Here is a 144179-nt window from a genome sequence, read left to right as displayed (position 1 = left end):
CACGCTGCAGTGCTCCAGATGAACATCTCTGTCTCAGTCATGCTGCAGTGCTCCAGGTGAACATCTCTGTCTCAGACACGCTGCAGTGCTCCAGGTGAACATCTCTGTCTCAGACACACTGCAGTGCTCCAGGGCAACATTCTCTGTCTCAGACACACTGCAGTGCACCAGGTGAACATTCTCTGTCTCAGATACGCTGCAGTGCTCCAGGTGAACATCTCTGTCTCAGACACGCTGCAGTGCTCCAGATGACCATCTCTGTCTCAGTCATGCTGCAGTGCTCCAGGTGAACATCTCTGTCTCAGACACGCTGCAGTGCTCCAGGTGAACATCTCTGTCTCAGACACACTGCAGTGCTCCAGGGCAACATTCTCTGTCTCAGACACACTGCAGTGCACCAGGTGAACATTCTCTGTCTCAGATACACTGCAGTGCTCTAGGTGAACATCTCTGTCTCAGACACACTGCAGTGCTCCAGGTGAACATCTCTGTCTCAGACACACTGCAGTGCTCCAGGATATCATCTCTGTCTCAGACACACTGCAGTGCTCCAGGATAACATCTCTGTCTCAGACACACTGCAGTGCTCCAGGTGAACACCTCTGTCTTAGACACGCTGCAGTGCTCCAGGTGAACATCTCTGTCTCAGTCCCGCTGCAGTGCTCCAGGTGAACATCTCTGTCTCAGTCACGCTGCAGTGCTCCAGGTGAACATCTCTGCCTCAGTCACGCTGCAGTGCTTCAGGTGAACATCTCTGTCTCAGATACGCTGCAGTGCTCCAGGTGAACATCTCTGTCTCAGACACGCTGCAGTGCTCCAGGTGAACATCTCTGTCTCAGTCACGCTGCAGTGTTCCAGGTGAACATCTCTGCCTCAGTCACGGTGCAGTGCTCCAGGTGAACATCTCTGTCTCAGACACACTGCAGTGCTCCAGGTGAACATCTCTGTCTCAGACACGCTGCAGTGCTCCAGGTGAACATCTCTGTCTCAGACACGCTGCAGTGCTCCAGGTGAACATCTCTGTCTCAGACACACTGCAGTGCTCCAGGTGAATATCTCTGTCTCAGACACACTGCAGTGCTCCAGGTGAACATCTCTGTCTCAGATACGCTGCAGTGCTCCAGGTGAACATCTCTGTCTCAGACACGCTGCAGTGCTCCAGGGAAACCTCTCTGTCTCAGACACACTGCAGTGCTCCAGGTGAACATCTCTGTCTCAGTCACGCTACAGTGCTCCAGGTGAACATCTCTGTCTCAGTCACACTGCAGTGCTCCAGGATAACGTCTCTGTCTCAGACACACTGTAGTGCTCCAGGTGAACATCTCCGTCTCAGACACGCTGCAGTGCTCCAGGTGAACATCTCTGTCTCAGACACGCTGCAGTGCTCCAGGTGAACATCTCTTTCTCAGACACGCTACAGTGCTCCAGGATAACATCTCTGTCTCAGACACGCTGCAGTGCTCCAGGTGAATATCTCTGTCTCAGACACGCTGCAGTGCTCCAGGTGAACATCTCTGTCTCAGACACGCTGCAGTGCTCCAGGTGAACATCTCTGTCTCAGATACGCTGCAGTGCTCCAGGTGAACATCTCTGTCTCAGACACGCTGCAGTGCTCCAGGTGAACATCTCTGTCTCAGACACGCTGCAGTGCTCCAGGTGAACATCTGTGTCTCAGATACGCTGCAGTGCGCCAGGTGAACATCTCTGTCTCAGACACGCTGCAGTGCTCCAGGGAAACCACTCTGTCTCAGACACACTGCAGTGCTCCAGGTGAACATCTCTGTCTCCGACACGCTGCAGTGCTCCAGGTGAACATCTCTGTCTCAGACACACTGCAGTGCTCCAGGTGAATATCTCTGTCTCAGACACACTGCAGTGCTCCAGGTGAACATCTCTTTCTCAGATACGCTGCAGTGCTCCAGGTGAACATCTCTGTCTCAGACACGCTGCAGTGCTCCAGGGAAACCTCTCTGTCTCAGACACACTGCAGTGCTCCAGGTGAACATCTCTGTCTCAGTCACGCTGCAGTGCTCCAGGTGAATATCTCTGTCTCAGACACACTGCAGTGCTCCAGGTGAACATCTCTGTCTCAGACACACTGCAGTGCTCCAGGTGAACATCTCTGTCTCAGATACGCTGCAGTGCTCCAGGTGAACATCTCTGTCTCAGACAAACAGCAGTGCTCCAGGATAACATCTCTGTCTCAGACACGCTGCAGTGCTCCAGGATAACATCTCTCTCTCAGACACGCTGCAGTGCTCCAGGATAACATCTCTGTCTCAGACACGCTGCAGTGCTCCAGGTGAACATCTCTGTCTCAGACACACTGCAGTGCTCCAGGATAACATCTCTGTCTCAGACACACTGCAGTGCTCCAGGTGAACATCTCTGTCTCAGTCACGCTGCAGTGCTCCAGGTGAACATCTCTGTCTCAGACACACTGCAGTGCTCCAGGTGAACAACTCTGTCTCAGACACACTGCAGTGCTCCAGGATAACATCTCTGTCACAGACACGCTGCAGTGCTCCAGGTGAACATCTCTGTCTCAGTCACACTGCAGTGCTCCAGGATAACATCTCTGTCTCAGACACACTGTAGTGCTCCAGGTGAACATCTCTGTCTCAGACGCGCTGCAGTGCTCCAGGTGAACATCTCTGTCTCAGACACGCTGCAGTGCTCCAGGTGAACATCTCTTTCTCAGACACGCTACAGTGCTCCAGGATAACATCTCTGTCTCAGACACGCTGCAGTGCTCCAGGTGATCACCTCTGTCTCAGACACGCTGCAGTGCTCCAGGTGAACATCTCTGTCTCAGACACGCTGCAGTGCTCCAGGTAAACATCTATGTCTCAGATACGCTGCAGTGTTCCAGGTGAACGTCTCTGTCTCAGACACACTGCAGTGCTCCAGGTGAACATCTCTGTCTCAGACTCTCTGCAGTGCTCCATGGCAACATTCTCTGTCTCAGACACGCTGCAGTGCTCCAGGTGAACATCTCTGTCTCAGACACACTGCAGTGTTCCAGGTGAACATCTCTGTCTCAGACACGCTGCAGTGCTCCAGGGAAACCTCTCTGTCTCAGACACACTGCAGTGCTCCAGGTGAACATCTCTGTCTCAGTCACGCTGCAGTGCTCCAGGTGAACATCTCTGTCTCAGACACACTGCAGTCCTCCAGGTGAACATCTCTGTCTCAGACACACTGCAGTGCTCCAGGTGAACATCTCTGTCTCAGATACGCTGCAGTGCTCCAGGTGAACATCACTGTCTCAGACACACTGCAGTGCTCCAGGATAACATCTCTGTCTCAGACACGCTGCAGTGCTCCAGGATAACATCTCTGTCTCAGACACGCTGCAGTGCTCCAGGATAACATCTCTCTCTCAGACACGCTGCAGTGCTCCAGGATAACATCTCTGTCTCAGACACGCTGCAGTGCTCCAGGTGAACATCTCGGTCTCAGACACACTGCAGTGCTCCAGGATAACATCTCTGTCTCAGACACACTGCAGTGCTCCAGGTGAACATCTCTGTCTCAGTCACGCTGCAGTGCTCCAGGTGAACATCTCTGTCTCAGACACACTGCAGTGCTCCAGGTGAACATCTCTGTCTCAGATACGCTGCAGTGCTCCAGGTGAACATCTCTGTCTCAGACACACTGCAGTGCTCCAGGATAACATCTCTGTCTCAGACACGCTGCAGTGCTCCAGGATAACATCTCTGTCTCAGACACGCTGCAGTGCTCCAGGATAACATCTCTGTCTCAGACACGCTGCAGTGCTCCAGGTGAACATCTCTGTCTCAGACACACTGCAGTGCTCCAGGATAACATCTCTGTCTCAGACACGCTGCAGTGCTCCAGGTGAACATCTCTGTCTCAGACACACTGCAGTGCTCCAGGATAACATCTCTGTCTCAGACACGCTGCAGTGCTCCAGGTGAACATCTCTGTCTCAGTCACGCTGCAGTGCTCCTGGATAACATCTCTGTCTCAGACACACTGCAGTGCTCCAGGTGAACATCTCTGTCTCAGACACGCTGCAGTGCTCCAGGATAACATCTCTGTCTCAGACACACTGCAGCGCTCCAGGTGAACATCTCTCTCTCAGACACACTGCAGTGCTCCAGGTTATCATCTCTGTCTCAGACACACTGCAGTGCTCCAGGATAACATCTCTGTCTCAGACACACTGCAGTGCTCCAGGTGAACATCTCTGTCTCAGACACGCTGCAGTGCTCCAGGATAACATCTCTGTCTCAGACACACTGAAGTGCTCCAGGTGAACATCTCTGTCACAGACACACTGCAGTGCTCCAGGTGAACATCTCTGTCTCAGACACACTGCAGTGCTCCAGGATAACATCTCTGTATCAGACACACTGCAGTGCTCCAGGTGAACATCTCTGTCTCAGATACGCTGCAGTGCTCCAGGTGAACATCTCTGTCTCAGACACGCTGCAGTGCTCCAGATGAACATCTCCGTCTCAGTCATGCTGCAGTGCTCCAGGTGAACATCTCTGTCTCAGACACGCTGCAGTGCTCCAGGTGAACATCTCTGTCTCAGACACACTGCAGTGCTCCAGGGCAACATTCTCTGTCTCAGACACACTGCAGTGCACCAGGTGAACATTCTCTGTCTCAGATACGCTGCAGTGCTCCAGGTGAACATCTCTGTCTCAGACACGCTGCAGTGCTCCAGATGTACATCTCTGTCTCAGTCATGCTGCAGTGCTCCAGGTGAACATCTCTGTCTCAGACACGCTGCAGTGCTCCAGGTGAACATCTCTGTCTCAGACACACTGCAGTGCTCCAGGGCAACATTCTCTGTCTCAGACACACTGCAGTGCACCAGGTGAACATTCTCTGTCTCAGATACACTGCAGTGCTCTAGGTGAACATCTCTGTCTCAGACACACTGCAGTGCTCCAGGTGAACATCTCTGTCTCAGACACACTGCAGTGCTCCAGGATATCATCTCTGTCTCAGACACACTGCAGTGCTCCAGGATAACATCTCTGTCTCAGACACACTGCAGTGCTCCAGGTGAACATCTCTGTCTTAGACACGCTGCAGTGCTCCAGGTAAACATCTATGTCTCAGATACGCTGCAGTGTTCCAGGTGAACGTCTCTGTCTCAGACACACTGCAGTGCTCCAGGTGAACATCTCTGTCTCAGACTCTCTGCAGTGCTCCATGGCAACATTCTCTGTCTCAGACACGCTGCAGTGCTCCAGGTGAACATCTCTGTCTCAGACACACTGCAGTGTTCCAGGTGAACATCTCTGTCTCAGACACGCTGCAGTGCTCCAGGGAAACCTCTCTGTCTCAGACACACTGCAGTGCTCCAGGTGAACATCTCTGTCTCAGTCACGCTGCAGTGCTCCAGGTGAACATCTCTGTCTCAGACACACTGCAGTCCTTCAGGTGAACATCTCTGTCTCAGACACACTGCAGTGCTCCAGGTGAACATCTCTGTCTCAGATACGCTGCAGTGCTCCAGGTGAACATCACTGTCTCAGACACACTGCAGTGCTCCAGGATAACATCTCTGTCTCAGACACGCTGCAGTGCTCCAGGATAACATCTCTGTCTCAGACACGCTGCAGTGCTCCAGGATAACATCTCTCTCTCAGACACGCTGCAGTGCTCCAGGATAACATCTCTGTCTCAGACACGCTGCAGTGCTCCAGGTGAACATCTCGGTCTCAGACACACTGCAGTGCTCCAGGATAACATCTCTGTCTCAGACACACTGCAGTGCTCCAGGTGAACATCTCTGTCTCAGTCACGCTGCAGTGCTCCAGGTGAACATCTCTGTCTCAGACACACTGCAGTGCTCCAGGTGAACATCTCTGTCTCAGATACGCTGCAGTGCTCCAGGTGAACATCTCTGTCTCAGACACACTGCAGTGCTCCAGGATAACATCTCTGTCTCAGACACGCTGCAGTGCTCCAGGATAACATCTCTGTCTCAGACACGCTGCAGTGCTCCAGGATAACATCTCTGTCTCAGACACGCTGCAGTGCTCCAGGTGAACATCTCTGTCTCAGACACACTGCAGTGCTCCAGGATAACATCTCTGTCTCAGACACGCTGCAGTGCTCCAGGTGAACATCTCTGTCTCAGACACACTGCAGTGCTCCAGGATAACATCTCTGTCTCAGACACGCTGCAGTGCTCCAGGTGAACATCTCTGTCTCAGTCACGCTGCAGTGCTCCTGGATAACATCTCTGTCTCAGACACACTGCAGTGCTCCAGGTGAACATCTCTGTCTCAGACACGCTGCAGTGCTCCAGGTGAACATCTCTGTCTCAGAAACACTGCAGTGCTCCAGGATATCATCTCTGTCTCAGACACACTGCAGTGCTCCAGGATAACATCTCTGTCTCAGACACACTGCAGCGCTCCAGGTGAACATCTCTCTCTCAGACACACTGCAGTGCTCCAGGTTATCATCTCTGTCTCAGACACACTGCAGTGCTCCAGGATAACATCTCTGTCTCAGACACACTGCAGTGCTCCAGGTGAACATCTCTGTCTCAGACACGCTGCAGTGCTCCAGGTGAACATCTCTGTCTCAGAAACACTGCAGTGCTCCAGGATATCATCTCTGTCTCAGACACACTGCAGTGCTCCAGGATAACATCTCTGTCTCAGACACACTGCAGCGCTCCAGGTGAACATCTCTCTCTCAGACACACTGCAGTGCTCCAGGTTATCATCTCTGTCTCAGACACACTGCAGTGCTCCAGGATAACATCTCTGTCTCAGACACACTGCAGTGCTCCAGGTGAACATCTCTGTCTCAGACACGCTGCAGTGCTCCAGGATAACATCTCTGTCTCAGACACACTGAAGTGCTCCAGGTGAACATCTCTGTCACAGACACACTGCAGTGCTCCAGGTGAACATCTCTGTCTCAGACACACTGCAGTGCTCCAGGATAACATCTCTGTATCAGACACACTGCAGTGCTCCAGGTGAACATCTCTGTCTCAGATACGCTGCAGTGCTCCAGGTGAACATCTCTGTCTCAGACACGCTGCAGTGCTCCAGATGAACATCTCTGTCTCAGTCATGCTGCAGTGCTCCAGGTGAACATCTCTGTATCAGACACGCTGCAGTGCTCCAGGTGAACATCTCTGTCTCAGACACACTGCAGTGCTCCAGGGCAACATTCTCTGTCTCAGACACACTGCAGTGCACCAGGTGAACATTCTCTGTCTCAGATACGCTGCAGTGCTCCAGGTGAACATCTCTGTCTCAGACACGCTGCAGTGCTCCAGATGTACATCTCTGTCTCAGTCATGCTGCAGTGCTCCAGGTGAACATCTCTGTCTCAGACACGCTGCAGTGCTCCAGGTGAACATCTCTGTCTCAGACACACTGCAGTGCTCCAGGGCAACATTCTCTGTCTCAGACACACTGCAGTGCACCAGGTGAACATTCTCTGTCTCAGATACACTGCAGTGCTCTAGGTGAACATCTCTGTCTCAGACACACTGCAGTGCTCCAGGTGAACATCTCTGTCTCAGACACACTGCAGTGCTCCAGGATATCATCTCTGTCTCAGACACACTGCAGTGCTCCAGGATAACATCTCTGTCTCAGACACACTGCAGTGCTCCAGGTGAACACCTCTGTCTTAGACACGCTGCAGTGCTCCAGGTGAACATCTCTGTCTCAGTCCCGCTGCAGTGCTCCAGGTGAACATCTCTGTCTCAGTCACGCTGCAGTGCTCCAGGTGAACAACTCTGCCTCAGTCACGCTGCAGTGCTTCAGGTGAACATCTCTGTCTCAGATACGCTGCAGTGCTCCAGGTGAACATCTCTGTCTCAGACACGCTGCAGTGCTCCAGGTGAACATCTCTGTCTCAGTCACGCTGCAGTGTTCCAGGTGAACATCTCTGCCTCAGTCACGCTGCAGTGCTCCAGGTGAACATCTCTGTCTCAGACACACTGCAGTGCTCCAGGTGAACATCTCTGTCTCAGACACGCTGCAGTGCTCCAGGTGAACATCTCTGTCTCAGACACGCTGCAGTGCTCCAGGTGAACATCTCTGTCTCAGACACACTGCAGTGCTCCAGGTGAATATCTCTGTCTCAGACACACTGCAGTGCTCCAGGTGAACATCTCTGTCTCAGATACGCTGCAGTGCTCCAGGTGAACATCTCTGTCTCAGACACGCTGCAGTGCTCCAGGGAAACCTCTCTGTCTCAGACACACTGCAGTGCTCCAGGTGAACATCTCTGTCTCAGTCACGCTGCAGTGCTCCAGGTGAACATCTCTGCCTCAGTCACGCTGCAGTGCTTCAGGTGAACATCTCTGTCTCAGATACGCTGCAGTGCTCCAGGTGAACATCTCTGTCTCAGACACGCTGCAGTGCTCCAGGTGAACATCTCTGTCTCAGTCACGCTGCAGTGTTCCAGGTGAACATCTCTGCCTCAGTCACGCTGCAGTGCTCCAGGTGAACATCTCTGTCTCAGACACACTGCAGTGCTCCAGGTGAACATCTCTGTCTCAGACACGCTGCAGTGCTCCAGGTGAACATCTCTGTCTCAGACACGCTGCAGTGCTCCAGGTGAACATCTCTGTCTCAGACACACTGCAGTGCTCCAGGTGAATATCTCTGTCTCAGACACACTGCAGTGCTCCAGGTGAACATCTCTGTCTCAGATACGCTGCAGTGCTCCAGGTGAACATCTCTGTCTCAGACACGCTGCAGTGCTCCAGGGAAACCTCTCCGTCTCAGACACACTGCAGTGCTCCAGGTGAACATCTCTGTCTCAGTCACGCTACAGTGCTCCAGGTGAACATCTCTGTCTCAGTCACACTGCAGTGCTCCAGGATAACATCTCTGTCTCAGACACACTGTAGTGCTCCAGGTGAACATCTCCGTCTCAGACACGCTGCAGTGCTCCAGGTGAACATCTCTGTCTCAGACACACTGCAGTGCTCCAGGATAACATCTCTGTCTCAGACACACTGTAGTGCTCCAGGTGAACATCTCTGTCTCAGTCACGCTACAGTGCTCCAGGTGAACATCTCTGTCTCAGTCACACTGCAGTGCTCCAGGATAACATCTCTGTCTCAGACACACTGTAGTGCTCCAGGTGAACATCTCCGTCTCAGACACGCTGCAGTGCTCCAGGTGAACATCTCTGTCTCAGACACACTGCAGTGCTCCAGGTGAACATCTCTGTCTCAGTCACGCTGCAGTGCTCCAGGTGAACATCTCTGTCTCAGACACACTGCCGTGCTCCAGGTGAACATCTCTGTCTCAGACACGCTGCAGTGCTCCAGGATAACATCTCTGTCTCAGACACGCTGCAGTGCTCCAGGATAACATCTCTGTCTCAGACACGCTGCAGTGCTCCAGGTGAACATCTCTGTCTCAGACACACTGCAGTGCTCCAGGATAACATCTCTGTCTCAGACACGCTGCAGTGCTCCAGGTGAACATCTCTGTCTCAGACACACTGCAGTGCTCCAGGATAACATCTCTGTCTCAGACACGCTGCAGTGCTCCAGGTGAACATCTCTGTCTCAGTCACGCTGCAGTGCTCCTGGATAACATCTCTGTCTCAGACACACTGCAGTGCTCCAGGTGAACATCTCTGTCTCAGACACGCTGCAGTGCTCCAGGTGAACATCTCTGTCTCAGAAACACTGCAGTGCTCCAGGATATCATCTCTGTCTCAGACACACTGCAGTGCTCCAGGATAACATCTCTGTCTCAGACACACTGCAGCGCTCCAGGTGAACATCTCTCTCTCAGACACACTGCAGTGCTCCAGGTTATCATCTCTGTCTCAGACACACTGCAGTGCTCCAGGATAACATCTCTGTCTCAGACACACTGCAGTGCTCCAGGTGAACATCTCTGTCTCAGACACGCTGCAGTGCTCCAGGATAACATCTCTGTCTCAGACACACTGAAGTGCTCCAGGTGAACATCTCTGTCACAGACACACTGCAGTGCTCCAGGTGAACATCTCTGTCTCAGACACACTGCAGTGCTCCAGGATAACATCTCTGTATCAGACACACTGCAGTGCTCCAGGTGAACATCTCTGTCTCAGATACGCTGCAGTGCTCCAGGTGAACATCTCTGTCTCAGACACGCTGCAGTGCTCCAGATGAACATCTCTGTCTCAGTCATGCTGCAGTGCTCCAGGTGAACATCTCTGTCTCAGACACGCTGCAGTGCTCCAGGTGAACATCTCTGTCTCAGACACACTGCAGTGCTCCAGGGCAACATTCTCTGTCTCAGACACACTGCAGTGCACCAGGTGAACATTCTCTGTCTCAGATACGCTGCAGTGCTCCAGGTGAACATCTCTGTCTCAGACACGCTGCAGTGCTCCAGATGACCATCTCTGTCTCAGTCATGCTGCAGTGCTCCAGGTGAACATCTCTGTCTCAGACACGCTGCAGTGCTCCAGGTGAACATCTCTGTCTCAGACACACTGCAGTGCTCCAGGGCAACATTCTCTGTCTCAGACACACTGCAGTGCACCAGGTGAACATTCTCTGTCTCAGATACACTGCAGTGCTCTAGGTGAACATCTCTGTCTCAGACACACTGCAGTGCTCCAGGTGAACATCTCTGTCTCAGACACACTGCAGTGCTCCAGGATATCATCTCTGTCTCAGACACACTGCAGTGCTCCAGGATAACATCTCTGTCTCAGACACACTGCAGTGCTCCAGGTGAACACCTCTGTCTTAGACACGCTGCAGTGCTCCAGGTGAACATCTCTGTCTCAGTCCCGCTGCAGTGCTCCAGGTGAACATCTCTGTCTCAGTCACGCTGCAGTGCTCCAGGTGAACATCTCTGCCTCAGTCACGCTGCAGTGCTTCAGGTGAACATCTCTGTCTCAGATACGCTGCAGTGCTCCAGGTGAACATCTCTGTCTCAGACACGCTGCAGTGCTCCAGGTGAACATCTCTGTCTCAGTCACGCTGCAGTGTTCCAGGTGAACATCTCTGCCTCAGTCACGGTGCAGTGCTCCAGGTGAACATCTCTGTCTCAGACACACTGCAGTGCTCCAGGTGAACATCTCTGTCTCAGACACGCTGCAGTGCTCCAGGTGAACATCTCTGTCTCAGACACGCTGCAGTGCTCCAGGTGAACATCTCTGTCTCAGACACACTGCAGTGCTCCAGGTGAATATCTCTGTCTCAGACACACTGCAGTGCTCCAGGTGAACATCTCTGTCTCAGATACGCTGCAGTGCTCCAGGTGAACATCTCTGTCTCAGACACGCTGCAGTGCTCCAGGGAAACCTCTCTGTCTCAGACACACTGCAGTGCTCCAGGTGAACATCTCTGTCTCAGTCACGCTACAGTGCTCCAGGTGAACATCTCTGTCTCAGTCACACTGCAGTGCTCCAGGATAACGTCTCTGTCTCAGACACACTGTAGTGCTCCAGGTGAACATCTCCGTCTCAGACACGCTGCAGTGCTCCAGGTGAACATCTCTGTCTCAGACACGCTGCAGTGCTCCAGGTGAACATCTCTTTCTCAGACACGCTACAGTGCTCCAGGATAACATCTCTGTCTCAGACACGCTGCAGTGCTCCAGGTGAATATCTCTGTCTCAGACACGCTGCAGTGCTCCAGGTGAACATCTCTGTCTCAGACACGCTGCAGTGCTCCAGGTGAACATCTCTGTCTCAGATACGCTGCAGTGCTCCAGGTGAACATCTCTGTCTCAGACACGCTGCAGTGCTCCAGGTGAACATCTCTGTCTCAGACACGCTGCAGTGCTCCAGGTGAACATCTGTGTCTCAGATACGCTGCAGTGCGCCAGGTGAACATCTCTGTCTCAGACACGCTGCAGTGCTCCAGGGAAACCACTCTGTCTCAGACACACTGCAGTGCTCCAGGTGAACATCTCTGTCTCCGACACGCTGCAGTGCTCCAGGTGAACATCTCTGTCTCAGACACACTGCAGTGCTCCAGGTGAATATCTCTGTCTCAGACACACTGCAGTGCTCCAGGTGAACATCTCTTTCTCAGATACGCTGCAGTGCTCCAGGTGAACATCTCTGTCTCAGACACGCTGCAGTGCTCCAGGGAAACCTCTCTGTCTCAGACACACTGCAGTGCTCCAGGTGAACATCTCTGTCTCAGTCACGCTGCAGTGCTCCAGGTGAATATCTCTGTCTCAGACACACTGCAGTGCTCCAGGTGAACATCTCTGTCTCAGACACACTGCAGTGCTCCAGGTGAACATCTCTGTCTCAGATACGCTGCAGTGCTCCAGGTGAACATCTCTGTCTCAGACAAACAGCAGTGCTCCAGGATAACATCTCTGTCTCAGACACGCTGCAGTGCTCCAGGATAACATCTCTCTCTCAGACACGCTGCAGTGCTCCAGGATAACATCTCTGTCTCAGACACGCTGCAGTGCTCCAGGTGAACATCTCTGTCTCAGACACACTGCAGTGCTCCAGGATAACATCTCTGTCTCAGACACGCTGCAGTGCTCCAGGTGAACATCTCTGTCTCAGTCACGCTGCAGTGCTCCAGGTGAACATCTCTGTCTCAGACACACTGCAGTGCTCCAGGTGAACAACTCTGTCTCAGACACACTGCAGTGCTCCAGGATAACATCTCTGTCACAGACACGCTGCAGTGCTCCAGGTGAACATCTCTGTCTCAGTCACACTGCAGTGCTCCAGGATAACATCTCTGTCTCAGACACACTGTAGTGCTCCAGGTGAACATCTCTGTCTCAGACGCGCTGCAGTGCTCCAGGTGAACATCTCTGTCTCAGACACGCTGCAGTGCTCCAGGTGAACATCTCTTTCTCAGACACGCTACAGTGCTCCAGGATAACATCTCTGTCTCAGACACGCTGCAGTGCTCCAGGTGATCACCTCTGTCTCAGACACGCTGCAGTGCTCCAGGTGAACATCTCTGTCTCAGACACGCTGCAGTGCTCCAGGTAAACATCTATGTCTCAGATACGCTGCAGTGTTCCAGGTGAACGTCTCTGTCTCAGACACACTGCAGTGCTCCAGGTGAACATCTCTGTCTCAGACTCTCTGCAGTGCTCCATGGCAACATTCTCTGTCTCAGACACGCTGCAGTGCTCCAGGTGAACATCTCTGTCTCAGACACACTGCAGTGTTCCAGGTGAACATCTCTGTCTCAGACACGCTGCAGTGCTCCAGGGAAACCTCTCTGTCTCAGACACACTGCAGTGCTCCAGGTGAACATCTCTGTCTCAGTCACGCTGCAGTGCTCCAGGTGAACATCTCTGTCTCAGACACACTGCAGTCCTCCAGGTGAACATCTCTGTCTCAGACACACTGCAGTGCTCCAGGTGAACATCTCTGTCTCAGATACGCTGCAGTGCTCCAGGTGAACATCACTGTCTCAGACACACTGCAGTGCTCCAGGATAACATCTCTGTCTCAGACACGCTGCAGTGCTCCAGGATAACATCTCTGTCTCAGACACGCTGCAGTGCTCCAGGATAACATCTCTCTCTCAGACACGCTGCAGTGCTCCAGGATAACATCTCTGTCTCAGACACGCTGCAGTGCTCCAGGTGAACATCTCGGTCTCAGACACACTGCAGTGCTCCAGGATAACATCTCTGTCTCAGACACACTGCAGTGCTCCAGGTGAACATCTCTGTCTCAGTCACGCTGCAGTGCTCCAGGTGAACATCTCTGTCTCAGACACACTGCAGTGCTCCAGGTGAACATCTCTGTCTCAGATACGCTGCAGTGCTCCAGGTGAACATCTCTGTCTCAGACACACTGCAGTGCTCCAGGATAACATCTCTGTCTCAGACACGCTGCAGTGCTCCAGGATAACATCTCTGTCTCAGACACGCTGCAGTGCTCCAGGATAACATCTCTGTCTCAGACACGCTGCAGTGCTCCAGGTGAACATCTCTGTCTCAGACACACTGCAGTGCTCCAGGATAACATCTCTGTCTCAGACACGCTGCAGTGCTCCAGGTGAACATCTCTGTCTCAGACACACTGCAGTGCTCCAGGATAACATCTCTGTCTCAGACACGCTGCAGTGCTCCAGGTGAACATCTCTGTCTCAGTCACGCTGCAGTGCTCCTGGATAACATCTCTGTCTCAGACACACTGCAGTGCTCCAGGTGAACATCTCTGTCTCAGACACGCTGCAGTGCTCCAGGATAACATCTCTGTCTCAGACACACTGCAGCGCTCCAGGTGAACATCTCTCTCTCAGACACACTGCAGTGCTCCAGGTTATCATCTCTGTCTCAGACACACTGCAGTGCTCCAGGATAACATCTCTGTCTCAGACACACTGCAGTGCTCCAGGTGAACATCTCTGTCTCAGACACGCTGCAGTGCTCCAGGATAACATCTCTGTCTCAGACACACTGAAGTGCTCCAGGTGAACATCTCTGTCACAGACACACTGCAGTGCTCCAGGTGAACATCTCTGTCTCAGACACACTGCAGTGCTCCAGGATAACATCTCTGTATCAGACACACTGCAGTGCTCCAGGTGAACATCTCTGTCTCAGATACGCTGCAGTGCTCCAGGTGAACATCTCTGTCTCAGACACGCTGCAGTGCTCCAGATGAACATCTCCGTCTCAGTCATGCTGCAGTGCTCCAGGTGAACATCTCTGTCTCAGACACGCTGCAGTGCTCCAGGTGAACATCTCTGTCTCAGACACACTGCAGTGCTCCAGGGCAACATTCTCTGTCTCAGACACACTGCAGTGCACCAGGTGAACATTCTCTGTCTCAGATACGCTGCAGTGCTCCAGGTGAACATCTCTGTCTCAGACACGCTGCAGTGCTCCAGATGTACATCTCTGTCTCAGTCATGCTGCAGTGCTCCAGGTGAACATCTCTGTCTCAGACACGCTGCAGTGCTCCAGGTGAACATCTCTGTCTCAGACACACTGCAGTGCTCCAGGGCAACATTCTCTGTCTCAGACACACTGCAGTGCACCAGGTGAACATTCTCTGTCTCAGATACACTGCAGTGCTCTAGGTGAACATCTCTGTCTCAGACACACTGCAGTGCTCCAGGTGAACATCTCTGTCTCAGACACACTGCAGTGCTCCAGGATATCATCTCTGTCTCAGACACACTGCAGTGCTCCAGGATAACATCTCTGTCTCAGACACACTGCAGTGCTCCAGGTGAACATCTCTGTCTTAGACACGCTGCAGTGCTCCAGGTGAACATCTCTGTCTCAGTCCCGCTGCAGTGCTCCAGGTGAACATCTCTGTCTCAGTCACGCTGCAGTGCTCCAGGTGAACATCTCTGCCTCAGTCACGCTGCAGTGCTTCAGGTGAACATCTCTGTCTCAGATACGCTGCAGTGCTCCAGGTGAACATCTCTGTCTCAGACACGTTGCAGTGCTCCAGGTGAACATCTCTGTCTCAGTCACGCTGCAGTGTTCCAGGTGAACATCTCTGCCTCAGTCACGCTGCAGTGCTCCAGGTGAACATCTCTGTCTCAGACACACTGCAGTGCTCCAGGTGAACATCTCTGTCTCAGACACGCTGCAGTGCTCCAGGTGAACATCTCTGTCTCAGACACACTGCAGTGCTCCAGGTGAATATCTCTGTCTCAGACACACTGCAGTGCTCCAGGTGAACATCTCTGTCTCAGATACGCTGCAGTGCTCCAGGTGAACATCTCTGTCTCAGACACGCTGCAGTGCTCCAGGGAAACCTCTCTGTCTCAGACACACTGCAGTGCTCCAGGTGAACATCTCTGTCTCAGTCACGCTACAGTGCTCCAGGTGAACATCTCTGTCTCAGTCACACTGCAGTGCTCCAGGATAACATCTCTGTCTCAGACACACTGTAGTGCTCCAGGTGAACATCTCCGTCTCAGACGCGCTGCAGTGCTCCAGGTGAACATCTCTGTCTCAGACACGCTGCAGTGCTCCAGGTGAACATCTCTTTCTCAGACACGCTACAGTGCTCCAGGATAACATCTCTGTCTCAGACACGCTGCAGTGCTCCAGGTGAACATCTCTGTCTCAGACACGCTGCAGTGCTCCAGGTGAACATCTCTGTCTCAGACACGCTGCAGTGCTCCAGGTGAACATCTCTGTCTCAGATACGCTGCAGTGCTCCAGGTGAACATCTCTGCCTCAGACACGCTGCAGTGCTCCAGGTGAACATCTCTGTCTCAGACACGCTGCAGTGCTCCAGGTGAACATCTGTGTCTCAGATACGCTGCAGTGCGCCAGGTGAACATCTCTGTCTCAGACACGCTGCAGTGCTCCAGGGAAACCACTCTGTCTCAGACACACTGCAGTGCTCCAGGTGAACATCTCTGTCTCCGACACGCTGCAGTGCTCCAGGTGAACATCTCTGTCTCAGACACACTGCAGTGCTCCAGGTGAATATCTCTGTCTCAGACACACTGCAGTGCTCCAGGTGAACATCTCTTTCTCAGATACGCTGCAGTACTCCAGGTGAACATCTCTGTCTCAGACACGCTGCAGTGCTCCAGGGAAACCTCTCTGTCTCAGACACACTGCAGTGCTCCAGGTGAACATCTCTGTCTCAGTCACGCTGCAGTGCTCCAGGTGAATATCTCTGTCTCAGACACACTGCAGTGCTCCAGGTGAACATCTCTGTCTCAGACACACTGCAGTGCTCCAGGTGAACATCTCTGTCTCAGATACGCTGCAGTGCTCCAGGTGAACATCTCTGTCTCAGACAAACAGCAGTGCTCCAGGATAACATCTCTGTCTCAGACACGCTGCAGTGCTCCAGGATAACATCTCTCTCTCAGACACGCTGCAGTGCTCCAGGATAACATCTCTCTCTCAGACACGCTGCAGTGCTCCAGGTGAACATCTCTGTCTCAGACACACTGCAGTGCTCCAGGATAACATCTCTGTCTCAGACACACTGCAGTGCTCCAGGTGAACATCTCTGTCTCAGTCACGCTGCAGTGCTCCAGGTGAACATCTCTGTCTCAGACACACTGCAGTGCTCCAGGTGATCATCTCTGTCTCAGACACACTGCAGTGCTCCAGGATAACATCTCTGTCACAGACACGCTGCAGTGCTCCAGGTGAACATCTCTGTCTCAGTCACACTGCAGTGCTCCAGGATAACATCTCTGTCTCAGACACACTGTAGTGCTCCAGGATAACATCTCTGTCTCAGACACGCTGCAGTGCTCCAGGTGAACATCTCTGTCTCAGACACGCTGCAGTGCTCCAGGTGAACATCTCTTTCTCAGACACGCTACTGTGCTCCAGGATAACATCTCTGTCTCAGACACGCTGCAGTGCTCCAGGTGATCACCTCTGTCTCAGACACGCTGCAGTGCTCCAGGTGAACATCTCTGTCTCAGACACGCTGCAGTGCTCCAGGTAAACATCTATGTCTCAGATACGCTGCAGTGTTCCAGGTGAACATCTCTGTCTCAGACACACTGCAGTGCTCCAGGTGAACATCTCTGTCTCAGACTCTCTGCAGTGCTCCATGGCAACATTCTCTGTCTCAGACACGCTGCAGTGCTCCAGGTGATCATCTCTGTCTCAGACACACTGCAGTGCTCCAGGTGAACATCTCTGTCTCAGACACGCTGCAGTGCTCCAGGGAAACCTCTCTGTCTCAGACACACTGCAGTGCTCCAGGTGAACATCTCTGTCTCAGTCACGCTGCAGTGCTCCAGGTGAACATCTCTGTCTCAGACACACTGCAGTGCTCCAGGTGAACATCTCTGTCTCAGATACGCTGCAGTGCTCCAGGTGAACATCTCTGTCTCAGACACACTGCATTGCTTCAGGATAACATCTCTGTCTCAGACACGCTGCAGTGCTCCAGGATAACATCTCTCTCTCAGACACGCTGCAGTGCTCCAGGATAACATCTCTGTCTCAGACACGCTGCAGTGCTCCAGGTGAACATCTCGGTCTCAGACACACTGCAGTGCTCCAGGATAACATCTCTGTCTCAGACACACTGCAGTGCTCCAGGTGAACATCTCTGTCTCAGTCACGCTGCAGTGCTCCAGGTGAACATCTCTGTCTCAGACACACTGCAGTGCTCCATGTGAACATCTGTGTCTCAGACACACTGCAGTGCTCCAGGATAACATCTCTGTCTCAGACACGCTGCAGTGCTCCAGGTGAACATCTCTGTCTCAGTCACACTGCAGTGCTCCAGGATAACATCTCTGTCTCAGACACACTGTAGTGCTCCAGGTGAACATCTCTGTCTCAGACACACTGCAGTGCTCCAGGTGAACATCTCTGTCTCAGACACACTGCAGTGCTCCAGGTGAACATCTCTGTCTCAGACACGCTGCAGTGCTCCAGGATAACATCTCTGTCTCAGACACGCTGCAGTGCTCCAGGTGAACATCTCGGTCTCAGACACACTGCAGTGCTCCAGGATAACATCTCTGTCTCAGACACACTGCAGTGCTCCAGGTGAACATCTCTGTCTCAGTCACGCTGCAGTGCTCCAGGTGAACATCTCTGTCTCAGACACACTGCAGTGCTCCAGGTGAACATCTGTGTCTCAGACACACTGCAGTGCTCCAGGATAACATCTCTGTCTCAGACACGCTGCAGTGCTCCAGGTGAACATCTCTGTCTCAGTCACACTGCAGTGCTCCAGGATAACATCTCTGTCTCAGACACACTGTAGTGCTCCAGGTGAACATCTCTGTCTCAGACACGCTGCAGTGCTCCAGGTGAACATCTCTGTCTCAGACACGCTGCAGTGCTCCAGGTGAACATCTCTTTCTCAGACACGCTACAGTGCTCCAGGATAACATCTCTGTCTCAGACACGCTGCAGTGCTCCAGGTGAACATCTCTGTCTCAGACACGCTGCAGTGCTCCAGGTGAACATCTCTGTCTCAGACACGCTGCAGTGCTCCAGGTGAACATCTCTGTCTCAGATACGCTGCAGTGCTCCAGGTGAACATCTCTGTCTCAGACATGCTGCAGTGCTCCAGGTAAACATCTCTGTCTCAGACACGCTGCAGTGCTCCAGGTGAACATCTGTGTCTCAGATACGCTGCAGTGCTCCAGGTGAACATCTCTGTCTCAGACACGCTGCAGTGCTCCAGGTGAACATCTCTGTCTCAGAAACACTGCAGTGCTCCAGGTGAACATCTCTGTCTCAGTCCCGCTGCAGTGCTCCAGGGCAACATCTCTGTCTCAGTCACGCTGCAGTGCTCCAGGTGAAGATCTCTGCCTCAGTCACGCTGCAGTGCTCCAGGTGAACATCTCTGTCTCAGATACGCTGCAGTTCTCCAGGTGAACATCTCTGTCTCAGACACGCTGCAGTGCTCCAGGTAAACCACTCTGTCTCAGACAAACTGCAGTGCTCCAGGTGAACATCTCTGTCTCAGACACGCTGCAGTGCTCCAGGTGAACATCTCTGTCTCAGACACACTGCAGTGCTCCAGGTGAATATCTCTGTCTCAGACACACTGCAGTGCTCCAGGTGAACATCTCTGTCTCAGATACGCTGCAGTGCTCCAGGTGAACATCTCTCTCTCAGACACGCTGCAGTGCTCCAGGGAAACCTCTCTGTCTCAGACACACTGCAGTGCTCCAGGTGAACATCTCTGTCTAAGACACACTGCAGTGCTCCAGGTGAACATCTCTGTCTCAGACACACTGGAGTGCTCCAGGTGAACATCTCTGTCTCAGATACGCTGCAGTGCTCCAGGTGAACATCTCTGTCTCAGACAAACTGCAGTGCTCCAGGATAACATCTCTGTCTCAGACACGCTGCAGTGCTCCAGGATAACATCTCTCTCTCAGACACGCTGCAGTGCTCCAGGATAACATCTCTGTCTCAGACACGCTGCAGTGCTCCAGGTGATCATCTCTGTCTCAGACACACTGCAGTGCTCCAGGTGAACATCTCTGTCTCAGTCACGCTGCAGTGCTCCAGGTGAACATCTCTGTCTCAGACACACTGCAGTGCTCCAGGTGAACATCTCTGTCTCAGACACACTGCAGTGCTCCAGGATAACATCTCTGTCTCAGACACGCTGCAGTGCTCCCCGTGAACATCTCTGTCTCAGTCACACTGCAGTGCTCCAGGATAACATCTCTGTCTCAGTCACACTGTAGTGCTCCAGGTGAACATCTCTGTCTCAGACACGCTGCAGTGCTCCAGGTGAACATCTCTGTCTCAGACACGCTGCAGTGCTCCAGGTGAACATCTCTTTCTCAGACACGCTACAGTGCCCAAGGATAACATCTCTGTCTCAGACACGCTGCAGTGCTCCAGGTGATCATCTCTGTCTCAGACACGCTGCAGTGCTCCAGGTGAACATCTCTGTCTCAGACACGCTGCAGTGCTCCAGGTGAACATTTATGTCTCAGATACGCTGCAGTGCTCCAGGTGAACCTCTCTGTCTCAGACTCTCTGCAGTGCTCCAGGGCAACATTCTCTGTCTCAGACACGCTGCAGTGCTCCAGGTGAGCATCTCTGTCTCAGACACACTGCAGTGCTCCAGGTGAACATCTCTGTCTCAGACACGCTGCAGTGCTCCAGGGAAACCTCTCTGTCTCAGACACACTGCAGTGCTCCAGGTGAACATCTCTGTCTCAGTCACGCTGCAGTGCTCCAGGTGAACATCTCTGTCTCAGACACACTGCAGTGCTCCAGGTGAACATCTCTGTCTCAGATACGCTGCAGTGCACCAGGTGAACATCTCTGTCTCAGACACACTGCAGTGCTCCAGGATAACATCTCTGTCTCAGACACGCTGCAGTGCTCCAGGATAACATCTCTCTCTCAGACACGCTGCAGTGCTCCAGGATAACATCTCTGTCTCAGACACGCTACAGTGCTCCAGGTGAACATCTCTGTCTCAGTCACACTGCAGTGCTCCAGGATAACATCTCTGTCTCAGACACACTGTAGTGCTCCAGGTGAACATCTCCGTCTCAGACACGCTGCAGTGCTCCAGGTGAACATCTCTGTCTCAGACACGCTGCAGTGCTCCAGGTGAACATCTCTTTCTCAGACACGCTACAGTGCTCCAGGATAACATCTCTGTCTCAGACACGCTGCAGTGCTCCAGGTGAACATCTCTGTCTCAGACACGCTGCAGTGCTCCAGGTGAACATCTCTGTCTCAGACACGCTGCAGTGCTCCAGGTGAACATCTCTGTCTCAGATACGCTGCAGTGCTCCAGGTGAACATCTCTGCCTCAGACACGCTGCAGTGCTCCAGGTGAACATCTCTGTCTCAGACACGCTGCAGTGCTCCAGGTGAACATCTGTGTCTCAGATACGCTGCAGTGCGCCAGGTGAACATCTCTGTCTCAGACACGCTGCAGTGCTCCAGGGAAACCACTCTGTCTCAGACACACTGCAGTGCTCCAGGTGAACATCTCTGTCTCCGACACGCTGCAGTGCTCCAGGTGAACATCTCTGTCTCAGACACACTGCAGTGCTCCAGGTGAATATCTCTGTCTCAGACACACTGCAGTGCTCCAGGTGAACATCTCTTTCTCAGATACGCTGCAGTGCTCCAGGTGAACATCTCTGTCTCAGACACGCTGCAGTGCTCCAGGGAAACCTCTCTGTCTCAGACACACTGCAGTGCTCCAGGTGAACATCTCTGTCTCAGTCACGCTGCAGTGCTCCAGGTGAATATCTCTGTCTCAGACACACTGCAGTGCTCCAGGTGAACATCTCTGTCTCAGACACACTGCAGTGCTCCAGGTGAACATCTCTGTCTCAGATACGCTGCAGTGCTCCAGGTGAACATCTCTGTCTCAGACAAACAGCAGTGCTCCAGGATAACATCTCTGTCTCAGACACGCTGCAGTGCTCCAGGATAACATCTCTCTCTCAGACACGCTGCAGTGCTCCAGGATAACATCTCTGTCTCAGACACGCTGCAGTGCTCCAGGTGAACATCTCTGTCTCAGACACACTGCAGTGCTCCAGGATAACATCTCTGTCTCAGACACACTGCAGTGCTCCAGGTGAACATCTCTGTCTCAGTCACGCTGCAGTGCTCCAGGTGAACATCTCTGTCTCAGACACACTGCAGTGCTCCAGGTGAACATCTCTGTCTCAGACACACTGCAGTGCTCCAGGATAACATCTCTGTCACAGACACGCTGCAGTGCTCCAGGTGAACATCTCTGTCTCAGTCACACTGCAGTGCTCCAGGATAACATCTCTGTCTCAGACACACTGTAGTGCTCCAGGTGAACATCTCTGTCTCAGACACGCTGCAGTGCTCCAGGTGAACATCTCTGTCTCAGACACGCTGCAGTGCTCCAGGTGAACATCTCTTTCTCAGACACGCTACTGTGCTCCAGGATAACATCTCTGTCTCAGACACGCTGCAGTGCTCCAGGTGATCACCTCTGTCTCAGACACGCTGCAGTGCTCCAGGTGAACATCTCTGTCTCAGACACGCTGCAGTGCTCCAGGTAAACATCTATGTCTCAGATACGCTGCAGTGTTCCAGGTGAACATCTCTGTCTCAGACACACTGCAGTGCTCCAGGTGAACATCTCTGTCTCAGACTCTCTGCAGTGCTCCATGGCAACATTCTCTGTCTCAGACACGCTGCAGTGCTCCAGGTGAACATCTCTGTCTCAGACACACTGCAGTGCTCCAGGTGAACATCTCTGTCTCAGACACGCTGCAGTGCTCCAGGGAAACCTCTCTGTCTCAGACACACTGCAGTGCTCCAGGTGAACATCTCTGTCTCAGTCACGCTGCAGTGCTCCAGGTGAACATCTCTGTCTCAGACACACTGCAGTGCTCCAGGTGAACATCTCTGTCTCAGACACACTGCAGTGCTCCAGGTGAACATCTCTGTCTCAGATACGCTGCAGTGCTCCAGGTGAACATCTCTGTCTCAGACACACTGCAGTGCTCCAGGATAACATCTCTGTCTCAGACACGCTGCAGTGCTCCAGGATAACATCTCTCTCTCAGACACACTGCAGTGCTCCAGGATAACATCTCTGTCTCAGACACGCTGCAGTGCTCCAGGTGAACATCTCGGTCTCAGACACACTGCAGTGCTCCAGGATAACATCTCTGTCTCAGACACACTGCAGTGCTCCAGGTGAACATCTCTGTCTCAGTCACGCTGCAGTGCTCCAGGTGAACATCTCTGTCTCAGACACACTGCAGTGCTCCAGGTGAACATCTGTGTCTCAGACACACTGCAGTGCTCCAGGATAACATCTCTGTCTCAGACACGCTGCAGTGCTCCAGGTGAACATCTCTGTCTCAGTCACACTGCAGTGCTCCAGGATAACATCTCTGTCTCAGACACACTGTAGTGCTCCAGGTGAACATCTCTGTCTCAGACACGCTGCAGTGCTCCAGGTGAACATCTCTGTCTCAGACACGCTGCAGTGCTCCAGGTGAACATCTCTTTCTCAGACACGCTACAGTGCTCCAGGATAACATCTCTGTCTCAGACACACTGCAGTGCTCCAGGTGAACATCTCTGTCTCAGACACACTGCAGTGCTCCAGGTGAACATCTCTGTCTCAGATACGCTGCAGTGCTCCAGGTGAACATCTCTGTCTCAGACACACTGCAGTGCTCCAGGATAACATCTCTGTCTCAGACACGCTGCAGTGCTCCAGTATAACATCTCTCTCTCAGACACGCTGCAGTGCTCCAGGATAACATCTCTGTCTCAGACACGCTGCAGTGCTCCAGGTGAACATCTCGGTCTCAGACACACTGCAGTGCTCCAGGATAACATCTCTGTTTCAGACACACTGCAGTGCTCCAGGTGAACATCTCTGTCTCAGTCACGCTGCAGTGCTCCAGGTGAACATCTCTGTCTCAGATACGCTGCAGTGCTCCAGGTGAACATCTCTGTCTCAGACACACTGCAGTGCTCCAGGATAACATCTCTGTCTCAGACACGCTGCAGTGCTCCAGTATAACATCTCTCTCTCAGACACGCTGCAGTGCTCCAGGATAACATCTCTGTCTCAGACACGCTGCAGTGCTCCAGGTGAACATCTCGGTCTCAGACACACTGCAGTGCTCCAGGATAACATCTCTGTCTCAGACACACTGCAGTGCTCCAGGTGAACATCTCTGTCTCAGTCACGCTGCAGTGCTCCAGGTGAACATCTCTGTCTCAGACACACTGCAGTGCTCCAGGTGAACATCTGTGTCTCAGACACACTGCAGTGCTCCAGGATAACATCTCTGTCTCAGACACGCTGCAGTGCTCCAGGTGAACATCTCTGTCTCAGTCACACTGCAGTGCTCCAGGATAACATCTCTGTCTCAGACACACTGTAGTGCTCCAGGTGAACATCTCTGTCTCAGACACGCTGCAGTGCTCCAGGTGAACATCTCTGTCTCAGACACGCTGCAGTGCTCCAGGTGAACATCTCTTTCTCAGACACGCTACAGTGCTCCAGGATAACATCTCTGTCTCAGACACGCTGCAGTGCTCCAGGTGAACATCTCTGTCTCAGACACACTGCAGTGCTCCAGGTGAACATCTCTGTCTCAGACACGCTGCAGTGCTCCAGGTGAACATCTCTGTCTCAGATACGCTGCAGTGCTCCAGGTGAACATCTCTGTCTCAGACATGCTGCAGTGCTCCAGGTAAACATCTCTGTCTCAGACACGCTGCAGTGCTCCAGGTGAACATCTGTGTCTCAGATACGCTGCAGTGCTCCAGGTGAACATCTCTGTCTCAGACACGCTGCAGTGCTCCAGGTGAACATCTCTGTCTCAGAAACACTGCAGTGCTCCAGGTGAACATCTCTGTCTCAGTCCCGCTGCAGTGCTCCAGGGCAACATCTCTGTCTCAGTCACGCTGCAGTGCTCCAGGTGAAGATCTCTGCCTCAGTCACGCTGCAGTGCTCCAGGTGAACATCTCTGTCTCAGATACGCTGCAGTTCTCCAGGTGAACATCTCTGTCTCAGACACGCTGCAGTGCTCCAGGTAAACCACTCTGTCTCAGACACACTGCAGTGCTCCAGGTGAACATCTCTGTCTCAGACACGCTGCAGTGCTCCAGGTGAACATCTCTGTCTCAGACACACTGCAGTGCTCCAGGTGAATATCTCTGTCTCAGACACACTGCAGTGCTCCAGGTGAACATCTCTGTCTCAGATACGCTGCAGTGCTCCAGGTGAACATCTCTCTCTCAGACACGCTGCAGTGCTCCAGGGAAACCTCTCTGTCTCAGACACACTGCAGTGCTCCAGGTGAACATCTCTGTCTCAGTCACGCTGCAGTGCTCCAGGTGAACATCTCTGTCTAAGACACACTGCAGTGCTCCAGGTGAACATCTCTGTCTCAGACACACTGCAGTGCTCCAGGTGAACATCTCTGTCTCAGATACGCTGCAGTGCTCCAGGTGAACATCTCTGTCTCAGACAAACTGCAGTGCTCCAGGATAACATCTCTGTCTCAGACACGCTGCAGTGCTCCAGGATAACATCTCTCTCTCAGACACGCTGCAGTGCTCCAGGATAACATCTCTGTCTCAGACACGCTGCAGTGCTCCAGGTGATCATCTCTGTCTCAGACACACTGCAGTGCTCCAGGTGAACATCTCTGTCTCAGTCACGCTGCAGTGCTCCAGGTGAACATCTCTGTCTCAGACACACTGCAGTGCTCCAGGTGAACATCTCTGTCTCAGACACACTGCAGTGCTCCAGGATAACATCTCTGTCTCAGACACGCTGCAGTGCTCCCCGTGAACATCTCTGTCTCAGTCACACTGCAGTGCTCCAGGATAACATCTCTGTCTCAGTCACACTGTAGTGCTCCAGGTGAACATCTCTGTCTCAGACACGCTGCAGTGCTCCAGGTGAACATCTCTGTCTCAGACACGCTGCAGTGCTCCAGGTGAACATCTCTTTCTCAGACACGCTACAGTGCCCAAGGATAACATCTCTGTCTCAGACACGCTGCAGTGCTCCAGGTGATCATCTCTGTCTCAGACACGCTGCAGTGCTCCAGGTGAACATCTCTGTCTCAGACACGCTGCAGTGCTCCAGGTGAACATTTATGTCTCAGATACGCTGCAGTGCTCCAGGTGAACCTCTCTGTCTCAGACTCTCTGCAGTGCTCCAGGGCAACATTCTCTGTCTCAGACACGCTGCAGTGCTCCAGGTGAACATCTCTGTCTCAGACACACTGCAGTGCTCCAGGTGAACATCTCTGTCTCAGACACGCTGCAGTGCTCCAGGGAAACCTCTCTGTCTCAGACACACTGCAGTGCTCCAGGTGAACATCTCTGTCTCAGTCACGCTGCAGTGCTCCAGGTGAACATCTCTGTCTCAGACACACTGCAGTGCTCCAGGTGAACATCTCTGTCTCAGATACGCTGCAGTGCACCAGGTGAACATCTCTGTCTCAGACACACTGCAGTGATCCAGGATAACATCTCTGTCTCAGACACGCTGCAGTGCTCCAGGATAACATCTCTCTCTCAGACACGCAGCAGTGCTCCAGGATAACATCTCTGTCTCAGACACGCTGCAGTGCTCCAGGTGAACATCTCGGTCTCAGACACACTGCAGTGCTCCAGGATAACATCTCTGTCTCAGACACACTGAAGTACTCCTGGTGAACATCTCTGTCTCAGTCACGCTGCAGTGCTCCAGGTGAACATCTCTGTCTCAGACACACTGCAGTGCTCCAGGTGAACATCTGTGTCTCCAACACACTGCAGTGCTCCAGGATAACATCTCTGTCTCAGACACGCTGCAGTGCTCCAGGTGAACATCTCTGTCTCAGTCACACTGCAGTGCTCCAGGATAACATCTCTGTCTCAGACACACTGTAGTGCTCCAGGTGAACATCTCTGTCTCAGACACGCTGCAGTGCTCCAGGTGAACATCTCTGTCTCAGACACGCTGCAGTGCTCCAGGTGAACATCTCTTTCTCAGACACGCTACAGTGCTCCAGGATAACATCTCTGTCACAGACACGCTGCAGTGCTCCAGGTGAACATCTCTGTCTCAGACACGCTGCAGTGCTCCAGGTGAACATCTCTGTCTCAGACACGCTGCAGTGCTCCAGGTGAACATCTCTGTCTCAGATACGCTGCAGTGCTCCAGGTGAACATCTCTGTCTCAGACACGCTGCAGTGCTCCAGGTGAACATCTCTGTCTCAGACACGCTGCAGTGCTCCAGGTGAACATCTGTGTCTCAGATACGTTGCAGTGCTCCAGGTGAACATCTCTGTCTCAGACACGCTGCAGTGCTCCAGGTGAACATCTCTGTCTCAGACACACTGCAGTGCTCCAGGTGAACATCTCTGTCTCAGTCCCGCTGCAGTGCTCCAGGGCAACATCTCTGTCTCAGTCACGCTGCAGTGCTCCAGGTGAACATCTCTGCCTCAGTCACGCTGCAGTGCTGCAGGTGAACATCTCTGTCTCAGATACGCTGCAGTTCTCCAGGTGAACATCTCTGTCTCAGACACGCTGCAGTGCTCCAGGTAAACCACTCTGTCTCAGACACACTGCAGTGCTCCAGGTGAACATCTCTGTCTCAGACACGCTGCAGTGCTCCAGGTGAACATCTCTGTCTCAGACACACTGCAGTGCTCCAGGTGAATATCTCTGTCTCAGACACACTGCAGTGCTCCAGGTGAACATCTCTGTCTCAGATACGCTGCAGTGCTCCAGGTGAACATCTCTGTCTCAGACACGCTGCAGTGCTCCAGGGAAACCTCTCTGTCTCAGACACACTGAAGTGCTCCAGGTGAACATCTCTGTCTCAGTCACGCTGCAGTGCTCCAGGTGAACATCTCTGTCTCAGACACGCTGCAGTGCTCCAGGTGAACATCTGTGTCTCAGATACGCTGCAGTGCTCCAGGTGAACATCTCTGTCTCAGACACACTGCAGTGCTCCAGGTGAACATCTCTGTCTCAGACTGTCTGCAGTGCTCCAGGGCAACATTCACTGTCTCAGACACGCTGCAGTGCTCCAGGTGAACATCTCTGTCTCAGACACACTGCAGTGCTCCAGGTGAACATCTCTGTCTCAGACACACTGCAGTGCTCCAGGTGAACATCTCTGTCTCAGACACACTGCAGTGCTCCAGGGCAACATTCTCTGTCTCAGTCACGCTGCACTGCTCCAGGTGAACATCTCTGTCTCAGAAACACTGCAGTGCTCCAGGTGAACATCTCTGTCTCAGACACACTGCAGTGCTCCAGGTGAACATCTCTGTCTCAGATACGCTGCAGTGCTCCAGGGCAACATTCTCTGTCTCAGTCACGCTGCAGTGCTCCAGGTGAACATCTCTGTCTCAGACACACTGCATTGCTCCAGGGCAAACATTCTCTGTCTCAGTCACGCTGCAGTGCTCCAGGTGAACATCTCTGTCTCAGACACACTGCAGTGCTCCAGGTGAACATCTCTGTCTCAGACACACTGCAGTGCTCCAGGTGAACATCTCTGTCTCAGATACGCTGCAGTGCTCCAGGGCAACATTCTCTGTCTCAGTCACGCTGCAGTGCTCCAGGTGAACATCTCTGTCTCGGACACACTGCAGTGCTCCAGGTGAACATCTCTGTCTCAGACACGCTGCAGTGCTCCAGGTGAACATCTCTGTCTCAGACACACTGCTGTGCTCCAGGGCAACATCTCTGTCTCAGACACACTGCAGTTCTCCAGGGCAACATTCTCTGTCTCAGACACACTGCAGTGCTCCAGGTGAACATCTCTGTCTCAGGAACGCTGCCATGCTCCAGGTGAACATCTCTGTCTCAGACACACTGCAGTGCTCCAGGGCAACATTCTCTGTCTCAGTCACGCTGCAGTGCTCCAGGTGAACATCTCTGTCTCAGACACACTGCAGTGCTCCAGGATAACATCTCTGTCTCAGACACACTGAAGTGCTCCAGGTGAACATCTCTGTCTCAGACACACTGCAGTGCTCCAGGATAACATCTCTGTATCAGACACACTGCAGTGCTCCAGGTGAACATCTCTGTCTCAGTCATGCTGCAGTGCTCCAGGTGAACATCTCTGTCTCAGACACGCTGCCGTGCTCCAGGTGAACATCTCTGTCTCAGACACACTGCAGTGCTCCAAAGCAACATTCTCTGTGTCAGACACACTGCAGTGCACCAGGTGAACATTCTCTGTCTCAGATACACTGCAGTGCTCTAGGTGAACATCTCTGTCTCAGATACACTGCAGTGCTCCAGGTGAACATCTCTGTCTCAGACACACTGCAGTGCTCCAGGATATCATCTCTGTCTCAGACACACTGCAGTGCTCCAGGATAACATCTCTGTCTCAGACACACTGCAGTGCTCCAGGTGAACATCTCTGTCTCAGACACGCTGCAGTGCTCCAGGTGAACATCACTGTCTCAGTCCCGCTGCAGTGCTCCAGGTGAACATCTCTGTCTCAGTCACGCTGCAGTGCTCCAGGTGAACATCTCTGTCTCAGATACGCTGCAGTGCTCCAGGTGAACATCTCTGTCTCAGACACGCTGCAGTGCTCCAGGGAAACCACTCTGTCTCAGACACACTGCAGTGCTCCAGGTGAACATCTCTGTCTCAGACACACTGCAGTAGTCCAGGTGAATATCTCTGTCTCAGACACACTGCAGTGCTCCAGGTGAACATCTCTGTCTCAGATACGCTGCAGTGCTCCAGGTGAACATCTCTGTCTCAGACACTCTGCAGTGCTCCAGGGAAACCTCTCTGTCTCAGACACACTGCAGTGCTCCAGGTGAACATCTCTGTCTCAGTCACGCTGCAGTGCTCCAGGTGAACATCTCTGTCTCAGACACACTGCAGTGCTCCAGGTGAACATCTCTGTCTCCGATACGCTGCAGTGCTCCAGGTGAACATCTCTGTCTCAGACACACTGCAGTGCTCCAGGATAACATCTCTGTCTCAGACACGCTGCAGTGCTCCAGGATAACATCTCTCTCTCAGACACGCTGCAGTGCTCCAGGTGAACATCTATGTCTCAGATACGCTGCAGTGCTCCAGGTGAACATCTCTGTCTCAGACACACTGCAGGAGTCCAGGTGAATATCTCTGTCTCAGACACACTGCAGTGCTCCAGGTGAACATCTCTGTCTCAGATACGCTGCAGTGCTCCAGGTGAACATCTCTGTCTCAGAAACTCTGCAGTGCTCCAGGGAAACCTCTCTGTCTCAGACACACTGCAGTGCTCCAGGTGAACATCTCTGTCTCAGTCACGCTGCAGTGCTCCAGGTGAACATCTCTGTCTCAGACACACTGCAGTGCTCCAGGTGAACATCTCTGTCTCCGATACGCTGCAGTGCTCCAGGTGAACATCTGTGTCTCAGACAAACTGCAGTGCTCCAGGATAACATCTCTGTCTCAGACACGCTGCAGTGCTCCAGGATAACATCTCTCTCTCAGACACGCTGCAGTGCTCCAGGATAACATCTCTGTCTCAGACACGCTGCAGTGCTCCAGGTGAACATCTCTGTCTCAGACACACTGCATTGCTCCAGGATAACATCTCTGTCTCAGACACACTGCAGTGCTCCAGGTGAACATCTCTGTCTCAGTCATGCTGCAGTGCTCCAGGTGAACATCTCTGTCTCAGACACGCTGCCGTGCTCCAGGTGAACATCTCTGTCTCAGACACACTGCAGTGCTCCAAAGCAACATTCTCTGTGTCAGACACACTGCAGTGCACCAGGTGAACATTCTCTGTCTCAGATACACTGCAGTGCTCTAGGTGAACATCTCTGTCTCAGATACACTGCAGTGCTCCAGGTGAACATCTCTGTCTCAGACACACTGCAGTGCTCCAGGATATCATCTCTGTCTCAGACACACTGCAGTGCTCCAGGATAACATCTCTGTCTCAGACACACTGCAGTGCTCCAGGTGAACATCTCTGTCTCAGACACGCTGCAGTGCTCCAGGTGAACATCACTGTCTCAGTCCCGCTGCAGTGCTCCAGGTGAACATCTCTGTCTCAGTCACGCTGCAGTGCTCCAGGTGAACATCTCTGTCTCAGATACGCTGCAGTGCTCCAGGTGAACATCTCTGTCTCAGACACGCTGCAGTGCTCCAGGGAAACCACTCTGTCTCAGACACACTGCAGTGCTCCAGGTGAACATCTCTGTCTCAGACACACTGCAGTAGTCCAGGTGAATATCTCTGTCTCAGACACACTGCAGTGCTCCAGGTGAACATCTCTGTCTCAGATACGCTGCAGTGCTCCAGGTGAACATCTCTGTCTCAGACACTCTGCAGTGCTCCAGGGAAACCTCTCTGTCTCAGACACACTGCAGTGCTCCAGGTGAACATCTCTGTCTCAGTCACGCTGCAGTGCTCCAGGTGAACATCTCTGTCTCAGACACACTGCAGTGCTCCAGGTGAACATCTCTGTCTCCGATACGCTGCAGTGCTCCAGGTGAACATCTCTGTCTCAGACACACTGCAGTGCTCCAGGATAACATCTCTGTCTCAGACACGCTGCAGTGCTCCAGGATAACATCTCTCTCTCAGACACGCTGCAGTGCTCCAGGTGAACATCTATGTCTCAGATACGCTGCAGTGCTCCAGGTGAACATCTCTGTCTCAGACACACTGCAGGAGTCCAGGTGAATATCTCTGTCTCAGACACACTGCAGTGCTCCAGGTGAACATCTCTGTCTCAGATACGCTGCAGTGCTCCAGGTGAACATCTCTGTCTCAGAAACTCTGCAGTGCTCCAGGGAAACCTCTCTGTCTCAGACACACTGCAGTGCTCCAGGTGAACATCTCTGTCTCAGTCACGCTGCAGTGCTCCAGGTGAACATCTCTGTCTCAGACACACTGCAGTGCTCCAGGTGAACATCTCTGTCTCCGATACGCTGCAGTGCTCCAGGTGAACATCTGTGTCTCAGACAAACTGCAGTGCTCCAGGATAACATCTCTGTCTCAGACACGCTGCAGTGCTCCAGGATAACATCTCTCTCTCAGACACGCTGCAGTGCTCCAGGATAACATCTCTGTCTCAGACACGCTGCAGTGCTCCAGGTGAACATCTCTGTCTCAGACACACTGCATTGCTCCAGGATAACATCTCTGTCTCAGACACACTGCAGTGCTCCAGGTGAACATCTCTGTCTCAGTCACGCTGCAGTGCTCCAGGTGAACATCTCTGTCTCAGACACGCTGCAGTGCTCCAGGTGAACATCTCTGTCTCAGTCACACTGCAGTGCTCCAGGATAACATCTCTGTCTCAGACACACTGTAGTGCTCCAGGTGAACATCTCTGTCTCAGACACGCTGCAGTGCTCCAGGTGAACATCTCTGTCTCAGACATGCTGCAGTGCTCCAGGTGAACATCTCTTTCTCAGACACGCTACAGTGCTCCAGGATAACATCTCTGTCTCAGACACGCTGCAGTGCTCCAGGTGAACATCTCTGTCTCAGACTCGCTGCAGTGCTCCAGGTGAACATCTCTGTCTCAGACACGCTGCAGTGCTCCAGGTGAACATCTCTGTCTCAGATACGCTGCAGTGCTCCAGGTGAACATCTCTGTCTCAGACACGCTGCAGTGCTCCAGGTGAACATCTCTGTCTCAGACACGCAGCAGTGCTCCAGGTGAACATCTGTGTCTCAGATACGCTGCAGTGCTCCAGGTGAACATCTCTGTCTCAGACACGCTGCAGTGCTCCAGGTGAACATCTCTGTCTCAGTCACGCTGCAGTGCTCCAGGTGAACATCTCTGTCTCAGACACACTGCAGTGCTCCAGGTGAACATCTCTGTCTCCGATACGCTGCAGTGCTCCAGGTGAACATCTCTGTCTCAGACACACTGCAGTGCTCCAGGATAACATCTCTGTCTCAGACACGCTGCAGTGCTCCAGGATAACATCTCTCTCTCAGACACGCTGCAGTGCTCCAGGATAACATCTCTGTCTCAGACACGCTGCAGTGCTCCAGGTGAACATCTCTGTCTCAGACACACTGCAGTGCTCCAGGTGAACATCTCTGTCTCAGTCACGCTGCAGTGCTCCAGGTGAACATCTCTGTCTCAGACACACTCCAGTGCTCCGGGTGAATATCTCTGTCTCCGATACGCTGCAGTGCTCCAGGTGAACATCTCTGTCTCAGACACACTGCAGTGCTCCAGGATAACATCTCTCTCTCAGACACGCTGCAGTGCTCCAGGTGAACATCTCTGTCTCAGACACGCTGCAGTGCTCCAGGTGACCATCTGTGTCTCAGACACACAGCAGTGCTCCAGGATAACATCTCTGTCTCAGACACGCTGCAGTGCTCCAGGTGAACATCTCTGTCTCAGTCACACTGCAGTGCTCCAGGATAACATCTCTGTCTCAGACACACTGTACTGCTCCAGGTGAACATCTCTGTCTCAGACACGCTGCAGTGCTCCAGGTGAACATCTCTTTCTCAGACACGCTACAGTGCTCCAGGATAACATCTCTGTCTCAGACACGCTGCAGTGCTCCAGGTGAACATCTCTGTCTCAGACACGCTGCAGTGCTCCAGGTGAACATCTCTGTCTCAGACACGCTGCAGTGCTCCAGGTGAACATCTCTGTCTCAGATACGCTGCAGTGCTCCAGGTGAACATCTCTGTCTCAGACACGCTGCAGTGCTCCAGGTGAACATCTCTGTATCAGACACGCTGCAGTGCTCCAGGTGAACATCTGTGTCTCAGATACGCTGCAGTGCTCCAGGTGAACATCTCTGTCTCAGACACGCTGCAGTGCTCCAGGTGAACATCTCTGTCTCAGACACACTGCAGTGCTCCAGGTGAACATCTCTGTCTCAGTCCCGCTGCAGTGCTCCAGGGCAACATCTCTGTCTCAGTAACGCTGCAGTGCTCCAGGTGAACATCTCTGCCTCAGTCACGCTGCAGTGCTCCAGGTGAACATCTCTGTCTCAGATACGCTGCAGTTCTCCAGGTGAACATCTCTGTCTCAGACACGCTGCAGTGCTCCAGGTAAACCACTCTGTCTCAGACACACTGCAGTGCTCCAGGTGAACATCTTTGTCTCAGACACGCTGCAGTGGGTGAACATCTCTGTCTCAGACACACTGCAGTGCTCCAGGTGAATATCTCTGTCTCAGACACACTGCAGTGCTCCAGGTGAACATCTCTGTCTCAGATACGCTGCAGTGCTCCAGGTGAACATCTCTCTCTCAGACACGCTGCAGTGCTCCAGGGAAACCTCTCTGTCTCAGACACACTGCAGTGCTCCAGGTGAACATCTCTGTCTCCGTCACGCTGCAGTGCTCCAGGTGAACATCTCTGTCTCAGACACACTGCAGTGCTCCAGGTGAACATCTCTGTCTCAGACACACTGCAGTGCTCCAGGTGAATATCTCTGTCTCAGATACGCTGCAGTGCTCCAGGTGAACATCTCTGTCTCAGACAAACTGCAGTGCTCCAGGATAACATCTCTGTCTCAGACACGCTGCAGTGCTCCAGGATAACATCTCTCTCTCAGACACGCTGCAGTGCTCCAGGATAACATCTCTGTCTCAGACACGCTGCAGTGCTCCAGGTGAACATCTCTGTCTCAGTCACACTGCAGTGCTCCAGGATAACATCTCTGTCTCAGACACACTGCAGTGCTCCAGGTGAACATCTCTGTCTCAGACACGCTGCAGTGCTCCAGGTGAACATCTCTGTCCCAGACACACTGCAGTGCTCCAGGATAACATCTCTGTCTCAGACACACTGCAGTGCTCCAGGATAACATCTCTGTCTCAGACACGCTGCAGTGCTCCAGGTGAAAATCTCTGTCTCAGTCACACTGCAGTGCTCCAGGATAACATCTCTGTCTCAGACACACTGTAGTGCTCCAGGTGAACATCTCTGTCTCAGACACACTGCAGTGCTCCAGGTGAACATCTCTGTCTCAGACACGCTGCAGTGCTCCAGGTGAACATCTCTTTCTCAGACACGCTACAGTGCTCCAGGATAACTTCTCTGTCTCAGACACGCTGCAGTGCTCCAGGTGATCATCTCTGTCTCAGACACGCTGCAGTGCTCCAGGTGAACTTCTCTGTCTCAGACACGCTGCAGTGCTCCAGGTGAACATCTATGTCTCAGATACGCTGCAGTGCTCCAGGTGAACATCTCTGTCTCAGACACGCTGCAGTGCTCCAGGTGAACATCTCTGTCTCAGACACGCTGCAGTGCTCCAGGTGAACATCTATGTCTCAGATACGCTGCAGTGCTCCAGGTGAACATCTCTGTCTCAGACACACTGCAGTGCTCCAGGTGAACATCTCTGTCTCAGACTCTCTGCAGTGCTCCAGGGCAACATTCTCTGTCTCAGACACGCTGCAGTGCTCCAGGTGAACATCTCTGTCTCAGACACACTGCAGTGCTCCAGGTGAACATCTCTGTCTCAGACACGCTGCAGTGCTCCAGGGAAACCTCTCTGTCTCAGACACACTGCAGTGCTCCAGGTGAACATCTCTGTCTCAGTCACGCTGCAGTGCTCCAGGTGAACATCTCTGTCTCAGACACACTGCAGTGCTCCAGGTGAACATCTCTGTCTCAGATACGCTGCAGTGCTCCAGGTGAACATCTCTGTCTCAGACAAACTGCAGTGCTCCAGGATAACATCTCTGTCTCAGACACGCTGCAGTGCTCCAGGATAACATCTCTCTCTCAGACACGCTGCAGTGCTCCAGGATAACATCTCTGTCTCAGACACACTGCAGTGCTCCAGGTGAACATCTCTGTCTCAGATACGCTGCAGTGCTCCAGGTGAACATCTCTGTCTCAGACACGCTGCAGTGCTCCAGGATAACATCTCTGTCTCAGACACGCTGCAGTGCTCCAGGATAACATCTCTCTCTCAGACACGCTGCAGTGCTCCAGGATAACATCTCTGTCTCAGATACGCTGCAGTGCTCCAGGTGAACATCTCTCTCTCAGACACGCTGCAGTGCTCCAGGGAAACCACTCTGTCTCAGACAAACTGCAGTGCTCCAGGTGAACATCTCTGTCTCCGTCACGCTGCAGTGCTCCAGGTGAACATCTCTGTCTCAGACACACTGCAGTGCTCCAGGTGAACATCTCTGTCTCATACACACTGCAGTGCTCCAGGTGAACATCTCTGTCTCAGATACGCTGCAGTGCTCCAGGTGAACATCTCTGTCTCAGACAAACTGCAGTGCTCCAGGATAACATCTCTGTCTCAGACACGCTGCAGTGCTCCAGGATAACATCTCTCTCTCAGACACGCTGCAGTGCTCCAGGATAACATCTCTGTCTCAGACACGCTGCAGTGCTCCAGGTGAACATCTCTGTCTCAGACACACTGCAGTGCTCCAGGATAACATCTCTGTTTCAGACACACTGCAGTGCTCCAGGTGAACATCTCTGTCTCGGATACGCTGCAGTGCTCCAGGTGAACATCTCTGTCTCAGACACGCTGCAGTGCTCCAGGGAAACCACTCTGTCTCAGACACACTGCAGTGCTCCAGGTGAACATCTCTGTCTCAGACACGCTGCAGTGCTCCAGGTGAACATCTCTGTCTCAGACACACTGCAGTGCTCCAGGTGAATATCTCTGTCTCAGACACACTGCAGTGCTCCAGGTGAACAGCTCTGTCTCAGATACGCTGCAGTGCTCCAGGTGAACATCTCTGTCTCAGACACTCTGCAGTGCTCCAGGGAAACCTCTCTGTCTCAGACACACTGCAGTGCTCCAGGTGAACATCTCTGTCTCAGTCACGCTGCAGTGCTCCAGGTGAACATCTCTGTCTCAGACACACTGCAGTGCTCCAGGTGAACATCTCTGTCTCCGATACGCCGCAGTGCTCCAGGTGAACATCTCTGTCTCAGACACACTGCAGTGCTCCAGGATAACATCTCTGTCTCAGACACGCTGCAGTGCTCCAGGATAACATCTCTCTCTCAGACACGCTGCAGTGCTCCAGGATAACATCTCTGTCTCAGACACGCTGCATTGCTCCAGGTGAACATCTGTGTCTCAGACAAACTGCAGTGCTCCAGGATAACATCTCTGTCTCAGACACGCTGCAGTGCTCCAGGATAACATCTCTCTCTCAGACACGCTGCAGTGCTCCAGGATAACATCTCTGTCTCAGACACGCTGCAGTGCTCCAGGTGAACATCTCTGTCTCAGACACACTGCATTGCTCCAGGATAACATCTCTGTCTCAGACACACTGCAGTGCTCCAGGTGAACATCTCTGTCTCAGTCACGCTGCAGTGCTCCAGGTGAACATCTCTGTCTCAGACACGCTGCAGTGCTCCAGGGAAACCACTCTGTCTCAGACTCACTGCAGTGCTCCAGGATAACATCTCTGTCTCAGACACGCTGCAGTGCTCCAGGTGAACATCTCTGTCTCAGTCACACTGCAGTGCTCCAGGATACCATCTCTGTCTCAGACACACTGTAGTGCTCCAGGTGAACATCTCTGTCTCAGACACGCTGCAGTGCTCCAGGTGAACATCTCTGTCTCAGACACGCTGCAGTGCTCCAGATGAACATCTCTTTCTCAGACACGCTACAGTGCTCCAGGATAACATCTCTGTCTCAGATACGCTGCAGTGCTCCAGGTGATCATCTCTGTCTCAAACACGCTGCAGTGCTCCAGGTAAACATCTCTGTCTCAGACACGCTACAGTGCTCCAGGATAACATCTCTGTCTCAGACACGCTGCAGTGCTCCAGGTGATCATCTCTGTCTCAAACACGCTGCAGTGCTCCAGGTGAACATCTGTGTCTCAGATACGCTGCAGTGCTCCAGGTGAACATCTCTGTCTCAGACACACTGCAGTGCTCCAGGGCAACATTCTCTGTCTCAGACACACTGCAGTGCTCCAGGTGAACATCTCTGTCTCAGATACGCTGCAGTGCTCCAGGGCAACATTCTCTGTCTCAGTCACGCTGCAGTGCTCCAGGTGAACATCTCTGTCTCAGACACACTGCATTGATCCAGGGCAAACATTCTCTGTCTCAGTCACGCTGCAGTGCTCCAGGTGAACATCTCTGTCTCAGACACACTGCAGTGCTCCAGGTGAACATCTCTGTCTCAGACACACTGCAGTGCTCCAGGTGAACATCTCTGTCTCAGATACGCTGCAGTGCTCCAGGGCAACATTCTCTGTCTCAGTCACGCTGCAGTGCTCCAGGTGAACATCTCTGTCTCGGACACACTGCAGTGCTCCAGGTGAACATCTCTGTCTCAGACACGCTGCAGTGCTCCAGGTGAACATCTCTGTCTCAGACACACTGCTGTGCTCCAGGGCAACATCTCTGTCTCAGACACACTGCAGTTCTCCAGGGCAACATTCTCTGTCTCAGACACACTGCAGTGCTCCAGGTGAACATCTCTGTCTCAGGAACGCTGCAGTGCTCCAGGTGAACATCACTGTCTCAGACACACTGCAGTGCTCCAGGGCAACATTCTCGGTCTCAGTCACGCTGCAGTGCTCCAGGTGAACATCTCTGTCTCAGACACACTGCAGTGCTCCAGGATAACATCTCTGTCTCAGACACACTGAAGTGCTCCAGGTGAACATCTCTGTCTCAGACACACTGCAGTGCTCCAGGATAACATCTCTGTATCAGACACACTGCAGTGCTCCAGGTGAACATCTCTGTCTCAGTCATGCTGCAGTGCTCCAGGTGAACATCTCTGTCTCAGACACGCTGCAGTGCACCAGGTGAACATTCTCTGTCTCAGATACACTGCAGTGCTCTAGGTGAACATCTCTGTCTCAGATACACTGCAGTGCTCCAGGTGAACATCTCTGTCTCAGACACACTGCAGTGCTCCAGGATATCATCTCTGTCTCAGACACACTGCAGTGCTCCAGGATAACATCTCTGTCTCAGACACACTGCAGTGCTCCAGGTGAACATCTCTGTCTCAGACACGCTGCAGTGCTCCAGGTGAACATCACTGTCTCAGTCCCGCTGCAGTGCTCCAGGTGAACATCTCTGTCTCAGTCACGCTGCAGTGCTCCAGGTGAACATCTCTGTCTCAGATACGCTGCAGTGCTCCAGGTGAACATCTCTGTCTCAGACACGCTGCAGTGCTCCAGGGAAACCACTCTGTCTCAGACACACTGCAGTGCTCCAGGTGAACATCTCTGTCTCAGACACGCTGCAGTGCTCCAGGTGAACATCTCTGTCTCAGACACACTGCAGTGCTCCAGGTGAATATCTCTGTCTCAGACACACTGCAGTGCTACAGGTGAACATCTCTGTCTCAGATACGCTGCAGTGCTCCAGGTGAACATCTCTGTCTCAGACACTCTGCAGTGCTCCAGGGAAACCTCTGTCTCAGACACACTGCAGTGCTCCAGGTGAACATCTCTGTCTCAGTCACGCTGCAGTGCTCCAGGTGAACATCTCTGTCTCAGACACACTGCAGTGCTCCAGGTGAACATCTCTGTCTCCGATACGCTGCAGTGCTCCAGGTGAACATCTCTGTCTCAGACACACTGCAGTGCTCCAGGATAACATCTCTGTCTCAGACACGCTGCAGTGCTCCAGGATAACATCTCTCTCTCAGACACGCTGCAGTGCTCCAGAATAACATCTCTGTCTCAGACACGCTGCAGTGCTCCAGGTGAACATCTGTGTCTCAGACACACTGCAGTGCTCCAGGATAACATCTCTGTCTCAGACACGCTGCAGTGCTCCAGGTGAACATCTCTGTCTCAGACATGCTGCAGTGCTCCAGGTGAACATCTCTTTCTCAGACACGCTACAGTGCTCCAGGATAACATCTCTGTCTCAGACACGCTGCAGTGCTCCAGGTGAACATCTCTGTCTCAGACACACTGCAGTGCTCCAGGTGAACATCTCTGTCTCAGTCATGCTGCAGTGCTCCAGGTGAACATCTCTGTCTCAGACACGCTGCCGTGCTCCAGGTGAACATCTCTGTCTCAGACACACTGCAGTGCTCCAGGGCAACATTCTCTGTGTCAGACACACTGCAGTGCACCAGGTGAACATTCTCTGTCTCAGACACACTGCAGTGCTCCAGGTGAACATCTCTGTCTCAGACACACTGCAGTGCTCCAGGTGAACATCTCTGTCTCAGATACGCTGCAGTGCTCCAGGTGAACATCTCTGTCTCAGACAAACTGCAGTGCTCCAGGATAACATCTCTGTCTCAGACACGCTGCAGTGCTCCAGGATAACATCTCTCTCTCAGACACGCTGCAGTGCTCCAGGATAACATCTCTGTCTCAGACACGCTGCAGTGCTCCAGGTGAACATCTCTGTCTCAGACACACTGCAGTGCTCCAGGATAACATCTCTGTCTCAGACACACTGCAGTGCTCCAGGTGAACATCTCTGTCTCAGTCACGCTGCAGTGCTCCAGGTGAACATCTCTGTCTCAGACACACTGCAGTGCTCCAGGATAACATCTCTGTCTCAGACACACTGCAGTGCTCCAGGATAACATCTCTGTCTCAGACACGCTGCAGTGCTCCAGGTGAAAATCTCTGTCTCAGTCACACTGCAGTGCTCCAGGATAACGTCTCTGTCTCAAACACACTGTAGTGCTCCAGGTGAACATCTCTGTCTCAGACACACTGCAGTGCTCCAGGTGAACATCTCTGTCTCAGACACGCTGCAGTGCTCCAGTTGAACATCTCTTTCTCAGACACGCTACAGTGCTCCAGGATAACTTCTCTGTCTCAGACACGCTGCAGTGCTCCAGGTGATCATCTCTGTCTCAGACACGCTGCAGTGCTCCAGGTGAACTTCTCTGTCTCAGACACGCTGCAGTGCTCCAGGTGAACATCTATGTCTCAGATACGCTGCAGTGCTCCAGGTGAACATCTCTGTCTCAGACACGCTGCAGTGCTCCAGGTGAACATCTCTGTCTCAGACACGCTGCAGTGCTCCAGGTGAACATCTATGTCTCAGATACGCTGCACTGCTCCAGGTGAACATCTCTGTCTCAGACACACTGCAGTGCTCCAGGTGAACATCTCTGTCTCAGACTCTCTGCAGTGCTCCAGGGCAACATTCTCTGTCTCAGACACGCTGCAGTGCTCCAGGTGAACATCTCTGTCTCAGACACACTGCAGTGCTCCAGGTGAACATCTCTGTCTCAGACACGCTGCAGTACTCCAGGGAAACCTCTCTGTCTCAGACACACTGCAGTGCTCCAGGTGAACATCTCTGTCTCAGTCACGCTGCAGTGCTCCAGGTGAACATCTCTGTCTCAGACACACTGCAGTGCTCCAGGTGAACATCTCTGTCTCAGATACGCTGCAGTGCTCCAGGTGAACATCTCTGTCTCAGACAAACTGCAGTGCTACAGGATAACATCTCTGTCTCAGACACGCTGCAGTGCTCCAGGATAACATCTCTCTCTCAGACACGCTGCAGTGCTCCAGGATAACATCTCTGTCTCAGACACACTGCAGTGCTCCAGGTGAACATCTCTGTCTCAGATACGCTGCAGTGCTCCAGGTGAACATCTCTGTCTCAGACACGCTGCAGTGCTCCAGGATAACATCTCTGTCTCAGACACGCTGCAGTGCTCCAGGATAACATCTCTCTCTCAGACACGCTGCAGTGCTCCAGGATAACATCTCTGTCTCAGATACGCTGCAGTGCTCCAGGTGAACATCTCTCTCTCAGACACGCTGCAGTGCTCCAGGGAAACCACTCTGTCTCAGACAAACTGCAGTGCTCCAGGTGAACATCTCTGTCTCCGTCACGCTGCAGTGCTCCAGGTGAACATCTCTGTCTCAGACACACTGCAGTGCTCCAGGTGAACATCTCTGTCTCATACACACTGCAGTGCTCCAGGTGAACATCTCTGTCTCAGATACGCTGCAGTGCTCCAGGTGAACATCTCTGTCTCAGACAAACTGCAGTGCTCCAGGATAACATCTCTGTCTCAGACACGCTGCAGTGCTCCAGGATAACATCTCTCTCTCAGACACGCTGCAGTGCTCCAGGATAACATCTCTGTCTCAGACACGCTGCAGTGCTCCAGGTGAACATCTCTGTCTCAGACACACTGCAGTGCTCCAGGATAACATCTCTGTTTCAGACACACTGCAGTGCTCCAGGTGAACATCTCTGTCTCAGATACGCTGCAGTGCTCCAGGTGAACATCTCTGTCTCAGACACGCTGCAGTGCTCCAGGGAAGCCACTCTGTCTCAGACACACTGCAGTGCTCCAGGTGAACATCTCTGTCTCAGACACGCTGCAGTGCTCCAGGTGAACATCTCTGTCTCAGACACACTGCAGTGCTCCAGGTGAATATCTCTGTCTCAGACACACTGCAGTGCTCCAGGTGAACATCTCTGTCTCAGATACGCTGCAGTGCTCCAGGTGAACATCTCTGTCTCAGACACTCTGCAGTGCTCCAGGGAAACCTCTCTGTCTCAGACACACTGCAGTGCTCCAGGTGAACATCTCTGTCTCAGTCACGCTGCAGTGCTCCAGGTGAACATCTCTGTCTCAGACACACTGCAGTGCTCCAGGTGAACATCTCTGTCTCCGATACGCTGCAGTGCTCCAGGTGAACATCTCTGTCTCAGACACACTGCAGTGCTCCAGGATAACATCTCTGTCTCAGACACGCTGCAGTGCTCCAGGATAACATCTCTCTCTCAGACACGCTGCAGTGCTCCAGGATAACATCTCTGTCTCAGACACGCTGCATTGCTCCAGGTGAACATCTGTGTCTCAGACAAACTGCAGTGCTCCAGGATAACATCTCTGTCTCAGACACGCTGCAGTGCTCCAGGATAACATCTCTCTCTCAGACACGCTGCAGTGCTCCAGGATAACATCTCTGTCTCAGACACGCTGCAGTGCTCCAGGTGAACATCTCTGTCTCAGACACACTGCATTGCTCCAGGATAACATCTCTGTCTCAGACACACTGCAGTGCTCCAGGTGAACATCTCTGTCTCAGTCACGCTGCAGTGCTCCAGGTGAACATCTCTGTCTCAGACACGCTGCAGTGCTCCAGGGAAACCACTCTGTCTCAGACTCACTGCAGTGCTCCAGGATAACATCTCTGTCTCAGACACGCTGCAGTGCTCCAGGTGAACATCTCTGTCTCAGTCACACTGCAGTGCTCCAGGATACCATCTCTGTCTCAGACACACTGTAGTGCTCCAGGTGAACATCTCTGTCTCAGACACGCTGCAGTGCTCCAGGTGAACATCTCTGTCTCAGACACGCTGCAGTGCTCCAGGTGAACATCTCTTTCTCAGACACGCTACAGTGCTCCAGGATAACATCTCTGTCTCAGACACGCTGCAGTGCTCCAGGTGATCATCTCTGTCTCAAACACGCTGCAGTGCTCCAGGTAAACATCTCTGTCTCAGACACGCTGCAGTGCTCCAGGATAACATCTCTGTCTCAGACACGCTGCAGTGCTCCAGGTGATCATCTCTGTCTCAAACACGCTGCAGTGCTCCAGGTGAACATCTGTGTCTCAGATACGCTGCAGTGCTCCAGGTGAACATCTCTGTCTCAGACACACTGCAGTGCTCCAGGGCAACATTCTCTGTCTCAGACACACTGCAGTGCTCCAGGTGAACATCTCTGTCTCAGATACGCTGCAGTGCTCCAGGGCAACATTCTCTGTCTCAGTCACGCTGCAGTGCTCCAGGTGAACATCTCTGTCTCAGACACACTGCATTGATCCAGGGCAAACATTCTCTGTCTCAGTCACGCTGCAGTGCTCCAGGTGAACATCTCTGTCTCAGACACACTGCAGTGCTCCAGGTGAACATCTCTGTCTCAGACACACTGCAGTGCTCCAGGTGAACATCTCTGTCTCAGATACGCTGCAGTGCTCCAGGGCAACATTCTCTGTCTCAGTCACGCTGCAGTGCTCCAGGTGAACATCTCTGTCTCGGACACACTGCAGTGCTCCAGGTGAACATCTCTGTCTCAGACACGCTGCAGTGCTCCAGGTGAACATCTCTGTCTCAGACACACTGCTGTGCTCCAGGGCAACATCTCTGTCTCAGACACACTGCAGTTCTCCAGGGCAACATTCTCTGTCTCAGACACACTGCTGTGCTCCAGGTGAACATCTCTGTCTCAGGAACGCTGCAGTGCTCCAGGTGAACATCACTGTCTCAGACACACTGCAGTGCTCCAGGGCAACATTCTCTGTCTCAGTCACGCTGCAGTGCTCCAGGTGAACATCTCTGTCTCAGACACACTGCAGTGCTCCAGGATAACATCTCTGTCTCAGACACACTGAAGTGCTCCAGGTGAACATCTCTGTCTCAGACACACTGCAGTGCTCCAGGATAACATCTCTGTATCAGACACACTGCAGTGCTCCAGGTGAACATCTCTGTCTCAGTCATGCTGCAGTGCTCCAGGTGAACATCTCTGTCTCAGACACGCTGCCGTGCTCCAGGTGAACATCTCTGTCTCAGACACACTGCAGTGCACCAGGTGAACATTCTCTGTCTCAGATACACTGCAGTGCTCTAGGTGAACATCTCTGTCTCAGATACACTGCAGTGCTCCAGGTGAACATCTCTGTCTCAGACACACTGCAGTGCTCCAGGATATCATCTCTGTCTCAGACACACTGCAGTGCTCCAGGATAACATCTCTGTCTCAGACACACTGCAGTGCTCCAGGTGAACATCTCTGTCTCAGACACGCTGCAGTGCTCCAGGTGAACATCACTGTCTCAGTCCCACTGCAGTGCTCCAGGTGAACATCTCTGTCTCAGTCACGCTGCAGTGCTCCAGGTGAACATCTCTGTCTCAGATACGCTGCAGTGCTCCAGGTGAACATCTCTGTCTCAGACACGCTGCAGTGCTCCAGGGAAACCACTCTGTCTCAGACACACTGCAGTGCTCCAGGTGAACATCTCTGTCTCAGACACGTTGCAGTGCTCCAGGTGAATATCTCTGTCTCAGACACACTGCAGTGCTACAGGTGAACATCTCTGTCTCAGATACGCTGCAGTGCTCCAGGTGAACATCTCTGTCTCAGACACTCTGCAGTGCTCCAGGGAAACCTCTGTCTCAGACACACTGCAGTGCTCCAGGTGAACATCTCTGTCTCAGTCACGCTGCAGTGCTCCAGGTGAACATCTCTGTCTCAGACACACTGCAGTGCTCCAGGTGAACATCTCTGTCTCCGATACGCTGCAGTGCTCCAGGTGAACATCTCTGTCTCAGACACACTGCAGTGCTCCAGGATAACATCTCTGTCTCAGACACGCTGCAGTGCTACAGGATAACATCTCTCTCTCAGACACGCTGCAGTGCTCCAGAATAACATCTCTGTCTCAGACACGCTGCAGTGCTCCAGGTGAACATCTGTGTCTCAGACACACTGCAGTGCTCCAGGATAACATCTCTGTCTCAGACACGCTGCAGTGCTCCAGGTGAACATCTCTGTCTCAGACATGCTGCAGTGCTCCAGGTGAACATCTCTTTCTCAGACACGCTACAGTGCTCCAGGATAACATCTCTGTCTCAGACACGCTGCAGTGCTCCAGGTGAACATCTCTGTCTCAGACACACTGCAGTGCTCCAGGTGAACATCTCTGTCTCAGTCATGCTGCAGTGCTCCAGGTGAACATCTCTGTCTCAGACACGCTGCCGTGCTCCAGGTGAACATCTCTGTCTCAGACACACTGCAGTGCTCCAGGGCAACATTCTCTGTGTCAGACACACTGCAGTGCACCAGGTGAACATTCTCTGTCTCAGATACACTGCAGTGCTCTAGGTGAACATCTCTGTCTCAGATACACTGCAGTGCTCCAGGTGAACATCTCTGTCTCAGACACACTGCAGTGCTCCAGGATATCATCTCTGTCTCAGACACACTGCAGTGCTCCAGGATAACATCTCTGTCTCAGACACACTGCAGTGCTCCAGGTGAACATCTCTGTCTCAGACACGCTGCAGTGCTCCAGGTGAACATCACTGTCTCAGTCCCGCTGCAGTGCTCCAGGTGAACATCTCTGTCTCAGTCACGCTGCAGTGCTCCAGGTGAACATCTCTGTCTCAGATACGCTGCAGTGCTCCAGGTGAACATCTCTGTCTCAGACACGCTGCAGTGCTCCAGGGAAACCACTCTGTCTCAGACACACTGCAGTGCTCCAGGTGAACATCTCTGTCTCAGACACGCTGCAGTGCTCCAGGTGAACATCTCTGTCTCAGACACACTGCAGTGCTCCAGGTGAATATCTCTGTCTCAGACACACTGCAGTGCTACAGGTGAACATCTCTGTCTCAGATACGCTGCAGTGCTCCAGGTGAACATCTCTGTCTCAGACACTCTGCAGTGCTCCAGGGAAACCTCTCTGTCTCAGACACACTGCAGTGCTCCAGGTGAACATCTCTGTCTCAGTCACGCTGCAGTGCTCCAGGTGAACATCTCTGTCTCAGACACACTGCAGTGCTCCAGGTGAACATCTCTGTCTCCGATACGCTGCAGTGCTCCAGGTGAACATCTCTGTCTCAGACACACTGCAGTGCTCCAGGATAACATCTCTGTCTCAGACACGCTGCAGTGCTCCAGGATAACATCTCTCTCTCAGACACGCTGCAGTGCTCCAGAATAACATCTCTGTCTCAGACACGCTGCAGTGCTCCAGGTGAACATCTGTGTCTCAGACACACTGCAGTGCTCCAGGATAACATCTCTGTCTCAGACACGCTGCAGTGCTCCAGGTGAACATCTCTGTCTCAGACATGCTGCAGTGCTCCAGGTGAACATCTCTTTCTCAGACACACTGCAGTGCTCCAGGATAACATCTCTGTCTCAGACACGCTGCAGTGCTCCAGGTGAACATCTCTGTCTCAGACACACTGCAGTGCTCCAGGTGAACATCTCTGTCTCAGACACGCTGCAGTGCTCCAGGTGAACATCTCTGTCTCAGACACACTGCAGTGCTCCAGGTGAATATCTCTGTCTCAGACACACTGCAGTGCTCCAGGTGAACATCTCTGTCTCAGATACGCTGCAGTGCTCCAGGTGAACATCTCTGTCTCAGACACTCTGCAGTGCTCCAGGGAAACCTCTCTGTCTCAGACACACTGCAGTGCTCCAGGTGAACATCTCTGTCTCAGTCACGCTGCAGTGCTCCAGGTGAACATCTCTGTCTCAGACACACTGCAGTGCTCCAGGTGAACATCTCTGTCTCCGATACGCTGCAGTGCTCCAGGTGAACATCTCTGTCTCAGACACACTGCAGTGCTCCAGGATAACATCTCTGTCTCAGACACGCTGCAGTGCTCCAGGATAACATCTCTCTCTCAGACACGCTGCAGTGCTCCAGGATAACATCTCTGTCTCAGACACGCTGCATTGCTCCAGGTGAACATCTGTGTCTCAGACAAACTGCAGTGCTCCAGGATAACATCTCTGTCTCAGACACGCTGCAGTGCTCCAGGATAACGTCTCTGTCTCAGACACGCTGCAGTGCTCCAGGATAACGTCTCTGTCTCAGACACGCTGCATTGCTCCAGGTGAACATCTGTGTCTCAGACAAACTGCAGTGCTCCAGGATAACATCTCTCTCTCAGGCACGCTGCAGTGCTCCAGGATAACGTCTCTGTCTCAGACACGCTGCAGTGCTCCAGGTGAACATCTCTGTCTCAGACACACTGCATTGCTCCAGGATAACATCTCTGTCTCAGACACACTGCAGTGCTCCAGGTGAACATCTCTGTCTCAGTCACGCTGCAGTGCTCCAGGTGAACATCTCTGTCTCAGACACGCTGCAGTGCTCCAGGGAAACCACTCTGTCTCAGACTCACTGCAGTGCTCCAGGATAACATCTCTGTCTCAGACACGCTGCAGTGCTCCAGGTGAACATCTCTGTCTCAGTCACACTGCAGTGCTCCAGGATACCATCTCTGTCTCAGACACACTGTAGTGCTCCAGGTGAACATCTCTGTCTCAGACACGCTGCAGTTCTCCAGGTGAACATCTCTGTCTCAGACACGCTGCAGTGCTCCAGGTGAACATCTCTGTCTCAGACACGCTACAGTGCTCCAGGATAACATCTCTGTCTCAGACACGCTGCAGTGCTCCAGGTGATCATCTCTGTCTCAAACACGCTGCAGTGCTCCAGGTAAACATCTCTGTCTCAGACACGCTACAGTTCTCCAGGATAACATCTCTGTCTCAGACACGCTGCAGTGCTCCAGGTGATCATCTCTGTCTCAAACACGCTGCAGTGCTCCAGGTGAACATCTGTGTCTCAGATACGCTGCAGTGCTCCAGGTGAATATCTCTGTCTCAGACACACTGCAGTGCTCCAGGTGAACATCTCTGTCTCAGACACACTGCAGTGCTCCAGGATAACATCTCTGTCTCAGACACGCTGCAGTGCTCCAGGATAACATCTCTCTCTCAGACACGCTGCAGTGCTCCAGGATAACATCTCTGTCTCAGACACGCTACAGTGCTCCAGGTGAACATCTCTGTCTCAGTCACACTGCAGTGCTCCAGGATAACATCTCTGTCTCAGACACACTGTAGTGCTCCAGGTGAACATCTCCGTCTCAGACACGCTGCAGTGCTCCAGGTGAACATCTCTGTCTCAGACACGCTGCAGTGCTCCAGGTGAACATCTCTTTCTCAGACACGCTACAGTGCTCCAGGATAACATCTCTGTCTCAGACACGCTGCAGTGCTCCAGGTGAACATCTCTGTCTCAGACACGCTGCAGTGCTCCAGGTGAACATCTCTGTCTCAGACACGCTGCAGTGCTCCAGGTGAACATCTCTGTCTCAGATACGCTGCAGTGCTCCAGGTGAACATCTCTGCCTCAGACACGCTGCAGTGCTCCAGGTGAACATCTCTGTCTCAGACACGCTGCAGTGCTCCAGGTGAACATCTGTGTCTCAGATACGCTGCAGTGCGCCAGGTGAACATCTCTGTCTCAGACACGCTGCAGTGCTCCAGGGAAACCACTCTGTCTCAGACACACTGCAGTGCTCCAGGTGAACATCTCTGTCTCCGACACGCTGCAGTGCTCCAGGTGAACATCTCTGTCTCAGACACACTGCAGTGCTCCAGGTGAATATCTCTGTCTCAGACACACTGCAGTGCTCCAGGTGAACATCTCTTTCTCAGATACGCTGCAGTGCTCCAGGTGAACATCTCTGTCTCAGACACGCTGCAGTGCTCCAGGGAAACCTCTCTGTCTCAGACACACTGCAGTGCTCCAGGTGAACATCTCTGTCTCAGTCACGCTGCAGTGCTCCAGGTGAATATCTCTGTCTCAGACACACTGCAGTGCTCCAGGTGAACATCTCTGTCTCAGACACACTGCAGTGCTCCAGGTGAACATCTCTGTCTCAGATACGCTGCAGTGCTCCAGGTGAACATCTCTGTCTCAGACAAACAGCAGTGCTCCAGGATAACATCTCTGTCTCAGACACGCTGCAGTGCTCCAGGATAACATCTCTCTCTCAGACACGCTGCAGTGCTCCAGGATAACATCTCTGTCTCAGACACGCTGCAGTGCTCCAGGTGAACATCTCTGTCTCAGACACACTGCAGTGCTCCAGGATAACATCTCTGTCTCAGACACACTGCAGTGCTCCAGGTGAACATCTCTGTCTCAGTCACGCTGCAGTGCTCCAGGTGAACATCTCTGTCTCAGACACACTGCAGTGCTCCAGGTGAACATCTCTGTCTCAGACACACTGCAGTGCTCCAGGATAACATCTCTGTCACAGACACGCTGCAGTGCTCCAGGTGAACATCTCTGTCTCAGTCACACTGCAGTGCTCCAGGATAACATCTCTGTCTCAGACACACTGTAGTGCTCCAGGTGAACATCTCTGTCTCAGACACGCTGCAGTGCTCCAGGTGAACATCTCTGTCTCAGACACGCTGCAGTGCTCCAGGTGAACATCTCTTTCTCAGACACGCTACTGTGCTCCAGGATAACATCTCTGTCTCAGACACGCTGCAGTGCTCCAGGTGATCACCTCTGTCTCAGACACGCTGCAGTGCTCCAGGTGAACATCTCTGTCTCAGACACGCTGCAGTGCTCCAGGTAAACATCTATGTCTCAGATACGCTGCAGTGTTCCAGGTGAACATCTCTGTCTCAGACACACTGCAGTGCTCCAGGTGAACATCTCTGTCTCAGACTCTCTGCAGTGCTCCATGGCAACATTCTCTGTCTCAGACACGCTGCAGTGCTCCAGGTGAACATCTCTGTCTCAGACACACTGCAGTGCTCCAGGTGAACATCTCTGTCTCAGACACGCTGCAGTGCTCCAGGGAAACCTCTCTGTCTCAGACACACTGCAGTGCTCCAGGTGAACATCTCTGTCTCAGTCACGCTGCAGTGCTCCAGGTGAACATCTCTGTCTCAGACACACTGCAGTGCTCCAGGTGAACATCTCTGTCTCAGACACACTGCAGTGCTCCAGGTGAACATCTCTGTCTCAGATACGCTGCAGTGCTCCAGGTGAACATCTCTGTCTCAGACACACTGCAGTGCTCCAGGATAACATCTCTGTCTCAGACACGCTGCAGTGCTCCAGGATAACATCTCTCTCTCAGACACACTGCAGTGCTCCAGGATAACATCTCTGTCTCAGACACGCTGCAGTGCTCCAGGTGAACATCTCGGTCTCAGACACACTGCAGTGCTCCAGGATAACATCTCTGTCTCAGACACACTGCAGTGCTCCAGGTGAACATCTCTGTCTCAGTCACGCTGCAGTGCTCCAGGTGAACATCTCTGTCTCAGACACACTGCAGTGCTCCAGGTGAACATCTGTGTCTCAGACACACTGCAGTGCTCCAGGATAACATCTCTGTCTCAGACACGCTGCAGTGCTCCAGGTGAACATCTCTGTCTCAGTCACACTGCAGTGCTCCAGGATAACATCTCTGTCTCAGACACACTGTAGTGCTCCAGGTGAACATCTCTGTCTCAGACACGCTGCAGTGCTCCAGGTGAACATCTCTGTCTCAGACACGCTGCAGTGCTCCAGGTGAACATCTCTTTCTCAGACACGCTACAGTGCTCCAGGATAACATCTCTGTCTCAGACACACTGCAGTGCTCCAGGTGAACATCTCTGTCTCAGACACACTGCAGTGCTCCAGGTGAACATCTCTGTCTCAGATACGCTGCAGTGCTCCAGGTGAACATCTCTGTCTCAGACACACTGCAGTGCTCCAGGATAACATCTCTGTCTCAGACACGCTGCAGTGCTCCAGTATAACATCTCTCTCTCAGACACGCTGCAGTGCTCCAGGATAACATCTCTGTCTCAGACACGCTGCAGTGCTCCAGGTGAACATCTCGGTCTCAGACACACTGCAGTGCTCCAGGATAACATCTCTGTTTCAGACACACTGCAGTGCTCCAGGTGAACATCTCTGTCTCAGTCACGCTGCAGTGCTCCAGGTGAACATCTCTGTCTCAGATACGCTGCAGTGCTCCAGGTGAACATCTCTGTCTCAGACACACTGCAGTGCTCCAGGATAACATCTCTGTCTCAGACACGCTGCAGTGCTCCAGTATAACATCTCTCTCTCAGACACGCTGCAGTGCTCCAGGATAACATCTCTGTCTCAGACACGCTGCAGTGCTCCAGGTGAACATCTCGGTCTCAGACACACTGCAGTGCTCCAGGATAACATCTCTGTCTCAGACACACTGCAGTGCTCCAGGTGAACATCTCTGTCTCAGTCACGCTGCAGTGCTCCAGGTGAACATCTCTGTCTCAGACACACTGCAGTGCTCCAGGTGAACATCTGTGTCTCAGACACACTGCAGTGCTCCAGGATAACATCTCTGTCTCAGACACGCTGCAGTGCTCCAGGTGAACATCTCTGTCTCAGTCACACTGCAGTGCTCCAGGATAACATCTCTGTCTCAGACACACTGTAGTGCTCCAGGTGAACATCTCTGTCTCAGACACGCTGCAGTGCTCCAGGTGAACATCTCTGTCTCAGACACGCTGCAGTGCTCCAGGTGAACATCTCTTTCTCAGACACGCTACAGTGCTCCAGGATAACATCTCTGTCTCAGACACGCTGCAGTGCTCCAGGTGAACATCTCTGTCTCAGACACACTGCAGTGCTCCAGGTGAACATCTCTGTCTCAGACACGCTGCAGTGCTCCAGGTGAACATCTCTGTCTCAGATACGCTGCAGTGCTCCAGGTGAACATCTCTGTCTCAGACATGCTGCAGTGCTCCAGGTAAACATCTCTGTCTCAGACACGCTGCAGTGCTCCAGGTGAACATCTGTGTCTCAGATACGCTGCAGTGCTCCAGGTGAACATCTCTGTCTCAGACACGCTGCAGTGCTCCAGGTGAACATCTCTGTCTCAGAAACACTGCAGTGCTCCAGGTGAACATCTCTGTCTCAGTCCCGCTGCAGTGCTCCAGGGCAACATCTCTGTCTCAGTCACGCTGCAGTGCTCCAGGTGAAGATCTCTGCCTCAGTCACGCTGCAGTGCTCCAGGTGAACATCTCTGTCTCAGATACGCTGCAGTTCTCCAGGTGAACATCTCTGTCTCAGACACGCTGCAGTGCTCCAGGTAAACCACTCTGTCTCAGACACACTGCAGTGCTCCAGGTGAACATCTCTGTCTCAGACACGCTGCAGTGCTCCAGGTGAACATCTCTGTCTCAGACACACTGCAGTGCTCCAGGTGAATATCTCTGTCTCAGACACACTGCAGTGCTCCAGGTGAACATCTCTGTCTCAGATACGCTGCAGTGCTCCAGGTGAACATCTCTCTCTCAGACACGCTGCAGTGCTCCAGGGAAACCTCTCTGTCTCAGACACACTGCAGTGCTCCAGGTGAACATCTCTGTCTCAGTCACGCTGCAGTGCTCCAGGTGAACATCTCTGTCTAAGACACACTGCAGTGCTCCAGGTGAACATCTCTGTCTCAGACACACTGCAGTGCTCCAGGTGAACATCTCTGTCTCAGATACGCTGCAGTGCTCCAGGTGAACATCTCTGTCTCAGACAAACTGCAGTGCTCCAGGATAACATCTCTGTCTCAGACACGCTGCAGTGCTCCAGGATAACATCTCTCTCTCAGACACGCTGCAGTGCTCCAGGATAACATCTCTGTCTCAGACACGCTGCAGTGCTCCAGGTGATCATCTCTGTCTCAGACACACTGCAGTGCTCCAGGTGAACATCTCTGTCTCAGTCACGCTGCAGTGCTCCAGGTGAACATCTCTGTCTCAGACACACTGCAGTGCTCCAGGTGAACATCTCTGTCTCAGACACACTGCAGTGCTCCAGGATAACATCTCTGTCTCAGACACGCTGCAGTGCTCCCCGTGAACATCTCTGTCTCAGTCACACTGCAGTGCTCCAGGATAACATCTCTATCTCAGTCACACTGTAGTGCTCCAGGTGAACATCTCTGTCTCAGACACGCTGCAGTGCTCCAGGTGAACATCTCTGTCTCAGACACGCTGCAGTGCTCCAGGTGAACATCTCTTTCTCAGACACGCTACAGTGCCCAAGGATAACATCTCTGTCTCAGACACGCTGCAGTGCTCCAGGTGATCATCTCTGTCTCAGACACGCTGCAGTGCTCCAGGTGAACATCTCTGTCTCAGACACGCTGCAGTGCTCCAGGTGAACATTTATGTCTCAGATACGCTGCAGTGCTCCAGGTGAACCTCTCTGTCTCAGACTCTCTGCAGTGCTCCAGGGCAACATTCTCTGTCTCAGACACGCTGCAGTGCTCCAGGTGAACATCTCTGTCTCAGACACACTGCAGTGCTCCAGGTGAACATCTCTGTCTCAGACACGCTGCAGTGCTCCAGGGAAACCTCTCTGTCTCAGACACACTGCAGTGCTCCAGGTGAACATCTCTGTCTCAGTCACGCTGCAGTGCTCCAGGTGAACATCTCTGTCTCAGACACACTGCAGTGCTCCAGGTGAACATCTCTGTCTCAGATACGCTGCAGTGCACCAGGTGAACATCTCTGTCTCAGACACACTGCAGTGATCCAGGATAACATCTCTGTCTCAGACACGCTGCAGTGCTCCAGGATAACATCTCTCTCTCAGACACGCAGCAGTGCTCCAGGATAACATCTCTGTCTCAGACACGCTGCAGTGCTCCAGGTGAACATCTCGGTCTCAGACACACTGCAGTGCTCCAGGATAACATCTCTGTCTCAGACACACTGAAGTACTCCTGGTGAACATCTCTGTCTCAGTCACGCTGCAGTGCTCCAGGTGAACATCTCTGTCTCAGACACACTGCAGTGCTCCAGGTGAACATCTGTGTCTCCAACACACTGCAGTGCTCCAGGATAACATCTCTGTCTCAGACACGCTGCAGTGCTCCAGGTGAACATCTCTGTCTCAGTCACACTGCAGTGCTCCAGGATAACATCTCTGTCTCAGACACACTGTAGTGCTCCAGGTGAACATCTCTGTCTCAGACACGCTGCAGTGCTCCAGGTGAACATCTCTGTCTCAGACACGCTGCAGTGCTCCAGGTGAACATCTCTTTCTCAGACACGCTACAGTGCTCCAGGATAACATCTCTGTCACAGACACGCTGCAGTGCTCCAGGTGAACATCTCTGTCTCAGACACGCTGCAGTGCTCCAGGTGAACATCTCTGTCTCAGACACGCTGCAGTGCTCCAGGTGAACATCTCTGTCTCAGATACGCTGCAGTGCTCCAGGTGAACATCTCTGTCTCAGACACGCTGCAGTGCTCCAGGTGAACATCTCTGTCTCAGACACGCTGCAGTGCTCCAGGTGAACATCTGTGTCTCAGATACGTTGCAGTGCTCCAGGTGAACATCTCTGTCTCAGACACGCTGCAGTGCTCCAGGTGAACATCTCTGTCTCAGACACACTGCAGTGCTCCAGGTGAACATCTCTGTCTCAGTCCCGCTGCAGTGCTCCAGGGCAACATCTCTGTCTCAGTCACGCTGCAGTGCTCCAGGTGAACATCTCTGCCTCAGTCACGCTGCAGTGCTGCAGGTGAACATCTCTGTCTCAGATACGCTGCAGTTCTCCAGGTGAACATCTCTGTCTCAGACACGCTGCAGTGCTCCAGGTAAACCACTCTGTCTCAGACACACTGCAGTGCTCCAGGTGAACATCTCTGTCTCAGACACGCTGCAGTGCTCCAGGTGAACATCTCTGTCTCAGACACACTGCAGTGCTCCAGGTGAATATCTCTGTCTCAGACACACTGCAGTGCTCCAGGTGAACATCTCTGTCTCAGATACGCTGCAGTGCTCCAGGTGAACATCTCTGTCTCAGACACGCTGCAGTGCTCCAGGGAAACCTCTCTGTCTCAGACACACTGAAGTGCTCCAGGTGAACATCTCTGTCTCAGTCACGCTGCAGTGCTCCAGGTGAACATCTCTGTCTCAGACACGCTGCAGTGCTCCAGGTGAACATCTGTGTCTCAGATACGCTGCAGTGCTCCAGGTGAACATCTCTGTCTCAGACACACTGCAGTGCTCCAGGTGAACATCTCTGTCTCAGACTGTCTGCAGTGCTCCAGGGCAACATTCACTGTCTCAGACACGCTGCAGTGCTCCAGGTGAACATCTCTGTCTCAGACACACTGCAGTGCTCCAGGTGAACATCTCTGTCTCAGACACACTGCAGTGCTCCAGGTGAACATCTCTGTATCAGACACACTGCAGTGCTCCAGGGCAACATTCTCTGTCTCAGTCACGCTGCACTGCTCCAGGTGAACATCTCTGTCTCAGAAACACTGCAGTGCTCCAGGTGAACATCTCTGTCTCAGACACACTGCAGTGCTCCAGGTGAACATCTCTGTCTCAGATACGCTGCAGTGCTCCAGGGCAACATTCTCTGTCTCAGTCACGCTGCAGTGCTCCAGGTGAACATCTCTGTCTCAGACACACTGCATTGCTCCAGGGCAAACATTCTCTGTCTCAGTCACGCTGCAGTGCTCCAGGTGAACATCTCTGTCTCAGACACACTGCAGTGCTCCAGGTGAACATCTCTGTCTCAGACACACTGCAGTGCTCCAGGTGAACATCTCTGTCTCAGATACGCTGCAGTGCTCCAGGGCAACATTCTCTGTCTCAGTCACGCTGCAGTGCTCCAGGTGAACATCTCTGTCTCGGACACACTGCAGTGCTCCAGGTGAACATCTCTGTCTCAGACACGCTGCAGTGCTCCAGGTGAACATCTCTGTCTCAGACACACTGCTGTGCTCCAGGGCAACATCTCTGTCTCAGACACACTGCAGTTCTCCAGGGCAACATTCTCTGTCTCAGACACACTGCAGTGCTCCAGGTGAACATCTCTGTCTCAGGAACGCTGCCATGCTCCAGGTGAACATCTCTGTCTCAGACACACTGCAGTGCTCCAGGGCAACATTCTCTGTCTCAGTCACGCTGCAGTGCTCCAGGTGAACATCTCTGTCTCAGACACACTGCAGTGCTCCAGGATAACATCTCTGTCTCAGACACACTGAAGTGCTCCAGGTGAACATCTCTGTCTCAGACACACTGCAGTGCTCCAGGATAACATCTCTGTATCAGACACACTGCAGTGCTCCAGGTGAACATCTCTGTCTCAGTCATGCTGCAGTGCTCCAGGTGAACATCTCTGTCTCAGACACGCTGCCGTGCTCCAGGTGAACATCTCTGTCTCAGACACACTGCAGTGCTCCAAAGCAACATTCTCTGTGTCAGACACACTGCAGTGCACCAGGTGAACATTCTCTGTCTCAGATACACTGCAGTGCTCTAGGTGAACATCTCTGTCTCAGATACACTGCAGTGCTCCAGGTGAACATCTCTGTCTCAGACACACTGCAGTGCTCCAGGATATCATCTCTGTCTCAGACACACTGCAGTGCTCCAGGATAACATCTCTGTCTCAGACACACTGCAGTGCTCCAGGTGAACATCTCTGTCTCAGACACGCTGCAGTGCTCCAGGTGAACATCACTGTCTCAGTCCCGCTGCAGTGCTCCAGGTGAACATCTCTGTCTCAGTCACGCTGCAGTGCTCCAGGTGAACATCTCTGTCTCAGATACGCTGCAGTGCTCCAGGTGAACATCTCTGTCTCAGACACGCTGCAGTGCTCCAGGGAAACCACTCTGTCTCAGACACACTGCAGTGCTCCAGGTGAACATCTCTGTCTCAGACACACTGCAGTAGTCCAGGTGAATATCTCTGTCTCAGACACACTGCAGTGCTCCAGGTGAACATCTCTGTCTCAGATACGCTGCAGTGCTCCAGGTGAACATCTCTGTCTCAGACACTCTGCAGTGCTCCAGGGAAACCTCTCTGTCTCAGACACACTGCAGTGCTCCAGGTGAACATCTCTGTCTCAGTCACGCTGCAGTGCTCCAGGTGAACATCTCTGTCTCAGACACACTGCAGTGCTCCAGGTGAACATCTCTGTCTCCGATACGCTGCAGTGCTCCAGGTGAACATCTCTGTCTCAGACACACTGCAGTGCTCCAGGATAACATCTCTGTCTCAGACACGCTGCAGTGCTCCAGGATAACATCTCTCTCTCAGACACGCTGCAGTGCTCCAGGTGAACATCTATGTCTCAGATACGCTGCAGTGCTCCAGGTGAACATCTCTGTCTCAGACACACTGCAGGAGTCCAGGTGAATATCTCTGTCTCAGACACACTGCAGTGCTCCAGGTGAACATCTCTGTCTCAGATACGCTGCAGTGCTCCAGGTGAACATCTCTGTCTCAGAAACTCTGCAGTGCTCCAGGGAAACCTCTCTGTCTCAGACACACTGCAGTGCTCCAGGTGAACATCTCTGTCTCAGTCACGCTGCAGTGCTCCAGGTGAACATCTCTGTCTCAGACACACTGCAGTGCTCCAGGTGAACATCTCTGTCTCCGATACGCTGCAGTGCTCCAGGTGAACATCTGTGTCTCAGACAAACTGCAGTGCTCCAGGATAACATCTCTGTCTCAGACACGCTGCAGTGCTCCAGGATAACATCTCTCTCTCAGACACGCTGCAGTGCTCCAGGATAACATCTCTGTCTCAGACACGCTGCAGTGCTCCAGGTGAACATCTCTGTCTCAGACACACTGCATTGCTCCAGGATAACATCTCTGTCTCAGACACACTGCAGTGCTCCAGGTGAACATCTCTGTCTCAGTCACGCTGCAGTGCTCCAGGTGAACATCTCTGTCTCAGACACGCTGCAGTGCTCCAGGTGAACATCTCTGTCTCAGTCACACTGCAGTGCTCCAGGATAACATCTCTGTCTCAGACACACTGTAGTGCTCCAGGTGAACATCTCTGTCTCAGACACGCTGCAGTGCTCCAGGTGAACATCTCTGTCTCAGACATGCTGCAGTGCTCCAGGTGAACATCTCTTTCTCAGACACGCTACAGTGCTCCAGGATAACATCTCTGTCTCAGACACGCTGCAGTGCTCCAGGTGAACATCTCTGTCTCAGACTCGCTGCAGTGCTCCAGGTGAACATCTCTGTCTCAGACACGCTGCAGTGCTCCAGGTGAACATCTCTGTCTCAGATACGCTGCAGTGCTCCAGGTGAACATCTCTGTCTCAGACACGCTGCAGTGCTCCAGGTGAACATCTCTGTCTCAGACACGCAGCAGTGCTCCAGGTGAACATCTGTGTCTCAGATACGCTGCAGTGCTCCAGGTGAACATCTCTGTCTCAGACACGCTGCAGTGCTCCAGGTGAACATCTCTGTCTCAGTCACGCTGCAGTGCTCCAGGTGAACATCTCTGTCTCAGACACACTGCAGTGCTCCAGGTGAACATCTCTGTCTCCGATACGCTGCAGTGCTCCAGGTGAACATCTCTGTCTCAGACACACTGCAGTGCTCCAGGATAACATCTCTGTCTCAGACACGCTGCAGTGCTCCAGGATAACATCTCTCTCTCAGACACGCTGCAGTGCTCCAGGATAACATCTCTGTCTCAGACACGCTGCAGTGCTCCAGGTGAACATCTCTGTCTCAGACACACTGCAGTGCTCCAGGTGAACATCTCTGTCTCAGTCACGCTGCAGTGCTCCAGGTGAACATCTCTGTCTCAGACACACTCCAGTGCTCCGGGTGAATATCTCTGTCTCCGATACGCTGCAGTGCTCCAGGTGAACATCTCTGTCTCAGACACACTGCAGTGCTCCAGGATAACATCTCTCTCTCAGACACGCTGCAGTGCTCCAGGTGAACATCTCTGTCTCAGACACGCTGCAGTGCTCCAGGTGACCATCTGTGTCTCAGACACACAGCAGTGCTCCAGGATAACATCTCTGTCTCAGACACGCTGCAGTGCTCCAGGTGAACATCTCTGTCTCAGTCACACTGCAGTGCTCCAGGATAACATCTCTGTCTCAGACACACTGTACTGCTCCAGGTGAACATCTCTGTCTCAGACACGCTGCAGTGCTCCAGGTGAACATCTCTTTCTCAGACACGCTACAGTGCTCCAGGATAACATCTCTGTCTCAGACACGCTGCAGTGCTCCAGGTGAACATCTCTGTCTCAGACACGCTGCAGTGCTCCAGGTGAACATCTCTGTCTCAGACACGCTGCAGTGCTCCAGGTGAACATCTCTGTCTCAGATACGCTGCAGTGCTCCAGGTGAACATCTCTGTCTCAGACACGCTGCAGTGCTCCAGGTGAACATCTCTGTATCAGACACGCTGCAGTGCTCCAGGTGAACATCTGTGTCTCAGATACGCTGCAGTGCTCCAGGTGAACATCTCTGTCTCAGACACGCTGCAGTGCTCCAGGTGAACATCTCTGTCTCAGACACACTGCAGTGCTCCAGGTGAACATCTCTGTCTCAGTCCCGCTGCAGTGCTCCAGGGCAACATCTCTGTCTCAGTAACGCTGCAGTGCTCCAGGTGAACATCTCTGCCTCAGTCACGCTGCAGTGCTCCAGGTGAACATCTCTGTCTCAGATACGCTGCAGTTCTCCAGGTGAACATCTCTGTCTCAGACACGCTGCAGTGCTCCAGGTAAACCACTCTGTCTCAGACACACTGCAGTGCTCCAGGTGAACATCTTTGTCTCAGACACGCTGCAGTGGGTGAACATCTCTGTCTCAGACACACTGCAGTGCTCCAGGTGAATATCTCTGTCTCAGACACACTGCAGTGCTCCAGGTGAACATCTCTGTCTCAGATACGCTGCAGTGCTCCAGGTGAACATCTCTCTCTCAGACACGCTGCAGTGCTCCAGGGAAACCTCTCTGTCTCAGACACACTGCAGTGCTCCAGGTGAACATCTCTGTCTCCGTCACGCTGCAGTGCTCCAGGTGAACATCTCTGTCTCAGACACACTGCAGTGCTCCAGGTGAACATCTCTGTCTCAGACACACTGCAGTGCTCCAGGTGAATATCTCTGTCTCAGATACGCTGCAGTGCTCCAGGTGAACATCTCTGTCTCAGACAAACTGCAGTGCTCCAGGATAACATCTCTGTCTCAGACACGCTGCAGTGCTCCAGGATAACATCTCTCTCTCAGACACGCTGCAGTGCTCCAGGATAACATCTCTGTCTCAGACACGCTGCAGTGCTCCAGGTGAACATCTCTGTCTCAGTCACACTGCAGTGCTCCAGGATAACATCTCTGTCTCAGACACACTGCAGTGCTCCAGGTGAACATCTCTGTCTCAGACACGCTGCAGTGCTCCAGGTGAACATCTCTGTCCCAGACACACTGCAGTGCTCCAGGATAACATCTCTGTCTCAGACACACTGCAGTGCTCCAGGATAACATCTCTGTCTCAGACACGCTGCAGTGCTCCAGGTGAAAATCTCTGTCTCAGTCACACTGCAGTGCTCCAGGATAACATCTCTGTCTCAGACACACTGTAGTGCTCCAGGTGAACATCTCTGTCTCAGACACACTGCAGTGCTCCAGGTGAACATCTCTGTCTCAGACACGCTGCAGTGCTCCAGGTGAACATCTCTTTCTCAGACACGCTACAGTGCTCCAGGATAACTTCTCTGTCTCAGACACGCTGCAGTGCTCCAGGTGATCATCTCTGTCTCAGACACGCTGCAGTGCTCCAGGTGAACTTCTCTGTCTCAGACACGCTGCAGTGCTCCAGGTGAACATCTATGTCTCAGATACGCTGCAGTGCTCCAGGTGAACATCTCTGTCTCAGACACGCTGCAGTGCTCCAGGTGAACATCTCTGTCTCAGACACGCTGCAGTGCTCCAGGTGAACATCTATGTCTCAGATACGCTGCAGTGCTCCAGGTGAACATCTCTGTCTCAGACACACTGCAGTGCTCCAGGTGAACATCTCTGTCTCAGACTCTCTGCAGTGCTCCAGGGCAACATTCTCTGTCTCAGACACGCTGCAGTGCTCCAGGTGAACATCTCTGTCTCAGACACACTGCAGTGCTCCAGGTGAACATCTCTGTCTCAGACACGCTGCAGTGCTCCAGGGAAACCTCTCTGTCTCAGACACACTGCAGTGCTCCAGGTGAACATCTCTGTCTCAGTCACGCTGCAGTGCTCCAGGTGAACATCTCTGTCTCAGACACACTGCAGTGCTCCAGGTGAACATCTCTGTCTCAGATACGCTGCAGTGCTCCAGGTGAACATCTCTGTCTCAGACAAACTGCAGTGCTCCAGGATAACATCTCTGTCTCAGACACGCTGCAGTGCTCCAGGATAACATCTCTCTCTCAGACACGCTGCAGTGCTCCAGGATAACATCTCTGTCTCAGACACACTGCAGTGCTCCAGGTGAACATCTCTGTCTCAGATACGCTGCAGTGCTCCAGGTGAACATCTCTGTCTCAGACACGCTGCAGTGCTCCAGGATAACATCTCTGTCTCAGACACGCTGCAGTGCTCCAGGATAACATCTCTCTCTCAGACACGCTGCAGTGCTCCAGGATAACATCTCTGTCTCAGATACGCTGCAGTGCTCCAGGTGAACATCTCTCTCTCAGACACGCTGCAGTGCTCCAGGGAAACCACTCTGTCTCAGACAAACTGCAGTGCTCCAGGTGAACATCTCTGTCTCCGTCACGCTGCAGTGCTCCAGGTGAACATCTCTGTCTCAGACACACTGCAGTGCTCCAGGTGAACATCTCTGTCTCATACACACTGCAGTGCTCCAGGTGAACATCTCTGTCTCAGATACGCTGCAGTGCTCCAGGTGAACATCTCTGTCTCAGACAAACTGCAGTGCTCCAGGATAACATCTCTGTCTCAGACACGCTGCAGTGCTCCAGGATAACATCTCTCTCTCAGACACGCTGCAGTGCTCCAGGATAACATCTCTGTCTCAGACACGCTGCAGTGCTCCAGGTGAACATCTCTGTCTCAGACACACTGCAGTGCTCCAGGATAACATCTCTGTTTCAGACACACTGCAGTGCTCCAGGTGAACATCTCTGTCTCGGATACGCTGCAGTGCTCCAGGTGAACATCTCTGTCTCAGACACGCTGCAGTGCTCCAGGGAAACCACTCTGTCTCAGACACACTGCAGTGCTCCAGGTGAACATCTCTGTCTCAGACACGCTGCAGTGCTCCAGGTGAACATCTCTGTCTCAGACACACTGCAGTGCTCCAGGTGAATATCTCTGTCTCAGACACACTGCAGTGCTCCAGGTGAACAGCTCTGTCTCAGATACGCTGCAGTGCTCCAGGTGAACATCTCTGTCTCAGACACTCTGCAGTGCTCCAGGGAAACCTCTCTGTCTCAGACACACTGCAGTGCTCCAGGTGAACATCTCTGTCTCAGTCACGCTGCAGTGCTCCAGGTGAACATCTCTGTCTCAGACACACTGCAGTGCTCCAGGTGAACATCTCTGTCTCCGATACGCCGCAGTGCTCCAGGTGAACATCTCTGTCTCAGACACACTGCAGTGCTCCAGGATAACATCTCTGTCTCAGACACGCTGCAGTGCTCCAGGATAACATCTCTCTCTCAGACACGCTGCAGTGCTCCAGGATAACATCTCTGTCTCAGACACGCTGCATTGCTCCAGGTGAACATCTGTGTCTCAGACAAACTGCAGTGCTCCAGGATAACATCTCTGTCTCAGACACGCTGCAGTGCTCCAGGATAACATCTCTCTCTCAGACACGCTGCAGTGCTCCAGGATAACATCTCTGTCTCAGACACGCTGCAGTGCTCCAGGTGAACATCTCTGTCTCAGACACACTGCATTGCTCCAGGATAACATCTCTGTCTCAGACACACTGCAGTGCTCCAGGTGAACATCTCTGTCTCAGTCACGCTGCAGTGCTCCAGGTGAACATCTCTGTCTCAGACACGCTGCAGTGCTCCAGGGAAACCACTCTGTCTCAGACTCACTGCAGTGCTCCAGGATAACATCTCTGTCTCAGACACGCTGCAGTGCTCCAGGTGAACATCTCTGTCTCAGTCACACTGCAGTGCTCCAGGATACCATCTCTGTCTCAGACACACTGTAGTGCTCCAGGTGAACATCTCTGTCTCAGACACGCTGCAGTGCTCCAGGTGAACATCTCTGTCTCAGACACGCTGCAGTGCTCCAGATGAACATCTCTTTCTCAGACACGCTACAGTGCTCCAGGATAACATCTCTGTCTCAGATACGCTGCAGTGCTCCAGGTGATCATCTCTGTCTCAAACACGCTGCAGTGCTCCAGGTAAACATCTCTGTCTCAGACACGCTACAGTGCTCCAGGATAACATCTCTGTCTCAGACACGCTGCAGTGCTCCAGGTGATCATCTCTGTCTCAAACACGCTGCAGTGCTCCAGGTGAACATCTGTGTCTCAGATACGCTGCAGTGCTCCAGGTGAACATCTCTGTCTCAGACACACTGCAGTGCTCCAGGGCAACATTCTCTGTCTCAGACACACTGCAGTGCTCCAGGTGAACATCTCTGTCTCAGATACGCTGCAGTGCTCCAGGGCAACATTCTCTGTCTCAGTCACGCTGCAGTGCTCCAGGTGAACATCTCTGTCTCAGACACACTGCATTGATCCAGGGCAAACATTCTCTGTCTCAGTCACGCTGCAGTGCTCCAGGTGAACATCTCTGTCTCAGACACACTGCAGTGCTCCAGGTGAACATCTCTGTCTCAGACACACTGCAGTGCTCCAGGTGAACATCTCTGTCTCAGATACGCTGCAGTGCTCCAGGGCAACATTCTCTGTCTCAGTCACGCTGCAGTGCTCCAGGTGAACATCTCTGTCTCGGACACACTGCAGTGCTCCAGGTGAACATCTCTGTCTCAGACACGCTGCAGTGCTCCAGGTGAACATCTCTGTCTCAGACACACTGCTGTGCTCCAGGGCAACATCTCTGTCTCAGACACACTGCAGTTCTCCAGGGCAACATTCTCTGTCTCAGACACACTGCAGTGCTCCAGGTGAACATCTCTGTCTCAGGAACGCTGCAGTGCTCCAGGTGAACATCACTGTCTCAGACACACTGCAGTGCTCCAGGGCAACATTCTCGGTCTCAGTCACGCTGCAGTGCTCCAGGTGAACATCTCTGTCTCAGACACACTGCAGTGCTCCAGGATAACATCTCTGTCTCAGACACACTGAAGTGCTCCAGGTGAACATCTCTGTCTCAGACACACTGCAGTGCTCCAGGATAACATCTCTGTATCAGACACACTGCAGTGCTCCAGGTGAACATCTCTGTCTCAGTCATGCTGCAGTGCTCCAGGTGAACATCTCTGTCTCAGACACGCTGCAGTGCACCAGGTGAACATTCTCTGTCTCAGATACACTGCAGTGCTCTAGGTGAACATCTCTGTCTCAGATACACTGCAGTGCTCCAGGTGAACATCTCTGTCTCAGACACACTGCAGTGCTCCAGGATATCATCTCTGTCTCAGACACACTGCAGTGCTCCAGGATAACATCTCTGTCTCAGACACACTGCAGTGCTCCAGGTGAACATCTCTGTCTCAGACACGCTGCAGTGCTCCAGGTGAACATCACTGTCTCAGTCCCGCTGCAGTGCTCCAGGTGAACATCTCTGTCTCAGTCACGCTGCAGTGCTCCAGGTGAACATCTCTGTCTCAGATACGCTGCAGTGCTCCAGGTGAACATCTCTGTCTCAGACACGCTGCAGTGCTCCAGGGAAACCACTCTGTCTCAGACACACTGCAGTGCTCCAGGTGAACATCTCTGTCTCAGACACGCTGCAGTGCTCCAGGTGAACATCTCTGTCTCAGACACACTGCAGTGCTCCAGGTGAATATCTCTGTCTCAGACACACTGCAGTGCTACAGGTGAACATCTCTGTCTCAGATACGCTGCAGTGCTCCAGGTGAACATCTCTGTCTCAGACACTCTGCAGTGCTCCAGGGAAACCTCTGTCTCAGACACACTGCAGTGCTCCAGGTGAACATCTCTGTCTCAGTCACGCTGCAGTGCTCCAGGTGAACATCTCTGTCTCAGACACACTGCAGTGCTCCAGGTGAACATCTCTGTCTCCGATACGCTGCAGTGCTCCAGGTGAACATCTCTGTCTCAGACACACTGCAGTGCTCCAGGATAACATCTCTGTCTCAGACACGCTGCAGTGCTCCAGGATAACATCTCTCTCTCAGACACGCTGCAGTGCTCCAGAATAACATCTCTGTCTCAGACACGCTGCAGTGCTCCAGGTGAACATCTGTGTCTCAGACACACTGCAGTGCTCCAGGATAACATCTCTGTCTCAGACACGCTGCAGTGCTCCAGGTGAACATCTCTGTCTCAGACATGCTGCAGTGCTCCAGGTGAACATCTCTTTCTCAGACACGCTACAGTGCTCCAGGATAACATCTCTGTCTCAGACACGCTGCAGTGCTCCAGGTGAACATCTCTGTCTCAGACACACTGCAGTGCTCCAGGTGAACATCTCTGTCTCAGTCATGCTGCAGTGCTCCAGGTGAACATCTCTGTCTCAGACACGCTGCCGTGCTCCAGGTGAACATCTCTGTCTCAGACACACTGCAGTGCTCCAGGGCAACATTCTCTGTGTCAGACACACTGCAGTGCACCAGGTGAACATTCTCTGTCTCAGACACACTGCAGTGCTCCAGGTGAACATCTCTGTCTCAGACACACTGCAGTGCTCCAGGTGAACATCTCTGTCTCAGATACGCTGCAGTGCTCCAGGTGAACATCTCTGTCTCAGACAAACTGCAGTGCTCCAGGATAACATCTCTGTCTCAGACACGCTGCAGTGCTCCAGGATAACATCTCTCTCTCAGACACGCTGCAGTGCTCCAGGATAACATCTCTGTCTCAGACACGCTGCAGTGCTCCAGGTGAACATCTCTGTCTCAGACACACTGCAGTGCTCCAGGATAACATCTCTGTCTCAGACACACTGCAGTGCTCCAGGTGAACATCTCTGTCTCAGTCACGCTGCAGTGCTCCAGGTGAACATCTCTGTCTCAGACACACTGCAGTGCTCCAGGATAACATCTCTGTCTCAGACACACTGCAGTGCTCCAGGATAACATCTCTGTCTCAGACACGCTGCAGTGCTCCAGGTGAAAATCTCTGTCTCAGTCACACTGCAGTGCTCCAGGATAACGTCTCTGTCTCAAACACACTGTAGTGCTCCAGGTGAACATCTCTGTCTCAGACACACTGCAGTGCTCCAGGTGAACATCTCTGTCTCAGACACGCTGCATTGCTCCAGTTGAACATCTCTTTCTCAGACACGCTACAGTGCTCCAGGATAACTTCTCTGTCTCAGACACGCTGCAGTGCTCCAGGTGATCATCTCTGTCTCAGACACGCTGCAGTGCTCCAGGTGAACTTCTCTGTCTCAGACACGCTGCAGTGCTCCAGGTGAACATCTATGTCTCAGATACGCTGCAGTGCTCCAGGTGAACATCTCTGTCTCAGACACGCTGCAGTGCTCCAGGTGAACATCTCTGTCTCAGACACGCTGCAGTGCTCCAGGTGAACATCTATGTCTCAGATACGCTGCACTGCTCCAGGTGAACATCTCTGTCTCAGACACACTGCAGTGCTCCAGGTGAACATCTCTGTCTCAGACTCTCTGCAGTGCTCCAGGGCAACATTCTCTGTCTCAGACACGCTGCAGTGCTCCAGGTGAACATCTCTGTCTCAGACACACTGCAGTGCTCCAGGTGAACATCTCTGTCTCAGACACGCTGCAGTACTCCAGGGAAACCTCTCTGTCTCAGACACACTGCAGTGCTCCAGGTGAACATCTCTGTCTCAGTCACGCTGCAGTGCTCCAGGTGAACATCTCTGTCTCAGACACACTGCAGTGCTCCAGGTGAACATCTCTGTCTCAGATACGCTGCAGTGCTCCAGGTGAACATCTCTGTCTCAGACAAACTGCAGTGCTACAGGATAACATCTCTGTCTCAGACACGCTGCAGTGCTCCAGGATAACATCTCTCTCTCAGACACGCTGCAGTGCTCCAGGATAACATCTCTGTCTCAGACACACTGCAGTGCTCCAGGTGAACATCTCTGTCTCAGATACGCTGCAGTGCTCCAGGTGAACATCTCTGTCTCAGACACGCTGCAGTGCTCCAGGATAACATCTCTGTCTCAGACACGCTGCAGTGCTCCAGGATAACATCTCTCTCTCAGACACGCTGCAGTGCTCCAGGATAACATCTCTGTCTCAGATACGCTGCAGTGCTCCAGGTGAACATCTCTCTCTCAGACACGCTGCAGTGCTCCAGGGAAACCACTCTGTCTCAGACAAACTGCAGTGCTCCAGGTGAACATCTCTGTCTCCGTCACGCTGCAGTGCTCCAGGTGAACATCTCTGTCTCAGACACACTGCAGTGCTCCAGGTGAACATCTCTGTCTCATACACACTGCAGTGCTCCAGGTGAACATCTCTGTCTCAGATACGCTGCAGTGCTCCAGGTGAACATCTCTGTCTCAGACAAACTGCAGTGCTCCAGGATAACATCTCTGTCTCAGACACGCTGCAGTGCTCCAGGATAACATCTCTCTCTCAGACACGCTGCAGTGCTCCAGGATAACATCTCTGTCTCAGACACGCTGCAGTGCTCCAGGTGAACATCTCTGTCTCAGACACACTGCAGTGCTCCAGGATAACATCTCTGTTTCAGACACACTGCAGTGCTCCAGGTGAACATCTCTGTCTCAGATACGCTGCAGTGCTCCAGGTGAACATCTCTGTCTCAGACACGCTGCAGTGCTCCAGGGAAGCCACTCTGTCTCAGACACACTGCAGTGCTCCAGGTGAACATCTCTGTCTCAGACACGCTGCAGTGCTCCAGGTGAACATCTCTGTCTCAGACACACTGCAGTGCTCCAGGTGAATATCTCTGTCTCAGACACACTGCAGTGCTCCAGGTGAACATCTCTGTCTCAGATACGCTGCAGTGCTCCAGGTGAACATCTCTGTCTCAGACACTCTGCAGTGCTCCAGGGAAACCTCTCTGTCTCAGACACACTGCAGTGCTCCAGGTGAACATCTCTGTCTCAGTCACGCTGCAGTGCTCCAGGTGAACATCTCTGTCTCAGACACACTGCAGTGCTCCAGGTGAACATCTCTGTCTCCGATACGCTGCAGTGCTCCAGGTGAACATCTCTGTCTCAGACACACTGCAGTGCTCCAGGATAACATCTCTGTCTCAGACACGCTGCAGTGCTCCAGGATAACATCTCTCTCTCAGACACGCTGCAGTGCTCCAGGATAACATCTCTGTCTCAGACACGCTGCATTGCTCCAGGTGAACATCTGTGTCTCAGACAAACTGCAGTGCTCCAGGATAACATCTCTGTCTCAGACACGCTGCAGTGCTCCAGGATAACATCTCTCTCTCAGACACGCTGCAGTGCTCCAGGATAACATCTCTGTCTCAGACACGCTGCAGTGCTCCAGGTGAACATCTCTGTCTCAGACACACTGCATTGCTCCAGGATAACATCTCTGTCTCAGACACACTGCAGTGCTCCAGGTGAACATCTCTGTCTCAGTCACGCTGCAGTGCTCCAGGTGAACATCTCTGTCTCAGACACGCTGCAGTGCTCCAGGGAAACCACTCTGTCTCAGACTCACTGCAGTGCTCCAGGATAACATCTCTGTCTCAGACACGCTGCAGTGCTCCAGGTGAACATCTCTGTCTCAGTCACACTGCAGTGCTCCAGGATACCATCTCTGTCTCAGACACACTGTAGTGCTCCAGGTGAACATCTCTGTCTCAGACACGCTGCAGTGCTCCAGGTGAACATCTCTGTCTCAGACACGCTGCAGTGCTCCAGGTGAACATCTCTTTCTCAGACACGCTACAGTGCTCCAGGATAACATCTCTGTCTCAGACACGCTGCAGTGCTCCAGGTGATCATCTCTGTCTCAAACACGCTGCAGTGCTCCAGGTAAACATCTCTGTCTCAGACACGCTACAGTGCTCCAGGATAACATCTCTGTCTCAGACACGCTGCAGTGCTCCAGGTGATCATCTCTGTCTCAAACACGCTGCAGTGCTCCAGGTGAACATCTGTGTCTCAGATACGCTGCAGTGCTCCAGGTGAACATCTCTGTCTCAGACACACTGCAGTGCTCCAGGGCAACATTCTCTGTCTCAGACACACTGCAGTGCTCCAGGTGAACATCTCTGTCTCAGATACGCTGCAGTGCTCCAGGGCAACATTCTCTGTCTCAGTCACGCTGCAGTGCTCCAGGTGAACATCTCTGTCTCAGACACACTGCATTGATCCAGGGCAAACATTCTCTGTCTCAGTCACGCTGCAGTGCTCCAGGTGAACATCTCTGTCTCAGACACACTGCAGTGCTCCAGGTGAACATCTCTGTCTCAGACACACTGCAGTGCTCCAGGTGAACATCTCTGTCTCAGATACGCTGCAGTGCTCCAGGGCAACATTCTCTGTCTCAGTCACGCTGCAGTGCTCCAGGTGAACATCTCTGTCTCGGACACACTGCAGTGCTCCAGGTGAACATCTCTGTCTCAGACACGCTGCAGTGCTCCAGGTGAACATCTCTGTCTCAGACACACTGCTGTGCTCCAGGGCAACATCTCTGTCTCAGACACACTGCAGTTCTCCAGGGCAACATTCTCTGTCTCAGACACACTGCAGTGCTCCAGGTGAACATCTCTGTCTCAGGAACGCTGCAGTGCTCCAGGTGAACATCACTGTCTCAGACACACTGCAGTGCTCCAGGGCAACATTCTCTGTCTCAGTCACGCTGCAGTGCTCCAGGTGAACATCTCTGTCTCAGACACACTGCAGTGCTCCAGGATAACATCTCTGTCTCAGACACACTGAAGTGCTCCAGGTGAACATCTCTGTCTCAGACACACTGCAGTGCTCCAGGATAACATCTCTGTATCAGACACACTGCAGTGCTCCAGGTGAACATCTCTGTCTCAGTCATGCTGCAGTGCTCCAGGTGAACATCTCTGTCTCAGACACGCTGCCGTGCTCCAGGTGAACATCTCTGTCTCAGACACACTGCAGTGCACCAGGTGAACATTCTCTGTCTCAGATACACTGCAGTGCTCTAGGTGAACATCTCTGTCTCAGATACACTGCAGTGCTCCAGGTGAACATCTCTGTCTCAGACACACTGCAGTGCTCCAGGATATCATCTCTGTCTCAGACACACTGCAGTGCTCCAGGATAACATCTCTGTCTCAGACACACTGCAGTGCTCCAGGTGAACATCTCTGTCTCAGACACGCTGCAGTGCTCCAGGTGAACATCACTGTCTCAGTCCCACTGCAGTGCTCCAGGTGAACATCTCTGTCTCAGTCACGCTGCAGTGCTCCAGGTGAACATCTCTGTCTCAGATACGCTGCAGTGCTCCAGGTGAACATCTCTGTCTCAGACACGCTGCAGTGCTCCAGGGAAACCACTCTGTCTCAGACACACTGCAGTGCTCCAGGTGAACATCTCTGTCTCAGACACGTTGCAGTGCTCCAGGTGAATATCTCTGTCTCAGACACACTGCAGTGCTACAGGTGAACATCTCTGTCTCAGATACGCTGCAGTGCTCCAGGTGAACATCTCTGTCTCAGACACTCTGCAGTGCTCCAGGGAAACCTCTGTCTCAGACACACTGCAGTGCTCCAGGTGAACATCTCTGTCTCAGTCACGCTGCAGTGCTCCAGGTGAACATCTCTGTCTCAGACACACTGCAGTGCTCCAGGTGAACATCTCTGTCTCCGATACGCTGCAGTGCTCCAGGTGAACATCTCTGTCTCAGACACACTGCAGTGCTCCAGGATAACATCTCTGTCTCAGACACGCTGCAGTGCTACAGGATAACATCTCTCTCTCAGACACGCTGCAGTGCTCCAGAATAACATCTCTGTCTCAGACACGCTGCAGTGCTCCAGGTGAACATCTGTGTCTCAGACACACTGCAGTGCTCCAGGATAACATCTCTGTCTCAGACACGCTGCAGTGCTCCAGGTGAACATCTCTGTCTCAGACATGCTGCAGTGCTCCAGGTGAACATCTCTTTCTCAGACACGCTACAGTGCTCCAGGATAACATCTCTGTCTCAGACACGCTGCAGTGCTCCAGGTGAACATCTCTGTCTCAGACACACTGCAGTGCTCCAGGTGAACATCTCTGTCTCAGTCATGCTGCAGTGCTCCAGGTGAACATCTCTGTCTCAGACACGCTGCCGTGCTCCAGGTGAACATCTCTGTCTCAGACACACTGCAGTGCTCCAGGGCAACATTCTCTGTGTCAGACACACTGCAGTGCACCAGGTGAACATTCTCTGTCTCAGATACACTGCAGTGCTCTAGGTGAACATCTCTGTCTCAGATACACTGCAGTGCTCCAGGTGAACATCTCTGTCTCAGACACACTGCAGTGCTCCAGGATATCATCTCTGTCTCAGACACACTGCAGTGCTCCAGGATAACATCTCTGTCTCAGACACACTGCAGTGCTCCAGGTGAACATCTCTGTCTCAGACACGCTGCAGTGCTCCAGGTGAACATCACTGTCTCAGTCCCGCTGCAGTGCTCCAGGTGAACATCTCTGTCTCAGTCACGCTGCAGTGCTCCAGGTGAACATCTCTGTCTCAGATACGCTGCAGTGCTCCAGGTGAACATCTCTGTCTCAGACACGCTGCAGTGCTCCAGGGAAACCACTCTGTCTCAGACACACTGCAGTGCTCCAGGTGAACATCTCTGTCTCAGACACGCTGCAGTGCTCCAGGTGAACATCTCTGTCTCAGACACACTGCAGTGCTCCAGGTGAATATCTCTGTCTCAGACACACTGCAGTGCTACAGGTGAACATCTCTGTCTCAGATACGCTGCAGTGCTCCAGGTGAACATCTCTGTCTCAGACACTCTGCAGTGCTCCAGGGAAACCTCTCTGTCTCAGACACACTGCAGTGCTCCAGGTGAACATCTCTGTCTCAGTCACGCTGCAGTGCTCCAGGTGAACATCTCTGTCTCAGACACACTGCAGTGCTCCAGGTGAACATCTCTGTCTCCGATACGCTGCAGTGCTCCAGGTGAACATCTCTGTCTCAGACACACTGCAGTGCTCCAGGATAACATCTCTGTCTCAGACACGCTGCAGTGCTCCAGGATAACATCTCTCTCTCAGACACGCTGCAGTGCTCCAGAATAACATCTCTGTCTCAGACACGCTGCAGTGCTCCAGGTGAACATCTGTGTCTCAGACACACTGCAGTGCTCCAGGATAACATCTCTGTCTCAGACACGCTGCAGTGCTCCAGGTGAACATCTCTGTCTCAGACATGCTGCAGTGCTCCAGGTGAACATCTCTTTCTCAGACACACTGCAGTGCTCCAGGATAACATCTCTGTCTCAGACACGCTGCAGTGCTCCAGGTGAACATCTCTGTCTCAGACACACTGCAGTGCTCCAGGTGAACATCTCTGTCTCAGACACGCTGCAGTGCTCCAGGTGAACATCTCTGTCTCAGACACACTGCAGTGCTCCAGGTGAATATCTCTGTCTCAGACACACTGCAGTGCTCCAGGTGAACATCTCTGTCTCAGATACGCTGCAGTGCTCCAGGTGAACATCTCTGTCTCAGACACTCTGCAGTGCTCCAGGGAAACCTCTCTGTCTCAGACACACTGCAGTGCTCCAGGTGAACATCTCTGTCTCAGTCACGCTGCAGTGCTCCAGGTGAACATCTCTGTCTCAGACACACTGCAGTGCTCCAGGTGAACATCTCTGTCTCCGATACGCTGCAGTGCTCCAGGTGAACATCTCTGTCTCAGACACACTGCAGTGCTCCAGGATAACATCTCTGTCTCAGACACGCTGCAGTGCTCCAGGATAACATCTCTCTCTCAGACACGCTGCAGTGCTCCAGGATAACATCTCTGTCTCAGACACGCTGCATTGCTCCAGGTGAACATCTGTGTCTCAGACAAACTGCAGTGCTCCAGGATAACATCTCTGTCTCAGACACGCTGCAGTGCTCCAGGATAACGTCTCTGTCTCAGACACGCTGCAGTGCTCCAGGATAACGTCTCTGTCTCAGACACGCTGCATTGCTCCAGGTGAACATCTGTGTCTCAGACAAACTGCAGTGCTCCAGGATAACATCTCTCTCTCAGGCACGCTGCAGTGCTCCAGGATAACGTCTCTGTCTCAGACACGCTGCAGTGCTCCAGGTGAACATCTCTGTCTCAGACACACTGCATTGCTCCAGGATAACATCTCTGTCTCAGACACACTGCAGTGCTCCAGGTGAACATCTCTGTCTCAGTCACGCTGCAGTGCTCCAGGTGAACATCTCTGTCTCAGACACGCTGCAGTGCTCCAGGGAAACCACTCTGTCTCAGACTCACTGCAGTGCTCCAGGATAACATCTCTGTCTCAGACACGCTGCAGTGCTCCAGGTGAACATCTCTGTCTCAGTCACACTGCAGTGCTCCAGGATACCATCTCTGTCTCAGACACACTGTAGTGCTCCAGGTGAACATCTCTGTCTCAGACACGCTGCAGTTCTCCAGGTGAACATCTCTGTCTCAGACACGCTGCAGTGCTCCAGGTGAACATCTCTGTCTCAGACACGCTACAGTGCTCCAGGATAACATCTCTGTCTCAGACACGCTGCAGTGCTCCAGGTGATCATCTCTGTCTCAAACACGCTGCAGTGCTCCAGGTAAACATCTCTGTCTCAGACACGCTACAGTTCTCCAGGATAACATCTCTGTCTCAGACACGCTGCAGTGCTCCAGGTGATCATCTCTGTCTCAAACACGCTGCAGTGCTCCAGGTGAACATCTGTGTCTCAGATACGCTGCAGTGCTCCAGGTGAATATCTCTGTCTCAGACACACTGCAGTGCTCCAGGTGAACATCTCTGTCTCAGACACACTGCAGTGCTCCAGGGCAACATTCTCTGTCTCAGACACACTGCAGTGCTCCAGGTGAACATCTCTGTCTCAGATACGCTGCAGTGCTCCAGGGCAACATTCTCTGTCTCAGTCACGCTGCAGTGCTCCAGGTGAACATCTCTGTCTCAGACACACTACATTGATCCAGGGCAAACATTCTCTGTCTCAGTCACGCTGCAGTGCTCCAGGTGAACATCTCTGTCTCAGACACACTGCAGTGCTCCAGGTGAACATCTCTGTCTCAGACACACTGCAGTGCTCCAGGTGAACATCTCTGTCTCAGATACGCTGCAGTGCTCCAGGGCAACATTCTCTGTCTCTGTCACGCTGCAGTGCTCCAGGTGAACATCTCTGTCTCGGACACACTACAGTGCTCCAGGTGAACATCTCTGTCTCAGACACGCTGCAGTGCTCCAGGTGAACATCTCTGTCTCAGACACACTGCTGTGCTCCAGGGCAACATCTCTGTCTCAGACACACTGCAGTTCTCCAGGGCAACATTCTCTGTCTCAGACACACTGCAGTGCTCCAGGTGAACATCTCTGTCTCAGGAACGCTGCAGTGCTCCAGGTGAACATCACTGTCTCAGACACACTGCAGTGCTCCAGGGCAACATTCTCTGTCTCAGTCACGCTGCAGTGCTCCAGGTGAACATCTCTGTCTCAGACACACTGCAGTGCTCCAGGATAACATCTCTGTCTCAGACACACTGAAGTGCTCCAGGTGAACATCTCTGTCTCAGACACACTGCAGTGCTCCAGGATAACATCTCTGTATCAGACACACTGCAGTGCTCCAGGTGAACATCTCTGTCTCAGTCATGCTGCAGTGCTCCAGGTGAACATCTCTGTCTCAGACACGCTGCCGTGCTCCAGGTGAACATCTCTGTCTCAGACACACTGCAGTGCTCCAGGGCAACATTCTCTGTGTCAGACACACTGCAGTGCACCAGGTGAACATTCTCTGTCTCAGATACACTGCAGTGCTCTAGGTGAACATCTCTGTCTCAGATACACTGCAGTGCTCCAGGTGAACATCTCTGTCTCTGACACACTGCAGTGCTCCAGGATATCATCTCTGTCTCAGACACACTGCAGTGCTCCAGGATAACATCTCTGTCTCAGACACACTGCAGTGCTCCAGGTGAACATCTCTGTCTCAGACACGCTGCAGTGCTCCAGGTGAACATCACTGTCTCAGTCCCGCTGCAGTGCTCCAGGTGAACATCTCTGTCTCAGTCACGCTGCAGTGCTCCAGGTGAACATCTCTGTCTCAGATACGCTGCAGTGCTCCAGGTGAACATCTCTGTCTCAGACACGCTGCAGTGCTCCAGGGAAACCACTCTGTCTCAGACACACTGCAGTGCTCCAGGTGAACATCTCTGTCTCAGACACGCTGCAGTGCTCCAGGTGAACATCTCTGTCTCAGACACACTGCAGTGCTCCAGGTGAATATCTCTGTCTCAGACACACTGCAGTGCTACAGGTGAACATCTCTGTCTCAGATACGCTGCAGTGCTCCAGGTGAACATCTCTGTCTCAGACACTCTGCAGTCCTCCAGGGAAACCTCTCTGTCTCAGACACACTGCAGTGCTCCAGGTGAACATCTCTGTCTCAGACACACTGCAGTGCTCCAGGTGAACATCTCTGTCTCCGATACGCTGCAGTGCTCCAGGTGAACATCTCTGTCTCAGACACACTGCAGTGCTCCAGGATAACATCTCTGTCTCAGACACGCTGCAGTGCTCAAGGATAACATCTCTCTCTCAGACACGCTGCAGTGCTCCAGGATAACATCTCTGTCTCAGACATGCTGCAGTGCTCCAGGTGAACATCTGTGTCTCAGACACACTGCAGTGCTCCAGGATAACATCTCTGTCTCAGACACGCTGCAGTGCTCCAGGTGAACATCTCTGTCTCAGTCACACTGCAGTGCTCCAGGATAACATCTCTGTCTCAGACACACTGTAGTGCTCTAGGTGAACATCTCTGTCTCAGACACGCTGCAGTGCTCCAGGTGAACATCTCTGTCTCAGACATGCTGCAGTGCTCCAGGTGAACATCTCTTTCTCAGACACGCTACAGTGCTCCAGGATAACATCTCTGTCTCAGACACGCTGCAGTGCTCCAGGTGAACATCTCTGTCTCAGACACGCTGCAGTGCTCCAGGTGAACATCTCTGTCTCAGACACGCTGCAGTGCTCCAGGTGAACATCTCTGTCTCAGATACGCTGCAGTGCTCCAGGTGAACATCTCTGTCTCAGACACGCTGCCGTGCTCCAGGTGAACATCTCTGTCTCAGACACGCTGCACTGCTCCAGGTGAACATCTGTGTCTCAGATACGCTGCAGTGCTCCAGGTGAACATCTCTGTCTCAGACACGCTGCAGTGCTCCAGGTGAACATCTCTGTCTCAGACACACTGCAGTGCTCCAGGTGAACATCTCTGTCTCAGTCCCGCTGCAGTGCTCCAGGGCAACATCTCTGTCTCAGTAACGCTGCAGTGCTCCAGGTGAACATCTCTGCCTCAGTCACGCTGCAGTGCTCCAGGTGAACATCTCTGTCTCAGATACGCTGCAGTTCTCCAGGTGAACATCTCTGTCTCAGACACGCTGCAGTGCTCCAGGTAAACCACTCTGTCTCAGACACACTGCAGTGCTCCAGGTGAACATCTCTGTCTCAGACACGCTGCAGTGCTCCAGGTGAACATCTCTGTCTCAGACACGCTGCAGTGCTCCAGGTGAATATCTCTGTCTCAGACACACTGCAGTGCTCCAGGTGGACATCTCTGTCTCCGTCACGCTGCAGTGCTCCAGGTGAACATCTCTGTCTCAGACACACTGCAGTGCTCCAGGTGAACATCTCTGTCTCAGACACACTGCAGTGCTCCAGGTGAACATCTCTGTCTCAGATACGCTGCAGTGCTCCAGGTGAACATCTCTGTCTCAGACAAACTGCAGTGCTCCAGGATAACATCTCTGTCTCAGACACGCTGCAGTGCTCCAGGATAACATCTCTCTCTCAGACACGCTGCAGTGCTCCAGGTGAACATCTCTGTCTCAGACACGCTGCAGTGCTCCAGGATAACATCTCTGTCTCAGACACGCTGCAGTGCTCCAGGTGAACATCTCTGTCTCAGACACACTGCAGTCCTCCAGGATAACATCTCTGTCTCAGTCACGCTGCAGTGCTCCAGGTGAACATCTCTGTCTCAGACACACTGCAGTGCTCCAGGTGAACATCTCTGTCTCAGACACACTGCAGTGCTCCTGGATAACATCTCTGTCTCAGACACGCTGCAGTGCTCCAGGTGAACATCTCTGTCTCAGTCACACTGCAGTGCTCCAGGATAACATCTCTGTCTCAGACACACTGTAGTGCTCCAGGTGAACATCTCTGTCTCAGACACACTGCAGTGCTCCAGGTGAACATCTCTGTCTCAGACACGCTGCAGTGCTCCAGGTGAACATCTCTTTCTCAGACACGCTACAGTGCTCCAGGATAACATCTCTGTCTCAGACACGCTGCAGTGCTCCAGGTAATCATCTCTGTCTCAGACACGCCTCAGTGCTCCAGGTGAACATCTCTGTCTCAGACACGCTGCAGTGCTCCAGGTGAACATCTATGTCTCAGATACGCTGCAGTGCTCCAGGTGAACATCTCTGTCTCAGACACGCTGCAGTGCTCCAGGTGAACATCTCTGTCTCAGACTCTCTGCAGTGCTCCAGGGCAACCTTCTCTGTCTCAGACACGCTGCAGTGCTCCAGGTGAACATCTCTGTCTCAGACACACTGCAGTGCTCCAGGTGAACATCTCTGTCTCAGACACGCTGCAGTGCTCCAGGGAAACCTCTCTGTCTCAGACACACTGCAGTGCTCCAGGTGAACATCTCTGTCTCAGATACGCTGCAGTGCTCCAGGTGAACATCTCTGTCTCAGACAAACTGCAGTGCTCCAGGATAACATCTCTGTCTCAGACACGCTGCAGTGCTCCAGGATAACATCTCTCTCTCAGACACGCTGCAGTGCTCCAGGATAACATCTCTGTCTCAGACACACTGCAGTGCTCCAGGTGAACATCTCTGTCTCAGAAACGCTGCAGTGCTCCAGGTGAACATCTCTGTCTCAGACACGCTGCAGTGCTCCAGGATAACATCTCTGTCTCAGACACGCTGCAGTGCTCCAGGATAACATCTCTCTCTCAGACACGCTGCAGTGCTCCAGGATAACATCTCTGTCTCAGATACGCTGCAGTGCTCCAGGTGAACATCTCTCTCTCAGACACGCTGCAGTGCTCCAGGGAAACCACTCTGTCTCAGACAAACTGCAGTGCTCCAGGTGAACATCTCTGTCTCCGTCACGCTGCAGTGCTCCAGGTGAACATCTCTGTCTCAGACACACTGCAGTGCTCCAGGTGAACATCTCTGTCTCAGACACACTGCAGTGCTCCAGGTGAACATCTCTGTCTCAGATACGCTGCAGTGCTCCAGGTGAACATCTCTGTCTCAGACAAACTGCAGTGCTCCAGGATAACATCTCTGTCTCAGACACGCTGCAGTGCTCCAGGATAACATCTCTCTCTCAGACACGCTGCAGTGCTCCAGGATAACATCTCTGTCTCAGACACGCTGCAGTGCTCCAGGTGAACATCTCTGTCTCAGACACACTGCAGTGCTCCAGGATAACATCTCTGTTTCAGACAAACTGCAGTGCTCCAGGTGAACATCTCTGTCTCAGTCACGCTGCAGTGCTCCAGGTGAACATCTCTGTCTCAGACACACTGCAGTGCTCCAGGTGAACATCTCTGTCTCAGACACACTGCAGTGCTCCAGGATAACATCTCTGTCTCAGACACGCTGCAGTGCTCCAGGTGAACATCTCTGTCTCAGTCACACTGCAGTGCTCCAGGATAACATCTCTGTCTCAGACACACTGTAGTGCTCCAGGTGAACATCTCTGTCTCAGACACGCTGCAGTGCTCCAGGTGAACATCTCTGTCTCAGACACGCTGCAGTGCTCCAGGTGAACATCTCTTTCTCAGACACGCTACAGTGCTCCAGGATAACATCTCTGTCTCAGACACGCTGCAGTGCTCCAGGTGATCATCTCTGTCTCAGACACGCTGCAGTGCTCCAGGTGAACATCTCTGTCTCAGACACGCTGCAGTGCTCCAGGTGAACATCTATGTCTCAGATACGCTGCAGTGCTCCAGGTGAACATCTCTGTCTCAGACACGCTGCAGTGCCCCAGGTGAACATCTCTGTCTCAGACACGCTGCAGTGCTCCAGGTGAACATCTATGTCTCAGATACGCTGCAGTGCTCCAGGTGAACATCTCTGTCTCAGACACACTGCAGTGCTCCAGGTGAACATCTCTGTCTCAGACTCTCTGCAGTGCTCCAGGGCAACATTCTCTGTCTCAGACACGCTGCAGTGCTCCAGGTGAACATCTCTGTCTCAGACACACTGCAGTGCTCCAGGTGAACATCTCTGTCTCAGACACGCTGCAGTGCTCCAGGGAAACCTCTCTGTCTCAGACACACTGCAGTGCTCCAGGTGAACATCTCTGTCTCAGTCACGCTGCAGTGCTCCAGGTGAACATCTCTGTCTCAGACACACTGCAGTGCTCCAGGTGAACATCTCTGTCTCAGACACACTGCAGTGCTCCAGGTGAACATCTCTGTCTCAGATACGCTGCAGTGCTCCAGGTGAACATCTCTATCTCAGACACACTGCAGTGCTCCAGGATAACATCTCTGTCTCAGACACGCTGCAGTGCTCCAGGTTAACATCTCTCTCTCAGACACGCTGCAGTGCTCCAGGATAACATCTCTGTCTCAGACACGCTGCAGTGCTCCAGGTGAACATCTCGGTCACAGACACACTGCAATGCTCCAGGATAACATCTCTGTCTCAGACACACTGCAGTGCTCCAGGTGAACATCTCTGTCTCAGTCACGCTGCAGTGCTCCAGGTGAACATCTCTGTCTCAGACACACTGCAGTGCTCCAGGTGAACATCTGTGTCTCAGACACACTGCAGTGCTCCAGGATAACATCTCTGTCTCAGACACGCTGCAGTGCTCCAGGTGAACATCTCTGTCTCAGTCACACTGCAGTGCTCCAGGATAACATCTCTGTCTCAGACACACTGTAGTGCTCCAGGTGAACATCTCTGTCTCAGACACGCTGAAGTGCTCCAGGTGAACATCTCTGTCTCAGACACGCTGCAGTGCTCCAGGTGAACATCTCTTTCTCGGACACGCTACAGTGCTCCAGGATAACATCTCTGTCTCAGACACGCTGCAGTGCTCCAGGTGAACATCTCTGTCTCAGACACGCTGCAGTGCTCCAGGTGAACATCTCTGTCTCAGACACGCTGCAGTGCTCCAGGTGAACATCTGTGTCTCAGATACGCTGCAGTGCTCCAGGTGAACATCTCTGTCTCAGACACGCTGCAGTGCTCCAGGTGAACATCTCTGTCTCAGACACACTGCAGTGCTCCAGGTGAACATCTCTGTCTCAGTCCCGCTGCAGTGCTCCAGGGCAACATCTCTGTCTCAGTCACGCTGCAGTGCTCCAGGTGAACATCTCTGCCTCAGTCACGCTGCAGTGCTCCAGGTGAACATCTCTGTCTCAGATACGCTGCAGTTCTCCAGGTGAACATCTCTTTCTCAGACAAGCTGCAGTGCTCCAGGAAAACCACACTGTCTCAGACACACTGCAGTGCTCCAGGTGAACATCTCTGTCTCAGACACGCTGCAGTGCTCCAGGTGAACATCTCTGTCTCAGACACACTGCAGTGCTCCAGGTGAATATCCCTGTCTCAGACACACTGCAGTGCTCCAGGTGAACATCTCTATCTCAGACACACTGCAGTGCTCCAGGTGAACATCTCTGTCTCAGGCACGCTGCAGTGCTCCAGGGAAACCTCTCTGTCTCAGACACACTGCAGTGCTCCAGGTGAACATCTCTGTCTCAGTCACGCTGCAGTGCTCCAGGTGAACATCTCTGTCTCAGACACACTGCAGTGCTCCAGGTGAACATCTCTGTCTCAGACACACTGCAGTGCTCCAGGTGAACATCTCTGTCTCAGATAAGCTGCAGTGCTCCAGGTGAACATCTCTGTCTCAGACAAACTGCAGTGCTCCAGGATAACATCTCTGTCTCAGACACGCTGCAGTGCTCCAGGATAACATCTCTCTCTCAGACACGCTGCAGTGCTCCAGGATAACATCTCTGTCTCAGACACGCTGCAGTGCTCCAGGTGAACATCTCTGTCTCAGACACACTGCAGTGCTCCAGGATAACATCTCTGTCTCAGACACATTGCAGTGCTCCAGGTGAACATCTCTGTCTCAGTCACGCTGCAGTGCTCCAGGTGAACATCTCTGTCTCAGACACACTGCAGTGCTCCAGGTGAACATCTCTGTCTCAGACACACTGCAGTGCTCCAGGATAACATCTCTGTCTCAGACACGCTGCAGTGCTCCAGGTGAACATCTCTGTCTCAGTCACACTGCAGTGCTCCAGGATAACATCTCTGTCTCAGACACGCTGTAGTGCTCCAGGTGAACATCTCTGTCTCAGACACGCTGCAGTGCTCCAGGTGAACATCTCTGTCTCAGACACGCTGCAGTGCTCCAGGTGAACATCTCTTTCTCAGACACGCTACAGTGCTCCAGGATAACATCTCTGTCTCAGACACGCTGCAGTGCTCCAGGTGATCATCTCTGTCTCAGACACGCTGCAGTGCTCCAGGTGAACATCTCTGTCTCAGACACGCTGCAGTGCTCCAGGGGAACATCTGTGTCTCAGATACGCTACAGTGCTCCAGGTGAACATCTCTGTCTCAGACACACTGCAGTGCTCCAGGAGAACATCTCTGTCTCAGACTCTCTGCAGTGCTCCAGGGCAACATTCACTGTCTCAGACACTCTGCAGTGCTCCAGGTGAACATCTCTGTCTCAGACACACTGCAGTGCCCCAGGTGACCATCTCTGTCTCAGACACACTGCAGTGCTCCAGGGCAACATTCTCTGTCTCAGTCACGCTGCACTGCTCCAGGTGAACATCTCTGTCTCAGACACACTGCAGTGCTCCAGGTGAACATCTCTGTCTCAGACACACTGCAGTGCTCCAGGTGAACATCTCTGTCTCAGATACGCTGCAGTGCTCCAGGGCAACATTCTCTGTCTCAGTCACACTGCAGTGCTCCAGGATAACATCTCTGTCTCAGACACGCTGCAGTGCTCCAGGTGAACATCTCTGTCTCAGACACGCTGCAGTGCTCCAGGTGAACATCTCTGTCTCAGACACACTGCAGTGCTCCAGGGCAAACATTCTCTGTCTCAGTCACGCTGCAGTGCTCCAGGTGAACATCTCTGTCTCAGACACACTGCAGTGCTCCAGGTGAACATCTCTGTCTCAGACACACTGCAGTGCTCCAGGTGAACATCTCTGTCTCAGATACGCTGCAGTGCTCCAGGGCAACATTCTCTGTCTCAGTCACGCTGCAGTGCTCCAGGTGAACATCTCTGTCTCGGACACACTGCAGTGCTCCAGGTGAACATCTCTGTCTCAGACACGCTGCAGTGCTCCAGGTGAACATCTCTGTCTCAGACACACTGCTGTGCTCCAGGGCAACATCTCTGTCTCAGACACACTGCAGTTCTCCAGGGCAACATTATCTGTCTCAGACACACTGCAGTGCTCCAGGTGAACATCTCTGTCTAAGGAACGCTGCAGTGCTCCAGGTGAACATCTCTGTCTCAGACACACTGCAGTGCTCCAGGGCAACATTCTCTGTCTCAGTCACGCTGCAGTGCTCCAGGTGAACATCTCTGTCTCAGACACACTGCAGTGCTCCAGGATAACATCTCTGTCTCAGACACACTGAAGTGCTCCAGGTGAACATCTCTGTCTCAGACACACTGCAGTGCTCCAGGATAACATCTCTGTATCAGACACACTGCAGTGCTCCAGGTGAACATCTCTGTCCCAGTCATGCTGCAGTGCTCCAGGTGAACATCTCTGTCTCAGACACGCTGCCGTGCTCCAGGTGAACATCTCTGTCTCAGACACACTGCAGTGCTTCAGGGCAACATTCTCTGTGTCAGACACACTGCAGTGCACCAGGTGAACATTCTCTGTCTTAGATACACTGCAGTGCTCTAGGTGAACATCTCTGTCTCAGATACACTGCAGTGCTCCAGGTGAACATCTCTGTCTCAGACACACTGCAGTGCTCCAGGATATCATCTCTGTCTCAGACACACTGCAGTGCTCCAGGATAACATCTCTGTCTCAGACACACTGCAGTGCTCCAGGTGAACATCTCTGTCTCAGACACGCTGCAGTGCTCCAGGTGAACATCACTGTCTCAGTCCCGCTGCAGTGCTCCAGGTGAACATCTCTGTCTCAGTCACGCTGCAGTGCTCCAGGTGAACATCTCTGTCTCAGATACGCTGCAGTGCTCCAGGTGAACATCTCTGTCTCAGACACGCTGCAGTGCTCCAGGGAAACCACTCTGTCTCAGACACACTGCAGTGCTCCAGGTGAACATCTCTGTCTCAGTCACGCTGCAGTGCTCCAGGTGAACATCTCTGTCTCAGACACACTGCAGTGCTCCAGGTGAACATCTCTGTCTCAGACACTCTGCAGTGCTCCAGGGCAACATTCACTGTCTCAGACACGCTGCAGTGCTCCAGGTGAACATCTCTGTCTCAGACACACTGCAGTGCTCCAGGTGAACATCTCTATCTCAGACACACTGCAGTGCTCCAGGTGAACATCTCTGTCTCAGTCCCGCTGCAGTGCTCCAGGGCAACATCTCTGTCTCAGTCACGCTGCAGTGCTCCAGGTGAACATCTCTGCCTCAGTCACGCTGCAGTGCTCCAGGTGAACATCTCTGTCTCAGATACGCTGCAGTTCTCCAGGTGAACATCTCTGTCTCAGACACGCTGCAGTGCTCCAGGAAAACCACACTGTCTCAGACACACTGCAGTGCTCCAGGTGAACATCTCTGTCTCAGACACGCTGCAGTGCTCCAGGTGAACATCTCTGTCTCAGACACACTGCAGTGCTCCAGGTGAATATCTCTGTCTCAGACACACTGCAGTGCTCCAGGTGAACATCTCTGTCTCAGACACACTGCAGTGCTCCAGGTGAACATCTCTGTCTCAGACACGCTGCAGTGCTCCAGGGAAACCTCTCTGTCTCAGACACACTGCAGTGCTCCAGGTGAACATCTCTGTCTCAGTCACGCTGCAGTGCTCCAGGTGAACATCTCTGTCTCAGACACACTGCAGTGCTCCAGGTGAACATCTCTGTCTCAGACACACTGCAGTGCTCCAGGTGAACATCTCTGTCTCAGATACGCTGCAGTGCTCCAGGTGAACATCTCTGTCTCAGACAAACTGCAGTGCTCCAGGATAACATCTCTGTCTCAGACACGCTGCAGTGCTCCAGGATAACATCTCTCTCTCAGACACGCTGCAGTGCTCCAGGATAACATCTCTGTCTCAGACACGCTGCAGTGCTCCAGGTGATCATCTCTGTCTCAGACACACTGCAGCGCTCCAGGATAACATCTCTGTCTCAGACACACTGCAGTGCTCCAGGTGAACATCTCTGTCTCAGTCACGCTGCAGTGCTCCAGGTGAACATCTCTGTCTCAGACACACTGCAGTGCTCCAGGTGAACATCTCTGTCTCAGACACACTGCAGTGCTCCAGGATAACATCTCTGTCTCAGACACGCTGCAGTGCTCCAGGTGAACATCTCTGTCTCAGACACGCTGCAGTGCTCCAGGTGAACATCTCTGTCTCAGACACGCTGCAGTGCTCCAGGTGAACATCTCTTTCTCAGACACGCGACAGTGCTCCAGGATAACATCTCTGTCTCAGACACGCTGCAGTGCTCCAGGTGATCATCTCTGTCTCAGACACGCTGCAGTGCTCCAGGTGAACATCTCTGTCTCAGACACGCTGCAGTGCTCCAGGTGAACATCTGTGTCTCAGATACGCTGCAGTGCTCCAGGTGAACATCTCTGTCTCAGACACACTGCAGTGCTCCAGGTGAACATCTCTGTATCAGACTCTCTGCAGTGCTCCAGGGCAACATTCACTGTCTCAGACACGCTGCAGTGCTCCAGGTGAACATCTCTGTCTCAGACACACTGCAGTGCCCCAGGTGACCATCTCTGTCTCAGACACACTGCAGTGCTCCAGGGCAACATTCTCTGTCTCAGTCACGCTGCACTGCTCCAGGTGAACATCTCTGTCTCAGACACACTGCAGTGCTCCAGGTGAACATCTCTGTCTCAGACACACTGCAGTGCTCCAGGTGAACATCTCTGTCTCAGATACGCTGCAGTGCTCCAGGGCAACATTCTCTGTCTCAGTCACGCTGCAGTGCTCCAGGTGAACATCTCTGTCTCAGATACGCTGCAGTGCTCCAGGGCAACATTCTCTGTCTCAGTCACGCTGCAGTGCTCCAGGTGAACATCTCTGTCTCGGACACACTGCAGTGCTCCAGGTGAACATCTCTGTCTCAGACACGCTGCAGTGCTCCAGGTGAACATCTCTGTCTCAGACACACTGCTGTGCTCCAGGGCAACATCTCTGTCTCAGACACACTGCAGTTCTCCAGGGCAACATTATCTGTCTCAGACACACTGCAGTGCTCCAGGTGAACATCTCTGTCTCAGGAAGGCTGCAGTGCTCCAGGTGAACATCTCTGTCTCAGACACACTGCAGTGCTCCAGGGCAACATTCTCTGTCTCAGTCACGCTGCAGTGCTCCAGGTGAACATCTCTGTCTCAGACACACTGCAGTGCTCCAGGATAACATCTCTGTATCAGACACACTGCAGTGTTCCAGGTGAACATCTCTGTCTCAGTCATGCTGCAGTGCTCCAGGTGAACATCTCTGTCTCAGACACGCTGCCGTGCTCCAGGTGAACATCTCTGTCTCAGACACACTGCAGTGCTTCAGGGCAACATTCTCTGTGTCAGACACACTGCAGTGCACCAGGTGAACATTCTCTGTCTTAGATACACTGCAGTGCTCTAGGTGAACATCTCTGTCTCAGATACACTGCAGTGCTCCAGGTGAACATCTCTGTCTCAGACACACTGCAGTGCTCCAGGATATCATCTCTGTCTCAGACACACTGCAGTGCTCCAGGATAACATCTCTGTCTCAGACACACTGCAGTGCTCCAGGTGAACATCTCTGTCTCAGACACTCTGCAGTGCTCCAGGTGAACATCACTGTCTCAGTCCCGCTGCAGTGCTCCAGGTGAACATCTCTGTCTCAGTCACGCTGCAGTGCTCCAGGTGAACATCTCTGTCTCAGATACGCTGCAGTGCTCCAGGTGAACATCTCTGTCTCAGACACGCTGCAGTGCTCCAGGGAAACCACTCTGTCTCAGACACACTGCAGTGCTCCAGGTGAACATCTCTGTCTCAGTCACGCTGCAGTGCTCCAGGTGAACATCTCTGTCTCAGACACACTGCAGTGCTCCAGGTGAACATCTCTGTCTCAGACACTCTGCAGTGCTCCAGGGCAACATTCTCTGTCTCAGACACGCTGCAGTGCTCCAGGTGAACATCTCTGTCTCAGACACACTGCAGTGCTCCAGGTGAACATCTCTGTCTCAGACACGCGACAGTGCTCCAGGTGAACATCTGTGTCTCAGATACGCTGCAGTGCTCCAGGTGAACATCTCTGTCTCAGACACACTGCAGTGCTCCAGGTGAACATCTCTGTCTCAGACACGCTACAGTGCTCCAGGGCAACATTCACTGTCTCAGACACTCTGCAGTGCTCCAGGTGAACATCTCTGTCTCAGACACACTGCAGTGCCCCAGGTGACCATCTCTGTCTCAGACACACTGCAGTGCTCCAGGGCAACATTCTCTGTCTCAGTCACGCTGCACTGCTCCAGGTGAACATCTCTGTCTCAGACACACTGCAGTGCTCCAGGTGAACATCTCTGTCTCAGACACACTGCAGTGCTCCAGGTGAACATCTCTGTCTCAGATACGCTGCAGTGCTCCAGGGCAACATTCTCTGTCTCAGTCACGCTGCAGTGCTCCAGGTGAACATCTCTGTCTCAGACACACTGCAGTGCTCCAGGGCAAACATTCTCTGTCTCAGTCACGCTGCAGTGCTCCAGGTGAACATCTCTGTCTCAGACAAACTGCAGTGCTCCAGGTGAACATCTCTGTCTCAGACACACTGCAGTGCTCCAGGTGAACATCTCTGTCTCAGATACGCTGCAGTGCTCCAGGGCAACATTCTCTGTCTCAGTCACGCTGCAGTGCTCCAGGTGAACATCTCTGTCTCGGACACACTGCAGTGCTCCAGGTGAACATCTCTGTCTCAGACACGCTGCAGTGCTCCAGGTGAACATCTCTGTCTCAGACACACTGCTGTGCTCCAGGGCAACATCTCTGTCTCAGACACACTGCAGTTCTCCAGGGCAACATTATCTGTCTCAGACACACTGCAGTGCTCCAGGTGAACATCTCTGTCTCAGGAACGCTGCAGTGCTCCAGGATAACATCTCTGTCTCAGACACACTGCAGTGCTCCAGGGCAACATTCTCTGTTTCAGTCACGCTGCAGTGCTCCAGGTGAACATCTCTGTCTCAGACACACTGCAGTGCTCCAGGATAACATCTCTGTCTCAGACACACTGAAGTGCTCCAGGTGAACATCTCTGTCTCAGACACACTGCAGTGCTCCAGGATAACATCTCTGTATCAGACACACTGCAGTGCTCCAGGTGAACATCTCTGTCTCAGACACACTGCAGTGCTCCAGGTGAATATCTCTGTCTCAGACACACTGCAGTGCTCCAGGTGAACATCTCTGTCTCAGACACACTGCAGTGCTCCAGGTGAACATCTCTGTCTCAGACACGCTGCAGTGCTCCAGGGAAACCTCTCTGTCTCAGACACGCTGCAGTGCTCCAGGTGAACATCTCTGTCTCAGACACACTGCAGCGCTCCAGGATAACATCTCTGTCTCAGACACACTGCAGTGCTCCAGGTGAACATCTCTGTCTCAGTCACGCTGCAGTGCTCCAGGTGAACATCTCTGTCTCAGACACACTGCAGTGCTCCAGGTGAACATCTCTGTCTCAGACACACTGCAGTGCTCCAGGATAACATCTCTGTCTCAGACACGCTGCAGTGCTCCAGGTGAACATCTCTGTCTCAGTCACACTGCAGTGCTCCAGGATAACATCTCTCTCAGACACGCTGTAGTGCTCCAGGTGAACATTTCTGTCTCAGACACGCTGCAGTGCTCCAGGTGAACATCTCTGTCTCAGACACGCTGCAGTGCTCCAGGTGAACATCTCTTTCTCAGACACGCGACAGTGCTCCAGGATAACATCTCTGTCTCAGACACGCTGCAGTGCTCCAGGTGATCATCTCTGTCTCAGACACGCTGCAGTGCTCCAGGTGAACATCTCTGTCTCAGACACGCTGCAGTGCTCCAGGTGAACATCTGTGTCTCAGATACGCTGCAGTGCTCCAGGTGAACATCTCTGTCTCAGACACACTGCAGTGCTCCAGGTGAACATCTCTGTCTCAGACTCTCTGCAGTGCTCCAGGGCAACATTCACTGTCTCAGACACGCTGCAGTGCTCCAGGTGAACATCTCTGTCTCAGACACACTGCAGTGCCCCAGGTGACCATCTCTGTCTCAGACACACTGCAGTGCTCCAGGGCAACATTCTCTGTCTCAGTCACGCTGCACTGCTCCAGGTGAACATCTCTGTCTCAGACACACTGCAGTGCTCCAGGTGAACATCTCTGTCTCAGACACACTGCAGTGCTCCAGGTGAACATGTCTGTCTCAGATACGCTGCAGTGCTCCAGGGCAACATTCTCTGTCTCAGTCACGCTGCAGTGCTCCAGGTGAACATCTCTGTCTCAGACACACTGCAGTGCTCCAGGGCAAACATTCTCTGTCTCAGTCACGCTGCAGTGCTCCAGGTGAACATCTCTGTCTCAGACACACTGCAGTGCTCCAGGTGAACATCTCTGTCTCAGACACACTGCAGTGCTCCAGGTGAACATCTCTGTCTCAGATACGCTGCAGTGCTCCAGGGCAACATTCTCTGTCTCAGTCACGCTGCAGTGCTCCAGGTGAACATCTCTGTCTCGGACACACTGCAGTGCTCCAGGTGAACATCTCTGTCTCAGACACGCTGCAGTGCTCCAGGTGAACATCTCTGTCTCAGACACGCGACAGTGCTCCAGGTGAACATCTGTGTCTCAGATACGCTGCAGTGCTCCAGGTGAACATCTCTGTCTCAGACACACTGCAGTGCTCCAGGTGAACATCTCTGTCTCAGACACGCTACAGTGCTCCAGGGCAACATTCACTGTCTCAGACACTCTGCAGTGCTCCAGGTGAACATCTCTGTCTCAGACACACTGCAGTGCCCCAGGTGACCATCTCTGTCTCAGACACACTGCAGTGCTCCAGGGCAACATTCTCTGTCTCAGTCACGCTGCACTGCTCCAGGTGAACATCTCTGTCTCAGACACACTGCAGTGCTCCAGGTGAACATCTCTGTCTCAGACACACTGCAGTGCTCCAGGTGAACATCTCTGTCTCAGATACGCTGCAGTGCTCCAGGGCAACATTCTCTGTCTCAGTCACGCTGCAGTGCTCCAGGTGAACATCTCTGTCTCAGACACACTGCAGTGCTCCAGGGCAAACATTCTCTGTCTCAGTCACGCTGCAGTGCTCCAGGTGAACATCTCTGTCTCAGACACACTGCAGTGCTCCAGGTGAACATCTCTGTCTCAGACACACTGCAGTGCTCCAGGTGAACATCTCTGTCTCAGATACGCTGCAGTGCTCCAGGGCAACATTCTCTGTCTCAGTCACGCTGCAGTGCTCCAGGTGAACATCTCTGTCTCGGACACACTGCAGTGCTCCAGGTGAACATCTCTGTCTCAGACACGCTGCAGTGCTCCAGGTGAACATCTCTGTCTCAGACACACTGCTGTGCTCCAGGGCAACATCTCTGTCTCAGACACACTGCAGTTCACCAGGGCAACATTATCTGTCTCAGACACACTGCAGTGCTCCAGGTGAACATCTCTGTCTCAGGAACGCTGCAGTGCTCCAGGTGAACATCTCTGTCTCAGACACACTGCAGTGCTCCAGGGCAACATTCTCTGTTTCAGTCACGCTGCAGTGCTCCAGGTGAACATCTCTGTCTCAGACACACTGCAGTGCTCCAGGATAACATCTCTGTCTCAGACACACTGAAGTGCTCCAGGTGAACATCTCTGTCTCAGACACACTGCAGTGCTCCAGGATAACATCTCTGTATCAGACACACTGCAGTGCTCCAGGTGAACATCTCTGTCTCAGTCATGCTGCAGTGCTCCAGGTGAACATCTCTGTCTCAGACACGCTGCCGTGCTCCAGGTGAACATCTCTGTCTCAGACACACTGCAGTGCTCCAGGGCAACATTCTCTGTGTCAGACACACTGCAGTGCACCAGGTGAACATTCTCTGTCTTAGATACACTGCAGTGCTCTAGGTGAACATCTCTGTCTCAGATACACTGCAGTGCTCCAGGTGAACATCTCTGTCTCAGACACACTGCAGTGCTCCAGGATATCATCTCTGTCTCAGACACACTGCAGTGCTCCAGGATAACATCTCTGTCTCAGACACACTGCAGTGCTCCAGGTGAACATCTCTGTCTCAGACACGCTGCAGTGCTCCAGGTGAACATCACTGTCTCAGTCCCGCTGCAGTGCTCCAGGTGAACATCTCTGTCTCAGTCACGCTGCAGTGCTCCAGGTGAACATCTCTGTCTCAGATACGCTGCAGTGCTCCAGGTGAACATCTCTGTCTCAGACACGCTGCAGTGCTCCAGGGAAACCACTCTGTCTCAGACACACTGCAGTGCTCCAGGTGAACATCTCTGTCTCAGTCACGCTGCAGTGCTCCAGGATAACATCACTGTCTCAGTCCCGCTGCAGTGCTCCAGGTGAACATCTCTGTCTCAGACACGCTGCAGTGCTCCAGGTGAACATCACTGTCTCAGTCCCGCTGCAGTGCTCCAGGTGAACATCTCTGTCTCAGTCACGCTGCAGTGCTCCAGGTGAACATCTCTGTCTCAGATACGCTGCAGTGCTCCAGGTGAACATCTCTGTCTCAGACACGCTGCAGTGCTCCAGGGAAACCACTCTGTCTCAGACACACTGCAGTGCTCCAGGTGAACATCTCTGTCTCAGTCACGCTGCAGTGCTCCAGGTGAACATCTCTGTCTCAGACACTCTGCAGTGCTCCAGGGCAACATTCTCTGTCTCAGACACGCTGCAGTGCTCCAGGTGAACATCTCTGTCTCAGACACACTGCAGTGCTCCAGGTGAACATCTCTGTCTCAGACACACTGCAGTGCTCCAGGTGAACATCTCTGTCTCAGACACACTGCAGTGCCCCAGGTGACCATCTCTGTCTCAGACACACTGCAGTGCTCCAGGGCAACATTCTCTGTCTCAGTCACGCTGCACTGCTCCAGGTGAACATCTCTGTCTCAGACACACTGCAGTGCTCCAGGTGAACATCTCTGTCTCAGATACGCTGCAGTGCTCCAGGGCAACATTCTCTGTCTCAGTCACGCTGCAGTGCTCCAGGTGAACATCTCTGTCTCAGACACACTGCAGTGCTCCAGGGCAACATTCTCTGTCTCAGTCACGCTGCAGTGCTCCAGGTGAACATCTCTGTCTCAGACACACTGCAGTGCTCCAGGTGAACATCTCTGTCTCAGACACACTGCAGTGCTCCAGGTGAACATCTCTGTCTCAGATACGCTGCAGTGCTCCAGGGCAACATTCTCTGTCTCAGTCACGCTGCAGTGCTCCAGGTGAACATCTCTGTCTCGGACACACTGCAGTGCTCCAGGTGAACATCTCTGTCTCAGACACGCTGCAGAGCTCCAGTTGAACATCTCTGTCTCAGACACACTGCTGTGCTCCAGGGCAACATCTCTGTCTCAGACACACTGCAGTTCTCCAGGGCAACATTCTCTGTCTCAGACACACTGCAGTGCTCCAGGTAAACATCTCTGTCTCAGGAACGCTGCAGTGCTCCAGGTGAACATCTCTGTCTCAGACACACTGCAGTGCTCCAGGTGAACATCTCTGTCTCAGGAACGCTGCAGTGCTCCAGGTGAACATCTCTGTCTCAGACACACTGAAGTGCTCCACGTGAACATCTCTGTCTCAGACACACTGCAGTGCCCCAGGTGACCATCTCTGTCTCAGACACACTGCAGTGCTCCAGGTGAACATCTCTGTCTCAGGATCACTGCAGTGCTCCACGGCAACATCTCTGTCTCAGACACACTGCAGTGCTCCAGGTGAACCTCTCTGTCTCAGTCACGCTGCAGTGCTCCAGGTGAACATCTCTGTCTCAGGAACGCTGCAGTGCTCCAGGTGAACATCTCTGTCTCAGACACACTGCAGTGCTCCAGGTGAACATCTCTGTCTCAGTCACGCTGCAGTGCTCCAGGTGACCATCTCTCTCTCAGACACGCTGCAGTGCTCCAGGATAACATCTCTGTCTCAGTCACGCTGCAGTGCTCCAGGTGAACATCTCTGTCTCAGTCACGCTGCAGTGCTCCAGGGCAACATCTCTGTCTCAGACACACTGCAGTGCTCCAGGTGAACATCTCTGTCTCAGACATGCTGCAGTGCTCCAGGTGAACATCTCTGTCTCAGACACGCTTCAGTGCTCCAGGTGAACATCTCTGTCTCAGACACACTGCAGTGCCCCAGGTGACCATCTCTCTCTCAGACACACTGCAGTGCTCCAGGTGAACATCTCTGTCTCAGTCACGCTGCAGTGCTCCAGGTGAACATCTCTGTCTCAGACACACTGCAGTGCTCCAGGTGAACATCTCTGTCTCAGTCACGCTGCAGTGCTCCAGGTGAACATCTCTGTCTCAGACACGCTGCAGTGCTCCAGGTGAACATCTCTGTCTCAGACAAAGTGCAGTGCTCCAGGTGAACATCTCTGTCTCAGACACACTGCCGTGCTCCAGGTGAACATCTCTGTCTCAGGATCACTGCAGTGCTCCAGGTGAACATCTCTGTCTCAGACAGACTGCAGTGCTCCAGGTGAACATCTCTGTCTCAGACACACTACAGTGCTCCAGGTGAACATCTCTGTCTCAGATACGCTGCAGTGCTCCAGGGCAACATTCTCTGTCTCAGTCACGCTGCAGTGCTCCAGGTGAACATCTCTGTCTCGGACACACTGCAGTGCTCCAGGTGAACATCTCTGTCTCAGACACGCTGCAGTGCTCCAGTTGAACATCTCTGTCTCAGACACACTGCTGTGCTCCAGGGCAACATCTCTGTCTCAGACACACTGCAGTTCTCCAGGGCAACATTCTCTGTCTCAGACACACTGCAGTGCTCCAGGTGAACATCTCTGTCTCAGGAACGCTGCAGTGCTCCAGGTGAACATCTCTGTCTCAGACACACTGCAGTGCTCCAGGTGAACATCTCTGTCTCAGGAACGCTGCAGTGCTCCAGGTGAACATCTCTGTCTCAGACACACTGAAGTGCTCCAGGTGAACATCTCTGTCTCAGACACACTGCAGTGCCCCAGGTGACCATCTCTGTCTCAGACACACTGCAGTGCTCCAGGTGAACATCTCTGTCTCAGGATCACTGCAGTGCTCCACGGCAACATCTCTGTCTCAGACACACTGCAGTGCTCCAGGTGAACATCTCTGTCTCAGGAACGCTGCAGTGCTCCAGGTGAACATCTCTGTCTCAGACACACTGCAGTGCTCCAGGTGAACATCTCTGTCTCAGTCACACTGCAGTGCTCCAGGTGACCATCTCTCTCTCAGACACGCTGCAGTGCTCCAGGATAACATCTCTGTCTCAGTCACGCTGCAGTGCTCCAGGTGAACATCTCTGTCTCAGTCACGCTGCAGTGCTCCAGGGCAACATCTCTATCTCAGACACACTGAAGTGCTCCAGGTGAACATCTCTGTCTCAGACATGCTGCAGTGCTCCAGGTGAACATCTCTGTCTCAGACACGCTGCAGTGCTCCAGGTGAACATCTCTGTCTCAGACACACTGCAGTGCCCCAGGTGACCATCTCTCTCTCAGACACACTGCAGTGCTCCAGGTGAACATCTCTGTCTCAGACACACTGCAGTGCTCCAGGTGAACATCTCTGTCTCAGTCACGCTGCAGTGCTCCAGGTGAACATCTCTGTCTCAGACACGCTGCAGTGCTCCAGGTGAACATCTCTGTCTCAGATACTCTGCAGTGCTCCAGGTGAACATCTCTGTCTCAGACACACTGCAGTGCTACAGGTGAACATCTCTGTCTCAGGATCACTGCAGTGCTCCAGGTGAACATCTCTGTCTCATTACCTTTAAAGTTCAAGTTTTCACATTGTACATATTTTCACATTGTACATTTTGCTTTCAGTCTCTCCTACTTTTATTTCTTCTTGTTACTTATTCACTTTTGCTTCTGTTCTGGCCTGCTGTCCATCATCTCCTTGTTTACCTATCCCTTTTCATCTCCCTGTCTCTGGGTTCCATCTCTGCTCATCAGCTCCCCTCTCCCCTTCTCCAGCGTTCCCCCAGTCACACCTTCAACATCATTACCACCTTTCCCTGGCTGCTAACCGTTCTGATGAAGGGTCACCGTACTCTTCCCATAGCGAATGTCAGACCTGCTGAATTTTGTCAGCAATTTCTGTTTCTCTTTTCGATCTCCGGCATCCTTTATTTTCTGACAGCATGTGTCATTCGCAAATCTTCCTGTTATTTTTTTCTTCCCTCTGGATATCTACTTCACTCTCTCAAAACCTTAACCTAAGCAAAGCCTTTTGATCTCAGCTTTGGAAACCACAATTGCATTCTCTCTCAAAGCCTTCCTGGTGGGGGAGAATTCCAGGTTCTCACCAACCTCTGTGTGAAAACAATCTTCAGGAATTCCCTCCTCATAATCGCGGCGACTCACAATCGAAGACTATGCCCGGTGTCCCCTGTTATCTCTGAGCAGTGAGAGTATATTGTTGTCTTTTTATAAATCAGGTAGGGAACTTTAAGAGGAGAAATAACTTCTCCAGTGACCAATACAAATGCTTCCACAGCCAAGGTTTCATGTTTTAAGCCTTTATTTGTTTAGAAAATCAATATTAACCAGAATTCACTTCAAAGCCAGAGAATTATGGAGGTTTAGAAAATCTTGAGGAGCATACATTGGGTAAATAGACAAAGTCTTTTTCCCTGAGTGGGGGAGTCCAAAACTAGACAGTATATGTTCAGGGTGAGAGAGTAAAGATTTAAATGGGGCCTTACAGGTAACCTTTTCACACAGAGGGTGGCATGTGCATGGAATGAGCTGCCAGAGGAAATGGTGTACAATTACAAAGTTTAAAAGGCATCTGGATGGATACATGAATTGAAAGGGTTTGGAGGGATATGGGTCAAGTGCTGACAAACAGGACTATATCAGTTTACGATATCTGATCGGCGTGAATGAGATGGACCGAAGGGTCTGTTTCCATGCTGTAAATCTCCATGATTCTCGATGATAATACAGAGAATTACACAAGGGGCTGCAGTTTTTAACACAATTGAAAAGCCCACATCACACTTATAGGCATTTGCCCCCCACTATGGGCTGCATTCACTGGACCCCTGACACAACCAGTTGAACCAATAATGACATGGTAACTCAGTGGTTAGCACTGTTGCCTCACAATGTCAGGAGCCTGCGTTCGATCCCAGCCTCGGGCAACTGTCTGTGTGGAGTTTGCACAGTCTCCATGTGTCTGTGTGGGTTTCCTCCGGGTGTTGTGGTTTCCTCCCACAGTCCAAAGACATTCCAAAGGTGGATTGACCATCCTAAATTAACCTTTTGTGTGTGCAGGGATGGGCAGGCCAGGTGGATTAACCATGGGAAAGGCAGGGTGGGATGCTTTTTGGAGGGTTGGTGTGAACTCAATGGGCCGAATGACTTGTTTCCATACTGTAGGGATTATAGAGTCATAAACATGTATTGTACGGAAACAGACCCTTTGGTCCCACTTGTCCATGCCAACCAGATATCTTAATCTAACCTAGTCCCACCTGCCAGCACTTGGCCCATATCCCTCCAAACCCTTCCTATTCATGTACCCATCCAAATGCCTTTTAAATGCTGTAATTGTACCAGCCTCCACCACTTTCTCTGTCAGCTCATCTCATACACAGACCACCTTCTGTGTGAAAAGGTTGCCCTTTAGCTCCCTTTTATATCTTTCCCCTCTCACCCTAAACCTATGCCCTCTAGTTCTGTACTCCCCCACTCCAGGGAAAAGATTTTGTCCATTTATCCTATCCATACCCCTCATGATTTTATAAACCTCTGTAAGGTCATCCCTCAGCTTCTGACGCTCCAGGGAAAACAGCCCTTGCTGATTCAGCCTCTCCCTATAGCTCAAATCCTCCAACCCTGGCAATATCCTTGTAAATTCTTTCTGAACCTTTTCAAGTTTCACAACATCCTTCCTATAGGAAGGAGGCCGGAATTGCACGCAATATTTCAGAGGTGGCCTAACCGTTGTCCTGTACAGCCACAACACGGCCTCTCAACTCCTAAACTCAATACACTTACCAATAAAGGAAGATACCAAACACCTTCTCAATTTCAAGAAACCTGTTCAGATGTGAGTACGTCCCCATCCCCACTCCAGACAGATTCTTACTGAGTAGCAGCCTGTATGTCTCTGTACCAAAATCCGCGTCATTACAGCAGCATGGGTAGGCTTCAGCTCTGAGTGAAGTGCCAACCCATGAACAGGTATGACATGGCACGGCAGGACAAACCATGGATGCTGCGACTGTGGCAGTAACACTGTGTGAATGAGCCATAAGAGAGCAAGCAGGCAGACTTGAGAAGTAGCCTGGTCCAATGTGTGAACTGAGTCTGGGCAAAGTGTAAATGCTGCAGCCTCCCAACGCCAGTCACTCGTGTGCCCTGCAAATGGAGAGGTGCCATGATGGAAATGAGGGACTGGCAAGCATCAAATGCCAATGTCCGTACATGAGGGGCACGTGTGGCTGTTGCACGCGGACCGTGCCATGAGATGCAGATTGGTGCTGAGCAATATGGTGGCTCTACACAACAAGCAGTGACCTGATGTCACCAGGTACCCACCCTGACTTCCCATGTCAAGAATTCCTGCCGCCTAGCTTCTTGGTACAAATTTGAAGAAAAGAGGCTGAGTATTGATGAGTCAGGCCATCAATAAGACGTTGAATAAGTTACAATCGTCCACCGTTTTTTGATAACTCATCTAGTGAGAAACTCGACTCACCGCTTGGTAAAAGCAAAAAGGATGGAGCGAGCTTTTGAAACAAAGTAGGCCTCACCTAGACTTCTCGTCTGAGTCTGCCACAAATCTCGCCATAGCCCATCTCACTCACACCTATCTCAGATTCTGCATTGTTATTCAGCATCCATTACAGAGTGAAAAACATGGAAGACCTGTCAGCTTCATTCTCGCAGCTCTGTGATGCTTAGTGTAGGGAGTGTTCAGCCATAGAATCTGCATCTTGCTTCAGCTAGGAGGCCAGCTGAATACAGTAAATGTCAACCATATCCTTCTGGGACAAATTTCCTTCATTCATGTTCTTAAACTGCACACAGAGGAACCTTGATTATCCATCATCCGATTATTCGAACATTAGATTATCTGGCGAGATTGCAAGGTCCCAATGCTTGGTTAAACTATGTTATCAGCATTCGACTATCCGGAATTCGATTAACCGAATAAAATACTCCCCACCCGTGTCCTTCGGATAATCAAGGTTCCTCTGTGTAGCGTTTTGACTCTAAGATATTCACAGAATCAAAATATTGCAGATGCTGAAAATCTGAAATAATAAAAAAAGAATGTTCTGGAAATGCTCAGCAGGTCTGCCAGCATTTGCACAGAGAGAAAGAGAATGAGCAATGTAGAGTTTTCTGAAGTCAGCACAACTCTAGAGCCCATTACAAATAGTGGTAAGGAAACAACCACAGGATTCCAGCAAAGATGAATTGTTGAGTTCACTATTGGGAGTTAAGCCACGAACAGTAACTGAGCACTCTGCATTCCTGAGATGGCCAAATCCACTGAGGGGTGTGGTAAGGGTCGCTGAACCCCCTGCAACATTCCTGGAGTTGGTCTCGTTCATCCATGACTCACAGCTTCTGACCCGAAAAGGAGGCTGCATTTGTGAATCTTTTGAAAGTTTTCTCGAAAAGTCTCCGTCGCCCCCTTCATGCCAACTCCATAACAACTCATGCCCCCAACTACCTCATCATGGCCTCTCACATGGCCCGTCCTAACTCAATGTGAACTCTGACTCCTTCCTTGCCCGTTCACCCATGATGCACTATGTACGTAGCCAAGGAGCCACGCAATAAGGATGGCTGAAAGAAAGAAAATGCCCATTCACAAGTTTCTTGAAAAAACTCCGACTGCCCTCACAGCACATTCCAATCAGCCAGACCACTAAGGTGTAAATAGCAGAGGCTTGACTGTCTTTACAACTCAAAATCTTGTTCAAATACAAAGTTTAGACATGGACAAAAGAGATTACAAACCGCAATTTATAACATCTTAAGGATGTCAGTTAAGAAAAGTCAGCAATTCACTTTTGTTATTGAGGCAGAGCTGTCTCATGAGCTGATGCTTTTATTGGTCTGTGCTCACAGCTGCTTATACATTTCACGTCTTCTAATTCCTTTTCTGTCATGTCCTTATTCTCACGCAGCATAAAAACGCAATGCAAATCCTCCCTCACAGCTAAACACGCGCTGTTCTTCTTTGTCCTCTGGGAATTTACTAGATTTTCACCCGTGGACAAGCCATGTAAAGAGTCCAAAATGGACATTCCACAATGGAAAACCCATTACATAAATGTCACTGCTAATTCCACCAGAGGGGGTGGTGCAGTGAGTAGTGTCCCTGCTTCTGAGCCACAAGTCCTGTATCCAAGTCCCACTCCAGGTATTTAACTGCCAAGGACAGTGTAGACATAATGCAGCCAAACAGGTTTGAGTCTGAATCTGCAAACCCTTCCAATGAGCATCAATGGCAGGAGTCGGAGAGAGGGAGAGATCCCTGGTCAGTGCCATGGAATGAAAATTGGAGACTCACAATGGAGTAACAATAGCTTGCATTATAATGTGCATGTTGCCAAATCAGACTCCAAGGAGAGCCAGTTGGCATGGCAACATTGTGGAGCAACTTGGTGCTTTGATCCCTATTCTGGCTGAGGTGGATTTGAGAGCTGCCTCCTTGCCCTAACTGTGGTGGAAACTGTGGTGCTAAGGTTCGGACTTTCTCCCTTCCATCCACCACCCCTCCAACGCCCTTTCCAACCCCAACTCCTCCTTTCAATTCCATCTCCCTCCTCACTAGCTTCACAACCTCATTCCAAAACCAGCCCTTACTCTCCTCCCCACCTCCTTGACCTGACCTTACCTGTCTATCTTCCTTCCTATCTATCCGCTCTACCCTTTCCACTGACCTATCACAATACCCCCATTCCCTGCATCCAACTATGACTGTCCTACCTCACTTTCCCCAGCCCCACCATCCCCCTATTTATTTCTGAGCTCCCATTCCCCCTCCCCAATCCTGATGAAAGTCCGTAACTTGAAATGTTGACTTCTCCACCTCCTGATGCTGCCAGGCTTGCTGTGTTCTTCCAGCATCCTGTTTGTCTCCTTTGGACTCAGCTTCAGGCAGGGAACTGAAAAAGAAGAAATCCATAGGAAATTCTGGGAAATCTCCTTTCCCAGAGAGTGGTTAGAAAATGCAACTCAATACCACTGGGACCAGTTGAGGGAAATAGCATTGATACATTCAAGAATAAGTTTGATAATTGTGTGGGTGTAGTGATTGGATCCAGGTGGATCTTATTGAATATGAGATTCTTGATTTGGGGTATTAACCTGGGCCAATCAAGAAGCCCCAGCTGACAGCTATGGACAGAGGACTTCAAATCTCTCAGTTCATGGACTAACGCTGAGCTGGCTGGCTACAGCCAGTATATTGTGCATATTTAAATAAAGGGTGACTTCATAAAATCCCTACAGTGTGAAAACAGGCCATTTGGCCCAACACTGACCCTCCGAAGAGTATATCACACAGACCCTTTCACCTGAATGATGCACCTAACCTACACATCCCTGAACACTATGGGCAATTTAGCATGGCCAATTCACCTAACCTGTACACCTTTGCATTGTGGGAGGAAACCAGAGCACCCAGAGAAAACCCATGCAGACATGGGGAGAATATACAAACTCCAGACAGGGCAGGGATCAAACCCGGGTCCCCGGTGCTGTGAGGCAGCTGCGCTAACCACTGAGCCACCATGTTGCCCATGATTTGGTGTCGGGATTCTGGCCCCTGTGTGGTTATTTCAATGGGGAGAAAAACCACATAGAGGCATCTGTCCATGGGGCTAGATGTGAAGCATGGCAGCTGGCATGAATGAGTTGGGCTGAATGGTCTGTTTCTCATTTGAAAATCATATGTAGTGCTTCCTGACTCTGTGCCTCTTGCTCTCCACACATAAAAAATTGGATATCCAAAATGCAACCGTTATAACCTTTTTACTGCAGCTGGTGGCAAGTTATTCTCGATGGAATATCTGTAATCAGAATTAGATTCCTCACTTATGAGCTTGAGCTAAAAACTAAACAAATGGAACGATTGCTTAGTACTTCATAAAAACCATACAATTGAATTCTGCTTTACTTTATTCCAAAGCCTGAAACTATCTTAAACAGTTCTCAGCCTATTGGAGTCGGAGGTGTATGGCAGCACTATCCAGATCAGAAAAAATAAAGTCAGAAGTCACAGGACACCAGGTTATAGTCCTACAGGTTTATTTGAAATGGCAAGTATTTGGGGTGCTGCTCCTTTGTCAGGAGTTGAAGGGACAGTGCTCTGAAAGCTTGTGATTTCAAATAAACCTGTTGGACTATAACCTCTGCCTGTGACTTCTGACTTTCTCCACCCCAGTCCAAGACTGGCACCTCCTCATCAGAACAACTTAAGCATAGATGAAGTGAATTTGCTTTTAAATCCCTGCTTCGGTTGATAGCTCAGTTTGTTATGGACGAGGTCAGACCCCCTCAAGAAAATCATGAGGGGCATGGATAGGATAAATTGACAAAGTCTCTTCCCTGGGGTGGGGGAGTCCAGAACTAGAGGGCATAAGTTTAGGGTGAGAGGGGAAAGATACAAATGAGACCTATGGGGAAAGTTTTCACGCAGAGGGTGGTACGTGTATGAAATGAGTTGCCAGAGGAAGTGGTGGAGGCTGGTACAATTTAAAAGGCATTTGAATGGGTATATGAATAGGAAGGGTTATGGGCCAGGTGCTGGCAGGTGGGACTAGATTGGGTTTCGCTATCTGGTCGATCTGGACGATTTGGACCGAAGGGTCTGTTTCCGTGCTGTACATCTCTATGACTGTAAAGTATCCCAGACCCTGACTTTGCTCGTTGTGTTAAGTAGGTGGGAGGTGGATATTCCAGGAGGGATGCAGCTGGCCCAACCACTTAGTTTTAAACAAAACAGAATTTATTTGTAAGATTAATGAATGAAACTCAAACAGAAGAGAAGAGATTATAGAATAATTCAACATTTCCGAAAACTCAACAGATCATCCCAACTTAATGATGCTATTCCAAATTCCTGCAACAATCTCCATAAACATCATTTGACAAAACAGGTAAAATCAAACACAGGGTCTTACAGGAGAGAGAGAGAGATGGCAGAGCGATTCAGCATGGAACACCTCCTTCCATGTAACTGTTTCCTGGGCCAGGAGTCTCCAACTGACTGCTTTCAGCGAACAGCCAAACAGCTCCAAACCAAACCAAACCCGAGAGAAGCTGAGCTGGGAGAACTGGCCACTCCCCTTTCATTGTATAAGTGCTATTTTTAAACTTGAAAGCCTTTTGCCTGAGGCAGTCTCTATTGGCTGTCAGCAAATTGGCCCAAAAACCCATCAAACTTAGACTTTTTGGAATCACTCCTTTTCCACCCTCTCTGAAAAAAAGCCAAGAACAGCATAACATTGTTAAAGGAGCAGCTTTGTCACAGTCAGTCCTGAATTTGCATTCATTTGAGAACAGAATCTATTATTCGGTGAGTTTTTTTAATATCAACTTGTACAAAGATCATAAGATCCCAATAGTGTGGAAGCAGACCATTCAGCCCAGTGAATCCACACCAACCCTCTAAAGAGTATCCCTCCTGTACCCTCCCCTGTAACTCTGCATTTCCCACCTAGCCTACACATCCTTGGATAGTACAGGCAATTTAGCACGACCAATCCACCTCAATTGCACATATTTGGACTGTGGGAGGGAACCTGAGCACCTGGAGGAAACCCCGCACACAATGTGCAAACTCCACACAGACAGTTGCCCGAGGCTGGAATCGAGCCTGGGTCCCTGGTGCTGTGAGGCAGTATTGCTAACCACTGAATCACCGTGCAGCCCAGATGTTAAGACACACGTCCAGAGCCAGTGCCTTCTGAACCGCTGGCTCCTTGCTCAGAGATAGGGTCATTTCTATTGCACCACAAAGGTCCACATCAGTGAGCTTAAACTAGCATTTCTGTTATTTCTATAACATGCGTAATATGTACTAAGGTCCTAAATCAGTTCTGTAATGTCTTTGCAGAGAAAACCACTGGAATTTGACATTCTTCAGAGCTTCCCTGCATGTTGAAAAACAAAGGCATTTTGTTTTATTCTTGCCGGAGTCCATTTACATTCTTTTCAAAGCAATGAGAGGGCCTGAGAACTGAATGGCCTTTTGTTATACTTTGGAAGAAGGACCTTCGATAGTGGTCTTTCCCCAGTGTACCTTGGTGGTGGTTGAGCCAAGTGCATCCCTCAGCTCGTCGTCCTGGACCTTGGTTTGGACCAGTCCATAGCACGCAGAAAAGGTCAACTCTTTACGTTGGAAGACCAACAAGTTTCGGACAGATCAAAGAGCGTTTTTCACTGAGTTGATGGTCCTCATGATGTGGTCAATGTTTATCACATAGAACATCCCAGGGCATAGCCTGGAGAGCTCAGAGTCCTGCATCTCTCTCTCCAAATCTTCTCTGCAAAAGCACAGTCCAAAAGGAGATGTTTCAATCCAGCCTCAATGAGTTAAATTCCGTCGAACCATGTTGACTACAAACTGCTTCAGTCAGTGAAGGCACTTTAGATTTCACATTACTGACATTCAACGGAGAAAGCTTCTATTAAATCTTGTGAGTCAAGGCGCAGTTAATTAATTTAACTTCAAAATGGACCTCTTCCTAATCTCTAAAATATATCATATTTAAAATTAGCTGCATAAGGGCCAAGTCCTTTTACTAATTAATATGTAATGGAATTATATGAATTGCTGGCAGAGTTCAATGCAATTATAATTCACATTTTTTTTGCCTTGTAATAGTCTTGTGTAAATTGAAAGTGGTGGCTTCATAGTGCTCCTGCTATTTGATCTCTAGGACATGGTGTGACCAGCTGAACTTGAGGCGAACATTCTTAGCTCGCAGCTGACAGCTCAGTGGATACTTATCTACATAATTTAAGTCAATTTTCGACCAAATCATTTAATAACAAGTTCAAAATTAGTAATTAGTTTTCAAGTGAATTGATTACATTTTCCATGAGAGAGCATGTAAGGTTAATGCAATTTAAGACTGTTGGCTATGGTAACTTTGACACTAATTGGTGATTGTGTTACATGTTAAGTTAAAGAGTCAGCATGAGGGATTCTCAGGAGAATGGGAATGCGGTGAGTGTGAATGTTTGCAAACGTGGTGTTCTATTCAAGCACTCATCAAAAAAAAGAAATAACAGGACTGATTGGATGACCTTGCGAGCAGCTTTGCAAAATCCTGGTGTGAAAGACTTTCCTTGGATTGAAAAAGCTTTTGCTTGTCCAGAGATCGCCATATGTTGGGGTTTCCTTGCCAAATTCCCTTTGGGTACAGTCATAAGGAGCAAATTTGGGTTTACAGTGGACGTATGATTTTGATTTGGAGAATCTTTTATGTCATTTTGACGTGCTATAACGTTCAAAATGACATTAAACACTGAAGGTGCAGTTCCAATGTTTGTAAAAGCAATTTTAAAACTATGGCATAATTACAGGCCAATTATACTGCAGAGATTGAAACACATTGTCAGAAATTAGTTAAGACATAATGGCCATGAAATTAACTTGTATGAAGATTGGCGTACAAATGTCCACCTTGTTTGCAATATTGTAATATTGTTTGTAATATTGCATCAAGTCTAAAACCCTGTGTTCTGAAGACGGGTCTGCCCAAAACATCAATTCCCTTGCACCTCAGATGCTACCTGACCTGCTGTGCTTTTTCCAGCACCACACTTATCAACTCTGACTCGCCAGCATCTGCAGTCTTTAGTTTCTCCCTCATGCCTCTGTCAGACAATACACCAAACACTTTCATCTGAACACACTGACTGTTCAACTTCTAATCGCGCTGCACATACCTGCCATTTGAAAGTAGGCAAGAAATCATTCTGGTTTCAAAATCATTGACAAAACACCTGGGTAGGGGTAAGGGGATTGCTCCTTTGGAACTGAATGGTCTTAACTTAAAAGGTGGTGGTGGAAGCTGAATTCATAAATTAATTTCGAAAGGGATTTGGACAGGTATTTGCGGATAAGAAACTTCGAGGAAGGATTATGGACAAAAAAATTGGAGATGAGGGACTTTTGAAAGAGTGAGCACAAACAGGAAAGATTTCATATTGTAGTGGGTTTTTCCATGATTCAATATATGTCAATGATTATAGGCTCAAGAAATTTAATCATAGTAGGACAGAAAATCCTTATTGCAAAGAAAAAGGCAATAATGAGTTTAGTATATGTTAAACACCAAGCATTAATGGCTAGGTCGACACAATGCAGGCACATTGTTATTCCAGTCAGGGGGGGTAAAATATTTTCCTAATCAACCTGTTCAGAAACGTTATAACATACCTCCAGAGCAGGTGGGACTCAAACCACAGACTCCTGGCTCAGAGATAGAACACTGCCACTGAACCACGAGAGCCTTACTAATCAAAAGTTTTATTCATAACCATAAATTGAGAAAAACTAACATCATAATTGTTTCCTCACTCCCTCCACCCTCTCCCTTCACCGAACAAATACACACAGACACAGATACACACAGACACCCACACACATTGAAACACACATGCACACACACACAGAAACACGCACACACACTCACATACACTCAGAAAAACACATGCATGCACACACACCCACACACACTACAGACATCCACACACACAGAAGCACACTTGCGCGTGCGCGCACGCACACACACACCCTCACATAGATGAGCACTTATTGAATGCAATACCAACTGTGTGATACAAGCTATGGAAAAGGGAAATGTGGAAAAATTGATGTTTTTCCACTGTTTTGAGCACATTTCAAGATCTTGGGTGTAATGTTGGAAGTGCATGAGAGAGGCTACATGCAGGTTTTCACCTTATTTTGTAAATCAAAGCCAGTTCATACCTCACAAACTTATGTCTCACAATAAACAGACAGAACATTTGGAAATGACATCTGTGTAAATAAAACATAGAACATTACAATGCAGTCACAGGCCCTTCGGCCCTCGATGTTGTGCTGAACTGTGAAACCAATCTGAAGCCTATCTAACCTACACAATTCCATTATCATCCATATGTTTATCTAATGACCATTTAAATACCCTTAAAGCTGCAGACAGTGTGATCCACACCCCTACTACTCTCTGAGTAAAGAAACTACCTCTGACATCTGTTTTATATCTATCACCCCTCAATTTAAAGCTATGTCCCCTTGTGTTAGCCATCATCATCTGAGGAAAAAGGTTCTCACTCTCCACCCTATCTAACCCTCTGATTATCTTATATGTCTTAATTAAGTCTCCTCTCAACCTTCTTCTCTCCAATGAAAACAGCCTCAAGTCCCTCAGCCTTTCCTTGTAAGACTTTCCCTCCATACCAGGCAACATCCTAGTAAATCTCCTCTACACCCTTTCCAAAGCTTCCACATCCTTCCTATAATGCGGTGACCAGAACTGTACACAATACTCCAAGTACGGCTGCACCAGAGTTTTGTACAGCTGCAGCATGATCTCATGGTTGTGAAATTCAATCACTCTACTAATAAAAACTAACACACAGTACATCTTCTCAACAACCCTATCAACCTGGGTGGCAACTTTGAGATCTCTCTGCTCGTCTACACTGCCAAGAATCTTACCATTAGCCCAGTACTCTGTATTCCTGTTCCTCCTTCCAAAGTGAATCATCTCACACTTACCCACATCAAACTCTATTTGCCACCTCTCATCCCAGCTCTGCAGCTTATCTGTGTCTCTCTGTAACCTACAACATCCTTTGGCACTATCCACAACTTCACCTACCTTAGTGCCATCCACAAATTTACTAACCTATGCTCTCATCCAGGTCATTTATAAAAATAACAAACAGTAGTGGACCCAAAACAGATCCCTGCAGTAATTAGTAACTGAACTCCAGGATGAACATTTCCCATCAACCACCACCCTCTGTCTTCTTTCAGCTAGCCAATTTCTAATGCAAACCATTAAATCACTCTCAATTCCATGCCTCTGAATTTTGTGCAATAATCTACCGTAGGAAACCTTATCAAACGCCTTACTGAAATTCATACACACCACATCATCTGCTTTACCCCCATCCACCTGTTTGGTCACCTTCTTAAAGAACTCAATAAGGTTTGTGAGGCACGATCTACCCTTAACAAAACCACGTTGACTATACCTGATCAAATTATTCCTTTCTAGATGATTATAAATTCTATCTCTTATAACCGTTTCCAACACTTTATCCACATCTGAAGTAAGGCTCAGTGGTCTATAATTACCAGGGTTGTCTCTACTCCCCTTCTTGAACATGGGGATAGCATTCACTATCCTCCAGTCTTCTGGTACTATTCTTGTAGACAATGATGACATAAAGATCAAAACCAAAGACTTGGCAATCTCCTCCCTGGCTTCCCAGAGAATCCAAGGATAAATCCCAAGCGGCCCGGGAGACTTGTCTATTTTCACACTTTACAGAATTGCTAACTCCTTGTGGACCTGAATCCCGTCTAGTCTAGTAGCCTGTATCTCAGTATTCTCCTCAACAACATTATCTTTCTCTAGCATGAATACTGATGAAAAATATTCATTTAATGCTTCCCCATCTCCTTTGACTCCACACACAACTCCCCATTACTATCCTTGATTGGCCCTAGACTTAGGAGACAGTGAGGACTGCAGGTGCTGGAGATCAGAGTTGAGAGTGTGTTGCTGGAAAAGCACAGCAGTTCGGGCAGCATCTGACGAGCAGAAGAATCAACATTTCAGGCCAAAGCCCTTCATTCCTGATGAAGGGCTCCGGCCCAAAACGTCAATTTCCCTGCTACTCGGATGCTGCCTGACCTGCTGTGCTTTTCCAGCAACACACTCTCTACTCTGGCCCTTATCTTACTCTAGTCATTCTATTTTTTGTGATATACCTGAAGAAAACTTTAGGGATTTCCTTGATCCTCTCTGCCAACAACTTCTCACATCCTCTCCTGCCTCTTCTTAGCTCTCTCTTTAGGTCTTTCCTGGCTGAGTTGTAACTCTCAAATGCCCTAACTGAGCCTTCATATCTCATCCTAACATTAGCCGCCTCCTTCCTCTTGATAAGAGATTCAACGTCTTTAGTAAACCACGGCTCCTGCGCTCGACAACTTCCTTCCTGTCTGACAGGTACATACTTATCAAGGATACACAGTAGCTGTTCCTTGAATAAGCTCTGTGTTTCAGTTGTGCCCGTCCCCTGCTGTTTCCTTCCCCATCCCCTGCATCCTAAATCTTGCCTAATCGCATTGTAATTGCTATAACTCTTGCCCTGCAGCATATACCTATCCCTTTCCATCGGTAAAGTAAACATAACCAAATTGTGGTCACTATCAGGTGAGAGGTGAAAACTTTTAAGGGAACACAGGCAGCAAGTACTTTACACAGAGGGTGGTAGTGCCTGGAATGCGTTGCCAGCAGTGGTGGTAGAGGCAGGCACGGTAGATTCATTTAAGATCTGTCTGGACAGATGCATAAGTAGGTTGGGAGCAGAGGGATACAGATGCTTAGGAATTGGGCAACAGGTTTAGACAGTACATTTGGGATCAGCTCAGGCTTGGAGGGCCGAAGGGCCTGTTCCTGGGCTGTGAATTTTCTTTGCTCTTTGTTCTTCTATCACCAAAGTGCTCAGCTACCTCCAAATCTAACACCTGGCTGTGTTCATTACCCAGTACCAAATCCAATGTGACCTCACCTCTTATTGGCCTGTCCTGCACACATTGGCTAAAAACTGACCCATTTAAAGTCCTTGAACTATGGTATTCTCAGTCAATATTTGGAAAGTTAAAGTCCCCCATACCAACTATCCTGTCACTCTCACTCCTTTCCAGAATCTTTTTTGCTATCCTTTCCTCTACATCTCTGGAACTCTCTCAGTGGAGCAGGTAAGGGCAGTGGCTGCTCGGTGATGTTTGTTTAATGGTTTAAATTTGAAAGTTTTTTTTTAAAAAGCGAGGAGCAGACCCGGAAGCTGGTGTAGTGCAAGCTTACCTGGGTACGTTTTTTCCTATAAAGGCGCGCAGGAGAAGAACCCGAGGCACTACAGGGGTTGTGACCTAGTTTTTTTTTGTTTTAAAAGGTTACTTTTAGAGGGATGGCAGTGAAGGCAGTGCAATGTTCCTCTTGCAACATGTATGAGGTGAGGGATGCCATGGTCATCCCTACTGATTACACTTGCAGGAAGTGCACCCATCCCCAGCTTCTCCAAGACCGTGTTAGGGAACTGGAGCTGGAGTTGGATGAACTTAGGATATTTTAGGAGGCAGAGGGGGTCATAGATCAGAGCTTTAGGGAAGTAGTAACTCCAAAGATTGCAGACAGATGGGTGACAGTGAGGGGGACTGGGAGGAAGCAGCCAGTGCAGGGACCCCCTGCAGCCGTTCCCCTCAAGAACAAGTATACCGTTTTGGATACTTGTGAGGGGGACGACTTACCAGGGGTAAGCAATGGGGTTCAGGCCTCTGGCACGGAGCCTGTCCCCGCTACTCAGAAGGGAAGGGTGGAGAAGAGCAGAGCAATAATAATTGGGGACTCGATAGTTCGGGGCACAGATAGGCGGTTTTGTGGGGGCGAGAGAGACTCACGTTTGGTATGTTGCCTCCCAGGTGCAAGGGTACGTGACGTCTCTGATCGTGTTTTCCGGGTCCTTAAGGTGAAGGGGGAGCAGCCCAAAGTCGTGGTCCACATTTTAATCAAAGACATAGGTAGGAAGAGGGCTAAGGATGTTAGGCAGGCTTTCAGGGAGCTAGGTTGGAAGCTCAGAGTTAGAACAAACAGAGTTGTTGTCTCTGGTTTGTTACCCGTGCCACGTGATAGAGAGTCGAGGAATAGGGAGAGAACGCAGTTAAATGCGTGGCTACAGGGATGGTGCAGGAGGGAGGGATTCCGGTATCTGGATAACTGGGGTTCTTTCTGGGGAAGGTGGGACCTCTATAAACAGGATGGTCTACACCTGAACCTGAGGGGCACCAGTATCCTTGGCGGGAGGTTTGCTAGTGCTCTTTGGGGGGGGGTTTAAACTAACTCTGCAAGGGCATGGGAACCTAGACTGGAGCTTTAGGGTGCAGGACCTGGAGTGTAGGGAGGTTAGGAACATGGCATCAATCTCGAAGGAGGGTGCCTGTAAACAGGAAGGTGGCTTGAAGTGTGTATACTTCAATATGAGAAGTATACAAAATAAGGTCGGTGAACTTGCAGCGTGGGTTGGTACCTGGGACTTCGATGTTGTGGCTATTACGGAAACATGGGTAGAACAGAGACAGGATTGGCTGTTGCAGGTTCCAGGGTTTAAATATTTTAGTAGGGTCAGAGGTGGGGGTAAAAGAGGGGGAGGTGTGGCATTGCTTGTCAAGGATAGTATTACAGCGGTGGAAAGAACGATGGATGAAGACTCGCCATCTGAGGTAGTTTGGGCTGAGGTTAGGAATAGGAAAGGTGAGGTCACCCTGTTAGGAGTTTTCTACAGGCTTCCTAATAGTCCGAGAGACGTAGAAGAAAGGATTGCGAGGATGATTCAGGAGAAGAGTGAAAGTAATAAGGTGGTTGTTATGGGGGTCTTTAACTTTCCAGATATTGACTGGGAAAGCTATAGCTCAAGTTCGTTAGATGGGTCGGTGCAGGAGGGTTTCCTGACACAATATGTAGACAGGCCAACAAGAGGTGAGGCCATACTGGATTTGGTTCTGGGTAACAAACCAGGCCAGGTGTTAGAATTGGAGGTAGGTGAGCAATTTGGGGACAGTGACCACAATTCGGTGACTTTTACTCTAGTGATGGAGAGGATAAGTGTGCACTGCAGGGCAAGAATTATAGCTGGGGGCAGGGAAATTATGATGCGGTGAGGCATGACTTAGGATGTGTGGCTTGGAAAAGGAGGTTTCAAGGAAAGGGTGCAATCGATATGTGGAGCTCGTTCAAAGAGCAACTATTGTGTGTCCTTGATAAGTATGTACCTGTCAGGCAGGGAGGAAAGGGTCATGTGAGGGAGCCGTGGTTTAATCAGGAATTGGAATCCCTTGTTAAAGGGAAGAGGGCGGCCTATGTAAAGATGAGGCGTGAAGGTTCAATTGGGGCGACTGAGAGTTATAAGGTAGCCAGGAAGGATCTAAAGAGAGCAGCAAGGAGGGGACATGAAAAGTCCTTGGTTGATAGGATTAGGGAAAACCCAAAGGCTTTCTATAGGTATGTCAGGAATAAAAGAATGACTAGGGTAGGAATAGGTCCAGTCAAGGATAGTAGTGGAAAGTTGCGTGTGGAGGCTGAAGAGATTGTGGAGACACTGAATGAATACTTTTCATCAGTATTCACTCAGGAACAGGACATTGTTGCCGATGTGAATATTGAGTCACAATTAATTAGAATGGACGGCTTTGAGGTATGTAGGGAAGAGGTGTTGGAAATTCTGGAAAGGGTGAAAATAGATAAGTCCCCTGGGCCTGATGGCATTTATCCTAGGATTCTCTGGGAAGCAAGGGAGGAGATTGCAGAGCCATTGGCCTTGATTTTTATGTCCTCGTTGTGTACAGGAATAGTGCCAGAAGACTGGAGGATAGCAAATGTGGTTCCCTTGTTCAAGAAGGGGAGGAGGGATAACCCTAGTAACTATAGGCCGGTGAGTCTCACTTCTGTTGTGGGCAAAGTCTTAGAGAGAATTGTAAGGGATAGGATTTATGAACATCTGGATAGGAATAATGTGATCAAGGATGGTCAGCATGGTTTTGTGAAGGGCAGGTCGTGCCTCACAAACCTTATTGAATTCTTTGAGAAGGTGACTAAGGAGGTGGATGAGGGTAAAGCGGTAGATGTGGTGTATATGGATTTTAGTAAGGCGTTTGATAACGGTCCCCATGGTAGGCTACTGCAAAAAATACGGAGGTATGGCATTGAGGGTGAGTTGGAGGTTTGGATTAGGAATTGGCTGGCTGGAAGAAGACAGAGGGTAGTAGTTGATGGTAAAGGTTCATCTTGGAGTGCAGTTACTAGCGGTGTTCCGCAAGGATCTGTTTTGGGACCATTGCTGTTTGTCATTTTTATAAATGACCTGGAGGAGGGGCTAGAAGGTTGGGTGAACAAGTTTGCGGATGATACAAAAGTCGGTGGAGTTGTGGGGTTGAATGTGAGGAAGGATGTGGCAGGTTACAGCGGGATATAGATAAGCTGCAGAGCTGGGCAGAAAGGTGGCAAATGGAGTTCAATGTGGGTAAGTGTGAAGTGATTCACTTTGGTATGAGTAACAAAAAGATGGGGTACTGGGCTAATGGTCGGATACATGGTAGTGTGGATGAGCAGAGGGATCTTGGTGTCCATGTACACAGATCTCTGAAAGTTGCCACCCAGGTAAATAGTGCTGTGAAGAAGGCATATGGGGTACTGGCTTTTATTGGTAGAGGAATTGAGTTCCGGAGTCCTGAGGTCATGTTGCAGTTGTATAAGACTCTGGTGCGGCCGCATCTGGAGTATTGTGTACAGTTTTGGTCGCCATACTATAGGAAGGATGTGGAGGCACTGGAATGGGTGCAGCGGAGGTTTACCAGGATGTTGCCTGGTATGGTAGGAAGATCGTATGAGGAAAGGCTGAGGCACTTGGGGCTGTTTTCATTGGAGAAAAGAAGGTTTAGGGATCACCTGAAAGAGGTGTACAAGATGATTAGGGGTTTAGATAGGGTTGACCATGAGAACCTTTTTCCACGTATGGAGTCAGCTATTACGAGGGGGTATAGCTTTAAATTAAGGGGTGGTAGGTATAGGACAGATGTTAGGGGTAGGTTCTTTACTCAGCGAGTCGTGAGTTCATGGAATGCCCTGCCAGTAGCAGTGGTGGACTCTCCCTCTTTATGGGCATTTAAACGGGCATTGGATAGGCATATGGAGGATAGTGGGCTAGTGTAGGTTAGGTGGGCTTGGATCGGCGCAACATCGAGGGCCAAAGGACCTGTACTGCGCTGTATTTTTCTATGTTCTATGTTCTGACTATTCGGAGGCCTATAGAAAACTCCCAACAGGGTGACCTCTCCTTTCCTGTTTCTAACCTCAGCCCATACTACCTCAGTAGACGAGTCCTCAAATGTCCTTTCTGCCACTGTTATACTGTCCTTGATTAACAGTACCACACCTCTCTCTGTTTTACCATTTTCCCTGTTTTTACTGAAACATAAATCCCAGAACCTGCAACAACCATTCCTGTCCCTGGTCTACCCATGTCCCCAAAATGGCCACAACATCGAAATCCCAGATACCAACCCATGCTGCAAATTCACCACCTTATTTTGAATACTCCTGGCATTAAAATAGACACACTTCAAACCAACTTTTGCCTACTGGTTCCCTTTTGCAATCTTGAACCCTTATTTCTGACTTCACTACTCTCAACCTCCTGTATACTCAAACTATAATTTAGGTTCCCATCCCCCTGCTGACTTAGTTTAACGCCCCCCCCCCCCACCTCCCCCAAAGAGCATTAGCAAATTTCTCTCCCACAGGATATTGGTACCTCTCTGGTTCGGATGAATACCATCCTGTTTGTAGAGGTCCCCCCCTACCCCAGAAAGAGCCCCAGTTATCCAGGAATGCAAAACCCTCCCTGCTGCACCATCCCCGTAGCCATGTGTTCAACTCCTCTCTCTCCCTATTCCCCACTTCGCTAGCACATTGCACAGGCACCAAATCAGACATAGCAACTTTGTTTGCTCTAACTCTAAGCTTCCACCCTGGATCCCTGAATTTCTACCTTAAATCCCCATCTCTCTTCCTACCCATGTTGTTGGTTCCTTTGTGGATCACAACTTGGGGTTGCTCCCCCTCCCTCTCAAGGATCCCGAAAACATGATCAGAGACGTCACGGATCCTGGCACGTGGGAGGCAACACACCAACCGGGAATCTTTCTTGTTCCCATAGAACCTCCTATCTGTCCCCAATGACTAATGTTCTGCTCTTCCTCCCCCTTCTGTTAAATATACAACTTATGCATTTCAAGATGTTAAAAATACTGTCATAAAAATATTCAGAATTAAGTTACTGTTGTATTGCACAGGGACCAGGGAAAATAAGGACAGAAGTGTGGTCCTTCCAGCTCATTGAGCCTACTCCAGCAGTCTATTAGATCATGGCTAATCAGTGACTGTGATCTCACCTTTCCATTGTCATTAGTCATTAGTCTCGATCCAAATCCCTTAATGCCATTAGTCTCCAGAAATCAATCAATTTCTCTCCTGAACATGTTCAATAACTGAGCTCCTGCAGCTCTCTGGAGTAGATAATTCCAAAGATTCACCAACTCTGAGTGAAAAAATTCCCAGTCATCTCTGTCATAACTGGCCTAAGCCTAATATAATGTCCTTCAAGTTCCAAACTCATCAGCCAGAAAATGTCTTCCCTGCATCCATTCTGTCATGCCCTCTAAGAATTCTATAATTTTTAATGGCGTTACTCCCTCATTTTCAGAAACTCTAAGGAACACAAATCTGATCTCCCCACTCTCTCCCTGTCTGCCAACCTCACCATTGCTGCAGTTAATCTCATGTGCTGCTGTTGCATTCTCTCAATGGCAAGTCTACTTTTCCTTTGATCAGGAAAGCAGAATTGTACACAGGAGGCACACGCTTGAGGTATCACCAAGTTTCAAGAGAACTGCAGCAGGATCATCTCTACACTTGTCCTCAAACTTCCTTGTGATGAAGGCTAACATACCATTTGCTTTCCGAATTGCTTACTGCATGCTAACATTTAGAGTCATGGAAACAGACCGTACAGTCCAACTCGTCCATGCCAACCAGATATCCCAAATTAGTCGTTGTCCCTTTTGCCAGAGTTTAGCCCCTATCCCTCTAAACCCTTCCTACTCATATACTCATTCAGATGGTTTTTAAATGTTGTAATTGTACCAGCCTCCACCACTTCCTCTGACAGCTCATTCCACACACGCATCACCCTCTGCTTGAAAAGGTTGCCCTTGAGTTCCTTCTAAATCTTTCCCCTCTCACCCTAAACTTCTGCCCTCTAATTTTGGACTCCCCCTCTACCCTGGGAAAAAGTCCCTGGCTATTCATCCTATCCATGACCAGCATGACTTTAAGAACCTCGGTGCTCCAGGGAAAACCACTCCAGCCTATTCAGCCTCTCCAACTCTGGCAACATCCTTGCAAATCTTTTCTGAGCCCTTTCAAGTTTCACAACATCTTTCCTATAGCTTCCCTTGGCTTTTAGTGATTGATGAACAAGAATAACCAGGTCCCTGTGGGCACTCACACTTCCCAACCTCTCAACATATAATAAATGCTCTGCCTTTCTGTTTTTTTCTGCCACAGTCAACCCCTTCATATTTGTTCACTTTAAATTCCATTTTCCATTGTCTAGTTTATTAACCTGGTCTGTCAAAGTCCTCCTTGTATCCTCCTCGTGACTTATCATCTCACCTGGTTTGGTGTCATTGGCAAATGTAGGAGAGGGAAAAGCTTTTGATGAAGAGTTGAGGAATTGCGACTAGATTCAGTTACAATGTGGAGATGCCGGTGTTGGACTGGGGTGGACAAAGTTAAAAATCACACAACACCAGGTTATAGTCCGACAGGTCTATCTGGATGTATTAGAGCAGCACGGTGGCTCAGTGGTTAGCACTGCTGCCTCACAGCACCAGGGTTCGATTCCAGCCTCAGGTGACTGTCTGTGTGGAGTTTGCACATTCGCCCCGTGTCAGCGTGGGTTTCCTCCAGGTGCTCGAACTTCCTCCCACAGTCCAAAGATGTGCAGGTTAGATGAATTGCACATACTAAACTGCTGGTGGTATTCAGGGATGCATAGGTTTGGTGCATTAGTCAGGGGTAAATGTAGAGTAATAGGGTAGGGGAATGGATCTGGGTGGGATACTCTTCGGTGTGGACTTGTTGGGCTGAAGGGCCTGTTTCCACATAGTAGGGTTTCTATGATTCTACTAGCTTTTGGAGCTCTTCTGGTAGCTAGATTTGGTTCGTCATTAACTGGAAACATGATGAATGGCTTTCTGTTTTGAACACTGCCAATGGAGACTCAAGGTAAAAAGAAGACTTTCAGCATGGCTTTACAGCAACAGGAGCATTAGCACAAGTTGTCATTCTACAAAAGAACAGCAGAGAAAGGTTACACTTCCAAGTCCAATGCAGGAGTGGAAAGGTAAGTTGTCAGGTTTGTTCACGGAGAGGACAATAAACATCTTAAGCAACTAACACATATTGATCATAGGAGGTAAAGTGAAACAAATGCTTTGTTTTGCGGATGTTTTGTGGAAGAAAGAACATCAGTTACTTGCCATGTTTTGTACAGAGGTAGGTCAATAACGTGACAAAGACTGAGAGGTCACAATTTTGAAGGCAATACAACATACATGTAATAGCTTTTTGTGTGACTTGATTTGATTTGATTGATTTTTACATGTATCATGTTCCAAAATACAGTGAAATGTGCTGCATAGAACCCCCACTCTCCTGTGCCATCTTAAAACACAGAAAAATAAACCAAAACATAGAATATAAAGGCTGATAAATGAAGAAATGAAGGAAGTTGGCAATGTTACTGACTGTGCTGTGTCATGGGCCATAAGCCTGTTGGCCATGTACAAGACCCCTTTTACAGCGCCTCCACCATTGGAATGAAAGTCACTCCACTCTTCAGGGCCATCTCGCCTCCACCAAGACTTTCATCACAGCGAGTTCTCACTGGACCTCAGCAATTCAGATGCCATCAGTATCACTGGGTACCTCATGGGCCCAAATGTAACTCCACCACCATCACAAGTTCACTTTGGGCCTACTTCATCAACACAGCCATTACTGATGCTGCTGGGTCTCGTACTGGGCCGAAACTCACCTCCACTGCCAACTCCATCAATCTTTGCTGGACATAGATGCTGGCAGGAACCAAATTCACCACAGCAGCAGCAGCAGCAGCAGCAGCGGGCATGAGTTGGCATCAAGACTGGCTTGACAATGAGGAAGCCGTCAGAACCTGAACTCACCTTCAATGTTGCTGCCACCAGTGGACATGGCTGGACCTATTGAACCTCACGCTGCTGGGCCCACTCGAGTCCATGCAGCTGGGCCTACTTGAGTCCACGCTGCTGGGCCCACTCAGGTCCACGCTGCTGGGCTCACTTGAGTCCACACTGCTAGGCCCACTTGAGTCCATGCTGCTGGGCCCACTTGAGTCCACGCTACTGGGCCCACTTGAGTCCACGCTGCTGGGCCCATTTGAGTCCACGCTGCTGGGCCCACTTGAGTCCACGCTGCTGGGCCCATTCGGGTCCACACTGCTGGGCCCACTCAAGTCCACGCTGCTGGGCCCACTTGAGTCCACGCTGCTGGGCCCACTTGAGTCCACGCTGCTGGGCCCACTTGAGTCCACGCTGCTGGGCCCACTTGAGTCCACGCTGCTGGGCCCACTCAAGTCCACCAAGCTCTTCACCAATAGGTAAGTAAAATAAAATAGAAGAGAAACAAAAGCGAGAACAGAGGGAAAAAGGAAATGGGGAGAAAAGTGGATGGAGCGGATGAACGCCAAGGTTCAGAAACCCTCTCCACTGCCATTTTACCGGAAGTGAAAAATCTTAAGATGTATCAATTGAGTAATTCACTTTGACACATGCTTTGGCAAACCACTGTGAATGTGAGGCTATAAGTGCTGTACAGTCAACACCAGAGATTTTACCCTTTCGGGCGAATGTCAAAACTCCCAGCACAATACTCAAAGAGGTACAGAGGAGTTCTCCTTGCCAATAACTGACCCTCAACCCACAGCATTTAAAGAAACAGAGAAAGGTGGGAAGAGCGAAGAACTGAAGGCACTGGACATCTGAAAGAAATCAGAAAATGACCAAAACAGTCAGAACACCACGCAACCTCACCGTTCACTGAAACACAGTTAACAATGGGCACAATATTTCAGGCCAATGACCGTTCACCAGAACTGGACAAAGTTGGACATGTGGCAGACTTGACACAAGTATCACGCCAAGAAAAAGGGGAGGGGAGTGAATGGGGAAATGAAAAGATCAAGAAGAGAAGGTCAAAGTGGAACGCAGGAATGAATGAATGATAGAGGAAGCTGGAGCAAGGGAGAGGAAGTTGTTGAACATGAGGGAGAGGAAGCATTGTCTGGGGAGAAAGGAAAATGGGTCATCTGGTCAACAGCACTTTACCGCTTGTGGGAGTTTGCTGTGCCCCATTTCCGACACTAAATTAATGTCTACCCTTTAAAAGTTTCATTCACTGTGATATTTTGAGATTGTTGAAAAAAAATACCCTGCATCAGTCTTTTTGTGTAGTCTGTCCCAGACTGCTCATGGGGTAGGGGGCTGACTGCTTGTACATTAAAGTTCTTGCTTATGATGTGGAACAATATCGATGAAGGAAGGCTCACTGCTTCCAAGTGTGTTCAAACTCTTGTAAAGTCAACAAGGCTTAATTCTATGCCTCAGTAATTAATTTGGTTTCGATGTTGATTCTCTGCAATTAAATTAACAATCCTTCAGGACAAAGGATGAACCGATTCAGTCACGTTTATTATCACGGGACAACCGTTTCATTGACAGTGCAGAGTTGCTGAGTCAGAAACATTTTGTTCAGATGACTACCTCACACAAAACCTTGCCATTGATTTTTAACAATCACACTATTACAGTAATCTTGGAGGAGGTTTCTGGAAATGAAAAGCATTAGATGTTGTTACTCTTAACGTTTCTGTCGCCCACACGTCAGAGGCATTAGAATAACACCACTCAGGTATTCCCAAACTGACAACCTGAGAACCATTCAGTGCCACAATCTTGCCAGGAACCACCTCTTAGGTGGTAAATGAGGCAGCTGCAGTTGGTTTTTAATTTGCCGCATGCCTTTTCTGTGGCAATATGTTCATTGAAGTAAATACTGTCGACTGTGGCTCACTTAGTAGCTCGTTTTCTCTCTCTCTCTCTCTCTCATTAATTCTCTCATCATTCCTGATGAAGGGCTTATGCCCGATCCGTCCTGTTCCTCAGTTGCTGCCTGACCTGCTGTGCTTTTCCAGTGTCCCACTTTTCACCTCTCTCATTAAGGCTCAAGTCCAACGTTACACAACGGACACCAGCTCAGGCTGACCCTCCCTGTGCTGCACCTGGAAGAAGTTGTCTTTTCTGATGAGATGCCAACCACGGTCTTGTCTGTTTTCTTGGTCATGCATAAACAGATCCCCTGGTGCCATTTCAGAGAAGGAGATTGTTCTGTCGATACTTATGCCTCAGCTAGTGTCATTGAAGCTAGCCATTATTGGGTTACTGTTCATGTGGTGTGACTGGACAGAGCATATGTGGGGTGCAGTACAAGGAAGGTTGACAAGCTCCAAAGGAGTTTATTGAATGCTGTGGGCTATAATGATAAGGATTGGGATTTTCTCATTCATTCTCAAGAACTCCCATCCTTCACCCCTGCAGCTACATGACAGCTGTAGTTGTCCTGGCGATGACAGAGATGGACAGTGGGTGCTGTCTGGGCTGTACAAAGATCCACAACAGACCCCCCAATAGGTTCTGGAGTGAGGTATGATAAGGGGCTTCAGTCCAATGCATTTTAGCACTTCAGGTAGATGGGCAGGGGTATGGGTGGGTAGAAATGAAGAAGTACTATCTACTTGGGGAAAGGGTCCACTAAGGCCAAAAGGCACTGTACTGAAAGTGTTATTCAGTCCATCCATTGTTTCCAACACTTTGAAAGAAAATTGAAAGCTGTGCTTTCAGATCCAAATCTGACTTTGTCATTGATCTTGCCAACAAGAGTGGTACTGCTGTTGTCTGTTGTACTGTCTTTACATTGCAGGGTCTGAGTACCAGTCAGACCCTTGCCCCTTGGCCTTGACTCTCCATTGACCCTTGCCCCTTAGTATTGACCCCTCTATTGAACATCAGAACATTGTGTCTTCAATGGTCATCTGGCGATCTCCCCTTCACTGTCTCTAAGCTCATAGTCTCCTAACCCCACACAGCCTGCTTCTATCTCCTTCCCAAAAATCTACAAACAGAACTACCTGCGCACACCCATTGTTTCTACCTGCCCCATAGAACTCATCTCTTCCTACCTCAATGCAATTTATTTCTCGTCTTGTCTAGTCCCTTCCCACTTCTGATGCTTTTCGGAATTTCCAGTTCATGGGCTCCAGCCACCTCCTCTTTTCCATGGACATGCAAACCCTTTTACACATCCACCATCCATCAGGATGGTCTCAAGGCTCTCTGCTTCTTTCTGAACCATTCCGACCACCACCACCCTCCTCCGTTTGGCTGAGCTCATCCTCACTTTGAACAACTTCTCCTTTAACTTCTCTCACTTTCTTCAGGTCAGAGGGCTGGCCATGGGTACTCACATGGGCCCCAGTTATGCCTGTCTCTTCATGGGCCATGTGGAACATTCCTTGTTCCCAGTCCTATCTTGGCTCCTACTCACAACTCTTTCCCTGGTAGATCAATGATATCATCAGTGCTGCTTCACTCTCTCATCAGAAATTGTGATATGTTCATCATTTTTGATTCCAATTACCATCTCACTCTCACCTTCACCTGGTCCATCTCTGACTCCTTCCTTCCATTCCTCTGGTTCCATTTCCGAGGATAGACTGGTCCATCGATAAAACCACTGATTCTTGCTGTTACTTCACTATTCTTCCTCACACCTTGTTTCTTGGAAAGACTCTATTCCATTCTGTTGCATCTGTTCTGATGATGCCAGCTTCTACAAGGGAGTCTTCGAAATATCCCCTCTTCTTTAACTGAGGATTCCCGAACACCATAGATGACAAGGCCCTCACCTGGGTCCAACCCATCTCTCACGCCTCATGCCCTCTCTTCCCTCCACAACAGTGAAAAGGTTCCCCTTGTCTTCACCTACCATCCCAGCAACACCCACATCTAGAGGATCATTAGCTGTCATTTCCGCCACCTCCAGTGAAATGCCACCATCAGACACATATTCCCCATCCCCTCCCTTGTCAGCCTTTTGCAGGGACTGTTCCCTCTGGGACACTCTGATCCACTCCACCTCCACTCACAATGCCTCCCCAGACCCCCATGGCATCTTTCCCTGCAATCACTGATGGTGCATTTACTTCCTCCCTACTCACAATCCAAGGCCTCAAGACACACCTTCCAGGTGAAGGGGCAACTTACCTGCACTTCACTCAATCTAGTCTACTGTATTCACTGCTCACAATGTGGTCTCCTCTACACTGGAGAGATGAAATGTATATTGGCAGATATTCTATATCCTGTTCACAAAGATAAATGTCCATTTGCCTGCCACTTTAACACACCACCCTGATCAACCTTTCTATCTCAGGCTCACTGCAGTGCTCCAATGAAGCTCAGTACAAGCTGGAAGAACAACACCTCCTTTTCCACTCGGGGACCCTTCTTGACTCAATATTAAGTTCAATAATTTTAGGGGGCCGAGCACATTTTCCTTGTCCTTACACTAACCTCCACACACTAGGGCACGTCATCACAATGGCTACAACCATCCCATTGTCAACCACTCATAGTGCCTATTAGTAGCTCTTAATTCTCCCCTATTAATGCCTATTACCCATTCCTTTGTCTTCCTATTTGCTGTTCCCCCTTTCGGGGCTCCAGCCCCACCAATCGTTTACTCCTCCCCCCCCCCACCCACCCCACCCCTATCTTCAGCATATATACCAATCTTTTCACAGCTAAACTCAATTTTGAAGAAAAGGACTTGAAATGTTAGCTCTGCTTTCTCTCTACAGATGCTGCCAGACTTGATGAGTTTTTCCAGCAATTTCTGGATTCGCTTCTGATTGCCAGTGAAAATGTTCCCTGTTCTTTTTCCCTTATACTGAGGAATCTATTTCTTAATTATTCGAAATTAACTCTCTTTCTCAGGAGCAACTGTTTTATGCATCAATAATACTCCTCCAAACTGAAAATAAAGAGTGTTTTATTTCCAGCTTTGGATACTTCACCAAAACCCAAGATGAAGTTCCAAAATCTTCCATCGGAATTCCAAAATCTTCCATCAGAATTCCAAAGTCGTTGATTGGAGTTCCAAAATCTTCGATTGGATTTCCAAAGTCATCCATCAGAATTCCAAAATCATCGATTGGAATTCCAAAATCTTCCATCAGAATTCCAAAATCTTCCATCAGAATTCCAAAATCTTTGATTGGAATTGCAAAATCTTTCATCAGAATTCCAAAATCTTCTGTCTGAACAGCTATACACGAGATTATTTATTTTGTTTACTCATAACCTCTCTCGATGTGTACAAGACTCCATTATTCACCAAGAAATCTTTCTCGAACACAGTCTTTTAAAAGAAACCACAGAGAAAGCCCATATGTCACTTGTTCAAAATTCAAACATCCAAAATAAACGAGATTAAAATATATATAAATTAGTGCAGTTAGCTGCTCAGCTCAAATATGCCCATGCAAGCTGAACTCACTGATTACACTCAATACTTGGACCAGTTCATATAGAAAACCTCTTATCAGTTAAGTGTTTTGATTCTTTTGCAATTAGAAGTTGAATTTTTCCTTATGAAATGTGACAATATAGCATGCCTTACATCATATTTATTCCTGTCATTACAAACTAGACAGCAATATCAGGGACGGCATGGTGGCACAGTGGTTAGCCTCACAGCGCCAGAGTCCCGGCTTCAACCCGTCTCAGGCGAATGACTGTGTGGAGTTTGCACATTCTCCCCGTGTCTGTGTGGGTTTCCTCCAGGTGCTCTGGTTTCCTCCCACAATCCAAAAATGTGCAGGTTAGGTGAATTGGCCATGCTAGATTGCCCGTAGTGGTAGGGGTAAATGTAAGGGAATGGGTCTGGGTGGGTTGCGCTTTGGAGGGTCGGTGCAGTCTTGTTGGGCCGAAGGGCCTGTTTCCACACTGTAAGTAATCTAATCTAATCTAAAATCAGAGTGGGGCTGGAAAAGCACAGCAGGTCAGGCAGCATCCAAGGAGCAGGAATGTCAATGTTTCGAGCATAAGCTATTCATCAGCAATGCTGGGGGGTGGCACAAAAGGGCTGAGAGATAAATGGGAGGGTGGGGCTGGAGGGAAGGTAGCTGGGAATGTGATAGGTAGATGAAGTTGTCCTGGGTGGAATGGGAGGGAGCTTTGAAGTGGTCAGCCACAGGGCAGTGGGTTTGTTTAGTGCGTGTGTTCCAAAGTGTCCCACTCCTCCAAGGACATGCAAGTCCTGGGCCTCCTACACTGCCAAATTCTAGCCACCTGACACGTGGAAGGAGAACATATCATCTTCCACCTTGAGACCCGCCAACCTCACGGGTTCAATGTCGATTTCACCAGTTTCCTCATCTCCCCTCCTCCCACCTAATCCCAGATCCAACCCCCCTACTGCCCTCTTGAACTGTCCTACTGTCCATTTTCCTTCCCACCTATCCGCACCACCCTCTGCTCTGACCTATCACCATCATCTACCAATCACATCCCCAACTACCTTCCCCCCAGCCCCACCCCCCTCCCATTTATCGCTCAGTCACCCAAAGAGAAAATGCTGGAAAATCTCAGCAGGTCTGGTAGCAACTGTAAGGAGAGAAAAGAGCTGACGTTTCGAGTCTAACTGACCCTTTGTCAAAGCTGACAGCTTGGGCCTCCCCTATTTTCCTGATGAACGGTTTGTGCTCCAACCGTCAACTCTCCTGCTCCTCGGATGCTGCCTGACTGGCTGCACTTTTCCCGCACCACACTTCTTGACTCTGATCTCCAGCATCTACAGTCCTGACTTTCTGACTGGGAATGCGGTAGGTAGATGAAGGTGTCCTTGGAGGAGTGGGAGGGGTAATTGAAGTGGTCGGCCGCAGAGAGGTGGGGTTGTAGTAAGCAATATCAGCCAGGATCTTTGAAATTTCAATGTAGAAACACAGCGGGGCTATTTAACCCCTTGAGCTTATTCTGCCATTCAATGGTATAATTCCAAATGCCTGACTTTAATTCCTTTGGATAACAAAAGTCTCAGATATAAGATTAAATTAGATCTAGTTTCTCAATTGCGTGATCAAATGATTTAAAGAACCCCTCTGAATCACTTAGAATCCTTCCAAAATTATCTGCAGGAAAGTGTTATAACATTTCCCATCCTATGTAAAGGCGTTTCCTAAAATACCTGCTGAAAGATTTGGCTTTAATTCTTGATTGATCCTTTCCAAACAGAAGAAATTGATTCTCTCTATTTACTTTGGTACCTTATTTACATAAGGTAAGATTATATTTTTAAAAATTTGATCCAGTCAGTGGACAAGGAATAAAATCCGATTTTTTTGTCTTCCCTCCTGATGTATTAACTCTTTGGAACCCAGACATCTTTCTGATAAATACACCGCCTTACTCCATTCCAGCCTCATACTTGACTTGCACAATTCAGTTGTGCAGCCCATGCAGTTTCAATGTTAAGGTGACTTTTTGATTCCAAAATGGTTGAGCAAGTGAAAAGGCATGGTGCAAAGTAGGACAAAAGGGATAGTCCAAGATATGTTGGAAAGCAGCACAGACTGAATGATGTCACGTTTCATGGTGAATGCGCAGAGGGAGTGCCAGTGAGTGCACATAGAACATAGGGCTTAGAGCATAGAACCACAAAGGAACAGGACCAGTGAAATTTTAAAAAAGATGTCTGAAGAGGATTTGTGACGAGTAGGGTCTCCAATTTTTAAGTTGAGTGTGTGTGGTGCTGGAAAAGCACAGCATGTCAGGCAGCATCCGAGGAGCAGGAAAATCGACGTTTCTGGAAAAAGCAAACGTCGACCCTCCTGCTCCTCGGATGCTGCCTGACCTGCTGTGCTTTTCCAGCACCACACACACTCGACTCTGACCTCCAGCATCTGCTTCTTTTGCCTCGCTTTCGCCTCTCCGCTTTTTAAGCGGAGGGGAATAAGTAACAAATGAGAGAATGCGGGAAGGTCAAGCCAGCAGAAAAACGTGAAGCAAAATCGAGGGGCAGAGGCAATGATCTAGAATTATTGGACTCAATGTCATGTAAAGTGTTAAGTTAAAAGGTTAGATGCTGCTACTTGAGCTTCTTTGGAACACGATAGCAGGTCAGGGACAGAAAGGTCAGAGACGACCAAGGTGGGGAGGAAGAATGACAAGCAATGGCAGGGTCAGCATCACTCTTGCATAGTCTGAAAGTAGATGGGGTTCTGCAAAGCAGCTGGCAGTTTGCATTTGGTCTTCCCAGTGTAGAGGAGACCATATTGGTGCCACAGTTGGAATGCAATGTTTAGCTTTGAAACAATTGAATAGCATTACATTGAGTTATTTCAGAAATGGGTGCTGAGGATAATCCAGCACTTTAAATTATAATTCATGAGGATAGGCTGACAGATTGTAACTTGTTCTCATTTGAGAATAGATTGAAAGGAGACATGATCAGGATCTTTCAATTGCTGAAAGGCATGGATAAGGTGGATATAAGCAGGTTATTTGACTTTAACTGTTACGCAGGATTAGAGGACATGAATATGAAATTGGCCAGCCTCAGGCAAGACTGGAAATTGCATGGTCTTTTTCCCCATAGAACAGGAGATAGGTGAAATAGATTTCTATCAGAGTATTGAAAACTGTGTTTAACCCATTTAAAAGGGAGTTGGATGAATATCTGGTTATGAATGGGATTGAAGGTGATAGAGATAAGCATAGGCATAAATGAGCACATACTTCACTGTAGTGCTTCAGTTTTGACTGCGACAACGTTATCTCCAGAATGAAACCAGCCGGGAAGGCATAAGCTAAATAAAGCCATGAGGGTTGTGTTGTGAAGTTTTACTGCGCTTTCAGAAATGAAGGAGACAGTTCATCATGTGTGCCTTTGTTTTTGGAAGGATTACAAGTATCTTCGAAGGGTTGTTTAGATCACTCGGCAAGGTGACTAGATTTTGCCGAGTCAACACTGTAGGACCAATCTATGTGGTAGTTTATGCTGACCCCCCTTCCTCACTTTACCCCATGTTTGTAGAGTAGTGCCCTTGAGCTATATGTAACCAATTATCACTTTCTAACAAGAGATGCCTGTGGTTCTTTGTAAACTATGGCTAGTTACCTTACTATGATTCTTCATTCCTCTCCCTTCCTTGTGCGAAATAAAACCCACATATTTTAAGACCATGACAATACAAATTCTGTCAAGAGAAGTGAATTTGCAGGACATCTTTATATTTATATTATATATTATGTAAATAAATTTCATGACTCAACCTTTTGCAAACCCAGTACTTCTACCACTATGTAAAATTTGCACTTAAGAATGTTTAACCCTTTCATAGCCATTTGTCAGCATATTGGTTGGTTCGTCCTCTATTCTTCTTGCAAATCTGACCCCAACTGGGGCAAAGTTCAATGCCTGCTTCTAAGGGATTAGCAATTTCAGAATTAATTATGCTTACAGGAGCTGAGTTTGGTTAAAAACACTAAGTTAACTATCTGCTAGAACTGGTGGCCACATTATTCATCAAGATTTACTCAGCAAACTGAAAGCACAAAGTGAGGTCAGATTAGATTCCCTACAGTGCAGAAACAGGCTCTTCAGCCCAACCTGTCCCTCCTACCCAGATTCATTTCCCCTCTGACTAATACACCTTACACTAGAGGCAATTTAGCACGGCCAATTCACCTGGCCTGCATATCTTTGGACTGTGGGAGGAAACCAGAGCACCCGGAGGAAACCCACACAGAGAATGTGCGAACTCCAGACAGTCACCCAAGGCTGGAATCGAACCTGGGACCACGATGCTGTGAGGCAGCAGTGCTGACCACTGAGCCACCGTGCCAGCTGCAAAGTATTTCAATTTTGAGAGAAGCTTAAACATCCGGGCTGTGGCATCAACTACTTTGGAATGGCAAGTGAGACAAAAGAACTTGCATCAAAAGCAAGCGATGTCAGATTGAAGTGATAATCTTGAGACACATCAGCCAGACCTGAGGCATTCCAGAGGTTAACACAAGAAAATTTATGACTTTGACATTGACCGCCAGAGCAGAGGAGAGAGAGACAGACAGAGAGCCTACAGAACACCCCGAAGGACAGTACACAGAACTAATCCCTCAGTCCACCAGAGAAGAAGTGGTCACACTGTGTTCCAAGTGATACTTTTCATTGAAAATGTGTGCATCTCCATCTGTAACTTATCTTGCATTTGAATATTAATAAAAGAACAATTGGTTAGAAAAGTCTCAAGCTTTGATTTAACTTTATCTTTGATTGCCTTAAAGACAAAAGAGGCAAAAATAAACCCTACTCCATTCTGTCCTATAGACTTTGCACACTCTATTCAACAGATGCAAACCTTCAGAGATAGAGGATAGCATTACAACTCATTGAAAACCTATCCACTTGCACAGAATTTGAATTAACCCCATAGATGGTGGCTGCTGTTGCAAGGATTGAGGCGATTGTGTTTGTGGTTGAAGTGACCACAAAAGCAATGAATCGTCTCTCCCCCAGTTATCACAAGAAGAATGTGAACAATACCTTTGGTAATGACAGGCAGGGATAATTGTAAACATCCCTGTCTGGTAAATGTTGCTGCATTTGTACCAGGTGTTAGTGTGACTGCACCTGGGGTTATGCTTACAGTCTTGGTCCCCTCGCGTGGCGAGAGGCAAAGTTGTATTTGAGGAAGTTCAGCGAAGGTTTATTAGATTGATTTCAGAGGTAGAGGCTTAACTTATGAAGAGAGATTGAGCAGGCTAGGCCTGTTTTCTCTCGAGTTTAGAAGAATGTGGAAAGGTCTATCAGGAATTAAGGGATGGTGTCAAACCTTCCAGCTCAGCGAGCTAACTTACATACTTATGTTGTCAAAGTCAGACATTTTCACTTCGTATATGTAATATACAAGATGTGAAAGGGGATTGGCACAGTCAAAACGGTTTGGATGTTTTCTCATGCAGCGCAATCGAGGACAAGAGGTCATGGTTTTACGATGAGAATAGCGGATTTAAAATGGAAATGAGGAGAAGTTAAATCTCTGAAAGGGTCATGAATTCATGGAATTCACTCACTCCAGAATTTGCGGGCTGTCAGGACTTTGAGTAAATTTCAGGAGGAGATAGATAGAATTTTAGCTTACTGATTGAAGGGATATGGACAGTGGGCAGTAAAGTGGAGTTGAGACTGAGATGAGATCAGCCACGTTCTTATTGAAAAACAATACAAGCTCAAGGGGCTTCCTGATGAAGGGCTTCTGCCCAAAATGTTGATTTTCCTGCTCCTCGGATGCTGCCTGACCTGCTGTGCCTTTCCAGCACCACACCAATCTTGACTCTATTCTCCAGCATCTGCAGTCCTCACTTTTGCCTAGTCAAGGGGCTGAATTGTCTACCCCTGCTCCTCCCTCTCATGTTCTGGATTAACCTATTGTACGAGTTAGTAAAGGGGCTTTTTTTTAGATTAGATTAGATTAGATTACTTACAGTGTGGAAACAGGCCCTTCGGCCCAACAAGTCTGTTCAAGAAATGCTAAGCATTCAGAAGAGACCATCATGTTGCACTAAATCCTGGATACAATGGGTATTGTTCAGTTGTAACTCATCCCATTTTATTCAGCGTAAATGGGAAAACTATGGGAGCAAGTTTCTGTACATTGTTTGAGAATATTTTTGGAATTTTGTAACCTGAAGGGGAGTGAAGGTGCAGTCATTGAGCAGATGCATGACAGTGTTTGATAGATTTCTAACGAAGGCGTCCCAAAGAGGTTAATGTCCACATTACATTGAGCTCCACCCAGACGGATGATGTTACATGTTGTTTGGATGGAAGTATTTGTGCTCTGCCCCAGAATTGAAAAAGGTCAGCTGTGTTCTGCAAGGCTCCTGAAAGTGCTTAGAAATTACGATTAGCAAGTTGGCATAAACTATCCCAACTGCTATCACACAATACACTATTTTGTTATGTAATCGAGCACTTCCACTCACTGGTTGCCTATCCTCTACCACTGATAATTAGACAGGTGAGAGACTCAGCCTAGAGGAAGGAGGAGTTATGGCAGCAAATTCCCAGACCAGAATATCATATACTAGTGGCATTGTATCTGAGAATACAACATGACTTAATTCCCAATGGTTGGAGGAACTGTGCATCTGAGCAATGGTTTAGCAGACAGCTAATGATAAAGCATTCTGCTAACAGTCTTTTGACTTTATTCATATATTTTGAAGCAATTTAAATATTTTTGGCATGTACACACACTACTAAAATGCAAGAGATACAAATGTAGATTAAAGTGCATTGTACTCCTGACAGGGTTATTTTCAGAAACTGAGCCTGAACTAAGATGTATGTGTTCTGGATAAATTGTAAAAGAGCACCAGCTCTTAAATCATCCTCAGCCAGTGACAAGAGCAGTCAGATCAACAAAAGGATGTTTCTACTTTCAGAAGAAAATACGAATGAGATAAGGGAAGAAAACCTAACATTTACTGCGCTGTCAGGAGAGGATACCAGCTAGGTTCATTCACATGAGGTTTGTCAACCAGTCTGACAGAGGGCGACACAATGGCTTTTGTTGAAGAAATGCCTTGTATTTAAAAAAGGCCATCATATTGCACTAAGTCCTGGAGACAATGGCCATTGTTCAGTTGTATCTAACTCCACTTTATTTGTAGTAAATGGAAAAACTGAGGGAATACATTTCTGCACATCGGTTTGCTTGTACCTTTGGATTTCTCTCTCCTAAAGGGTTAAGGATGTTTGATCATTGTGTAGACACATGACAGTGGACCTGTCTACCTCCCTCCCCTACTCCAACCTCTCACCCTCACAACGCGCAGCTCTCCAATCCCTCTACTCCAATCCCAACCTCACCATCAAGCCAGCGGATAAAGGGGGCGCAGTGGTAGTCTGGCGCACTGACCTCTACACCGCTGAAGCCAAACGTCAACTCGAGGACATCTCTTCCTACTGCCCCCTCGACCATGACCCCACCCCCCATCACCAAACCATCATCTCCCAAACCATACAGAACCTCATCACCTCAGGAGATCTCCCACCCACAGCTTCCAACCTCATAGTCCGGGAACGTGGCACTGCCCGGTTCTACCTCCTTCCCAAGATCCACAAGCCTGACCACCCTGGCCGACCCATTGTCTCAGCATGCTCCTGCCCCACTGAACTCATCTCTACCTACCTCGACACTGTCCTATCCCCCCTAGTCCAGGAACTCCCCACAGACGTTTGAGACACCACCCACGCCCTCCACCTCCTCCAAGATTTCCATTTCCCCGGCCCCCAACGCCTTATCTTCACAATGGATATCCAATCCCTCTACACCTCCATCCACCATGACCAGGGCCTCCAAGCCCTCTGTTTTTTCCTCTCCAGATGTCCCAACAGTACCCTTCCACCGACACTCTCATTCGTTTGGCCGAACTGGTCCTCACCCTTAACAATTTCTCCTTTGAATCCTCCCACTTCCTCCAGACCAAAGGGGTAGCCATGGGCACATGTATGGGCCCCAGCTATGTCTGTCTCTTTGTTGGCTATGTAGAGCAGTTGATCTTCCGTAATTACACCGGCACCACTCCCCACCTCTTCCTCCGCTACATTGATGACTGCATTGGCGCCACCTTGTGCTCCCGCGAGGTGGTTGAGCAATTCATCAACTTCACCAACACATTCCACCCTGACCTTAAATTTACCTGGACCATCTCTGACACCTCCCTCCCCTTCCTGGACCTCTCCATCTCCATTAATGATGACCGACTTACACTGACATTTTTTACAAACACACCGACTCCCACAGCTACCTGGATTACACCTCTTCTCACCCTACCTCTTGCAAAAATGCCATTCCGTATTCCCAATTCCTCCGCCTCCACCGGATCTGTGGGCGGCACGGTGGCACAGTGGTTAGCACTGCTGCCTCACAGCGCCAGAGACTGGGGTTCAATTCCCGCCTCAGGCAACTGACTGTGTGGAGTTTGCACATTCTCCCCGTGTCTGCGTGGGTTTCCTCCGGGTGCTCCAGTTTCCTCCCACAGTCCAAAGGTATGCAGGTCAGGTGAATTGGCCATGCTAAATTGCCCATAGTGTTAGGTAAGGGGTAGATGTAAGGGTATGGGTGGGTTGCGCTTCGGCGGGGCGGTGTGGACTTGTTGGGCTGAAGGGCCTGTTTCCACACTGTAAGTAATCTAATCTAATCAATTCACTTGACCTGCACATCTTTGGAGTGTGAGAGGAAACCGGAGCACCCGGAGGAAACCCACGCAGACACGAGGATAATGTGCAAACTCCACACAGACAGTCACCCAAGGCTGGAATCGAACCTGGGACCCTGGTGCTGTGAGGCAGCAGTGCTAACCATGTCCTGAGATACAGTGAAAAGTAGTGTTTTGTGTGCTATCCAGATAAATCATACCATACATATGTACATTAGGGTAATATAACAGAATGCAGAATGTAATATTCCAGCTACAGAGAAAGATCAATTCTAATATATGAGAGGTCTGATCATAAGTCTGATAACAACAGGGAAGAAGCTATTCTTGAACCTGTTGGTATGTGTTTTCAAACTTTTGTACCTTCTGCCTGCTAAGGTCTCAATAATTCCCTTCTTGCTAATGTACTGTCATGGAGCAGATTGCTAATTTGCACAATATATTAGGGCCTCCTTTCACCTGATCCAAATGCAGCGCCCAGGAATAGTTGAGCAGGAAGGAAATGGACACATTGTCCACTATGGATCAATGCCCACCTACCACCCATAGTGTCACAGTCAATGTATCAGGATACCTTTAAGAGATACGTTCATCATATCATCCCTGTATTATGGCTCATGACCTGAGGACGTTAGAATCTCACACTTCATCTGATCCTGGGATCACTTAAAGCATGATGCTTTTCTCTAAGTATGCTCCTCTGTTCTACCCTACTTAATATTAGCCCAGACAATTCGATGCTGGAGGAATGAAATGGTTGCATATAATATTTTAGTGTAACAAACACCAGTTGGATTCCTTAGAAACTGTAACATCCACACCCAGTTCATCACTTTACAATTGATCACTTTGTCACAAACACCCTGCTGCCTCCAATCCCTAACCCCAGCCTGCTCTCTATGAGCGAGAAAGTTAATAAAAATCCTCAACGTACTCCCCAAACTCCAAAGGACTCAAAATGTGAGAAGCTTTTAAGAGTGCCAAAAACTCTTGAGTTGTCAAGCAAGAAAATTATTCACAAGGGATCAGGGAAGAATTGTTTCAGAGCTGGCTATTAAGGAACGAAAGTGGATTTGGGGAGACCGGATGGAAGGACAGGTTTGGAAAAACAAATTAACACCATGAAACAACTCGCAAACCTGCTGCAGGATGTAGTTTAAAGCACTAATGATGAGAAATAGAATTACACTGGCGTTCATCTGCTCAAGCCGTAAGCTTGACCTTTTCCATGTGTCTGACTTGATTTAAACACCAGCTGCAGCCAAATTACTTGAATACAATCAAGCTTTTGTCAATATGTTGTCAAATCAAGATTTTTTTAAAAATTCGCTGTGTGGGGTGCGGGTGTCACTGCTTAGGCCGGCATTTATTGCCGTTCAGAGGGTGGGGGTGAGCTGCCTTCTTGAACCACTGCAGTCCACCTGCTGTGGGTTGACCCACAATGCCCTTAGGGAGGGAGTTCCAGGATTTTGACCCAGCGACAGTGAAGGAACAGTGATATATTTCCAAGTCAGGATGGTGAGTGGTTTGGAAGGGGGAGCTTGATGGTGGTGGCATTTCCATACATTTGATGCCCTGATCCTTCTAGATACAAGTGGCCGTGGGTTTGGAAGGTGCTGTCTGAGAATCTTTGGTGAATTTCTGCAGTGCATCTTGTAAATGGTACACACTGCTGCTACTGAGCGTCAGTAGAGGGAGTAAATGTTTGATTAGATTAGATTAGACTAGATTCCCTACAGTGTGGAAATAGGCCCTTCAGCCCAACAAGTCCACACCGACCCTCCAAAGAGTAAACCACCCAGGCCCATTTCCCTCTCACTAAAGCACCTAACACTATGGGCAATTTAGCTTGGCCAATTCACCTGCACATCTTTGGGCTGTGGGAGGAAACCAGAGCACACAAACACGGGGAGAATGTGCAAACTCCACACAGACAGTCACCCGAGGCTGGAATCGAACCTGGGACCCTGGTGCTGTGAGGCAGCTGTGCCACCCAAATTATGGGTGTAGTGCCAATCAAACAGACTGTTTTGTCCTGGATGGTGTCAAGCTTCTTGAGTGTTGTTGGGGCTGCACTCACCCAGGCAAGTGGGGAGTATTCCATCTGTTCATATTATGCAGGAACCAAAAAATGAGAAAATAGATGTCCATAAGAGTCAATGGGCAGGTGCGAAACTAGTTTCTTACTCTTGTAGGTATTAATCTGTAAGTAAAAGGACAATCTTTGAAAGATAGGAAGGCCACGCAGAATAAGTTATGTTTTCATAACAACTTTGGAGAAGGTCAAGAATAAATCAGAGTTTCCTTCCTTTGACAAAATGGGAAAAAAAAACTTGCTGGCTTCAGATCAGAAAATGTTAGTGTTGATGTGACTGTAAGCTCTTGATATTGTTGCTACTGTACATATTGGCAACAAAAAAAGACACTGCCATGATTGATTATTCAGATCAGTTGCCATTACCTGTGCTAATGTGTGTTACATGACAATGGGTCACCTTTGAGCCTTTGTATTTGCCTTCCAAAATAAGGCAGAGATGGAGCATAAAATGGTTCGGTGATTCTCTAATTGTTTAGTGGATGGCACCAAGCACAACTCAATGTAAGAATAGAGGAAACATAAAAACTAAAAATTCAACCAATCAGTCATCTTCCTTCTAAAGATTTTGTGCAATCAAATTTATTATGGATTCAACCCAGTTGCCTTTATCAGGAAAGGATCCAGACAGCTTCTTGTTGCTCTATAAAATGAAACTCTAGGTGATCTAACCTCATATCCCCAGCCCCATTCTGACCTTGTACTCCTGTATGTGTAACAGTCCCTTTGCATATCTGTACCATGGTCGTCACCATCAGCATGGCTATAATGATAGAACTTGGAGTCACAAAATTGGGGATTCAATCCCAGAGATTTAAACACATAATCAAAACCAACACTTTAGCACATAGAGAACCTGCTGTGCACCTGAAGGCAGTGTTTTTCAGACAAGAGGTTAATGCGAGTTCTGGCTGTCTACTTAGGTCACTACACGAGATCCCATGGCAAATTTTGAAGAAGGGGGCAGTAGGAGATCTTCTAATGTCCTGTTCAAAAGGGTTGGTTTCAATCAAGAGCACCAAAAATGAATCATTTATTAATTTCCCATCTTACTGTTGTAGGTATTAATCTATAAGTAAAAGGAAAATCCTTGAAAGATGGGAATAGCACACACAGTAAATGATGTATTAATACAACAACTAGAGAATCACTGAACCGTTTTACTGATATCCTCTGCCTCACTCCCATCTGCATCGACGGTTCATTTTGCCCACATAATGGTAGGAAGTAATTCTTTAATTAATAATAATCTATGGCTGTAAGGAACTTTGGATCATCCTGAGGACATGATAATGTCCAATCTGTAGGATTGCAGAACAGAAGGAGACCATTCAAGCCATTTGTATCTGCTAGTGATTTGAGAACTATTCATTCAGTTTCATTTCCCTCCCACATGAATATAAAAAGGGAAATGGGGATGGACTCAGAGGATGGGACTGATTGGGCTGTTCTGCCAAAGGTTAGCATGGACTTGGTGAACTGAATGGCCTTATTGACAATTGGATTCTTCTGATATAGCCTTGCAATTTTTTTCTAATTATGTGTACTTGATTCTCTTCCATCAAATGCAAATTTTAGTGAGTTATTTCACTTGAAGCAAAGTTAAGGTGAGGTGAGAACCTCACATCTCAAGTATTTGTGTCAGCTCCCTGATAGGAGAAGTTATAGCAGTTTTACTTTATTCAGACATACCCTCCCACCACTGTCTCCTTCCTGTGAGGGTAAAATTGCCCCATGGCTGCTCTTTCATTACAGAGACAGAGGACAAGACAAATGGTAGTGAGTTTAATACAATGATCGTTGTGTCTCAGGCAAGGGGTGAGATTGAAAAGATAGGACCTTCCTGGTGACCTCAGCTATTTTATTTATTCATTCATGGTCTGTGGGCCTGTATTGGCCATCCTTTATTGCCCAAAGGGTGGTTAAGAGTCAACCACATCGCTGTGGGTCTGGAGTCACATGTAGGCCCAACCAGGTAAGGATGGCAGTTTCCTTCCCTCAAAGACATTAGTGAACTGGATGGGCTTTTGCTGACAATCAGGATGGTTTCATGTATATCCAAATTATTGTTGGATTCAAATTCCACCATCTGCCATGGTGAAAGGGGAATTCCAAAGGCTCATAACACTCAGCGAGAGAAACAAAACGGTTTCCTCATCTCTGTCTTAAATTTTGAGTGACGTGGAGGTGCTGGTGTTGGCCTGGGGAGGAAGCACCCACAAGAGGAAGCACCCTTTCAACACCCATGCTGGTCATGTCCCCTTAGCATCTTTCTGTTTTGATTTCAGAATTTCAGCACCCACAATATTCTGCTTTTAGCTTACTTCCTTGTTGGGAATGGATGAGAATAATCACGTGATAACAGCACGAGATCATCACCTTCCCCCGGTGCAGGAATTGAACGCATTCTGTTACCTCTTTTGACATTACAAATCAATCATCCTGCCAAGTGAACATCCTCCAGCATGTGCACAGTGCAGATGCCCATTCAGATATCGTTAATTTTCTCTCTATGTTTTCTGTATGTTGCAATGTGTGTTTGTTGTACCGTGTTATGGATTCCCGATGACTATGCATCAGTGCACTCTTGCACCTTACAGGGTGGATGGTGCCAACTGGTGGTAGCTCTTTGCACTACACCACTGAAGACCGGGTAAACAGAGAGCATCAGGCAGCAAGATGTTGGAAGTCACAACGATGTCAATGAAATTGTAAGTGATACAATAGGCAGCTGATTTAATATTGCTCACTGCCTCAAACTTAGCACGCATACCTCCTCACCTTAGTTCTCATCCATCTCCAATAAGGAAGTAATCTCAAAGCAAAATATTGCAGGCGCTGAAACTCTGAAATCAAAACAGAAAGATGCCGAGGAGACATGACCAGCGTGGGTGTTCAAAGGGTGTTTCCTCTTGTGAGAGACTCTGGGACTGGTTTAAAAATGTAAGGTCAGAAGTTGGATAACACCAGGTTATAGTCCGACAAGTTTATTTGAAAACACAAGCTTTCAGAGCAGCGCCCTGTTGGACTATAACCTGGTGTTGTGCGGCTTCTGACCTTGACCAACACCGGCACCTCCACATCACTCAAAATTTAAGACAGAGATGAAGAAACCTTTTTTTTTCTCTCACTGAGTGCTATAAGCCTTTGGAATTCCTTTTCACAAAAAGAAGTGAATGCAAGATCTTTAAATATTCACAAGGTTGTGTAGATAGATTCTTGATTACCAAGGAGATGAAAGATGATCAGGAATATGTACAAGTGCAGAATAAAAATTAACCTTATTTACTGGTATGGTAAAATGGAAGGGTTGAACATAGAACATGGAACATAGAAAAGTACAGCACAGAACAGGCCCTTTGGCCCACAATGTTGTGCCAAGATTTAATCCTAATGTAAAATATAGTAACAACCTACACTCCCCTCAACTCACTGCTATCCATGTGCATGTCCAGCAGTCGCTTAAATGTCCCCAATGACTCTGCTTCCACCACCACAGCTGGTAACGCATTCCATGCATTCACAACTCTCTGCATAAAGAACCTACCTCTGACGTCTCCTTTGAGTGGACAATTTCTGTTCCTTGGTCATATGTTCATAATGTGCTGCAGAAGTTCAGGGAGTGTGGGAGCATCTGGGAAGAGAGAAACTGAATTAACGCTTTGAGTCCAATATGACTCTTCTTCAGAGTTAAGGAGTTAAACTAATGGGCACAGGGATTGGAACAACACGGTGAAGTTGATTCTCTGACTCAGGCAATCTTTAATGCAACTTTCTGAATTTGCTGAGAAATGTGTGAATAATAGGATGACAATTGATGCTCTTTCTGTTCCACTCACAAAGTCTGAGACCCATTAAATCCTCTCAGCCCTTGAACTACTTAACCAGAGCTCACTGACGTCAAGTATTTCTGATGTCAAACAGACATTACAACTCGGGTGCCATGGTAATATTCCAAGCATTTGCAAAAAACAATTTAAACCATTTGAAAAAACCTAACCATTTGAGAAGAACAGACAATAGCTACTTTCGCTTTTTGTTCAAATACTGACCACACTTGCTGTGTGGGGTTATATCAAAAGCATTCAATGGATATTCAGGTCATTATTAATGATGCGTCAATGCTGTGTCTTCTACCTTCGCAAGCGTATATATTATCATGAATGTAACACCATCAAAGAAAACATTTACATAAAAGTGCATGTTGTGTAGGTTATACCAAACTCATGTAAAATTGTCCTTCTCTGTCAAAGAGTCATAGGGATGTACAGCATAGAAACAGACCCTTCGGTCCAACCTGTCCATGCCGACCAGATATCCCAACCCAATCTAGTCCCACCTGCCAGCACCCGGCCCATATCCCTCCAAAGCCTCCCTATTCATATACCCATCCAAATGCCTCTTAAATGTTGCAATTGTACCAGCCTCCACCACTTCCTCTGGCAGCTCATTCCATACACGTACCACCCTCTGCGTGAAAAAGTTACCCCGTAGGTCTCTTTTATACCTTTCCCCTCTCACCCTAAACCTATGCCCTCTAGTTCTGGACTCCCTGACCCCAGGGAAAAGACTTTGTCTATTTATCCTATCCATGCCCCTCATAATTTTGTAAACCTCTATAAGGTCACCCCTCAGCCTCCGAATAACATTTTCTGAATCTCTTCATTGTTTTATCTAGCACCCTGATTACACTGTCAATAGACTCAGACAGTCACAGAATTTCAGATTCATACAGCATGGAAGCAGAATTTTTGGTCCAACTTATCCGTGCTGACCAGGTTTCCCAAACTAAACTATTCCCATTAGCCTGCATTTGGCCCATATCCCACTAAGTCTTTCCTAATCATGTACCTGTCCAAATGTCTTTTAAATGTTGTAACCATATCCGCATCCACCGTTTCCTCTGTCAGTTCATTCCACACATGAGCCACTCTCTGTGTGAAAAGGCTGCCCCTCAGGTCCCATTTAAATTTTCTCCTCTCACCTTAAAAATATGCCCCCTAGTATTGAATTCCCCGAACTTAAGGAAAAGATCTTTGCTATTCACACGATGTAAGCCCCTCATGATTTTATAAACCTCTAATTGGTCAACCTTCAAGCTCCTACATTCCAGCGAGAAAAATCCCAGCCTTTCCAACTTCTTCTTATATCTCAAACATTCCAATCTCAGTAACATCCTCATAAATCTTTTCTGCACCCTCTCCAATTTAATAATGTACTTCCTATAACAGGGTGATCAGAAATATACACAGTAGCCCACAAGAGGGGTGGCATGGTGGCTCAGTGGTTAGCTCTGCAGTCTCACAGCACCAGTGACCCGGGTTCGATTCCACTCTCAGGCATCTATCTGTGTGGAGTCTGCACATTCTCCCTGTGTCTGCGTGGGTTTCCTCTGGGTGCTCCAGTTTCCTCCCACAATCCAAAGATGTGTCAGTCAGGTGGATTGATCATGCTAAATTGTCCATAGTGATAGGTGCATTAGTCAGAGGGAAATGGGTCTGGGTGGGTTACTCTTTAGAGGCTTGGTGGGGCCAAATGGCCTGTTTCCACATTGTAGGGAATCCTCGCAACTCCTCACATTTATCCAAATTAAACTCCATCTGCTACTCATTGGTCCGATTGATCAAGATCCCCTTGTAATCTTAGATAACCTTCTTCACTATCAACTAAACCACCAATTTTGGTGTCGCCCTTTACAAATTTAATAACCATGCCTCCTATATTCACGTCCAAATTGTTTAATTAACATAAATTTAGGTGTCACCTGCAAACTTACTAACCATACTTCCTAAATTCTCCTCCAAATTGTTTTTATAAATGACAAACAACATTGGACCCAGTACCAATGCCTTTGCAACACCACTGGTCACAGGGCTCCAGTCCAAAAAGACAACCCTCCAGCACCACCCTCTGTCTCCTACCGTCAAGTTAGCTTTATATCAAATTGGCAAGATCTTCCTAAATCCCACGTATTCTAACATTATTAACCATGCAGAACCGTGTTGAAGGCTTTACTAAAGTCCATGTAGATAATGTCTACCACTCTGCCCTCACCTATCATCTTGGTCACATCCTCAAAAAGCTCAATCTGGTTTGTGCACATTTGCATGCTTAAACTGGTTTAAGCCAGTTTCTGGCTCCACATTACCCAACATTATAATGTCTTCCAAACTTGCAATACTCTGAGATTACAACATTGCATTCCTCCAAATCGAACCAATGATGCACCCACCAGCTACTCTGTTTGATTTATCGATGATGGCCATTGTTCCGCCCTCCAAAACATTGCCCTGCCCCGCTGCCAAAACCATCCCTTGTCTCCATTTTGCTACCTTCAGTGTGGCATATCTACTAAGGGCAGCATTTCTTGCCTATTCTATCTTACCCTTAAGAAGGTGCTGGTGAGTCACCCTTCTGAACTATGGTGTCCCATTCTGTAGTAGTTATGAATAGCTTGCTCGGCCATTTCAGAGGGCAGTTGAGAGTCAACTATACTGCGTCTGGACTCACACACGTGGTAACTCTGTTCATTGATCTGCAATGAACCAAATGATTTCATGGAGAAAGCAAGATTTAGTTTTAAATGTTATTGTTACATGCACCCAGGCACAGGAATACAATGAAAAGTGTCCAATATCTCTATACGCAGCGCTATCATCAGTACAACAGTGCCTAAGTACAAAAAAAAACTTAAGTTCAATGTAGTATAAGAGAGAAACAAAGTTAAAAAGTTAAGCGTTACACACCATAATAGTGCATGTAGAAAAATAAAGAAATCTGGTAATAGTTAACATTAAAGATGGGGAATAATCAGAAAATATATGATCAAAACTGATTAAGATGTTGTTACATCTTTGTGAAAAACTTACAGCAAGAATGGATAAAAGAATAATAATATTTTCATGTGGAATTTCATCATGGACATTTCTTAATTCCTTTGACTAAATTTCATTTCCAGTCACGTAGAACTTCAGAAAGAATACTGTCTCTTTCATCATATCCCAGCTGTCTTCCACCACAGCTTTCTACTGATCTAAACTTACTCAGAACTATAGTCGATTTGTAAATGCAAACCTCCTTTATAAGTCTACAAAAATACTTAACCTCTTTGCTTTGGAGGTTGTTGAATTGTGTTTTTTTATTCACAAAGTGCACTCCTGCTAAGTGTATAACTGAATTTTCAGGGTTATTCTGTCAGAAGGAATAAGTATGCCATAGATTGATGAGTGTGAAAGGTAATGTCATTATTACCTTTCTATGTAGATATGTAACACATTTAGTTTGAAAGTCAAATATTGCACAAATGCTTGCAAATTGTACAGAGGGAACATTGTCAGGATTTCAGATAATGCAGTCTCTGAAGATATTAAACTAATGAACATTAACAAATGCTGTTTCCATACCAAACTTAACTATCAGGGGGTTAAATGTACAGCATGGATTGGCAGATGGCAATTAGATTGTGGATAAGATATCAGAAATAATATCATTAAAACAATAAGGGACCTTTTCCCTTTGTCTGATAATGTAGAATGGGTGGCATTGAACCAGAAACCATTTTTCATCATTCCTCATTATTTTCATCGACTTCAATAGAGATAAAACAAATGGATAGAAATGTAAACCAGGCTCATGACTTGCTTATTGCCCATTTAACCCTGTCGGCCAAATGAAATTTTTGTCCCACTGAAACAGTGATTGACAACCCACAGTATGTTGTTCCTGCACAAACCCATCACTTTTTTGATCGGTTGTGAGATCTAAGTGTTGCTGGCAAAGCCATCATTTATTCATAGAATCCCTGCAGACTGGAAGCAGGCCATTTGTTCTATTGGGTCCACGTTGAACCTCTGAAGAGCACCCCACCAGACCCAAACCCCTACCCTATCCCTATAACCCTTTATTACCCAGGGCTAACCCACCTAGCCCGCACATCCCTGAACACCATGGACAATTTAGCATGGCCAGTCCACTGCATATCTTTGGACTGCGGGAGAAAACCAGAGCACCAAGAGGAATCTCACACAGACATGGGGAGAATGCCCAAATTACGTACTGGCAGTTGCCTGGGACTGGAATTGAACCCGGATCCCTGGTGCTCTGAGACAGCAGTGCTGTCCTATTGCCCATTATTGCCCATCCCAAGTTGCATTTTAGGTAGCACTTGAACAGATCTTGAGCAGTTCCAGTCCATGTGGTGCCAGTACACTCACTGTGGTGTTAGACGTTATGTTCCAAGACTTGAACATAGCAAATTTAGCAGTTACCAGGCTAAGACGATAGATCCACTCTTGGGAAGGACATAGTCAAGTTGACGAAAAACAAACTACCTAGAAAACACTACACAGGACTTGATTGTTCAGCATGACCTGTACATGTCTGTGTCTGTGCTCCATTCATGATGAGAAAGCCAGGGTGCTAATCAGATAGTAATATGCTGTGGGGAGGATGGAAGTTAGGGAACTGACAACAACAAATGCTGGAGATCACAGCAGGCCAGGCAGTATCCATGGAGAGAGAGCAAACTAATGTTTCAAGTCTAGATGACTTTTCATCAGAGCTTCAACTGGAACTTAAGAAATTGACTTTATATCAACTCAAATATCGTAATGAATTGGGGTGACGTAACAACTTCATAACTTCATTTATTAACTTTTCAATTATTATGTGAGGACATGTTGCTTTGATGAAAATCAATAAATACATTACTGCTATTTTTCTATATTCATCCGATGATGCAATGTTTATTGTTTCTTGTCAGAACTCTTCGGTCCATCCAACTTTGAAGAGGTTGAAAAAATATCCAAACCAAACCGTATGGATTTCCCATTTGAATCACAAAGGAGCTCTACCACTGTACCCCAAATCCATGAAAATGGCCTTCCTTAGCATATTACTGATTGGACCAAAGCTGAAATAATGTGTCCAATTCCATCCACACACTTTAGGAATGATGTCAAGGCCTGAGCGAGAAAGAGAAGGGAATTTTCTAGAATAAATGGTGCACTTCAGACTTAATGAGGGATGAGACAATCTCGGGTTGTTCTCCAAAAAGAAGCAAGTTAAATTGGATATGTGACTGAGATGTTCAAAATAATTAGGTATTTTGTTAGGCTAAAGAAGGAGAAACTGACGACAGAGCAGATAATTGAGAAAACGCTGAGAGTTAAATCTTACCATGTGGTAAAGTGCCGTTGTCATCACATTTCATTAAGGCTTTCTCTCCAGAAGGCCAAACAAGTTTTATTTTTACTTATTAATGCGCTCATCAGCCAAGCTACTGGTTGTATCACTAGTCCTTGGCAATACAGACTCGATGGGATGAAGCATCTCTTCTCTCCTGTATGATTTAAAGATCCTATTGAGATTACACCTTGGTCGGGCACTGATGAAGCAGCCAGAACCTGTCAGCCTTTTCCTGGGGCTGATGAATCTTGTGGGTATACACTGGAATGACACAATAATCCAGGTCAAACCAAAGGTGGTTCCTGACAACGTAACTGCTTCCTCTTCCTAACCTGGAGAGTGATGAAGTCCAAGACATTTTACTGTCATAGATTGGGTTGAGGAAAAAGCACTGATTATGTTCAAAAAGGAGTAAGATACCGTTCCTTGGGTTCAAGGGAACATAGGGTTTGGGGAGAAAGCAGGACTGAGTTAGATGATCAGCCATGACCATACTGAATAGCAGAGCAGGCTCGAAGGGCTGAATGGCCTACCCCAATCCCATTTTCTATATTTCTGTGGATTTGCTAAAGCAATATTTTCTTGAGAATTTGCTTGGGGCAATACGGTGGCTCCATGATTAGCACAGCTGCCTCACAGCACCAGGGAGCCCGGTTTGATTCCATCCTTGGGTGACTGTCGGTGTGGGTTTCCTCCGGGGGCTCCAGTTTCCTCCCACAGTCCAAAGACGTGCAGGCTAGGTGGATGAGTCATGGGAAACACAGGGTTACAGAGATAGGATGGGTATGGCTGGGAAGCTCTTTGGAGGGTCAGTGTGGACGTGATGGGATGAATGGCCTGCTTCCACACTGCAGTGATTCTATGTCATCCTGTGTCAGGATCCTTTCTCGAACCAATTCCACTGACCCACAAGAATAAGTCCGTTCTGCTTGGAGGTTAGCAGTAATGCTCAATTGCAGATCATTGATTTCTTAATTTATCCACAGTGTTTGGTCATGTTTTACTTGCAACACCCAAAGTAAAAATGCGTGATTGACTTTGTAGCACAATCATAGTCTCCTGGAGGTGCAATGGATTCATTTTATTCCATTTCCCTTCCCATTGGCTGCATTGTAACCCTTTCGCAAGGTCCCATTAGGGTGTAGTCAAAGGCCTCGTTAATACAGAGCTTGGATGTTGCCAAGTCAATTTTTCTTGGAAGTGATACATTTGCTGTGAATAGAAGAGTAGGCAAAGCACCAATTCTCAGCGGCGTACATTGGCTGGAGTGCATTGTAGATATTAATGAATTACACAGGAACCTGACAATGACATGACTCTGTTTATTGAGTCTCCAATAAATAGAGATTCTCGAGTTTCATTTCTGAGAGTAATGGCCTGAGGGGTTTGTGTTGTTCTGTTCACTGGCGACCCAGCTGTTGCCCCAAGTCAAAGCTATCATAACGCAGAGAAGGAAAAAGGTGTGGAACAAATTGGAAATCTCTATCAAAGAGCCAGCATCCTCTAGGTGAGCTGAATGGCCTCCTTCATGTCAGTGTACATCGTCATTGCAATTACACCTTCAACATTGATTCCACAACATTTTGAAACATCCTATAGTCATCTAAGGTTCCATAAAAGTTTCTTCCTGTTGCCCCTGTGTGTGGCTTCCACGCAGGTATTTTGAGTAGTTTTCCCACTGCTGGAGCATCAG

Source organism: Chiloscyllium punctatum, chromosome 32, assembly GCF_047496795.1.
Source record: "Chiloscyllium punctatum isolate Juve2018m chromosome 32, sChiPun1.3, whole genome shotgun sequence".
In the NCBI taxonomy this organism is placed as follows: domain Eukaryota; kingdom Metazoa; phylum Chordata; class Chondrichthyes; order Orectolobiformes; family Hemiscylliidae; genus Chiloscyllium; species Chiloscyllium punctatum.
The sequence above is the reverse complement of the archived record's forward strand: the minus strand, read 5'-3'. Positions refer to the sequence as shown.